At 42.8% G+C, this 132,204-nt stretch overlaps 1 protein-coding gene across 2 annotated transcripts; it reads right to left on the bottom strand.

Annotated features, from left to right (window-relative positions):
- Positions 1-23,909: 23,909 nt before the first annotated feature.
- Positions 23,910-117,793, bottom strand: PMEPA1 (prostate transmembrane protein, androgen induced 1). Of its 2 annotated transcripts, none has more exons than XM_036751647.1 (4): positions 117,267-117,793; positions 39,086-39,240; positions 28,917-28,970; positions 23,910-28,808 (listed from the first exon to the last, which is right to left on the bottom strand). In XM_036751647.1, the coding sequence occupies exons 1-4, from the start codon at positions 117,367-117,369 to the stop codon at positions 28,260-28,262; spliced, it is 861 nt and encodes a 286-aa protein (XP_036607542.1). In that variant the 5' UTR covers positions 117,370-117,793; the 3' UTR covers positions 23,910-28,259. The 2 variants fall into 2 exon arrangements, with proteins under 2 accessions (XP_036607542.1, XP_036607541.1); XM_036751646.1 differs by having other exon boundaries at positions 28,228-28,805; positions 117,267-117,758.
- Between the last annotated feature and the right edge of the window lie 14,411 nt (positions 117,794-132,204).

Here is a 132,204-nt window from a genome sequence, read left to right as displayed (position 1 = left end):
TCCGTGTGATAGACCTTATCCAGTGAGCATTCAGGCTGTCCTGGGCTGGGGCCTTGCTTCCCTCCACTATTCCATGGGTTCTGCAGTTCTAGAATTTGTTCAGAGCCATTTTTATAGGTGTTTGGAGGGTCCTGGGGGAGAGCCCTAGGCAAGTCCCTGTTTTCCAGCCACCATCTTGGCTCCACCCCCTCATTGAAACCCATCTTTCCCTTTTTATTAGCCAACTCTCCCACCTTCCACAGGGAATATGTAGTAGTCTGGCATTGTTGATAGAGGGGTGGATTTAGAGTCAGGAAGAGAGTCTGACACTTATTAGCTGTGTGACCCTGGGCAGGTTGTTCAACCTGTCTCTGGCTTTAGCTTCCTCATCTGTAAAAATGGACATAATAGTGTCTACTTTACTCAGTAGTTATAAGGATGAAATTAAAAAAAAATAGGGAAAGCAAGCTTTAAAGTGATACTTAAATAGGAGCCACCATTATTATTCCCATGCAGTCCTCAGGAAGGTCTACTTCCACACTTTAATATTTTAATGAGCTGGGAAATGAGGAAAATCCCTCCACCACTGCAGGTTGCAGTTCCTCCATTCCTTCAGAGATTATTTCATGACCTTCTAATGCCAAGCTCCAGGCTAAGTTGTTTAAAAGACAGACCTATATGGCTCCCAAAACTGGTGAAAATGGAAGGAGGCTCTGAAATTTGGGATAGCCTATAGTGAACTGAGCCCCCAGCTCAGTAGTGCAGTTGGGAATTCTAGAGAGGGGAGGTGCCAGATGGAGCCCAGGTGAATTCTCAACTACCCACAAAGAGTATTTTTCCTTCTCTAGAAAATCAGCTTATTCTTGCTCCTCGGTTCGTGGGAAACCAATTTGGCACCAAAATTGTTTTGTAACATGATGAAAACAGGAGAATATTTCTCCAGACTTTAACTGGTGGTGAGAATCTTCTCCCCTCTTGACACCATCCCTCCACCCCCCAACCACAGGTAAAGTTTGCTCAGCTGTCTGTGTTTACAAATCAGGACAGTGTTTTACTCTCTGCACCTCCATGTTCATTAACAAATTCCTGTCTTCCTTACTACCAAAGTGGGGAATCAGAGAAAATTGCTTTGACTGAGAATAAGCTTCCAGGGTCAAAGAATGACTCTTTGCATGATGTTTGTTCAGTTTCCTCTTCATTAGCCTCTCTGATGTGTGTGCAGGGTGTGCATGCGTGTGCATGCATGTGTGTGTGTGTGTGTGTCTTTGCTTCACCTTTGAACAGAGAAATTCCTCAACAACCTTAATAGAATGACTACCCCATGATCCAATACTGAAGCAGGTCTGAATAATTTTCTTCACACTCATTTGTTCCCAGTATCATCTCAACATTTTCCCCAGACAGTGAAAAAAGCATTTAGGGAGATCCCTCAGACTCATTAGTCTTGGGATCTAGGTCTTGGGACCTAGCACAGGGGCAGAAAGCATGCCTGCTTACTGAGGAACTTGCTTTATGATTAAGAAGGCAAATAGATGCAGCTTGTTGCCAACAATACATTTGTAATAAAGATAGGAATGCAGCTAGGCTAGGGGAAGACAATGAACTTGCCTGCTGGGCTGAGCTTCTTCAGGTGCCTTTCCTCGTCTATTCCTTTGCACAGGAAACCAAAAATCTTCTGAGTTGAGGACCTAGAGGGGTATGAGAGGAGTCTGAACCAGAAATATCTTGGAAATTTGTTGGAAAGAAAGCCTCTAAAATGGAAATCGCATGCAATCTAGTGATCAAACATCAATCAGGGAGCCACAAGGAATTTCTAACTCTAAGTCAGATTGAGGGTGCAGAAAAATCCTATGGGCCCTAGTTAGATGCGACTGTTTGGTGTTCCAGAGACTTCAGCCTTCGAGGAGAAGAATTTTCTTTTGGAGAGGAAGTGCCCATTATAGACAAAGATCTGAGAACTTAAATTTAACTTCTTTCCCACTATGGGACAGGGTCTCTCTAAGAAGCCTTAATCTGACTTAGGCTTAAAATGCCTTGTGGCTTGATATTCATAGGATCAAAGAGACAGAGCTGTAACTCTAGATGACCTCCGAGGCCATCTAGTTCAAACTCCTTATTTTTAAGTGAGGAAACTGAGGCCCAGAGATGTTAAGTGATTTGTCCAAAGTCACACAAGTAATGAGCATCAGAGATAGGACCTGAACCTAGGTCTTCTGATTCTAGAGAAAATATTTTTTCCACACTATTTATGTGTTAAACTGCAGTAATTCAGCTTCAGTTTTAGAGGTTGATTTTTCAACATATTTCTAAGGCTTCTTTGCATTATAGTGTCCCCAGGACATCAGCCTCAGGATTTTTGTGATCTTCCATGCATGTGAAGGGTTCTGACTTCACAAAAAGCTATAGAAAAAAAATCTCTGAGCTTTAACCTAAGAGGAAATGGCAGAGCCTGCCCTTCCTTTTTTTTGTAGAGGAAGTATCATGTCAGCTGAGATGTCTAGCTAAACATATGAAGTGAAAGTAGGTGGAAGCTCTATGAACTTATACCCTCTGAGTATGTGTATTGACCCAATGGTAACCATAGGACTAATGGAGCTTAAACAAGCAACATTTACACCAAAGAACAATGCCAAGCCACACATGTTCCTCATGTCTGTACCCTTCCACAGTTGTTCTTTATATGTGTCTGCTCTTTCCACTGATGGTGTGTGTATCTGCAGAAGTGTCTACCCTAGGTTCATGGGGAAAATGTTTTATTTACTAAGTTATTTCATTAAATGATTTTGCTATAAAAATACCCCCTGGCTGACTAAAAAAGGTAAATATATAGTGAGTGGGTCATGAGCTATGGTTCTGAACAGAGGCAGATATAGAGAATGCTTTTTTAAAAAATTATTTAATTTTTAGTTTTCAACATTCACTTCCATAAGATTTTGAGTTCTAAATTTTCTCCCTCCCTCTCCCTTTCCCATTTCCCACTATGACATGCAATCTGATATAGGCACTACATATACATTCATATTAAACATATTTTCACATTAATTATGTTGTAAAGAAGAATTAGAACCAATGGGAGGAACCACAAGAAAGAAGAAACAAACAAGAAAAAAAGGGAGAATAAATAGTATGCTTTGGTATGCATTCAGACTCCATAGTTCTTTCTCTGCATGTGGATAGCATTTTCCATCATGACTCTTTTAGAGTTGCCTTAGATGTTTGCATTACTGAGAAGAGCTAAGTCTATCAAAGTCATGTGGAGAATTCTTTGAAATAGCCTTGTCTCAAGAACCTATGTGCCTGGTAGAGGCAAGGTTTCAGATACTGTACATATATACATACCTATGTTATATATTCTAGCAGATGTTACCGTGCAAATGTATTCTGCATGAATGAAAATGATCATAAACCCTAAAGATATAAGGGCACTCAGAGATCATTGACACCAATCCCCACTTTACAGGTGATAGTCAGCCTGGCAAGTCGACTTTGAATTAGAAGAGACCTGAGGCTCACATCCCACCTCTGATATTTTATCGTTGTGTGACCACTTAATTTCTTTGCAACTCAATTTTATCATCTATAAAACAAAGATAATATCATTTTTCATACTTATCTTACAAGGATGTTGTGAGGTTCAAATGAAATTTTAGATGTAAACTGTTTTGCAAACATTAAAGTGCTATATTACATAAAGCCAGCTGCTATTATTGTGGGGAAACTGAGGTTCCTCACTGAAATGGCACAAAAGAAGGGTTTGTATATCTCTTTCTGTACAGTGCCCTTGTAAGGTTGGTAGCCCTGGTGTTATTATTCCCATCTTATAAATGAGGAAACTCAAGTTTAGAAAGATTAGATGACTTCACCAAGGTCACATAGGAAGGCCTTTAGTTTCCTAGTCTCCTACTGGCTCAACATATTACACAATAAACCATAAACTCAGAAACAGCCACCGTAAAAAGCAGAACAGAATAAGGACAAAGGGAAGGTCCAAAATTCAAGGGAATATCTTAGGAGAGAGATTGTTTGGGTCACACAGGGAAGACTAGAGACTATGCCTTAGGAGGATTTTTTTTAAATCAGGAAGTATTTATTAAGCACCTATGAGTTCTAGGCACTATGCTAGACACTAGGGATTGTAAGTACAAAGAAAGAAACAATGCCTACTTGTTGTGATTAGCTTGCTTTTTTTTTACAGGAGCTTCTTAAAAATTTATTACTTTTCTTTTGACAAAAATCTATACCTCCCCTTCTACTCAATTGAGAAAAAGAAGAAAAGCAAAACTCTCTTGTAACAAATATGCATAACCAAGCAAAACAAATTCCAGAATTGTCTGGGTTAAAAAAAAAAGCATGTCAAATTTACTGTTCCCAGACTCCATTAGGAGGTGGAAAATATGGCTTCATCGTGGATCCTCTGGCATCATGGTTGGTCTTTGTGATGATCTGAGTTATTGAGTCTTTCAAAGTTGTTTGTCTTTACAATACTGTTATTGTATGAATTATTCCTTAGGAGGATTTATTGAAAAAATTAGAGATGTTTTATTTGGAGAAGAGAAGATTTAGGGGAGACATGAAGGGCCATCACATGAAAAACAAGTTGTATTTGTTCTACTCGGTCCCAGAAAGTAAGATTCATTGAGAAGCACAGTGTGCAGTAATACAGTAATACAGTTCCCTTATAGTTTGCCTTGGTCAGGCCACGTATGGTGCACTGTGTTCAGTTCTGAGCACCATAGTTTAGGAAATGTATAGACCAGTGGGAATATTTCTAGAAAAGAGTAACCAGGATGGTGAAAAGAATAAAGAACAACACACCGTGAGAGAATAGGTTATGGAGACAGTTAACCTGAAGAAGAGAAGACTTAGAGAAGGCAAGAGAGTAGAAATGATGCATCTGAAGGTCCATCATGTGGGAGAAAAATTAAATTTCTTGTGTTTTATCCTAATAGCAAAAGGAAGTCACAAAAACTTTTTGAGCACAAGAAATAACATAATCAGGCCTGTGCAAGAAAAAAGATGGTGGGTGTCCCCCTGCTTCAGGCTTTTAATTCAGACTTAGCAAGAATTTGATTCACTTACAAAAAGCAACTTATCTACCTGTGGAATAGTCTGCAGAATATTAAATATAAAAGACTAATAGCAGGGTAGTTACTCACAGGACCATCTCTAACTGCACTCCACTGAAAAAGATGGGAATGTGTAAAGGCAACCAGTGAATGGGAAGATCTTTCCCACCCATTCAATGGGCTTTGGAGATGGGGCTCTCAGGGTCCTGGAGGGGATGGCTAGGACTGCAGCCAATGGTAGGTGCCTGAGTTCTGGTCCACGTGATGACATGAAGCCTGTGGTGGGAGGAGCTTGCTGAACGGTTGAAGCAGAGCTAAGAGGCAGTTGGTGAGAGCAATTAAGAGCTAAAGGAGAGAGGAAGCAGTCAGCTAGCTGGAACACAGCTTGGAGATTGCGGCGGAAGCGGCGGCAATGGCAGCAGGTGCTACAAAAAGGCAGGACTGACCCTCGTGGAGACCGGACAGTGCTGAGTAGGGGCTTGAGGCCAGTGGGTGGTCTTCTTGCTGGAGGGCCCTGGCATTGGGGGGAAGCACCAGTATGGCTTGGTTTGCTGCCATAATGTTTTTCTGTGGCCTCCTGGTCACTATTGTGAGATGGGCATACTGGTTTTGGAAGGCTCTTGCCAGGATGTCGAAACGGGGACACTGGTCCGTGGGTGTGCTACTTTTGAGTTTCAATAAATGCTTTTACTCCTCTGCCTTCTACTTAGAGAATTCCTTATATCCTGTGATTCTGGACCATTCAGACATATTCATGGTTATCTTTGAAGTCATGAATTCTGCCTTAATGATATGGAATGCAATCATAAAAATAATTGCAACTCACACTCATATAGGTTTTAAAAATTTTACAAGATACTTTGCATACATTTTATTTGATTGTCACAATAATTCCATGAGGTAAATGTTATTATCATCCTCATTTTACAGATGAAGAAACTGAGGCAAACAGAGGATGAATAACTTGCCCAGGATCACAAAGTTAATATGTGTCTGAGGCCACATTTAAGCCCAGGTCCTCCTGACTCAACACCTGACGCTCTATGCACTGCTCCACCAAGTGCTTCTTATGCTAGGTACAGTGCTAGCTGGGAAAACAAAGACAAAAATGAAACAGTCCCTCCCCACAAAGAGCTTCCATTCTGCCAAAGAGACAAGAACAAAAATAAATAGGCACAAGATATGTACAAGTGGTCTTTTGCAGTCTATAGTGTCAATGCCGCCTAGAGTCCAGAGCCCAGTACCCTAGAAACCCCAAATGTTTTCACAGAAACTGTTGTCTAGCCATGCCTCGCTTATTCTGCATGTGTGTAGTTGATTTTTTTAATCCAAGCGTAAGATTTTACGTTAATCTGTTTATATTTATATTGGCATTTATCCATGTTTACTTCATTATATCCTATTCAGATCACTGTGTTAGCCTGTCAAGAACTTTGGGGATCTTGTCACCTGTTACATTGCCTATTCTTTCCAATTTGGTTTCATGTCACTTCGCTTGTCACATGTCACAACACTTCATGTTGGAAGGTACCTTAAAGAACTTCTTATGCAATCCTCGTACTTTTCAGATGAGGAAACTGAGCCTCAGAGAGGTTTATTGACTGTAGGAGGATGGACTGAAACCAGGGGCATGCTGGTCAATGATTAACAACTGGCTCACCAAAAATTCTCGACACACTTTTCATTAACGTTTTCTTAAGTCTAGACATTCAACACAATAAATCAAGCCCCTACTTGTAGCCTTTGCCTTCTTCTGAGGTGTAAATGCTAATATGGAAAATTTAATAATTGTTCTCTCATGCTGGCTCCATTACAATGGAACCCATGTCTCCTGAGACTCTTGCTACTACACATACTATCTCCCTATGCAATCCACAATAAAACTGTAATCAATTTGACAGCAGGGACTATACTGTATCCTCATGTTGCATTTCCCCACTATGAGGTTTGACACATAGTAGGTGAATTGAATCAAATTCATTCATTGAGTTGAATTAATGCTCACTTTGATACTCCTTGGACTCTGGTGTTTGTTGTTACTCTGGTGATAGTAGGGTGGATTTGAAAAATTTGGTGAGCTCTGCAGATTAGATTTGAGGTAATCTAATGGTACTCCTTCAGTTTTTTGACTTCTTGCACTCTCCTTTCCCCAGATAATCCAGTGGTGATTTGTGGTTCTCTCCAGCCAGGTCATCAGCCCCTTGCTTTCAAGAGGAAGAGGAATAAGGAAAGCAGAAAGTGGAGAGGATGTGCTACCATATTTAGGCATCATATAAAGGCAGGTTTTAATCCATAACATTGAAAGTGTTCAAATTAATCACGTCTCCTACATCATGGATTTTAATTTAGGTTAATTATCTTTCCTCCCCTCAACTCATTATAAAAAAGTTCATGAAAGTACAGTGTTTATGGTGGATATGAATCTATATCGTTGTTTTCCTTCAGAGAGGTCAATTTTAGCTGAATAGAACTGTCCTCAAGTAGGATGGATTGCCTTGGGAAAGGGGAGTGGGTCCCCCCTTATGCGAAGTCTTTGAGAAAGGGTCGGATGTTCATTTTCCAGGGATGTTACAGGAAGAATTTTTGTGTGGGGACAGGTTGAACTAGATGCTCTCTGGGGTCTTTGCCAACTTTAAGTTTTTGTGTTTCTTGATTTGAATCTTTCTTTGGTGCGCTTGAGGTCACAGCACAGTAGAATTACTTGCCTCTCCTCTGACCCCTACCCCACCGCTGTCTCCTATCCATTGGCCATGACTATAGTTAATAAATAATTTTAGCAGTAACGGCATGGCCATGTTCCACCTTCCTATCAAAAGCTGAAAATGATCTCTTGCTCCTCAAATTTCTCGTAGCACTTCTCTTGGCTCCCCCTTACCTTCGTCATATCATTTCCTTTTCTGCTGTCTTTTGATTAATGTGAAGAAACTCCCTCTACCAATGCAGATCGGTAACTGCTCTACAATTTATAGACTTAGAAGACTGGCTGAGGCACTGAGACTTTAAGCGACTTACCCAGGGCCACACAGCCTGTGTGTGTCAGAAGTGGGATTTGAACTCACACTATCAGGTCTCTGAAGTTGGATTTCTATTCACTAAACTCCGATTGCCTTATACCACACATATCAAACATATCTCATTTCCCATGCCCCTTTGACAACAAGGGCTTGAGAACAGGGATTATATAATTTTTAATCTTTCTATGTATCTTTCTATCTATGGATTAATGTAATGTAAATATCAAAGTCCTATCTAAGACCAAGCACAGGACTTCAATCACAGTAGGTCTGATAAATGTTTATCAAATTCAATTGAAATGTTACAGGCTAGAAGTGTACTAAGATTGCTCTCTCTCTATGCTGAAGCTTAAATTGCTTCTTGTCTTGGAAATAATCATCTTCTTTATGGTTCATGTTTTTCTGGAAGCTATTAGAACTCTCCACCCAAACCAGATGATAATTACATGTTACTGATTGAGCATCTTAAATTTTTTTTTTCAAAAAGAAAGATATTTTGATTCCAGATTGTGGTGGTGAACCCAAAGGCACTTGGCAAGCTGCCATCTATTTTCAGATACTCCACAAGAATGTGTATTTAGGGGGTGTCTGGCTGTTCTTGAGTTTCAGAGATGGAAAGTTTATAGCTCAATGTGATTAATAATCATGTGCTAGCCTTCGTGGGCAAAGATGACATTCCTGAACCCTGATTAGTCAAGAGATGACTATGAGCTGTGCCCTTAGGAGTGGGATTGGCGCCATACTGAGCCATTTAAACTGTCTTTCAAGAATGACATATGTACTTTGGTGGTGGTACAGAGTTGGGGCTAATTGGTACGTGGCATATTCCATAACTGACCCCATCTCCTGAATATTTATGATCTCTGAAGGCCTTTCTTTGTATTCATTCTTCCTTGCTTTGCTCCATCTCCACCTGTTGGTGTTCTATGCATCCTACAAGTTTCAATTCACATGTCACCGCTTCATCCATGATGGCTTTCCTAATTCCCTCAGGTAGAAGTGATCTATCCTTCATCTGATCTCATAGTATTTTGTACTCCTTGAAGAATCATAAAATTTCAGAGACGGAAGGGACCTCCTTCTCCTGCACTTAGCACAATTTAATTTGTTATATTTATTTCTATTACCTATATTAGATAGTAAAAATTATTGAGGAAAGGGACTATGTGTTGTTCATCTTTCTGTCCCACACAGACCCTTGTATATAATAATAATTATTGTTTGTTGAATGTATATATAGCCCCATAGCAACACCTAGGGGCTACATATGAATGAATGAAGACCTCCGTTGCATATTATGAGCACAAACTTTTCCATAGTTTCATGGACTTTTAGAGCTGGAAGGAACCATAATCTAGTCCAACCTCAACATTTTTCAGATGATAAAACAGAAGCCAAGAGAGTTTATTGACTTTGATCAATTAATAAACAAGCATTTATCAAAGGCCTGCTATGTGCTTCCTCATATGGGTCCCATTATCATCTCTATGTAGATGACACTCAGGTCTAAAGTTATCTTCCATCTACTCTATATTTATCTGGTACGTACTGATTTTTATATATTGCCTCCCCTGTTAGACAGTAATCTCTTTGAGGGCAAGAACTGTTTTTAGTTTTTCTTTGTATTCCCAGAGCTTAGCAAAGTGTCTTGCATAGGCAATAAAAGTTTGTTGACTGATTGTATGTTTGATTGATGTGTCAAGCACTGAGCTAGGTACTAGAGATATAAAGACAAAAATGAAATAGACCCTGACCTTAAGGAGCTCACATAAACATATAGGGATAGGTTATTTATTGAATACATCAAGAAAGCAATCCCATCTCATATGATGTCAGTGATAAGATACCCTGATACTTAATGAGCTGAGTTTAAGACCCAGTCAATCTCTATCATGTACTTTAGTTTCAAACAATCATAGGTTCTAGACTTAAGTGCAAAAGGTCTTTGGAACTGGAGTGACTTTGCATGAGAATAGTCTTCAGATTGTCTGAGGGAATTTGGTTATACCCTAGGGGTCATCTATAGAATATTAAACTAGAGCTGGGATTATTGGGAGATTGGAGCAAATGACATGTCCCTATAAAATCACTGAGGAGAACCTGGTGGGGGTAGGAGGAAGGAGAGGCCTTCACTTTGGCCTGGGTTTAGATCTCCTTCCCCTACCCCTTTTTTTGCTGGAGGAGGACCTCATGAGCAGCAAAGGAGATTGCAGAAGATTTGCTCTGCAGAAGATAGTGGACCTCCCATCTTTCTTTTAGGGTATAGTGTTCCCAGATTGGGAGACAGCAATGTCTGCATTAGGAGCCAAAGTCAGATGGGAAGTAGTTACACGGTGGCACAATGAGCCCAGAAAAGAAACTATACCATGCTTAAGAGGAACTTCTGGACCACTCCACAAAAGGGAGAAAAGGACTTCCAGCAATCAGAAACTACAAGTTACAACTTTGATAAATATCCTTGATATGCCCAGGCCCACTTTCCCCTGAGCTTTGCATGTTCTTATGGGAGAATATGTCACAGGTTTTTTTTTTTGGTGAGGGATGTTTTGTACTATCTATCTTCAATATACCACCTTAATAAATACCCCTTTGTAAAAGCCACTAATGGTTGTCTAACTAAATTGATTCTCAACTTATAATCTTGAGGGGAAATATACTAATGGGGGCTCATGGGCTATAGCACTAGAAGAGACCCCTCCTCCAACTTCTCAAGGGTAACCCTAGAGCAGAGGTGTCAAATACCTGACCCATAAAACTCCCAGGTGTGGCCCAGTCAGATTTAAAATATAGTGTTTGATATTTAATAAAATAAATTAAAATACACTACAACACAGATAATGTTAATTTGTAGTTTTCTGAGTCAATATTTGACTTTCAGGATCTGTTTCTATTTGAGTTTGGTACCACTGCTCTAGAGTACTAAGGTGACACTGTAAGCCAAGCTCTAGCGAGATGAGTAGAAATTAGGATAAACACCTCAAAAATGTGCTAAATATATATAGATATATACATATGTACATCTACACACATACGTACATGTAAATATATGCAAATGTAAATATGTGAAATATATACAAGGAATTTTGGGGGAGACACATTAGCTCCTGGAGGGATCAGGAAAGGCCTTCTATAGGAAGTAGTGTTTATTTCCCAGGGCCACACAGCAAATTAGTAATAGAAATGGAATTATAAATTGGGTCTTCGCTCAATATATTTGCCTTTATACCAAATGAACTCAAGATTCCTATATGCTATTCTATGCTATCTTTCTATTTATTGCTGATCAGTCATTTTCAGTCATGTCTGCCTCTTCATGTTCCCATTTGGGTTTTTTTGGTTTGTTTGTTTTTTTGGCAAAGATATTGGATGCTGGTTTGCCATTTCCTTCTTCAGCTCATTTTACAGATGAGGAAACTGAGGCAAACACAGTTAAGTGACTTGCCCAGAGTCACACAGCTAGTGAGTGTCTGAGGCCAGATTTGAACTCACAAAGATGAACCTTCCTGACTCCAAGCCCAGCACTCTATCCACTATGCCACCTAGCTGCCCATATCTTTTTATCTTACAAGCATTTATCATCTCTCCCTCCTACTTCTCCTTCTTACCACCTGAACAATAAAAATAAAAAAGACAAAACCATCACGACAAATATGCATATTTCAGCAAAATAAATTCCCACATTGGACACTTCCAAATGTATGTCTCATCCTTCATTTCAAATTCATTACTTCTCTGGCAGGAGTTTACTAGTGGTCTTCAGTAACCTAAAATTATATTTTTATCATAGCATTAATCAGAGGTCTAGATTATTTCAAAGCTGTTTTTCTTTATAATGTTGTCATTGTATTAATTGTCCTAGTCCTGCTCACTTTGCTCGGCATCAATTCATAGAGGTCTTCTCAATTTCCTCTGAAACCATCCATCATCTTATGGCATAATAATATTCCATTACATTCGTATTCGATGATTTGCTTAGCCATTCCCCAAAAGTTGGGCACCCTCTTCATACCCAGTTTTTGGCTACTACCAAAAGAGCTAAAATAAATATTTTCATACATATGGGTTCTTTTCCTTTATTTTTTTATCTTTTTGGGGTAGCGACCTATTAATGCTATTGCTGGGTCAAAGGGCATGAATATTTTACTTACTTTGGGGGAATAGTTATAAATTGCCTCCTGGATTTAATTCTAAAATGGAGTGCATGCTGTCTTTAAGAGGGAATCGACCAACCCACCTCCAAACTACATGTCATTCATATAATCATACATTTAGAGCTAGAAGAGACCTTAGAGTTTACTGAGTCCAAGCCCCTCTTTTTATTAATGAAGAAACTGAGGTTCAGAAGAGACACTCAGGGTCACACAGGAAGTACGTGAACCAGGATTCAAACTCAGGTCTTCATGACTCCAAGGAGTCCTCTATCCATTTTTCTACTTAGCTGCATCTCATTCCTTTTATACTCATTCAAATGCCAAACAAAGCTTGGGCACAGCTTCTGTCTTTGGCAGTATAATTATAGTGAGACTAACAGATGCCACTACAGCAGAAATTTTACCACCTTGAGGTCTAAAGGCTGGGGGCCGGTGACCCTGTGGGCTTTTTCTTAGGCCATACTACTGTGGAAGACATTACAATAACAAAACCCAGAGATTCATGCTCAATCTTAGAAGGTCTTATTTGCTAGTAGGTGCTGAGGTGTTGCTGCTGGTTGTTGCTTATCAGCTATCGATTAGAATTCCTCTTCTTATCCAGGATGCTTCTCTCGCTGGTCTTCTTCCCCCTTACTTGTCCTCTCCCCTGGCACATCAGAAGTGTACAAAATAACATACTACTTGCCTGGACAACCTACAGTGCTTCAGGCTTAGAAAGTTCTTCTGCAACTTCCTCAAAGCCAAAGAAACTTTATCCCATTCTGAATTACTTAGAGAAAGAAACAGTGCAGTTCAATGGAAAGAACATGGGGTGATGTGGCATGAGACCTACTAACTATGGGACCTTAAGCAAATTTGTATCTTCCTTTGGCCTCAGTTTCCTCAAATGGAAAATGGGGATAAAAGAAAAGCCTTCCTTGTCTAGTTTTTTTTGGCAATCTTTTGCAAAAGAAAGTTTCCAGACTCCCTTGGGGATAGGAGAGGACAGGTCATAACTTTAAAGCACCCTTAGCAAAGGCCTTTACAATTCAAAGTGAATAGAGGTTCAAATAGGCATGTGGATCATTTCCAGTCATCAGTCTAATAATAACTATCAGGGTAACAACAACTCCTTATGTTTGTAGGAGGTAAAGTACTTTCCCATCTGGTTTCAGCCTCACAGAAACCCCGTGGAATAGATGAAGGCAAGGAATAATTGTTATCTGGATTTTATTTAACCAAATTGACCAATCAACAAGTATGTTAAGCCCTTACTGTGTGGCAAGATCTGTGCTGGGTTCTGGGCACACGGAAAAAAAATGGAAAATGTCTTGCCCTCAAGGAACTTCTGTCCTGGCTGGGTGGTGATAGTGGTATAAAACAGGTATACATATAAGAATAGAAAACACACAGAATAAATGCCTCTTCTCATTTAATATAATCACGGAAGACCCAGACATTTCAACTGAATCAATTGACAGCTTAAACTAGGCATTAAGGAATTTTCCTACAGCCTCAACCCAAGGTATGAATAAACCCTTAATCAATTTGAAAGGATTGTAGCACTTTGACCTTCAAATGAAGGCTGATGATGCCACACAGGAAAGATTTTGTGTTTTGTTGAAAGAATCAGACACCCCCCTGGGCCTTTGTATAAAAATAACAGTCTAGTGATGACTCAGTTAAGTCCTCTCCAAAGTTACCAATGACCTTTCAGAGAAAAGAGTCTCTCCCTCTCCCTCTCCCTCTCTCTCTCCCTCTCTCTCTCTCCCCCCCACCCACATCTCATCTTTTACTGACCATGTCACTAGAGAGCCTAGACCACTAGCAGACAGTATATCCAGATGGTGTCAGAGAGATTGGACTAGGAAGAGATAATGTATCTGGCCAGGAGCATAGTAACCCACTGGGGACAAATGGTTTTGGAAAGATAGTCCCCCAGAGTAGGAGAAAGCTTCAAAGAACATGACCGCATTGTACTAGAGAAGAATGCTCCGTATGGACTAAAGAAAGGACTTCAGGCCATAAAGCACCAGGAATACTGAGTTATCCCATTTGCTACACACGTACCTTACATGTGTGCCTCAATACCATTCTTATCCAAGTTTGAGCCTATTCTTCTCATGGACTTCTGTGTATTTATAGGATTGAATGGCCTAGGCTTTGGAGGGGAATGTTTTGTACCAAGTATTTTTGCTATATCATCTTAGTAAATATTTTTGCTAAAAGCTAATTAAATCCACTGGTTGATTGTTAATGGAAAGCATACCAATGGGGGCTCCTGAGAAATCATATGAGAAACCCAATCTCTCAGGGTTACTAGAACCTTGATCAATAGCAGTAGCCCTCTCTGGAGACCCCAAAGCATAACTTCAAGTAGAAGTTGGGGGAGTAGTCCTATAGATTCCACTAGTTTGGGGAGGGCATTAGCAACTGGGATGAGCAGGGAAGGCTTCATGTAGAAGGTAGAGCCTGAGCTAAATTTTGAAGGAAGCAAGAGATTCTTTGAGGTTGAGGAGTAGAAAGAGTATATTCCAGGAATGGGTGACAGTCAGTTCAAAGGCATAGAGATGGGTGGTGGAGAGTCATACTTGAAGAACAGCAAGAAGGCCAGTTTGACTGGACCATAAAGTGAGTGAAAGGGAGTGATGTATAATGAAGCTGGAAGAGTAGGCTGGTGCTAGACTACAAAGGTCTTTAAAAGCCACATGGAAAACTTGCTATTTTATTTTAGAAGCAATAGGGAGCCACCCACTGGAGTTTACATACTCAGACCTGCTAAGGAAAATCACTTTAGTGGCTACATCATCCCTTTTCCTTGGACTTTAAGAAATATTTGGTTCTGTGTACAAGGCCCTCTTCTAAGTGTTGTGGGATATGAAGAACCAATCAATCGATAAACAAATGTTTATTAAAAGTGCCTACTGTATGCCAGGTACTGCGCTAAGTGCCAGAGATCTAAAGACCAAGTAAAACAGTCCTTGCCTGCAAGGAAGAAGGAGATGTGGGCCACAGAATTTACAGTCTTGAGACCTGCAGTAGAAAGTGATGTGGAGGTGGTCGGCTGGGATGACTGAAAAGAAAGCTTGTCAGGTAAGTCTTCTTGTGCGTGGGGTCTCTAAAACCTTGGACTCTTTTCCCAAAACAGAAAATGTTTCCATCTTTACTCCTCCTTTTAAAAAATGGAAATCTATACCAACATTTGCAAATCACTCTTTCATCATGTTAAGTCATTAACTGAAGCCTGCCCAGTAGGGTCCTTCCTCTACAAAGAAGAAGGAGAACAGCTCATTTACAAATCCTATTTCTAGCTTTCTAGCTGTATGTTGTGAATATTCACTGCAGGTGGAAACTTGGTAGACAGAACTCAGCATGGGAGGAAGTTATTTCTACCAGTTCTGCTAAATAAATAAATTTTGCCAGCTTTGCACTTGGTGCCTAGGAAATCCAGGAAAGAGGCCTGGCTCTAGGGCTGTGGTCTTTGATTGGGAAGCAGCCAGTGATAACAAAAGTAGCTCCCACATTAAAGTGCATTAAGTTTTTCAAAGTCCTTTCGGTACTATCTCTCCTCTGAGCCTTACAACAAAGTGGTGAGCCAGGGAGTAAAGGCATCATTATCCCCATTTTACAGATGAGGTTCTGAAAGGGAAAAATGATTGCCCGAGGTCACACAGTTAGTAAATGACAGAGCTGGGACTACAACCTAAGGCATAAGATTTAGATCTCAAAGGGGCCTTCGAAGCCTGGAAGTCCAACCCTCTGCTTTTACAGCCAAGGAAAATGAGACCCAGAAAGGATAAGTGACTCACCCAGGGTCACACAGCTAGTGAGTGTCTGAGGCAGCATTTGAACTCAGGTCTTCCTAACTCCCTGCCCTATCCACTGCTGCACCTACCAAGGTAGGTCATCTACTGTTACATGCTGATTGGAGTCTTTTAAAACTGGAGCCAAAACATCAATGTCTAGAGACTGCAGTGGTATAAGTCAAATGAGGCAGTAGTTTGAGGAAACTGAGGCCCGGAAGGTCTAAGCCTTGTACTAAGGCAGGTCAATTATTGTTCCAAGATTTATAGCTTTAGAGAATTTCCAGGGATCTTGTTGAGGATTTGCAAAAGACTACTAAATGACAGAGCCAGGAATCAAGCCCCGTTTCTCTGTTCAAAAGAGGCTGGAAGCCTGGTACAGTGAGAAAGACCCCAGATTTGGGGCTCAAAAGTCAGTTCTGCCACACACTATAGGTCTGACTTTGGGCAAGTGATTTAACATCGGGCCTTGATTTCCTCATCAGTAAAATGGAGAAAAGGGCATTGGACTATACAGGGGTGGGGAACCTGTGGCTTCGAGGCCATGTGTGGCCCTCCAGGTCCTCAAGTGAGGCCCTTCGACTGAATCCAAACTTCACAAAACAAATCCCCTTGATAAAAGGATTTTTTTCTGGAAGATTTGGATTCAGTCAAAAGGCCATACCCAAGGACCTAGAAAACCACATGTGGCCTTGAGGTCGCAGGTGCCCCAGCCCTGGAAGACAGTCTCTGAGGTCTCTTTGTCCTATGATCCAGGTCACAACGAACACTGAAGGCAGCCTACGTGGAGGAGTAGGGTAGGGTTGGGTAGGGGGAAAGTGCCCAAAGGACAGCTGGAAGTAAAGAAAAGGGCGAGATTAGCCCTAGTTTATGGGCTGCTTTCGTTTCTCATCATCGTAACTCTAATGGTGGCCTCCTCGGAGGCCATGAGACACTGCTACGGTCCAGGTATCCTGAGCTGCAACATCTGTTTCAAGGCAAGTTTGGTACCTGTAAAGACCTTAGTAGCATCCCCAAGTAGTTGGGGGTGAGGGAGGGGGGAGGAAGCTCAAAACCCCTGAGCTACCCTGTCAAATTAGGACCAGCGCCGAAGGCCAAAAGCCCCTTTCTTGCAGGGGAGTTTGAGTAAAAACTAAGCAGCCAATTCTCCAGGAGTTTTTCACGCCCCAACCACTCTGCTCTCCCATGGATCAATACCAGTCCCCAGGTCACAGCTCCTTTTTCCCAAGCTGGTCCTGCTCAAGACCCAGATAAGAACCTTATAAAAACCCACCAGACTCACTTGGTTTGGGGTAGCCAATTCCACCGGGGGTCCCAGCAACCTAATCGTTTCCATCCTTTCTGACTGTCTTTATTGTAAGTATGCTCCCTCAATAAAGCTGGTTTGCTTTACCGTCATATATGCTCTGTGTCTCCTTGTGTTAGACTTTGGTATTCTGAACTTTACAAACAAATAAACAAACAAACAACCACATTGAGACGGTATCTTCATGGATTTCTGGCAGTATGGTAAATAAAGTAGCAATAACTTTAGACTTGGAGTTAGGAGATCTGGATTTAAAGCCTGGGTCTTTTTACTTGCTTTGGAGGTGGGCAAACCACTCTAATCTCTCTCAGCCTCAGTTTCTTCAGGTCTAAAATGACAAGAAGAAGAATAGCCGGCAGTTATACAGTGCTTTCAAATTTTGCAAGCCACTTTACGTAAGCTAACTGATTTTATCCTCACAACAACTTTTGGAGGGAGGTGTTATTGTGACCATTCCCATTTTACAGATGAGGAAACTGAGGCAGGTTGAACCTGAAACAGCATTTGAACTGAGGTCTTTCTGACTCCAAGCTCAGTACCTTATGCGCTGTACCACCTAACAATCCTATTAATAACACATTCCACAACTCTCCATGTTGTGATGGGGACGGTGCTTCAAAAACCCCAAAGTGCTATAAAGATATGAGTGATGAATGGTTCTGGTTCTTGTCACCAGTTCCTTCCGTTTCTCCTCCCCTACTCCCTAGGGCCATCCCAGGGGTTCTAGCAGAAGTCCAGTGGTACAGTAAGAATACTGCCTCTGGAATCAGAGGATCTGGGTTCAGCTTTAGCCTCTGACACTCACTACCTGTGTGACCATGGGCAAATCACAACCTCCTGGGGCCTCAGTTTCCTCATTTGTAAAATGAGGAGTTGGACTGAATGATCTCTGTGGCTCTAGAAGACTCTTTGGCTTGAGAGCCTATGACCTAATATAATAGATTGGGTCTAGGGGGAGGGGAGTGAGGAAAGCTACACCCGGTGTGGTGTTTCCTGCTGGTGGATGGATATACATGATGGCCTACAGGCTCAGCCCTGCTCCTCAGCAGAACTCTGGCTGCATTGGCCTCATTTCTCTTAGGTTAGTAGAGCCTGCTGTGATGACCTACTTCCCCAATTTAGAGATTCAGGGTAATTTGTCTCCTTCCTGGTAATTTCAAGCAATGTATCACTTCCCTGGCAAGGTGGATTTCCTTCCAAGATGCTTATAGAACAGACAGCCCATTTGTTGGCAAGTCCCAGTGCCCGCCTGGGCATAGGGAAATCATCTCTGGGAGGTGTGTCTTCCCTTAAAGACTGGAATGGGGAGCCAGCTTGTGGGGGTGTCCAGAAATTATTATATGGTTCTGTTTTCAGACCTACAGCAATCAGCACTTCATGATTGTTAGTGTTTATTAGGACTGTTGTAGATAGAGAGAGGTAATAAGGACTGGACCTGTGATGGCACTGGTAGAGAGAACTCCCAGGTGAGGAGAGCCCCTCTACCAATGAAGGTTGGCCTCTCCTCTGTACCTTCTAGTCTTAGAGAGGTGTCTAGACCCCTAACAGGTTAAGTGACTTGCCCAGGGTCAACAAATTCCAGGGACTCCCTATTGCCTCCAGGATCAAATATAAAATACTCTGTTCAAGCATTCAAAGCCCTTCATAACCACCTTTCCAGTCTTCTTATACCTTATCCCTAACATGTACTCTTCAATTGAATGAGACTGATTTCTTGGCTATTCTTGAAACAAGACCCTCTGTCTCTTCGCCTTGGGCATTTTCTCCATCTGTTCTTAATGTCTGTAATATTCTCCTTCCTTCTTTCCAACTACTGACCTCCCTGGCTCCCTTTAGGTTCCAACTAAAATTTCCCCATCGTGGGTAGGTGGCACCATAGTGCATAGAGTGCCAGGCCTGAAGTCAGGAAGACTTATCTTCTTGAGTTGAAATCTGACCTTAGACACTTACTAGCTGTATGACCCTGGGCAAGTCACTTAACCCTGTTTGCCTCAATTCCTCACCTGTAAAATGAGCTGGAGAAGGAAATGGCGAACCACTCCAGTATCTTTGTGAGATCCTGTGATCCAGTATCTTTGTGACCCCAAAGAGTCAGATACAAGTGAAACAACAATAACAAAATCTCTCCTTCTATAGGAAGCCTTCCCTAACTCCTCTTAATTCTAGTGCTGTCCCTCTTCTATTTCCCATGTATCCTTTGCTGTATATATGCATATATATGTATTCTTGTATGTTATTTCCCTTATTAGACTGTAAGCTCCTTGAAGACAGGAGTCCCTTTTGCTTCTATTTGTATCTCCAACACTTAGCACAGTGCTTTCCCTAATTTTTTCCTAGTTATACTCTATAGAGATTATATTTTGCTTGCATATTGTTCCCCTTCCTCCCCTCCCCCATTAGACTGTAAGTTCCTTGAGGGCAGGGACTATCTCTTGCCTTTTTTGTATCCCCAGCACTTAGTGCAGGGCCTGGCACATAATAGGCACTTAATAAATGTTTATTGAGTTGAATGGATCCAAGATGTGTCAGAGGCAAGATCTGAACCAAGGTCTTCTAGGCCAGCTTTCTGCTATACAATGTTGTCTCCCTTTATAGAGAGAATGAATAATTAAGTGGATAAGTAGCTATGATTTCTGATTCAGCTGATCACTACCTTTGTAAGGCACTACTATTTGTATCATAAGGTCACAACCGAAGGACATTTATATATTCACTAACAGGTTACTTTATTTGCAGTCATAACATCTGGGATGAAATAACCAACCCAGAATCATTAGTTTTTAATTCATTCAATAAACATTTTGGAATTATATTTTGATGGCTGGAGAGCTGGCTTTCGAGTAGGGAAGTTCAGTTGTTTTTCAGTCCAGTCCAACTCTTCATGACCCCATGTGGGCAAAGATGCTGGAATAGTTTGCATTTCCTTCTCCAGCTCATTTTACTGGAAGGAAAACTGAAACAAACAGAGCTAAGTGACTTGCCAGGGTCACGCTGCTACAAAGTGTCTGAAGCCAGATTTGGACACACAAAGATAAGTCTTCCTGACTCCAGGTCCATCCATCCACTGTGCCATCTAGCTGCCAGGGTCAGAAAGACCTTGGTTCGAATCCTGACATTGACACATATTGGCAGAATTACCCTAGGCAACCACTCAGTGTTCTAAGCAGCTAAGACTGCATTGCAGAGGTGTCAACCTGCATTGGTAGAGTTAGTTTCATCTTCCTGGAGTTCTCTATTTCAATAAAATCTCAGATTTAGCCCTTATCCCTAATAAACATTTATTCAGAGCCTACTATGCAAAAGGACTCGCTGCTGTAAGGGAGGTATCAGGTCCCTAACCTCCAAGTCCTACCAGTGTAGTAGGGGAGGGTCAGATGTGTACAGATATAAACATGCTACAAAGTAGAATGTGATAAACAATGTGTCCAGGAACATGAGTTCTGGGCCAAGGACCTCCTTTGAGTTCATTGTAGCCTGTTCATTGTCCCTGACAAATATCAAGAGCTTGAAAAAGACAACAGGGTTAGTTTGCTTTTAGAATCTCAGAATTTTCGCGTTCAGAGGGACCTGAGACTCCTTCTAAGATGCTTATAAAACAAACACCTCCTTTGGTGGTGAACCCCAGTGCTTGGGACTCAAGGAAGTCTTCTCTTGGGAAGTATCTTCCGTTAATGCCTGAGATGGGGAGTCAGCACATGGAGGTGGGAGGAAATCATCATAGAGCTATGTTTTCAAACCTATGGTGATTAGTTGTTGTTTAATTTGCCCTCTGGTTCAAACTATACTTTGTACAATAACTCCCTTTAAGGTACACACAGCAGTAGTTCTCTGGTGTCTGCTTGAAGTCTGAGGTGGAAACCAGAATCTCTGGGGCAAACCTCTCTTTGGTCATCTTACGTACAAATGGACATTGTGTTGAGGACTCTCCTGAAGCTGGTGCAGCAGAGGAGGAGCTCCATGGGGAAGAATTGCTCTGCGTGAAGGGGACAGTTTCAACAACGGGATTTGCTGGAGCAGCATGTTAAAGCTAGAGACTCCTGAGAGTGTGAGGAGAGAATGTAGGCTGAGAGGGAATGAGCAGAGAGGTTCAGGGAGTGATGGCACCTGAAATGTTGGAACTCCTGGGATTTGATTCCCTTGTGCCTTGGTTATAGCGCACATGGGGCATTCATGGCTACCTGTGTTGGTTGTGGCCTCTTCTGTTGAGAGCCCAGACACAACACACACCAGAGTAGGGGGGGGGGGAGCATTGAAGAAACTGTTCATTCTGGAGCCAGCCATAGAATTCCAGAGTCTTAGAGCTTGAACAGACCTCGGAGATCACATAGGTTATGCTGTTCCTGAGTAGGAAAGACCTCTACAATATCGCCAGCAAGTGGTTAGTAGCCTCAAAGGGAAGTCCTCCATTGATGGGGAATTGACTACTGAGTGTCCCAGTTGAACTTACTACATCTGGGGAGAAAAGATGACTGATGACAGGTAGTAGGGTGTGACAGCTGACTTCACCTCTCTCTTCCTTGCTCCATTTCTCCATCTTCAAAAACGAGAGGCTTTTGGACAATTGTTAAAGAAGCCCCCAATCAATGGAACTAACCTCACTATGGCAGCTACAAGAGCTTAAGGACAAACAAATTATTAAAAGAGTCAGTTTTAACTGTGTTGGTTTTTCAAGTCCTCCAGGTTAGGGGTCAGGGTAAAAGCAGTTTCTTATGCAAAGGATTGTCACTAGCAAGGTGGGCAGCTGAAGGATCTAGACAGAGAGTAAGATCTGAGGGGAGAACATTCTTGCTCCAGGGAATAGTGGAAAGGAAGAAAAAAGAGAGGGGGGAACATAGGAAGAAAAGAGAAAGGAAGACATCAAAAACAATGACATTTGAGGGGGTTCTTGAAGAGATAACGTGCCCCAAAAGGAACTTGCTTCCACAGAAGCAGCGAGAAATATGGTTTACTATATCAGCTGGGGCCAAATTTTGAAAGGCCTTGAATGCTAAGGAATCTCAGAACAAATAGGCCTTTCTGCCTATGAAAACTGTTCAGAATCTGAGTCACCTCATGCAATTAAGTCTTTTTTTGAAATTCAAAAAAGGCCAAAATTAGGTCAAATTGCAAAGGGAGGAGTTTTACAATACCGGAAATTGGGCCAGAGTCAGAAGCCCCTGACCATGCCTGTGAGATTCTTTTGGTCTAAGGCCTGTGTGCCTAGGAGAGGCAGCTAAGCAGTATCTTTACCAATGGTGGTATATTTTGAGCCAAGAGCTACTGACTCTATAGCGCCAGGGAGAGGGACCCATTATTAGGCCCTGAGACAGCAATCAAGGGAATGCTTCCTTATAAAATAAAATGAAATAAGATGAAATAAAATAAAATAAAATAAAATACCACCCCTCCCAAAAGTACCAGGCAGCACAGAGACCCTTCAAGTAAAAGTGCCTGGAGTGAAACATGGTCCATTTTCTTCTGAAACCACCTCCCCTCTGGTTGTATACTTTGGCTTGTCATGTTATTCCATCTGAGAAGGGCAGGAAATGGAAATAATAAGTCACAGCTGAGAAAAAGGATTCCTTCTGCAAATTCAGGAAAGCTGTTTGAAATGAACAGTGGGGGGTTCTGATCCTGGGCCCTACAGAGCTCAACTCACAGGCCTTACTAAGAACTCAGTTCACAAAGGTAGCTATCATCTGTCCTATTTGCATAGATGAATAAGTTATGTAAAGCTGGGATTATTATATCTGAGTCTCTCAGACATGCTCTTTGAGTAACAGGGTGGAGTCTCAGGGGGAAAAAAAAGTTTGCATATAAGAAATATAGCCAGGGCAGGTTCTCATGCCTTTATTATCACATATTTGCCTATGTTGGAAAACTAAACACCTGCCTCTGGCGATAGTACCAAAAGTTGCTATGGCACATAGGATGCCCAGGAATAAAAAACATAGATACAATACTTCCTCCTGTGTCTGCTTGGGGTGCAAACAGAGATCATCCAGTGTGGCTAGCTATTCCCTTCCTGGGCTTGATTACTCATTCTTCAAACAACCCAGTTTACCTAGTATAGGGTAACCTGTTCTTAACCTGGGGCCCCAAGACCCTCAAGGGGTTTTTGCATAGGTTTCAGGGATTCATAAACTTGGAACTTTAAGTATTACTATACTTCAAAACAATTGGTTTCTTTGGCAATTATATGCATCTTATTTTATGCATTTAAAGACATTATTCTGATAAAAGGTCTATCATACTTCATCATACTGCCACAGGGTCCATGACACACAAAGAGAATCCCTTAGGTTAGGCAAAGGCAAGTATTTCAGTCTAATTACCTACCTGCAACCAGCAACTTACCCTTTCTCACCCTTAAAAATCTGTTACCGTCACCTCCACGTTCTTTAGCCAGCTCCGTTGCTTAAAATGTTTTTCACCTGGTCTTCGGTCTTCTGGTCTCTGCTGGGCCCTAATTAAGTGCTATCAACAAGAAGCATAGAGAGGCTGGGCACCTGGCCCAGGGTCACACCAAGTCAACAAGGCATCCCAGAGCCTCTTGTGAACCTCATCTCTTATCCCCCATCTGAATTAATTTTACATCAACGAGTCTGAGTAACCGAGCCAAAAGAAGAGCAACACTCCAAAGAATTGTAAAATTTATTGTATAAGTAGTGCAGTGTTTTTGAATGTCACCACTGCTGCTATTGATTACTGTTACACAATAAGCGTTTACAACAGATTTTTGTAAATTGGCATCAGAGTACATATTTATACTAAAACAGCAAAATATAGATTAGGTACTGCATTGAGTGTGCCGTCAATAGTTTACAGAAGTTTACCTTGAACAGAACTCAGGATACAGGTCTGCCTATAACTGAAGCAACATAATTGGAAGTTTCAGAAAGTATTAATACAGTGAAATGTGATTATAAGGCAGGCAAATGAGGACTGTAATGTTGTCCTTCTGAGCTCTATAGTACAGCAAAATCTGAAGCGCAGTTTCTGGAAAACATGGTTTGGTTTGGTTTGGTTTTTTTTAAAATTTTTGTATCTGAGCTGCACGTATAAAAATCTCCGAAATATACAATTCACAGGGAGTAGAAATGAATTCGATTTTTGCCTAGCACACTGTTTATGCTACACATCTGGATTCTGTCAATTTCAACCCTTTATGGAAATGGTGGGCATTTTAAAAAAATATGGTGATTAGTGCAATTTCAATATGTCCATCCAACATACAAAAGGGGTTTGCTGAGGAAACCCACTCATTACCCTTCCTTCCACTTAAATACAACGATGGACTTGGAAGGAAGCAGTTCACTAGGTTAGGAAAGTGTCTACCTGCCCTTTAAGTCATCAAGGAGCGGCTGGATTTCACCAGTCTCTATACCCAAGGGAATGACCCAGACTATCCTCCTTCATCAAAGAGTCACATTGACCTTCAACACCACTAGGCTTGGGTGACACCATCATCCCTATATGGTCTAAGAGACAAGACCCCTCCCCATTTTCACCTTACTTAAAGCTAGTGTATCTTTCTCTAGCCAGCTGTTGGATGAGGGGGAGAGCCTGTTGAGAACTGTCCGGGAATATCTGCCTCCAAAGAAAGGGGGCCCAAGATCCAAGACAGGGTTGTTCCCTGTCCTCTGTTGGGGGTGGGGGAGGTGGGGTGGGAAGGGGGAGTGCTCTATGGAGACGTGCTAAAGGAAACAAGAGCTATGACACACTGTGATTTGTGGGCAAAGCACTATCCTGGGGATATTGTGATATTGGCTATTAGCATTATGATTTCAAGTGCCCCATGCATGACTGCCCTGCTGTTTACCAAGGCCAAGAGAAAGTTCCAGCAGCATTTGGATGGCATCTGTCTTCAGTTCAACAGGAAAAAAGATAGAAACTGTTCCTCTGTATAATTTCACAAGCCCTGCTTCCTGACCAGAGCTTTGTCAGAAGGGCACCGGGTGGGCAAATGGAGAATGGCCTTGAAGCCAGCTTCCTGGGGGTGATTCTAAAGACAGGTGCCAGCTTTTGGTCAGTGTCCTCCCTGTAGATCAGCTTGCTTTCCTGTTCACATTTTTCCCCCACTCTTTGCTCAGAGGAGTGGCCCCCTCCAACCAGGCCAGGCCCAAGTGGATGCTTCAATTCAGAGTAAGCGACACCTACTTCTGTCACCAACCTGGAAAGGCAATCATTTTTCTTCCTTTTTATCCCGTGGCAAAGAAACCACTTTGACTGCAAAATGAAACGCCATTACTCAAGCATGCCAGCTCAAGAGGGCACTGAATCTACGTCAGTCTTTTTGGTTGGTGTCATGTAGGCAATATCCACTGTGGCTTTTCAGCAGCACAGCACCTGACCGACAGCCCGAGAACATGAATGACAGGAGGGCGCATCTTACAGGGCCAGGCACATCGCACAGGGGCTAGTGGGTGAAGGGGATGGTTTTAAAGAAGCAGTAGCCCTTGTCATCGAGGAGAACAAACGCCAGTTCCCTTTGGTGCTTGTAACAGGAGTTTTACTTCCTTGCCCCCCTTTGCAAGAGAGGGTTACTGTTTCTTTAATAAGGCACTAGATAGACATGTCACATAAAAGGAAAGATACATTTTTAAAACTTCTACAAATGCGTCCGTGTACCTTTCAGAACAAATTGGATTGGTTTCTCTAAGCGATTTTTTTTTTGAGAGAGAGAAAGAGAGAGAGAGAGGGGGAGGCAGGGAGGGAAGCAAAATTTAGGTGATGGGACTAAAGTTCTGGGGATTTGAAGACACCATAGAGGAGCAGATTCAAATATTGTGAAGGAAAAGTATTGCCAGGCAAACGAGCCGAGTGGTGAAACTTCAAGTTTGTCTATTCGTCATCTTCTTAAAATATATATATAATATATGTGTGTGTGTGTGTATATAAATATTGTTCAAATGGTCAGAACTTCAAAACTGTTCTCAAGTTTTTCAAGTAATAGAAAAAAGTTGCTTAAAAACTAGTTATTGCCGTTTATATCTTTCATTTACGTTATCCTGCTAGTTAGCAGAAAATGAAACACACCTCCATGGGAATAGAACTCTTCAGTCTTGGGGTTCACCCAGTTAACACTACCTCCCAGTTCAGGGAAGTCCAGTCCTCAGCAGTCAGGAAAGCCGGGCAAGGTTAGTCACACTCGCCCATCAGGCAGCAAGGAGCTGGACTCCTCCCTTCCCACTTCCCGGTCTCTCTTCCTCTCACATCCTCTTTCTCTCTGGCTCCCACTCGCTCTCTCTCTCTCTGACATACAAGTACACCTCAAGGGTATCACACCTATCTGAAATAATCAACACAATATAAAAATGTAAACAATAACGTAGTAAGACAAAAATGCGTATGTAACACAGATAAATAAACACGTCAAAACGATTGTTGGGGTGGAGGGTCAGGGGACTGGGGGATGATGTTGCCTAGTGAAAACATCTCAGAAGAGGTAAAGAGTTTTGCTTCTTAAGCATCGAGCATGACTTTTTATTTTTTATTTTTTTAAGCCTTAAACACATCACAGGAGCCAACCTAGGTTCTTCTTCTTTTTTTTTTAATCTATAGTCTTTTTGTTTGTTTGTTGCTTAAGCTAGAATCCATTCACAGGGATGCGATTAGCTCCCCAACATTTCGACTGCACTAACCCTTCATGAAAGTTTTGGAATTCACTGAATCACGCTGAAGACATTTTGCACAATGACAAAGACCGTCATTTGAGTCTTCAAAGAAACACTGAAACTCTCAAAGGCAGACTAGCTATATTGCAATTGACTCCCGTGGACTTTTTGAAACGTTCCCAACGGGGACCTTCATCAATCTGATTTAAGAAGAAAAAAGAGGGGGGAAAAAAACTAGATTCCTTCAGTAACAGAAGTTTATTGTTATCATGGAAAAAGGTATAGCTCACAACGGGTAATTTGGACTTCTGATAACTTTCCGGGTTTCCTTGGTAATTCAGAAGCATTTGAATTTTGTATATTCCAATGATCATAACTGGCCCAGAGGAGAATTTCCGTGCTCAGTACGGAATGTAAAGAACAGTAATTGTCTATCACTAAAGAAAGTATGCCTTCCTAGGTTGGGACATTGTAGGCCCATGCTTGGGGCCCTTGGAAAGGACTGTTTGGCCTGGAATGCAGTCTCTTCGACTGTGTTCTTATAGAGGGGTGTTGTTTTTCAAAGTCTGGATATTCTTCTACCCCTTCGGCTAGTTAGATTCCATTGAACATTTATCCCCTACGATCTGTGGTAGATGTGACAGAGGCTGCCATAAACATAAGCACTGACATATTTATATTAAAAAATAGTGCAAAATTTCAACATTTATATAAATAACTCTAAACCCCTGCTTTGTAGGTTTTTTTTACAATGTAATTAATACACACTTTTTTGAGTTGGCACTCAAAAAAACTGCCATTTTTTCTTCTAGTCAGAAAACAACAAAACTTTTTTTTTTAATAGGCCTCTTCTAATACAAAAATACTCCTGCCGCCGCACATACAGTTTCTCATATTTTATATATATTTATATATATATTGCAGATCTTTAAACAAATGTTTTTGTGCAAATATGTCTTTAAAGTTAAGTGAAATCATCATAAACAAAAAAAAAAAGCATTCACGCACACAGCTCAACTAGAAACTAAAACAAAGACTACTGTCAATTTTTTTTTCTTTTGACTTCAAGACACAGCTAACAAAGAAACGTTTTTGCAAGCTTTCTTGGCTTGAGCATTCAGACCAGACATAACAAGTAAATATTTATACACAGAGAGGTGGAGACGGGTTGATTTTGTTCTCACTTCCCCCATCCCCTCCCATCCTCATCCCCACCCCACCCCCACCCCCTGCCCATCTCTTGCTTTTTCTTTTAAGAAGTGCAGAGTGTTTAATTTACTTTTTCCTGTGTGTGTGTGTGTGTGTGTGTGTGTGTGTGTGTGTGTGTGTGTGTATGTATGTGTGTGTGTTTCCTTCTCTCGGATTTTAAAAGGGGTGTCCTTTTTGCTTCTCTTTATCTTTGTTCCATGCAATTGTGCTCTCGAGGCTACTGATTTGTGACTGGTGAAGTCTGTTGTTCTCCAGGATGGAGGACGTCCCATTGTTCTGCTGGTGTTGGTAAAACGTTGACCCAGGATAGTGCCCAATCACTTCACTGTATGTTGGCGGTGGTCCTTCCATCCTCCCATTGCTCCCGTAACACGTGGCGCTGATGCCAGAGTTACTGCTTGGAGGGCAGGGCCCCCCATACATGGAATTGTCTATTAAGTCACTATCAAAGATGGTTCTGTTAGGTGGGGCTCGGACAGACTCACGGTTGAGTTCCATTTGCTGCTCTGGGTCCCGGAGCTGAAGTGTGCATGGGCCCTGGTAGGGGGGTGGCTCCTCTCCATCAGAGAGGGAGATGGTGGGTGGGAGGTCTATCTCATGCTGCAAATAAGGGTAGGTGGGCTGAAAGCGGTTGAATCGGTCCCTCTGGAGGAAGGATGGCACTGCCAGGCGGTCTGCTGAGCGTGGTGGGGCATAGATCTGCTGCTGAAGGGAAACGAGGCAGTTAGTGAGGCTGGCAGAGGAAGGTCAGACTTGTGGGGGGGTGGAGGGAAGGAAAGGGGTATGGGATGAGTATGCAGATTCTATTCTTACCTCTGTGAGGCCACTGCCTGACACTGTGCTTTCTGAAGGCCACAGACTTCCTTCCTAAACAGAGGGAAACAAGAGAGGGATAAATCACTAATGGGGGGTGGTGGTTTATTTCTACTATTCTTCATGAGTCTGGAATGGCAGAGAATCAGTTCTGCCGAGTCCCCTCAGCTAGCTACATGACCTTCAAGAAATCACTTTCCTTCTCTGGGCCTCAGTTTCCTCATCTGGAAAATGGGAGGGTTGACATGAATAAACTCTAAGGTCCCTGACAGCCCTGAAAGAAGCTCATTCTTAGGTTCTGAGGACTTAGAGATGGGATTCTGACCAAAATTCCTTCCAGCTCTGATGGTGTTTTAAAGACCTTCCCAATTCTTACAATCTGTCTACTGAATGATTAATAAAGTCACCAGGATTGGGGTACATGGGGATCTCCAGAATAGCTCCCTACCCAGTCTCCCAAGGTCCAAGGGCTAGGTAAGTGGCCATCAGATTCCCCTCTCTGTTAGCCACCAAACACAGTATGGTGAGGCTTTGGGGGGTAGAGCGAGGAGAGCAGCTGCCTGGTTTACAGAGGAGATGGCCCCAGCACACCCTGTGGAGTGTCCAAACCACACAAACCACTCTCACTCATCACAGCCAAGCAAGGTTGAGACATTCCAAACCAGATTTCATTAGGGCCCCATGGCTGCCAGAAGCAGGCCCACCCAGCCAGGTCTCTCTGGTCTAAGAGGGTGGTGTTCTTTCCTGCTGAGACCTCACATTTCCACCAGTTCCCTGGGGGGCCCAGCCCCCTTCCATTAACTAATAAGGAGCAAAATCTTAGTCAATTCTCTATCAGCTGTATGGTCTTTTTTTCCTACTCTAGATTAACTAAAGCAAATTTTAAACCCTCTTCTGCCCCAAACAAATGCCCATCCCTCGTCGTTAACTGGTCTTTCTACAAAGAATACAAATTCATTTATTTTTATTTTTTGCAGGGGGGAAGGCAGGACAATCGGGGTTAAGTGACTTGCCCAAGGTCACACAGCTAGTAAATGTGTCAAGTGTCTGAGGCAGAATTTGAACTCAGGTCCTCCTGACTCTAGGGCTGGTGCTCTGGTGACACTGTGCCACCTAGCTGCCCCTACAAATTCACTTTAATCTTGATCCAACTCCATTATGCCTCCTTCCCCCAAACCCAATAATACAAGGCATCCTAAGCAAAACAGAAATGGATTTTGGATCATTTGTTGTTGGGAAGGAGGAAGGAGGTATGATTGGTGCCACTCCTTCCCTCTCCTTCCCTCACCCCTTACTCCTCTATAATACATATAATTTTAAACAGATTTTATTAATATGTTTTGGCTTTATGTCACCTAGATTTCTCCCTGTGCCCCTTCCTTTCCCCCTCCCCAAGATGATTATAATAAAGAATTCATAATGCATACAACTGAATCACTCTAAGTGACTGCGTGCATACTCAGCCTGGAAAGCAATACAGCTGCTGTTGTTGTGCAATGTCCAATTCTCCGTGACTCTGTGGACCATACTGTCCATGGGATTTTCTTGGCAAAGATACATTTCCTTCCCCAGCTCATTTTACAGATGAGGTAACTAAGGCAAACAGGTTAAATGACTTGCCCACAGTCACACGGCTAGTGAGTGTCTGATGCCACATTTGAACTCAGGTCTTCCTTACTCCAGGCCCAGAACTCTATCCACTGAGCCACTTAGCTGCCTCCTGATATGGGTGTAGATGCCAGCAGAGAAAGGTTATTGTGTCCCTATGGAGTTCTCAGGGGAAGAGGAGTGTGGTGCATTGGAAAAATTACTGCTTTTAGAATCAGGAGAGCTAGGTTCACATACTAACTTTGCTACTTACTCCCTGGCTGACCTTCGGCAGTCACTTAAATGCTCTGAGCCTCAGTTTCCACAACTGTGAAATGAAGAGTTGGGACTAAATGATCTCTAAGGGCCTCATTGACTTTTGGAGGAACAGGGAAAGTCTCTGGGTGCCGGGGTGACAACTCCTTTAGGTTTTTCAAAGGATTTCCAAATTTATGAATTCATTTTTTTTCCTCATGTGAACCTACCTTCGAGATGGGCAGGGCAGTTAACATACTTTCCATTTTAGAGATGGGATAACTGAGGCCTAGAGACACTGCATACAAATGGCTTACATAAGATTATAACTTGTAAGTGGATGGGTAGAAGCACGCTTGCCTGAAAAACACTCCCTTAACCTGCTCCTTAATACCCACACCTCCATCACTTGGTGACAAAACCTTGAGAGCTGAAACCTGGAGAGGGAACCTAGTGACTGCTATAAAGACGATATTCAAAGGGCATAAATGATAGATCTCAGAATCTTTCCTAAAAACAGATTTTCATAGAGGCATTAGAAGTATGGAGGATGTTAGTGCAAAAACAGTGACAAAGAAAGGGAGCGGGGAGGACCTCAGAGTTAGACCACCTAATTTGACGGCTAGGTGGCGCCATAGCGCAGAGTGCTGGGCCTGGAGTCAGGAAGACCTGAATTCAAATTTGACCTCAGACACTTCCTAGCTGTGTGACCCTGGGCAAGTTACTTAACCTTGTTGGCCTCAGTTTCCTCATCTGTAAAGTGAGCCAGAGAAGGAAATGGCAAACCACTCCGGCATCTTTGCCCAGAAAACCCCAAAATGGGGTCATGAAGCGTCAGACGCGACTGAAACGAATGAACAACACTTTACGATTCATATTCGCACAGTGCTTAATAAGTTACAAACTGCTTTCCATGACTATTTCCTTTGGTCCACATCAGCTCTATACGGAAAGCAGAACATATGTTATCAACTCCTCTTTACAAATCACTAAATCAAAGAATCATGTAGATTTTTACTTTGGCAAAAAATAATTGAAAAACAAAGATGCAGCTGCACTCAGGGGGGAAAAAGTTTCCAAATGAAATCACTCTTATTTGTTTAAAATTAAAACTGGTACTTCCAGTGAACATGCAAGTTCAGTTTTGCTTTTCAAATGATAAGACCTTCTTCCAGGAACCATATTATTTTTCAGGAACCATATTACTCTCGTGATGCTCCATTAATCTCCGTCATTTATGCCAAACCCGACATATTTGACAGTGCGGACAATGTGGCTTGCTCTTTTTAAAATCTACATATAATACATGTTTCACTGTACTTCCAATCTCTATACTTAATAACATCTTACAAAAACAAAACAACAAAAGCCAGAAGTTGAGTGACTTGCCCAGAATCAAGGGTTAACACGCTGCTTGAGGGATAGGCTCAGAACATAGAAAAACTGACTTTAGTCACCCATGGTCCCCAGGGGGTCTTGTAAAGGCCAGCAGAGCAGAAAGCAGAGGACTTAGATGCCTAGGAAACTGTTCAAAGACAGTCCAGATAGCCAATGACTGTCATTCCCCGCTGACCCACTAGAGGGGACTTTCAAGTCTCTTGAACTAACTTGGGGCAGGCGGGGCTTTGAACTAAATGCAGACTCTGCTGCAGAAAGCTGGACCATTCACCGCTCCTTTTCCAAGGGATACAGAAAACTTATCTATGACACAGGCCAGCAATGAGTAGCCCTTTGGCTGGGCCTACGTGCTGTGTGCTACAGCCCCTGGCAACACGGCTCACAGACACTGGGGTGGAAGGAAAGCAGGAAGTCAGGAGTTCCTGCCCTTAGCTTGCTCCCAGCTAAAGGCAGAAGGGGTGGGGGTGGGGGGGCAAAGGGGACGTTCTTCCTTTCCACAGCAGCCTGTGTGATTTCTGTGTAGATGATCCCGAGGGATTGCTGGGAATTCAGTTTTCTGAGGGCCCTCTGGAATATGGAGAAGAGTCCATTCATTCCTCAACTCCCAATGGTCACCACTGGGGATGCATAGTTAGTGGTAAGAGCATAGGGATTTGGAATCAGAAGCTCTGGGTTCAAATTCTGCCTCTGCTACTTTGTATCTGTGTGACTTGGAGCCAGTCACTTAACTCTCTGGGCTTCAGTCTTTCCTGAGTAATTAGAGAGTTGGCCTTGCTGATGTCTAACTTTCCAGCTCTAGATTTCACGATCCCAAGCTCACTTAGGGTAGGGATTCCTCTTGTTGTAGCTTAGTTTTTTTTAGTCATTTGTGACCATTTGGGGTTTTATTGGCAAAGATACCACAGCGGATCGCTATGTTCTTCTCTAGCTCCTTTTACAGGTGAGGAAACTGAGGCAAACAGGGTTAAGTGATTCGCTCAGGAACACTAGGCTAGGAAGTGTCTAAAAATGGATTTGAACTCATGAAGACAAATAAATCTTCCTGATTTCAAGCTCAGTGATCTATCCAGTGTGGCACCCAGCTGCCAGCCTAGGCATTCCTCTTAACACTGGGCAAAGTCCTGAGCATGGTATATTGGAAAGTACTGAACTGAGATTCAGGAGACAGCTTCCAGTGATTTGTTAAATAACCTAAGTTAAGCATATGTCACTTAACTTGACCAATCCTCTCTTCCTCATCTTTAAGATGGAACTAATTAGACCTTCTCTGTCTGCTTCTGCACAGTTGTGACGATCAAAGAGAGATGATGGATGGTATATAATAGAAAAAAACACTACATTTGGAGCCAGAGACCCTGGGTTCAAATCCTGATTCTTCTACTTATTAGCTGTGTGACCTCAGGCAAGCCACTAGACCTCAGTCTGCACATCTCTAAAGTGGGGGTGGGGTACAGTTTGGACTAGATGGTCTCTGCAGTTCTTTCCATCTCATGTACCTGGCATTCAATATGGGACCATGAGAGGTCAAGAACTTTTCTCACATTTTTGAGAGAGGAGGAAGGAAGCTGGAGTGATCTGAGTTCCTTCAGACTGCCTTAGTGGTACGGTCCAGAAGAATGTCAGCTCCTTGGGGACAGGGACAATTCCACTTTTGTCTTTGTATCCATTTCCAGTGCCTAGCACAGTTCCTAGCATAGAGTAAATAAAGTGCTTCACATGAATGCTTGCTCAAGTGAATTTAAGAGGTTCTTCCTTTGTGGATATTAATCCCGCTCTGTCCTAACTTTCCTGTCTGTCTCGAGTGGGATGTAGGGAGGACACTTCACTCCTCACAGTCTCAGACTTCCTATCTGGAAAGTAGGAAAAGTAATTAGCCTTGCTCCCTTCATCGGGACAGTTTGAGTTTAGAAGGGTAAGTGACTTCAGAGACAGGCAACGATGGTGACAGCTGTCTTGGCTTAAGACTGTGCTCTCTGATCATGGCTTCTGACTAAAAGCCTGCTATGTCAGAGGCTAGATCTTAACTTCTAGGTCCCAGACTCCCCATATCAGTCGACAGGTGGGAGCGAGTTATGCTCAGAGGCAGAAGGAAGCTTTTGCCTTACTGCACAGGTCTCATAAAAAACACAGAGTATTCTGAGGGAACCACTGATGAAGTGGCTATCATCATTCAAGATGCATAAACATTTGGAAAAATAATTAAAGGTTGCATAAGGAGAGGAAATTAAAAATAGGAACGATTTGGCTAAATTATTTCATGAAAGCAAAGCTCAAAGCCTAGCACTGAAACAAACAGGAGACTTCCCCAGCAGAATATCCCCAAGCTGTGCCAGTCTGACTGGCCCTCTCTCCGTCCCCTACATGAGCTTTGTGAAATCCCAACCTGGACCTTTGCTTGAACCCATGAAAATAAGGCACCTCTCTCTCTTCTTCAGCTCCTCTGAATCTTCCTCACCCTTGAAGATCCATCTCAAGTCTTATCTCCTTCATGAAGCCTTCCTCCTATTCCTGAGCCTACACCAATCATCACCTATGGTGTTTATTTTCCTTTTAGTGTACTGTTTCTTTGTGCTATTCATTGACTGTTTGCTGCTGGACCTGGAGTCAGAAAGGATGGGTCTGAATGCTGGTTCTGTCACTCACTAGCTGTGTGACCTTGGGCAAATCATTTAAACCTCTCTGGGCCTTAGTCTCCCCCTCTGCAAAATGAGGCATTAAACTAGATGGTCTCTAAGGTCCAATTTAACTTTAAAATCCTGTGATCCTTTGTAGGTTGTATTTTGTCTCCCTACTCAAAGATCCAGTCACTTACTTAAAATCAAGCAACAAGTCTTTGTTTAGCATCTGTCATGTTAAGGCAGTGTGGGGTACTGGTTAGAGGTGTGGGCTCTGAGTCAAGAAGACCAGGGTTTAAATCCCACCTCAAAAACTTACTAGTCATGTGACTATGACTTAACCTCACCATACCTCAGTTTCCTTATCTGTAAAACAAAGGAATTGGCCTCAGTGGCCTGTTAGGTCCCTTCTAGCTCTAAATGTAGGATCCTATGTACCCGACCCTATGGTTGATATCGTGGAGGATGACGGAGTGAGTATAAGGAGCCTGCAAGGAGCTCACAGTCTGACTGACAAAGTAAGATGTACACACAGGAAACAATAAGGAACCGTATAAAATGATGTATAATTAGGAGTTCAATTATGTTGCTGAGATTATAGACATACAAATAAACTATATAGAGGAAAAAGTGGAAATAATTAACAGAGGGAAGGCATTAGAAGATGATTCTGGCAGTGTGTACCAGACTGCGTGAAGAACTGGCTGGAAGCAGGGAGAAGGCAGAAAGCTACTGCAGAAGACTAGGGTAGTTAGAGAAGGAAATGAAGAGGAGGAGAAGAGGAGGACATGGCAGGTATTTTGGAGGGGAATGCAAAGGGCCTGGTGATGTGATGAGATGAGGATGAGAAATGCTTTCAGGGTTTGGGGTCTGGGTGGCTGGGGTAAGAGCAGTGAAGTACTCCAAGGAACAAGGTGAGGTGATGAGGATCAGGGCTAGCTTGGAGGTAATAGGGAAGAAAGACAAATCGGCAGACATGAGAGACAACCTGAAAAGGAACTGATGGGGGGGCCTGGTGACTGACTGGATGGGGGGGATAAAAGATAATTTCAGGGTTGTGAGGCTGGGAAGGTGAGGGAGAAGCGATATGGTCCAATTGGCTCCAGGCTCAGAGAATCTTGGTTCAACTGCCACCTGACACTCACCACCTATATGCCCCAGGGCAAGGCCCTTTAACCTTGGTGCGCTTTAGATTTCTCATCTACAGAATGAGAAGGCTGGATTTGAAGGCCTCCAAGGTAGCAATGAACTATGGGCAGATGCTGATCAGTTTGTGGATCCTGCAGTTTGAGGATAAGGCAGGACATCCAAGCAGAGATGTCCACTAGGCAGAAAGAGGACTGCAGCCTGGGAGGGATGGCAGAATTGGAGACAGGGATTTGGTCAATGGAGCTCATTAGGAGATAGGACGGTTAGAGGGTAGCTCCTCCATGACCAGACAAGGCAGCCCTGTTTATGGTATGTCCTTTGCCACCACCCTGGGAGGTCACCGGGCTGTGTGAAGGCCTAAGTCTGCTTACCTGGTGTACTTTCTGGTGGCTGCCCCCTCTTGGGAAGATGCACCCTCCATCCTCCCCACTTCCCTACCCTCCTGCCAGAAATGCCTCATTTAATGAGGCTTCGTGTTTACACAATGGTGGCCTTCCCCAGGGGACAGGGGCTGGCTTAGCTTTGGCAGAAATCTTGGTCAACGGGACTCCTAAACTGACTCATTATAATAATAATGATAATGAAGGAGGGAAAGTAGAAACCACAGGAGAAGGATGCCCCTCATGGCCTTGTTATAGGATCATAAAGGGAGCTGGAAGGGGAACCTCAGAAATCATAGCACAATCCATGCATTTTGCAGATGAAGAAACTGAGGCCCAGAAGGAAGAAGCAATTTACTCAGGGTCATACTTAGCTAGAAAATAACCCAGCCAGAATTAGATTCAGGTTCTCTCACTCCCGATCTACTGTTCCTTGCTTCTTTTTTTAAATGTATTTTCTTTTTATTATAAACTGAAAGTCATCAATATAACATTTAAATTCACAGAGTCTAACAGGTAGGAGGCCTGCAAGTGAAGTAGTGAACTATTTAAACAGTCTGGTTTTTAAAGTACATATTAAATTTAACAAGGTAGTTAATAAAATTGCCCTGGTTGTGTCTCTGTCTGAACTTTCTGTTTCCTTTTGTGCATATTTGAAAAAATGTTTCATCGATGCTTTTCTCTTCCTTGTTTCCTATCTCCATCACTACCTTCTAGGGCTCTTCCCACCCCTACTTCCGGCTTGCTCCCTTGTCTTCCCACTTCTGAACTCTGCCAAGTTCTGAGGAGAAGACACTTTGGATTTCTCTCCCAGTGGCAGACAGAAACCAGGCTGAGTTTCTTCAAGCCTTCTTTCCACATGTGGTACACCCTGGCCGGATCCTTTGCTCCCTCCATGCCTCATTTTTTCCATCCATTAAATGGGAAGGATCCTATGGAAATAGGGCTGCTGGTCTCTCCAGTGGAGAGTGGGTCTTCTCTTTCCCTTCCCCCACCCAGAATGAGATAAGGCATAACAGAAAAGAAAACGAGCTTCATTTTGGTCAGGGAGACGCAGGTTACATAACAAAGTATGAGAGTCACACCTTCTCCTGGAAGAATCACCACTTTGTGGGAAGTAAAGGCAAAGAAATAACTACCCAAAGCTCGGGGACTTCAAAGCGGAATGTGGCTTTCTCCTCAGTAGTGCAAAAGCTGATTCTGAATTCCAGGAGAATGACGGGGCCAGAGATTTCAAAGTGTCTTTTGCTCTTCTCACTAGATGCTAACTACTCCCACTTTCAACGAGGGCACCTTCTTCCCTGCCAGCCGCTGCCTGGCCCCTCAATGCTGACGTAGTAGCCTCCAGGGTCTGGGCAGCTGGAGGTGCCCCAACCTGCCAGGAGAAAGCCTGTTTGCTCAGTGCCTTTTGCCAAATGAACCTTACACCCGTTGCCACCGAGTTGTCTCCTGCCTGGGGCCCCAGCTTGTGTGGACCTCTCTGGGAAGGGGCCTTCCTTGAAGAATTCAATTTAGAAACTTGTGAGGTCATTCAACCTAAGAGTCCTTTACGCAAAGGTAATATGAAGCCTACTCTTTCCTCCCCAACTCTTGAATGGTGTTTGTGTGTGTGTGTGTATGTGTGTGTTTGGGGTGGGGCAGAGGGCTACAGTTCTGCCTTATTGTACTCTAAGCAACATGAAGCAAAGGCTGTGTCTCACCTAAAGTTTGTTCCTCCCCTCATCCCCAGTCCAGCCCTTTGCACACAGCAAGTGCTCAGCTTGTTGAATTAATAACAACTCATAATTATATGATGCCTTATGGTTCACAAAATGCTTTCCTCACACAACCTTGAGGAGAGAGTCGTATAAGCATTACTATCTCCATTTTACAGATAAAGAAACTGAGGTTGAGGGAAATTAAGCACTTTGCCTAAGGTTACACAGGGAGTAAATGTCAGTGTGGAGATTCTCTCCTAATTCCGAGACCCATGTTCCTTCGACTATGCCACTGGACCAGACCGTGACTGACTGACAGACTAAATGGCCGGGTGTCAATTTTGGTAATTCCAGCTGGGCTCCTGTATGATTAGCTGCTGAACACCGAGCAGCGTGTGCTTCCCCAAGGTGTTGAGCTCAGACAAGGACATGGCTCCTGCCCTGAGGACCTACATCCCTTCTCAATTCTCCTCTATAATTTCAATTAGACACATTATACGGCGGCACTTCCTGCCTTAAATTATTAAATTATAGATCACAGAGACTTAGGAGGGAAAAGGTCTAGGAATTAGTCTGGTCACACCCTCTTTTCTTTCCAGACTCCCTGCTCCCCACCGAGTGCCAACAGGTAGGTGGGGCAAAGGATAAAGGGCATGGGATAATTGTGTTTGCTTTTCAAAGAAGCTAAGGGCATCCCAACCTGTCCTGGAGGGCATGCTTTCTGAAGAAGCAAAGGGCATCCCGTCCTGCCCTGGAGGGCATGCTTTCTGAAGAAGCTAAGGGCATCCTGTCCTACCTGGTAGAGGGTAGATTTCTAGCACTAGGTAAACTGATCCATCCTGCCCTGCTTGAGTCCACATTAGTCTGGGAGGCATTCTGAGAAAGTGCAGAGAAGGCATAAAAGTACTCTGTAAGAAGCCCTTACATCTGGACATCCCTTCGTTCCTTTCAATATGCTTTCCTGGGTCCACCTTGAGGGATGGGTAGATTGTCCCATTTGACATGAGGCCCAGAGGGAGAAAGTGATTTGCTCCCAAAGCCCCAGAAGCTGAGGGCTGGGGAGGAGATGGACAAAGAGAATCGCTTACCGAAGACAGGTTCTCTTCTCTCCTCCGCCCTTGGCTGTGCCGGTGGATGAAGGAGCGGGCAGACAGCTTATAGTGATTCAGCAGGCATGTAATCACCACCACCATCACCATCATAACCACCACAATGATGATTATCTGCACGAACTCCAATTCCGCTGTCAAGACAGAAACAGAGAGGGGTTGAGACCTCGGGGACACAAATGATGGCTACATGATGGAAAACATATTGGAGTGGAAATGAGAGGGCCTGAGTTTGAATCTTGGCATTGCCACTTCACTCCCCTGTATTTCATTTTGTAAAATGAAGAATGACTGAAAAGGTACCCCTTTAATTCTTAGGGGAGGGAGAGGAGACAGGTCTTGCCTTTCTTTATAACGTCTGACAACACAGGTACGCACTTAATAAATGTTTTCCCACTTATTCTTTGTTTCAGTAAATAAAGAGAAAACTATTCAGCCACTAATACCATTATACCAGTGAAACAACAACAACACACAGTGAAATAGAAAGAGGGCTGACTTTTGAGCCAGAGGATTTGTTCTTTGAAATTTGGATTCAGTCAAAGGGCTGCACTTGAGGACCTAGAGGTCCACATGCGGCCTCACCCCTGTATTGGGGATGCAGTCGAGAAGACTGGTGTTCAAATCCTGCCGTAAATTCTTTCTGTGTGATTTTGGATAAGTCATTTAACCTCTCTCAGCCTCAGTTTCCTCACATGTAAAAAGGGGGTTAGACACGATGGCCTCTGGGGTCTCTTCCAGCTCAAAGTCTGTGAATCCTCTGGCTATGGAGGGGATAGTCAATCTGGGTTCAGACCATATCTAGAGAACTGTATTGAGCGCTACCTTTAAGGAATATCATTCCTGAGGTGGAGAGGGAGTATCCAGGAGGACAACCAGAATGGTGAAAGGCCAGATAAAGGATCTGGGGATGCTTGGTCTGAAGAAGAAAAGAACTGGATAGGTGTGAATAAGAAGTGACAGCTGCCTTCAAGCATTCGAAGGGCTCATGCCTGGCACATGGTAGGCAGTTTATTGACTGACTCATGGGGAATATAGATTAGAATTATTCTGCTTGGCTCTATTGGGAAGAACTAGGATCAATGAGTGTTAACTTCAGAGGCAGATTTCGACCTGATACAGGGAAACATCTCCTAATAATGAGAGTTATTCAAAAGCAAAAAGGGCTGCCTTTGCAGGGAGAGGGATCTTCTTCAAACACTTGCTGACCACCTGTCGGGCATGTTGCCAAAGGGATTCTCCTTCTCATCAGGTATGGGCTGGATTAGATACCCTTCCAGCTCCGAGAGTCTGTGCATTCGTGATACACTGAACAATTTAATGATTTTTTTTCTTTTTAGAAAAAGGGACTTTTTCAATGTCAGAAAATTCCACTTCCACTGCAAATAAGCATTTGCCTTGTGACAAATTGGAATACATATATTTGGAGTTGGAAGGGACATCAAAACATTGAATTCAACCTCCTCGTTTTTACAGATGAAGAAACTGAATCCCACAGGGGCAAAGTGATTTGTCCAAGGTCCACAGGTGATTAAGTGGCTGAAGTGGGATTTGAACCCAGGTCCTATGATTCCAAAATTTCAGTGCTTTTTCTTCTGTACCATGCTGCTTCAAGTCTATGTGTACCCATGACACTCTGTCAGACACAACACACAGGGGCACAATTCACAACTTCAGGGATGGGTATGGTGGTGCAATTTTCAAACTTGGGGTAGGGCACACACATAACTTGTCCTGGTTCTGTTTAAGGAACTTGTTCAAGGTGTCAGATGGCCAGAAAGTGGCATTTCTAGAACTGAACTTAGGTCTAAGTGACTTCTAGCACCACCAGGCTACACTGTGGGGGACTATCTTCTCTCCAGGGAGATAATGACTCCTTGAAGGCTGATACTTTGTCTTACGCTCTTTTTGTATGTTCCACCACCACGCCCAGCACTCAGCCACAGAACAATTGCTGAGAAAACATTTGTTGGATGAAATAAGTAAATGAATATGTTTGGGATGGTCTGGGTGTCTGGAGATGGAGGCATGGACTCATCTAGCTGACCTTCTAAAGTCACTTCCTCTTCAGGGATTTTATCTACTCTTCAGTAACATCAGGGTAGAGGGGGCATTTCTAATTTCTGCAGGTAGGGTGGTAAAAGATGGAGTCTGATGGCTCATTGGTACATATGTATATGTATGTTCATATTTATATTTTTATGGTGTTATTTTTCTAAGTCCCAGGACCCTTTAAAAAAGAAACTTGAAAGAGGGATGAGTCAGCACCGTTTTAAATGGACCCAGCTGGGTGGGTGGGGTGAAGAGTTACTAGGGAACAGGCCGGGATTCAAATGGGAGAAGAGAAGACTATTTCCTGGCTGCTACCCAGGCAAACCTGCCTTAATTAGAAGAGTCAGAGAAAAGGAAGGAGGCTACGAAGCAATGAGCCTTAGGCCTGAAATGATGGGGTCTGGAAGGGGAGAGGAAATGAGATGGTCTGGATATCATCTAACTAGAGAAATAATGGGGCTGCCGACTCACAGACATATGATGGGGCCACTTTTCTCTGTACAAACTCCCTTAATTAGTTTAATTCAACAAATGTTTATTGAAATAAAACTATCCTTCAAATCACACCCCAAGTGGCACCCTTTCTATGAGGCCTTTATCCCTGCCCAAAGGGATCCTTCATTTCTCAAATCTCTTATATCATCTCTCCAGTAAGAATGGAAGCTCCCCAAGGGCAGGAATAATAATGTACTCCCTAGACCAGCCACATCTGGAATATGGTACCCATTACTGAGCATCCCATATTAGGAGGGAAACTGACAAGAATGAGTATATGCAGAGGAAGGCAATCAGGGGAGAGGCCTCCTAATGTGTCATTAAATACCCTAAGAGAGTCAGATGAGGGAAATACATTGATTTAGTTCAGTGGCAAGAAGGCTCGGGGAGACATCATTATCACTGTCAACCAGCACTTACATAGCACTTAAGTGCTGTATATATTTTAAATCATTTGATCCTCACAATAACCCTGAGAAGTAGGTGCTTTCATTATCACCGTTTTATAGATGAGAGAAGTTAAAAGAGTCTTGAGAGAAGTCAAATGATTTACCCAGGGCCACATGGCTGCAAAGTGTCTGAGGTGGGATTTGAACGGAGGTCCGCCTGCCTCTACGTCTAGCCCTCTTAGCCCCTAGACCACCTACCTACTCCCAGAGCTCCTGACTCTCATAGTGGTCTTTCCGTTACACTGCAGCGTATTTCTGCTCATTCAGTCAGTGATCAATAAATATTCGTTGGGAAGTAGGGGCAGAGTCCTTCCTCTATCTGGAGCCTCAGACTTGCCTTTAAATTACACAGAATATTACAGTTGGAAAGGACCACAGAGGTCATTTGGCTTGACCTGGACCTCTATAGAGTACCCAACGAGCAGTCATCTAGCCTCTACTTGACCCATCCTCCCCACCCCCAACCTCCCAGATGCCACTTCTCAAGGCAGCCCATTTCACATTTGGACATTTTTAATTGTTAGGAATTTGTTTTTCCTTATGTTGAGCCAAAATCTGCCTCTCTGCAACTTCCCTCCATTGTTCTTAGTCGTGTCCTCTGAGGCCAAGAAAAACAAATCAAATCCCTCTTCCAGATGACAGCCATTCAAATGGACGTCTTTATTAAGTCCTCTCCAGGTTAAACATCCCCAGTCTTCCTACAGAAACACTTGAAGTCCCTTTACCACTACAGCTGCCTTTCTCTACAGGGCAGCTCTTAAGCTGGTCAAGGTCCTTTCTACAATGTGATGCAGATACAATGCTACATATATGGTCTATAGAAAGTACCACAGTGAGACTATTACCTCCCTCATTCTGGGCACTATGCCTCTGTTAATGCAACCCACAATTACATTACTATGTGTGGGTGCATGCTATATTTTAAAAAAATTCATATTGACCTTGTACTCTACTGATACCATGAGGTCACATGAACTGCTATTTAGCCACCCCTTCCCCAGTTTGCCATTTATTCGTATTAAATTTAATCTTTAACGTGATCATCATTCTAGCCTGTAGAAGTTTGTTTGGGTATCTTCTATTCTGCCACCCAATGAATTTGTCTACCCCATCCAGATCTGCAAATCTGACACACATGCCTTTTATCTAAGTCATTGATAAAAATGTCAAATGAAATAGAGACATGCAGAGATTCCTGGGGCACTCCATTGGAGATCTCCTACTAGGGTCAACTGCTGTTCAGTCATGTCAGACTCTTCGTGATGCCATATGGAGTTTTCTTGGCAAAGATGCTGGAGTGGTTTGCCACTTCCTTCTCCAGTTCATTTTACAGATGAGAGGCCAACAGGGTTAAGGGACTTGCCCAGGGTCACAAAGCTAACAAGTGTCTAAGGTCATATTTGAATTCAGGTCCTCCTGACTCTAGGCCCAGAACTCTATCCACTGTGCCATTTAGCTGTTCCCACCAAGGTCAATTCAGATTCATTAATCAGCACTCTTTGGAATTAGTCGCTCAGGCAGTTTTGAATCCACCCACCTGTACTATTACATAGCCCATACAAGCATGTGCTGGAGCCAGCTCCAACTGGTTTAGAAGGGCTGATTGTTAAATTTTCAAAATTCCAGTGTGAACATTTCTACCTTAAGAAATGGACAAACGCTACAAATCAAGTCTTAATTTATTGTTTTGTTGATTGTTCAGACTTCAGAAAGTGATGGCAAAAATGTTAATAATGCAGATTAAACTTAAAAGTGGGTCATGCAGACTTCTGGATCATATGAGCAATGATAGGGAAGACTGGACTTTTTCTCTAATCCTTATGACCTTGAAACCTCTACAAAACAGATAAAGCAATCTCAGCTATCTCCATGGTCTAGTATCCCCAGAATCCAAAAGAAGGCTAGCGCCCCCTTCCTCCCCACCGCCAACACACAAAACCTGAACGGGAAAAACCTGAACCAAAAATCGCAAGAAAAAATAGAATAATGTGTTCCAAAGAGCAATGGAGCACAGGATGCAGCCCAGGGTGACCAACCCTGCAAATCTGAGCTTAATAATAAATTTTTTAAAAGAGGGGTATTCAATAATAAAGAAACTTTTGAAACATTTTAAGAAAAAACCCCAGAAGAAATTATTTGCTTCCAGAAAAAGGGGTTGTACACACATTTTTTTTTCTGCCCAAAAGCTGGTTGTTAAAATTTACTAGCATACCACTTCACCCATACCTCTCTATCTTGCCTGTGTGAATACTTTGAGAGACTTAAGTTAAAGACTTTGTTGAAATTTAGTTATACTATGGCTCAAGCATTTTGACCTACCAATCCAGGAATCCCATTAACAGAAAGAAACGAATTAAGGAAATGAGGTTAGGTGTCTCCAAACATCTAAAGGCCTATGTCATGTGCAAGAGGGATTAGATTTGTTCTGCATAACTTCTGAGTTTAGAACTATGACCAGTGGGTGAGACAGCTGGGCATAGTAGAAAGACTGCTGGATCTGAAGTCAGAAGATTGGAGTTCAAACATAGCTCTACCACTTATGACCTCCATGGCCTAAGTTATTTTGCCTCTTTAAGTCTTGATTTTGTCATCTGCAAAATCAGAAGGTTGGACTAGATGACCGAAAAGCATTTATTAGGCAATATTCAAAGCAACATGCTACAAGCTGAAGGTACAAATGGAAAAGCAAGATAGTCCCTATCTTCAAGAACCTTATTTCCTAATACAGGGAGGAAATACATGGCGGAAGGGAGTTTTGGCCTAGAAGTCATGGGGTGCGCCCTTTCCAGGAGCCCACCTTGTTCTATCTCCCAAGCCCACCAAGGAAGGAAAGGAGAATGTCTGGTCAGTGGTAACTTGATTACTATTGTCAAAGCCAGATGGAAAAAGATGGCAGAAGTTGATGCTTGGGTGGGATGTAAAGTATGGCCTGGTCTGAGGCTGGGGAGATAGTGCCACATGAACTTGTGCTCACTCACTGCCCTGTAACTGCAAGGGGAGGGGAGAGGCAAAGGCCAGCCTTGAGGGCTAAGCTATCTTGATTGGTGAGCAGGCATAAAGTCACAAAGCCTACCGTATCTAACCAGATGTGGACCGGGCCATGCTTTACATCCTATCCAACCACTGTTCAACTGTCCGTCTTCTCTCGTGATCTCAGTTCTCTGCTAGCTCGAAAACTATGATTCTTTCATCTACCCCAGAGCCTAGCACAGCCTGGCATTTGGTAAGCCCTCAATAAATTGAAAGAACTTTCTTTAAGAAATCCTAGGATCAGTCTCAGACACCCAGAGTTCACACAGGATCATTTAATAAACTGACCAGGCTTCTGGAACCACAGACATTTCCTAACAGGGGCAAAAAATATCAGAGGTTTGGAAAAAAAAGGGGGGGAAATCAACCCAGGTAACTTTAGGCTGGCGTCAAAAGACAAATTATGTGAAGGTTTGTGAGAAATGTGAACTAAACTCCAAGGAAGTGTGTTCCTTCTCCTCTTGCCCAACTCTGACCACAGCTGGCATGAGATGAATGGAATTTCACACTGGAGATGGCACATCATAGTTTGATAAATATTTCCGCGTGTTCTCCAGGCCCAAGGATGTCTTCAGCGTTCAGGAAGAGGCTGGAAGCCACCCCTTATGCTTCAGCTTCCTGTCAGCTGGCCAAGAAACTGCTGTGTAATTTGTCTGTGAGCAGAGGCAGAAGGCTCTCTCACCTGTCTGGGTAGGACTGAAGAAGGAGGGGGAGCGGGGAGAAAGGAAACAATTCCTTTGTGTGTGAGGGTGGATAGTGTGGAAGGAAAGGGGGAAGGGCTGACGGCTGGGGAGATCTGGTGGTGTCTGTGGTGTCTCCGTTCAGTCAAAAGGGACTCTCATGAATTGGGAGCCTTCCAAGAGAAAAAAAGGAGAAGTGTGTACACACACACACTCACACACACACACACACACACACACACACACACACACACACACACACACACTCAGCAGGTTGGTGATTTATAAGTAACCTGCTTTCCAGAGAGGAGGCCACAGAAACCACGCTTAGAGAGGCCGGCTTCTCAAATAACGCAGATGTTGCAATTTCCATTAAAAAAAAATGTCCAGGGGGGGGAAAAAAAGGAAGAATGTTATTTTGATCCTGCATGAGATGGGACAGTTTTTGCTGACTAAGGCGGGTTTTCAACTGCGAGATCTCCTGACAGCTGGTAGTTGTTAAGTGCCAGTAAATGCATAAGACGGTTCCGGATGGCGGTTCCTGCCAGTTACCTTGGAGTTAATTCTGCTAAACAGCCACTACCCTGCAAAGACCCAAAGGTCCCTAAAGCCCCATTCTTCAGAGCCTATGTATCAAAAAAGAAGGAAAAGCTGTCTAACAGATCCGGCAGAACAACGAGCCCACCTTGTTCTATCTCCCAAGCCCACCAAGGAAGGAAAGGAGAATGTCTGGTCAGGCTCTCCTGCTTAGATGCTGCTTACAGGAGCTGGGAGGCATGGGGCTCTGGGACTCCCTGGGGTCACTGTTGACTCTGCTCCTCACCCTCCAGAGACAGATAAGCCCAATGAGGAACACGATGTTTTCAGGTGGGAACTTGCCATGCGCCAGACCCAAGGGAAATGGGACCATCAAAAACTGAAAAAGACCTTGAGAGGTCATCTCATTCAGCTCATGCTTTCTAAGCAAGATAGCCCTCAAACTGTCCAAGAGACAGCATGCTTGGCTTTTATTAAAACAAAACAACACTTTGGCAAAGTCCTTTCCCTTCCTCAGACCTCTGTTTCCTCATCTGTGAAATAAAGGGGATAGAATAGATGGTATGTGAGTGGGAGGCCCCTTTCCACTTCTACTTATTCAAACCTCCTTCAAAGACTCTCTATCCTTCCTAAAATAATATGCTCTACAGTATTAGAACCTAATTATTTAGGAAGTTCTTCCCAGTGTCTCACCTGCATCCACAATGAAACTCTTCCATCTTTTTTTTTAAATAGAAACAATGTGCTGGTTCAATATACCAATATTAATACTAGTCCCATACATGTATAAGGGCTTAATGGTTCTGAAGGTGCCTTTGCGTGTTTTCTCCCCACCCCCACCCCAAACAATCATCCTGGGAGGCAGGCAGCATTTTCCTTATTTTACAGATGAAAACATTTTCCTCAGGGTTGAAATGAGGTCCAAGACTCAGGAAGCCCTGCTATCTATTCTCTAGACAGGGGATTGGCAACCTTTCTGAAGTAGTGTGCCAAGTGGTCAATCATCCATTTCCTTGTACGGTGGGGGAAATCTGCTAAAATTTATGGAGGGCTTACTATATGTCAGGCACCATGGTAAGCGCTTCACAATCATCATGATCTCATTTGATCCTATAAGGTAGGGGCTGTTTTCATCCTCATCTTAGAGATGAGGAAACTGAGGAAAACAGAGGTTTAAGTCACTTACCCAGGGTCACACAGCTAGTGTCTGAGGCAGGATTTGAATTCTGGTCATCCTGACTCCAAGCTCAGTGCCCTATCCACTACTCCACTTGACAATATGTTGTTGTTGCTAATTTGGGTCTAGAATATACTTGGGTAGAGCCATATTGTGGCAAGGTAACTCAGGGTGCCAACACTTAGGACACTGATAACACTTTTAGTTCTTTAGTGGCAAAGAAACCATTGATCTTAAAACCCAGGGAGGGTCAGAAACTATACTTGTGATTTCACAGGTAAGTTAACTCCCTCTATACATCAGCTTGGCACCTCCTCTGCCAATTCTAGTCTTAAACAGCTGCCTATTGCACGGAGAGGTCATGACTTGTGTGGGGTCACATGGCAGTACAGAATGGAGGCAAGATTGGACCCAGGTCATCATGGCTCTTGGGTCAGCTGTATCCCTATGTCTTGCTACTTCTCTAATTAATTAATTGACCTCCATCGAAGAAAAGCAACATTTCGTGTCATTTTCCCTAAGTATAGAAACGTTTAGTTACTGCTGTCCTCTTGGGGTCTTTCCCTGATTCCACTGGGGGAAAGTCCATCCCAGCAACCCATATGGCAACAACTGAGTATCTGACACTTAAACATGTTCCATTTCAGACTTTCCTACACCTTGTCTTTTACGGTTCTACAGGTATCAGTCTTGTCTTCCAAAAGATAGTGTAAGCTCCTTGAGGTCAAGAATCATGCCTAATATTTCTACTATGTGCCCTGGATCTCTTAGTTGTAGAGCATTAGAGCTGGTCAGGGCTTTAGAAATAATTTCATTTAACTGCCACATTTCATAGCAGAAAAAATTGGGACTTGGAAGAGTTGAAGTCCTGAGTCCTGAGTTGGAAATTTATTACCTGTGTGACTTTGGACAAGCCACTTCTTCCTCTGTAAGAGGCAGAGTGACCCAAGATGATCCCTAAGGCTTTTCTAGCTCTAAATCCCATGATTCTGGCCTGGAAAAAATCACACTGGTATTTAATGGCAGAGCCGGGACTAGAAGCTACATCTCCTGACTCCCAATCTGATCATCTCCCCACTAAACTATCCTGATCCTTTGATTAACAAAAATAATTATGATAGCTGACGTACCATGCTTTAAGGTTCCTATGATGCTTTACACACTTCATTTCATCTGGCCCTTACAAACCTATGAGTCATGAACTACAAGCTTTTTCTCCATTTTATAGATGAGAAAATGGAGGCCTTAAAGGTTCAGGTGACTTTCACAGGATGATACCACTTGGAAGAACTACAGACGACCTCTAGTTGGGCTTCTCCTAACTCTGAGTCCAGGGTTCTTTCCATTACACCATGCTCACAGAGATTTGTAGAATTGAATGGGAGTAAGTAGGGCCTGGGTCCTTCATACCTCCCTTCCTTATCATTGATCCTGGGACCTCAAACTAAACCTCAAGTTTTCTTTCTGTTCAACAAATCCTTTCCCCTTGGGAGTAGGGGTTAGTTTAATCAGGGATGGAAGGGCTTAGAAATGATTAATTGCATTAATGTTCCTGTTATGATTATTCAGGGAGGGCTCTACAAAAAGCCTCCAAGGGAACAACTCCACCCCACTGTAAAACACTATTTTCTTTTGAAATTACCTGGGAAACAGTTCTGGCAAAAGCAGATGCCAGGGATATCAAGGGTTTGCTCCTGCAAGGGCCTGAGATCCAGGTCACAAACAAGATAACATCAGTCCTTCTGTCCTTATTTAATAGGGGCCCATGGGGTCCCAGAACTGGGGGTACAGGAATTGGGATAGGGGAGAGTAAGTTACATTTCTAAAGCTAAAACCCTTCCACAGCCATAGAATCAGACACATAATTTGCCTAGCAACAGCAAGGTGGGGGGCTCATTTCTGTCCCGTGGACGGTTCTTTCCCAAATAATACGCTCCATTCAGTGGGTGTCATACAGTATGTATATTGTTCCTAACACCCACAGCCTGTGTCTCAGACTATCTCAGGGGAGGGTTGAGGACGGGGTGCCCTCCCTAAACAGGGGCTTTTAAACTGACTTGGAAAAAAAGGGAGGAGGAGGGAACAGTGGGCGAGGGTGCACTTTTCACCTCAATGAGGAGGGACAGAGGCCCTCAGACATTCACGGGCCTTGGCCCTTATTTAAATGGATGTGTGTGTGTGTGTGTGTGTGTGTGTGTGTGTGTGTGTGTGTGTGTGTGTTTCTCCATTCCATTTAGGACTCAAGGCTCTTTGTGGAAAGTTTTTGCTGTGGTGACCAAAAGGATGAGCTTTGAACCCATTGCTAAGGCCTGGGAGTGAGGTGGGTGGGTGGCTCTGTTTTTCTCCTTTTCCCCAGGCTGGGAAGGTTAAAGGTAGCAGGAGCTGGACCACACTTGGCTGCTTCCCTAGACGCCTTGTTTGGGCCAGGCTACCAGCTAGGCAGCTGAGGTTATGGGGCGGAGTTTGGGCAGACTGGGCATTTGGCAGTCCCCTCACGGATACTGCAAGCCTCAACCTTGGTCTGGGGTGTGGGGGCAGGGGAGAGAAGCTGGGGGATGAGGGATGAGGGCAGGAATGGAGGCTAGGGAGGAGAGCCAAGAACACAGGAAGAGATGGATTTTGCTAGTTGAATTTCCAGCTAACTGTGTGTACTGGGAGGCACTGGCCCTCTATCCTCTTATATTGGGTAAAGATGACTAGATTTCAGTGGGCGTGTGTGTGTGTGCATGCGTGCGTGCATGTGTGTGTGTGTGTGTGCGTGGCTAGGGGAGAGGAGATGGATAGACAGAGGCATTGGTCTATCATGGGCCATAAGACTTGAAGCTGCCAAGGCCCTTCGAGGTCATCTAGTTCATCCCACTCATTTTTCAGATGAGGAAAGCGCATCTCAAAGAGGTTAAGTGACTTGCCCAAAGTCACACAGCTAGGAAATAGCAAAGCTGGGATATGAATGGGAGCTGGATGATGGTAAAATGGAAATGAATGTAATGCTTTATAGAGTGTTACATAAATGTGAGCTATTATTATGATAAAGGATATTATCACATATCTCATTCACCGGGAAACTGACCCCATTAAGAAACCACCCTGAGAAATTGAGATTAGGGGAGGCAGGCAGGAGGAGAGAAGGAAGAGTAAATTAGTAAGTAATTTAGTAAGTAAATTAGTCCCAATTCTTTCCTGAAAGCTGTTGGAAGCCTTTTGCCAGGTTCTCCCAACACACAGCATGGCGTGGTTGAAAGAGCACCCTATTAAGAGCTAGGAGACCTGGGTTCTAGGTCTTAGCTCTGCTCACCAAGCTGGGTGACCTTGGGCAAATCCCTTTCCCTTTCTTGGCCTCAGTTTCCTTTAAGGTCCTTGCAGTTCTAGCAATCTCTGCTCTAGGCATGGATGCCTTCCTTTTTCCAACGTTCTAGGACTCTCCGAGTCCTTCAACCTCCATGTGATCTCTGACATAGCCGTCCCCACAGAACCTTTGTCTCTAATTCCATCACCCCTTATTGTCTGTAGTCTAGGACAAACCCCCTTCCACTGCCCGACATTGTGAGCAGGTCATGCAGGATCCCTGGGTGCTACTGTGACATCTGCAGCACGCGTGGGTAATGCTAAAGGTTGTCCTACTTCTCTGGGTTTGGTGGCATCGGAGGCTTAGCCACAGCAGAGCTTACTCTGCCGGAAGCAGGGTGAGACCCCAACCCCTATTTTACAATGCAGTCTGGATTTACTTTCCAAGGTTGCGAACTTTCCCTATAGTCCCCGCCTTGGCTCCCCCTCCCCAAATGCTATTGAGCATAAACAGTTAAGTGTTTATTCTGTAACTAACACTTGGCACGGGCTGACTAGTGCACTGATGAAGTACATTCCAGTTCTAATTACTCTGCCCTTGTCAAGATGCCCAAATTACTCAATGATTCCATTTTGGCAGATGTAATGAACAGCTCTTTAAAACATGGCGCAGGGATCTCTGGTTCTTACAATAATGTCTTTTCTAAAACACACGCACTCAAAATCCCAGTCCAATCCCATTAAGTAAGCATTTATTAAATACCTACTGTGTGCATGGCACCTCCAAACCCTGACTCTGTCTCATTCTCAAGATGCTATAAAGTAACATATACTAGGTTTTAAAAAAGGTCGGTCCTCTGGGGCAATGAACTAACTACACAGAGAAGGGCAGTATCCAAGAAAGCACCGGACCCTGCTTTCCTCCGTTTGGGTTAGATGGTCTCTAAGGTCCCTTGTACCTCTAACATCCTAGGGTCATTCGAAGCATTTAGGGACATCTCTGTATCACCCGACCTGTGCCAGGTGTGGTGGGACAAATACAAGACACGAGAGCCCCAAGTCCTCAATGTGCTTAGTCTTTAGTTGAGGGGGGAAAAACAATCACGAGTGAAATACAGAACGATATAAGATAGTTTAGCATCGAGGACTAGATTATGTATGATAGAAGGCCAGAGGGATAGGAGGGTATAGATGTGGACAGAACAAACCCTGCAAGAAAGCTTCAACGGGGGTGAAGAAAGGAAGAGACATGACTCTACTACTTCTGCACCTACTGTATCATAGGTTCTAATGCGATGCCTCTCTGTCCAAGAACCTTTAACACTCCTTCGGTAAGAAACAGGGGAAAATGACGAAGGGGAAAAAATATTAATCCAAGAATTTCAAAGCCAACTCTACTGGCCCCAAGGTAACTGGGAAGGCATACTGGAGGATTTGGCCAAATTGATCAAGTTTCCTCTTTCAGAGATGGCCATTCTGGAGCACAGGTACCTACATCCCCTCCAGGCTAATATTTATGAGGCAGTGTGATGGAACTTGGGAGTCAAAAGAGAGCTGGGTTCAAATTCTGGCCTGAACACTTAATAGCTGTGTGATATCGGGCAAGCCCGTTCATTCCAGTTTTGAGTCTTTGAGACAGGAATAATAATACCTGTAGGACCCCCAAGAGTTGTAAGGATCACATGAAATCATGTATGTAAAGCACTCTGGAAAACTCTAAAGTGCCCAATGAAAGTCAGCTACTACTGTTACTATTCTCTGCTTCAGTAATCTGTGATCTCAGCCATGTGGACAATCCCTCCTCTAGTCTGGATCACTACTCACCTCGTCCTCCTATTCTGTGTGAGTCTTATCCACGTCCTTCCGTGAATTCTCTGTAGAGAGGACCTAGGCTAACGTGCATAGGAAATACTGCAGCTGAACGAAGCTATTAGATAAGAATAACAAACGCTCTCTTGGAAATAAGCTTCCTCACAATCTTGTTGCTGGCCCTTGTTTTGAGGGAAATGGTATGTACTGGGCTAGGCGAGTGTGTCCAAATCACAACAGCATTCACCATCCCGTAGAGCAAACTCTAGAGCTCTTGGTCCCAAGGCCCATCTGTGCAAACAGGAGTCTTTTGGAAAATGAAATTTCATTTTCACATTTGGGTATCTGGCTTCAGATACTTGTCACTTTTAAATTGGGTAGTAAGCAGTGGGCAGGAGGGGAAAAAAAATCCTCATTCAATTTCCCCCTAAGGAATCTGGCTTTTATGAGGTGGCCAAGCTCCTTTTTTCAAATACAAAGTAAGGTCACACTAATTTAATTTAGCATCATTTTTACTCATGAATAATTTCAAATTAACAGGTTCATATGTCACATTTGGGTAGTCTAATACTGCTTCCCCCACCCCTACCTTTGCATTTTTTTCCCCTGAAATAAACAGTTAGTTCCAGATGTGTACTAATCTCACTGTTCATTCCCAGGATGCATTTTGAACAGATTCACCAAAGACTGCCCACTGCATTTGTCGTCTAGTGAACTGGTGCCATGGAAAGAGGGCTGGATTTGGAGGGAGGGTCTAAGTTCTACCTAGCTTTAGCTAGCTCCAGTCCTTAGCTCTGCCCCTTACTACATGTGTAACCTTGGGCAGGTCATCTTAACCCCTCTGGGTCTCAGTTTCCTCACCTGTAAAATGAGGGATCTCTATGATTCCTGCTAGCGCTGAATCTTATGACTCAAAACTACCCGAAGTGTCCTTCCAGCAACTGGACTAATTTTGAATTCTTTGTGGATCAAGGAAGGGTTTAATGCTGAACCAAAATGAGAATTAGGTTCAATCAGAGATGCTCCAAGCCTTCCCACAGGCCACTTGCTTCTGCCTGGAATACATGTTCACCCTGCAAATGCAAAGTGAATCACTTCTTCACTTAGTTTTCTCATCTGTAAAACGAGGTGGGCAGGGGGTTTGGGTAAGGGGTATAGTGGCTTAAATATTCTTTAATGTTCCTCTCCAGCGGACAGAATACTGGGCTTGAAATCAGGAAGAATCATCTCTAAGAGTTCAAATCCGGTGTCAGACACTTCCTAGCTGTGTGACCCTGGGCAAGTCACTTAACCCTGTTTGCCCCAATTTCTCAGCTGTAAAATGAGGTAGAGAAAGAAATGGCCGATCACTCCAGTATCTTTGCCAAGGAAATCCCCAAATGGGGTCACGGAGAGTCAGACACAACTGAAACAACTAAACAACAGCCAGCTTTAAATCCTCTAATGCAATGAAAATAGATGACCGGGAAAGGCCTGTGATGATAAATGAATTGAAGGCAATTCCTGGTTACCAACCCGGGCAAGAACCAAGGAGTTACCAATGGGCTATTATTTTTCACATGTAATTTCATTTTTCAAGCCATGTCAAATGTGCAGCTAGGTTGGCCACTGCTGCCTGGCCCTTGTAAACTGATCAAGGCCCGAGGGGCCCCAGGATTTCCCTCCCAACTCCTTTTGTGTCTCCTTCATCCCATAGAGCCCCAAATGCAAAACCGGGCTCCCTTAGTGGAAATTAGAAGGAGCCAGAGAGGAGCGAAGCAAGTCCTTTCTGGTTAACAAGCAACACGCACACATTTAGCCTTGTCTGGACCTCCGGCTGCCCACTAAGGTATTAGGAATTGGAACTGTCTGAAATTTATGAAAATCTAATCTTGTTAGCTGCTGTTGGGATGTGACAAGGCAGGGGGAAGACTCATTGTCATTCCAACTAGCCAGGCCCCTTGTGAGTGACTTTCAACTTGCCTGCCATTTCATTTATCTGGATTGAGGAAAGCAGCAGAGCTCGCTAGGCCCCTCATTTGAATGAGAACCTGGCTCTTTAGAATTTTAAATCAAATTGAACCAGACGTTAAAGGAATAACTTCGTGATCGCTCCTACAGCAATTTCAAATGTTCTGCTTTTGGAGCATTTATTTCCTTCTGTAAAAACTTGCCTGGGTAAGAAGTTGGTGAGTATGTTCCTTCAGGCTTGGTTGTTTGGGTTTTGGGGGGGGGGGGATTGTTGGGAAGGGGGAAGGGTTGTAAGCAAACCCTTGACAGCTTCCCTCTGAGGGCATTACCCATTTCAAACAGATGCTACAAGCTTTTCAGTCTGAGAAATCATTCAGCTAGAAAACCTAGGAGCTGGAGGAAAACCGCAAAAAAGAGAGCTCCCCAATCTTTACTCTTTAGTAGTTATCAGATAAAGGGGTCTCCATTTGGGACTTTAGCTTGCTGTCTACCACCTCGACCCCTTTGTACATGTAGACCAGGCCCCATAACTAAGACTCTGGAGTCATAGGGACCTCTAAGATGAGGGAGGGAGGGAAGGAAGGAAGGAAGGAAGGAAGGAAGGAAGGAAGGAAGGAAGGAAGGAAGATATTCATTAGAGTTTAGCTGAAATAAACACTGGTGATAGAAAGGCCTCTTAAAGATCATCTAATCCTATAATCACAGAATCTAAGAGCTCTGTCTCTGATTATTTCCTAATGAATTGGCAAAATGCTGCCCCTATACCATGACTTCTACAGTATATGTTTTAGGGGGTTCTTCATCTTCTGGACCCCTGTATTGTACAGAGAATACTGGGATAGTAAGTAGAGCTACTGGTTAGAGCAAGACCACCACTGCCCTGAGATTTGTACCTGGAAAGGTGTGTGAAATACAGCTACTCTTTTCTCTGCCCTGACCTCATTTGGAAGGAAGTACTGGGCTGTAGGGACAGCTTTCAAGGTAGGGCTTATGAAATCACTCTTCAGGTTACAAGGAGAGTTTAAAGAGCTGAGAGTTTGTTTATTGCTGTGGCTGCATTTTTCCTGCCACTCCCTCCCACCCAACTTTCCTTTTCTGTTTCTCCCTTTGGTAGCATCTAGAAGCCCAGGGGTCAAGCTGTTTTTCATCCTTAACTACCCACTGTCTTCAATCATGACACGGAATGAAATTACATCGATACAAGAGAAGAAAATGACAGTGGCAAGCAGATTGCTCAGAGATAATGACGTCATTAGATTTGATTCTCCTGTCATTAGTCGCGATTAGAAATACGGAGGCAGTTTTAACTGGAGTGTACCAATATACTAATCTACTGAGTCTTGCGAAAAGTGCTGGATTTAGAATGAGAGGAACTGAAGTCAAGCCCTCTCTCTTATTCCCTATATACCTAGGGCAAGTCCCGGAACCTCTCTGGACGTTAGTTTTTCCACCTAAAAATGAGGGGATTGGGATAGATGGTATTTTCCATCATTCCTTCTCTCTCTTTATCCTGTGGAGGTGGGGGTGGTGGGGGTGGGAAACCACACTTTCAATGAGATTAAGAGTCACTTATATACACTTTATTTAGGAAGGTAATTAATATAATAATGCTCTGAGTCTGTGGTCTCTGAAATATTTCAATTGAAGACCCTTCATCACAAGCGTTCACATGAGGCTGTATGGTATAGTGGACAAAACACTGGATTGAGACAAAGGAGACCTGGGATCAGTTCTTTTTTTACTATCTCACTTCGACCTTTGTTAAGTGTGATATATAATAACATTGAATGTTAGAGCTGGAAAGTGCTTTACTGACCACTGAACCCTGTCATCTCATTTTATAGTTGAGAAAATTTGTGCCCAAATAAGTACAATGACTTGCCCAAGGTGACATAACTATTAAATAACAGAGCTGGGATTTGAAGTCAGGAACCCAACAACTTCAATGTTCTTTCCCACTAGGCAACCTGCCTCTCTGAGACTCAATTTCCTTATTAATAAACTGGAAATAATACTGCTGTTCCCTCCTTTAACTATTTCCTATTATACTGTATATAGCTTGTTTGTATGTATTTGTTTGCTTCTTGTCTCCCCTATCATATTATGAACTCCCTGAGGGTTTGTCTTTTGCCTGTTTTTGTATCTTTAGCACAGTGCCTGGCGCATAATAAATGCTTGATAAAGGCTTATTGACTGACCAATGAGATAATGGATGTGAAAGCACTTATTACAAAGCCATACAGAAACATGAGGGGTTCAGTAGCATATCGCATAAACGTTTCCCGACATTTGGAATGTCCCACACCTGGGGATGCAGAAAACAAGATCTCCACTACACAGCCTAGGATTTTAAGCTTTCTTGGTGCAACCACCTCCAGGATGGACTTTTATGCTTCCAAAGCAGCCCAGTCTTCCACTAGTAAGTAAAAATGCAGTTGGATAGCTCTTGCAGGAAAAGGTTGTTGAAATACACAAACTCCTGGGGACAGCATAATTGGGCTAGACTTTAATGATTAAATGCTCCTTCAATAAGGAAAGACAAAGAAGGGGCTTTTATCTTTCCCACTATTATCCAAATGGAGAGGACTAATGGTCTTTTGGAGCATTTTTTTCTTCCTTCCGTCACCAGCAGTGAACATCTTTAAATACACACTGTCGGCAAAATATCAATTTCTATTCAATAGCTATTGGCAGAATGAAGTGAATTCTCTGTATGAAATCAGCAAGCTTGTGGTCAATGGGCAGCTAGACCAGTCACAGGAAATTATTGAAAAGAATGCATTTTGTTAATTGGGGAAAGTAATAGCCAAGCTAAGTGTGGGGCTTTGATTTTGCTTTATACTAACACAGTATTGTAAGGTTGGCTTTAAAGTCAATTTTAATGTGCCTTCCTTTCTGGGTCTATATAGAAGGTGGCTTTGTACTCTATTCCCCAATAGCTGAGGGACACGATTTTATGTAAAAGAATTTTTAAGAAGTGATATTTCTTGAGAGAGAACAGAATTGGACCTATCTTGAGGAAACAGTGTAAGCTCATATTTCTAAGATGCTGAGAAATCTGTGAAGGTGGGGAGGATTTTATATGTGTGTGTGTATATATATACATATACATGTATGTATGTATGTATATACATATACATACACATACATATGTAAAAAATGTAGGCAGCATTTAGGCGTTTCTCCAGAGTTGTCAATTCAATTCAGTTTAGTATTTATCAAATGCCTACTGCTTGCCTAGTTAGCTGTATCATCATTCAAAGGACTATGGGATTTAAAGTTAGGAGGGACCTTAGATATCATCCACTCTCTTTTTTTAAAAAGTAGGGAAACTGAGTCCTAAAGAGAGAATATGACTTGCCTACACACAGCTAGAAGTGGGAGAGCTGGGATTTGAACCTAATCCACTCATCTCCAGATATAGTGATCTTTCCATAGCATACTCAGTGATTCATGTAACAATGATTTAACTATATCATATTCAATCTTAATAGCTCACCCTTTCCTAGGACTTTGTAAATTTATGTGATCCTGTGTAAGGCAGATCATAAGAGTCGCCAATAAGTGAACTGATTTGCCCAGCATCACCCAACTTTAGTGCTGAGCCAGTATTCAAAGAGAAATGTCTAGAGCTGCACATAATAGGCACATAATGAAAGCTTGTCCAATCATAACTGAGCAGAATTAATCTGAGGCTAGATGAAATCAGGAGTAAGGAGCTCCTGCTTAGAAGCAGAATGGACAAGATACTTCCAATGTCCCTCCCAACTCTGAGATTCTAGAATTCTAGGACAAAGTCTTCTCCAGTAGGGCCCTAACTGCCCTTTCTGGCTCTAGCTCCTACTGCACTCACTCCCCTATATGTTCCACTCAAAGACTGGTCAAGTTCTGACTTGAACAAAATCTGCTCCTTTCCCACTTTGTAAATTTGCTGGAGCTATTTTTCCCATGTAGAAGGGGCTCTACTCTCTCTTCACTCCCTCTTCTCCCTAAATCTTACCCATTTTTAAAGACCTACAAGTCCCAAGAGTGAGAATACAGACTATTTCCAGAAAAATGCTATTACAAGAATACCCAGCTCATGGTGATCTTTCCCCCTCTTTGATTTTTTTTTACTGGGCTATCTACACAGACATTTGGCCCATAACTGTAGGAACTGCCTAAGAGTCTCTTGTATTATTGTCCTGTCGATTTAACATATGAATTGTTATTTAACTTTTCATTGAGTGTGTCTTAGCTCTCTAGCTAGAAGGTAAGTTCTTAGAGGGCAGGAGTCTGTGACATATATTGGGAGGACCACTGGCAAGCTGGAAAACATCTATAGGAGGTCACAGCCAGCATGCCAAGGGTACTGGAAATCATGTCATATGATAGTTGGCTGAAGGAATTGGAAATATTTTAGCCTGAAGAAGAGAAAACTTAAGAAGGACATTATAGTTGTCTTCAAGCATCTGAAGTACTATCATATGGATGAGAGTAAACTTGCTTTGCTTAGCCCCGCTGGAAAGAACTAGCTGCAGATGGGTAGAAGTTGCCAAGAGGCAAAATTTGGCTCAATGTAAGGGAAACAAATTCCTAACAACTGATAGTATCCAACAGTGGAATCAGCTACCTGGTTAGATAGTGAGGTTCCCATCACTGGAGGTCTTCAAGCAAAGGCTGAATGACCATTTGTCAGCGGTATTGTACATGTGATTTAAATATGGATTAACCCCAATGGACCTTGGAGGTCCCTCCCAAATCTGAGATTCTGCTTCTTTAGGATTCTCAAAATATAATGTTCGGCATGTAGTTGTTCAATAAATATATTTTTTTAAATTTACAGACACAGACAAGAAATAGAAATTAATTAAATGGGAACTATCCATGCCATGAAGCCATGGAGATATATTCATAGGCTAAACATAACGTGCCTATCATCAGAGTTGAGTGAAGAATGCTCCATTCTATTACAGAACAGAGACTGGAAGGGACCTTAGACCTGCTCAAATTTCAGAGAAGGAAACATCAGATTGTAAGATCCTTGAGGGCAGGGGCTGTCTTTTGTCTCTTCTTACATCCCCTGTACTTAACAGTGCCTGGCATATAGAAAGTGCCTGGCTCCATTCTATTATAGAACAGAGACTGGAAGGGACCTTAGACCTGCTCAAATTTCAGAGAAGGAAACATCAGATTGTAAGATCCTTGAGGGCAGGGGCTGTCTTTTGTCTCTTCTTACATCCCCTGTACTTAACAGTGCCTGGCATATAGAAAGGACTTAATAAATGTTTATTGAAAAAATGAACCAATGAAATTGAGGTTCAGAAAGGGAAAGCAACGGATTGTATTGTCCTGGAGGGCTGTTCTTTTTCACTGTCATGAAATGTGCAGAGCACTTTCTTTGGCCGTAGCTGACTGTGGCTATACATAGTATTTGCCAAATTTATTGTTGAAGGGACAGGCCCAAAGTCACAAAGCTGGTTTGTGGTTGAGGAAGGTCTCCTGACTTCCAGTTCAGTGCTCTGTCTACTGCACTAATGTTACCAATAAAAGGAAGAATGGGCTTGAATGTCAGGATTTTGTGAATAACAGGAAGTTCACTCTTTGAAGGCAAGTGAAGCAAGATGTGTACACAGAATTCTGAATCCTCTAAAAATGGCAATGGAATTGTCCTGATGATTAAGGTACAAGACATCTATTCAACAGCCCCAAGCTTGTGAAAAAGGCCTCTGGTGACTGCAAGCTCCATTGAGGCATCACTGTCATACAGGAGCCCAAAAGACCACCAGGATCGTGGGCAAACTTCATAGATGCAGAGTATCAATAATGAAGGAGGTGAGGGTTCCACTGGATTCTGCCCTGCTTAGAACCGACCTGAAATACTGTGTTTGGCTCTAGATGCCACATTTTAGGAAAGACATCAGCAAGCTGGTGGGAGTCTAGAGGAGGCAACCAGGAGGAACTGGATAACATGCCATACACAGATTGAGGAAGGCACTAAGAATGTTTACTCTGGAGGCAACAAAACTCAGGTGGGCCATGTATGACTGTTGTCTTCAAGTAGGATCACAGTATCATAAAATCATAGGATGAGGGGTAATATTTGTAGGGCTGTCTGTCACGTGGAAAAGGGATTAGACTTGTTCTGTTCACCACCACTCCCCCCCTCCCCAGGTCAGAACTAGGATCGATAGGGGAAAGTTGCGGAAGAACAGATTTTGGCTCAAAACAAGAAAAAGAACTTATCAAGAATTACAGTTGTTGAACAGTGGGATGGTCGGTCTCAAACAGTAGTGAGCTCCCCATCTAACAAACACTAGATAATTATTTTTCAGGGCTGCCTCCTATGCACGGAATCCCTGGTTTCCTTCTAGTTTCTACTCAGGTACCATATCCAACAAAAAGCCTATCTTGATCTTTCCAGGTGCTAGTTATCCCCTCAGGATATATTTTGTACTCACTTTTCTATGTACATGTTGTTCTCTCCTAATAGAATGTAAGCTCCTTGAGGGCAGTTTTTGTTTTGTCTTTGTATCTATGTTGCTGAACACAGTGTGTGGCACATTATAGGAGCTTAATACATGGTTCTTGCTGACTGTAAGGGAAATTTCCTGTTCTGGTACAGGAGGAATTAGTTATCCCCTGAAACTCCTCCTAACTGCAAGATTCTATAAATCAGAATAAATTTAACTAGACCTTCTGCTGGACTCTGATGTCTTTTTTTTTAAACATATATTGCCTCTTGTTTGTAAACCTAACCCTTAGTTTCCAGGTATTTTAAAATCCTGGGCAAGCAACCTTTTTATTTTTTTTCTTGTAAGCTACCTTTTTAAAACACAGTATATTTATTTATTTTGTGTTTTGCATTCTCTAGCTTGAGAGGCATTGTGGCACACAGGATAAAGTTGGCTTAAAAACCAGGAAGACCTGGGTTCAAATCCTACCTCAAATACATACTGTCTTGTGTGATCTTTGGCAAATCCCTTAATCTCTCAGTGTTTCTAATTAGCTCTCTGAGATGAATCAGTTTCAGAGAAGGTGTCAATCTGCACTAGTAGAGGGAGTTTCCTCACCTGGGACTTCCCTCTATCAAGGGAAACACAGGTCTAATCCTATTTCCTAGGTTGCTAGGACATAGATTTCACTCAGATTTCATCTGCACTCAGTCCTAATAGGCACCACAGTCTTTCTGAATGCCTGTTGTAACACCTGGATGCTTAATAATTCTTCTCATAATTACACTCAAGAGCAAACAAACAAGCAAAGCAACCCCTGAACCTCTATTTGCAACCATAATTTCTAATCCCATATTGATCTTTCTCATTCTTTTTTTCTGCTTCCTCTAATCCCTGGCTCAGTCAAGCCTCTTACCAAGGATAGCTGACTGCTAAAGGGAACAGCTGTATGGGAAAGTCAGACAGGAGTGGCTCGTCCATTTCTAAGGAGCACTCGGTCTGTTTAAGATCCAGGATCTGGCAACTGTGTATCTGAATGAATCTGTGTCAAGCAGAAGTGGTTTTGTTCAAGGCACAGGCGATAATCAGGTTTACATATGACTTTGGACGAAATCCTGAAGAACAGGATTGTTATGGATATTAGGTATTTCTTGCTGTGAGTTTGTTTTGTAATCTCTCTGAAGAAGGGCAATTCAGAACGAAGAACAAGTGACACATTTGCATTTGTCTCCAAAATTGGGCCCCACAAAAAGGCTAAGAGGCAGAAGATGTTTAGTCATGGCAAAGGGGAGGCTCAGGTGGCCTCCTAAAGATGATATCATTACTGCTATTGTCTTGAAGAGCTTCTCGACTCTAAGCTGGTCATGAGTGTTAACTTTGAGCTGCTTCTCTGTTGCTGGCTCCCATTCCTCCTTCACACCACTGCCGGGATAATCTCTCTTACCCGCAGATTTGTTCATGCCACTCCGCCTCCCAAACAAATTCAGTGACTCCCTATTGTCTCCCAAGTAAAATTCAGACCCCTTTTCATGCTGTTTGGGTGCCTCTATAATTTGGTACTCTGTGCATTTCCAGTCTTATCTCATATATGTATACATATACATAAATATATAAAATATGTATGTATATATTTCTATTTGTGTATACATATATGCATATACATATATTTTATATGTATTATATTATTTATATATGTGTGTGTACATTATATATATACATATACACATACACATATTTTTTTTCCAGAGTCCTCATGGTAAAGTAGAAAGAATGATAGATTTGGAATTAGAGATCATGTGTTCAAATCCCAGCACTGCTGCTTGCTTTCTGAGGGACTTTGAACAGCTCATCTAACCTCTTGATGCCTCAGTTTCCTCATTTGTAAAACTAGGGAGTTGGGCCAGAGGTCCCCAAGAGCCTCCTCAGCTCTAAATATATCATCTTATAGGCTATCTTCTTTCATCCAAATATCCCCTGTGATGTCCCACCTCAATGTGTTCCCCATCCCTGAACATCATCCCTCTCCCTCTTCTCTTGTTGAATTCTTAGCCATCCAGCCTTTGATTATCCAACCTAAACATTCCTCTAGGGATCCTCCCATAGTTGGTGATACACCCTACTCACGATACCTCACATAGCACTTCTCACTCCTCTTAGGGAACATGAGATACTGTCCTCATCTGTTCTGCATCTTATTACATCACTAGATTATAAACACAGGCAGAGACTGCACCTTATCACAACCTTAGGTCTCCTCCAGGGCCTAGCAAAAGTGGGGGCTTAATATAAGTTTATACATGGTCACAGGGTCATAGATTTAGATGGAGCTGGAAAGGACCTTAGAATTCAGAGTCCAATCCTCTCCTTTCACAGGAAGAGAGACACAGAGGCTTAGATAGGTTCAGTTGTTCAATGGAGCTCTCATACAACTAGTAAATGTCAGAGGCAGAATTTGAACCCAGGTCCTCATGACTCTAAGGCTGGCCTACTACAACACGCTATCTCTGTATAAATGAAATTATCAGATTCCAAGGAATTTAGCTACCTCCCAAAATGGCTTCTCCCTAGCCCATGAGTGAGGTTTTTTTTTTAAGTTATATTTAAAATTGTCTCTTGTTACACCCTGCTCCCTCCCAAATGTTGTGCCCTGATAACTGCCTCCCTTGCTTCTGGTTTGGAGCTTTCATATGATTTATCTGCATTTTCTTTAGGCATGTCATGGGGTAAAAAACCCACATTTGGCAAAGAGAGCCTGAATTGCACGGAACCCTAAAGGGCTGATGAGAAAGCCAAGGATCTGACGGGATGAGCCTGTAGTTTGGCTATTTGGACGAAGACAGACGTGGTGGTGGTTGGATCATTGCTTTTCGTGTTCATTGGCACTTCATGGACAGCACAGTGAGTGCCAACCATTTCAGACACAGATAACTAAAGACCAATTCCCTAAACAGCTGAGGCTCTGATATAGGAAGCACATCCATATGAGGGGATACCAGCATTCTGCAAGCCCTAGATTGCCTCTCAAAGGAGGAGTATGATCGGCTCACAGTCACATAAATATAATCCTGATAAGTCCTAAGCAATTGCTAAAAAGTGACCCATTTATTAGATAAAAACATAGGCCACCCCTTCCCTGCCCCAACAATCTCAGGGCTGCCTGCCCCGCCAGCAGATTAAGTTGTACGAGTGGAGTTGAGGGAGGGAGTTGGTGGGAAGGCCATGGGGACTGGAAATAGACCCTGGGTCACACAGTTATTAATGATCCAGCATAGGAAGCACTAAGAAGGTAAATTTAATTTTCATGATACCAAATGGCATGGCAAGAAGAAGGATTGGGAGGATCAGGGAGAGAGAAAGAGTGGGTGGGCAAAATCTGAAAATATAATTTAAAAAAGATCAATAAGTTAAGTATCTCCATATGAAATGAAAAAGAAGATTTGGTTGGGAAAAGTGAAGCTTAGCACATCTGGGAAAAATAAAACCAGAGTACAGATTTGCAGAAGCAGATGTGCATCACCCCTCCAAAAGTGAGAGGTAACAATGTACGAAGCTTGAGAAGGAGCTCAAATTATGCTTGGGCAGCATATAAAAATACTTAGACACATTAAACCACTGATGTTACTTTAGTTTTCATATGACAAGAGCCTACCTTGGACTTTGTAGGTCACACATGTGGTGACTTGGTGAGGTTGATGGGAAGCCTAAGCTGTGGAAGTGGACAGAAGCTGGTGGAGCAAAGGGGCCTGAGAGGCGGTGTGGTATACCAGATCAGAAACTGGACTTCGAGTTAGGAAGACTGGGATTTAAATCCTGCCTCAAACATTGATTAGCTTGGTGACCATAGACACTGAGGAGGGGCATTCCTTGGGTAATCTCCCAGACTCTTTCTCTTCATCTGTAAAATGAAGGGGTGAGAATCCATGGCCTCCTAAAGCCAGCCCTAAATCTATGATCTCATGATTGAGAAGACAGCTATAAAAGCGAAGAAGCCTGAGGGGAATGAACAAGAGGTAATGAGTTCCCTGTCACTTAAGGTCATGAAGTACAGCTTACATTGCCTCTTGTTTCTTAGGACCTGGAAGGAAAAGGGAGGAGCAAAAATACCATACGTAGAGGGTGAAGTCTGCAGGAGACAAAACCAAAAGAAGGAAAAGTCTGGACACTAGCAGAGGTTCTAATGTGTTAAAGTTTAAATTCTGAGTACTAAAGAGAGAGATTCAGAGTCTCAACTCCTACCACATCCCATTGCTTCTATTAACTTTGCTTTTATTAGTAAACATATCTCTATTGAGGACAGCTAGGTGGTGTAGAGTACCGGACCTGGAGGCAGGAAGACTCATCTTCCTGAGTTCAAATCTGGCCTCAGGCACTTACTAGCTGTGTGACCCTGGGCAAGTCACTTAACCCTGTTTGCCTCGGTTTTCTCATCTGTAAAATGAGCTGGAGAAGGAAATGGCAAACCACTCTAGTATCTCTGCCAAGAAAACCACAAATGGACACAAATGAATAGCAACAGCTAAATTGAAGAAGGGGTTTGCCTTTCCTGGGACATCCTGCAGCTGACCATTACACAGAGGACTCAGGGCAAAGCAAAACAAAACCAAAGCTAACAGAGAGGTTCTTGCATATAACATACATCTCTTGAGAAGAGGAGGGTAGCAAGAGATCCCCATGAGCCAACAAACTATGGTAGTAAGAAGTCTAGGGAGAGAACAGCTCTGTGATTCTTTCATTCTCCTTGGTTCAAAGGTTACAGAACTCATGCTTGGTTAACTTTCCCAAGACACGAAAGAGGTCCTCGCCAGGAAGTGAGAGAATCTCTTAAGCCAAAGGGCCTCCCCTGTCTAAAGAAGTATTTCCCAGCACCCCCGAGTATTAGGACTTTTAATAAAACAGTAGCTGACACCTACATGGCACTTTGAAGTTTACAAAGTCCTTGATGTGTATTATTGCATTGGATGCTTAAAATATGTGAAGAAGGCATTATATGTAATATCTCTGTTTTGCAGGTGAGAAACTGAGGCTCAGACAGGTTAGCTAATTTGCCTATACGACTAAGTTGGCCAGAAACCCTGAAGGTTTTCCCCTCCCAGAAAGATTTTTTTTTCGACTAGGTAAAAGAGGCCATTCTTTGCCTCATTTCTTACCTACCCTTAATCACTGATAGGGTGTTGCCTCAGTCAAACTGAGACCTGGGAAAGACCTTAGCTTAAAAAGGCAAAGGTCTCCCACTGCATCCAGGGCCATCTCCAGTTGTCCTGATCTATATCTGGCCACCGAACCCAGATGGCTCTGGAGGAGAGAGTGAAGCTGGTGACTTTGCCCAGCTCTGCCTCACCTAAATCCAATCCACTTGCAGGTCAAGACATCATCTTCCTGATGTCATTGGTCCTCTTCAAGAACAAAGGACAAAAACAACAACTAAGTACTGGTTAGTATTTAGTGAATGAATTTCCCCTCTCACAGGTGACATTATTAGAATTTGTACTGTATAGCACCTTTGGGTTGGAACTCATTACTATATTTTACATACTTATAACTTCAAATAACGTGAAATCTGAATCCATGTATGCATGCAACCACTTTACAGGATTCATTATTTGTACTAATTGGGGCTTGGCTATAGTCATGCATATATTAAGGGTCAGGGATAGGATCTGGACCCAAGTTTCTTTACTCTGATTCCCACATTCCTTTCACTATACCCTTATGGCCTCAGTCATTTTGTCCTTAGAATGATCTATACATTTCAAGATGCTTCATGCCCTTTATCTCATCTGATCCATGAGGTAAGTAGGGCAAACACTGCTGTCCCCATTTTAAAGATGGGAAAACTGAGTCTGGTAGAGGTAAAGTGACAACTCAGAACACACAAAAAGACAATGATTAGAATCACATCTTCTGGCTCCAAACCCAAAACAACATATGATACAGATATAGATATAGATATAAGTATAGAGATAGAGATAGAGATAGGGATAGATATAGATATAGGGAAAGAGATAGAGAATATAGACAGAGACAGAGACCTAGATATAGACAGACTGAATGACTTCTTGGTGTGGACTGCTACTAAGGACTGAGAATGTCTTCAAACCCACTTTCTTCATAGTTTCTCCAGCTCCCAAAGGTTTCAGTTCATTTGTCTCAGTCCCTGACATTGACTGCTGATCCTGGTCTCTTATGTTTAAACGTTGATATCGTTTGGGGGGAATTGAGTTGCTAAAAGGGCATCCCTTTCAGCCGTGTCCAAGGTTAGAGTCACTCTCCTGTGGTGTTTCTACCCTCTTCACTATCCCCCCAAGTTGGTGCAGCGTAAAGTCTGCCTGGGGGTGGAAGTAAAGGTAGGACTAGATGGGGAAGAGACAGAAATTTAAAAAAAGAGAAACCCAGATTGGGGTGGGGGTGGGTAGTTTGAGGCAGAAACAAAGAGGGAAACGGAGGCAAAAAAGGAAGCAATACGGGAAGGGAAGAAGAATACATGTGTAAGGAAGCTGAGGAGGCAGGCCACTGTTTACTCCTCCTCTTCCAGAGATAACCCTCATTTCTTCCAGAAATGCCACCCTACTTGGGGCTCATCCAAAGTAAGGTTTTTCCTGGGGAAGATTCCTTAGCATGGCTTCATGGCACAGGGAAAAGGAGAAAAGAGAGAGAAGGGGAAAGTCATTCCCCTTCTCTCTCTTTTCCTCTCTCTCTTTGCATCTACCATCTGGCTATCAATTCCAGCCAAAAAATATTAGTCAGTCTCTCTGCTGTCATCTTTCATAGCAGCTCACTCTACGCACAATTTAGGGTTTGGGTAGTGAAATTCTAAACTTCCCCTTTGAAAAAAATAACAATAATCAAATGCATTTGAAATGGACTCCACTACATTCCCTCCCTTCCCCACCTCCCCCTCGTCCCCTAGCACCCCCTCAAAGAAAACCACACACCTTCCTGAGAACAGCTATAGAAGACAGGAACGTTCAAAGAACTTGGTTAGACAACTTCCAATCTCCATTTGAAGTGGCAATTCTAAGCCACAGAAAGAGCCCAAGTACTTCAGGGATCTCTTTGAACAGCACATAGCTCTTTTCGAAGAGCCTCAAGATTCCTTTAAGTCAAATATCGTCTGTCAGAGTCACAGGATCGGACATGAGTTAGACTTAGTCTCACACCCCAGCAGGCCTTTGGTGATAGCAAATTCTGCCCCTCTATAGAGTGGAGATACTGAATCAGGTGTTTATACACTAGATTTGGGGAAACTGTAAAGAGTCTAAGAAAACCCTGAGCTCCTTTTGGAAACAATTACCTTCATTTCCCACACAACTACATCTCTCAAGACTCTGCTATCAGGCCTCCATGGCTGGGCACTTCTAACCACCCTGCACCCCACTTCTTAGCTTCCTTTTATGTGTTGTCTTTCTACATTAGATTAGAAACTGTCATTTCTTTCCTTCCTTTTCTTTCTTTCTTTTCCTTCCTTCCTTTTCCCTCTCTTTCTTTCCTCCATTACTTCCTTCCTCACTTCCTTCTTTCCTTCCTCCCTCCCTTCCTTCCTTCCTTCCTTCCTTCCTTCCTTCCTTCCTTCCTCCCTTCCTTCCTTGTTATTAATGCTAGCATAGCACCTACCACATAGCAAGTGCTTAATAAATGTTTATTGACTGTCTGAATAAACAATGATTGGTTCTCAAACTGCTTAGTGGCAAGACAGGCATCTCTGAGCCTGCTACAACTGATGGAAACAGCATGGTCCAGTGAAAAATAACTGCCAGATTTGGAGTTGGAAAACTTGGCTTTGAATCCCAGTTCTGTTACCTACGAGCTATGTGACCTTGGATAAATCATCAACCCTCTCAGTTCCCTCATCTCCAAAATGAGAAGAATGGGAGAGATCATTTCTCTAAATCTATGATCCTATGAATCAGAGTTAGAAGAAATCTTAAGAGTCTTCTAGGTCTTCCTATCGGAGCAGGAAGGGAACACCCCCTAGCTCTATTCCTCTCATTTTAGAGATGAGAGAATTGCCCCAAGTCATGCAGTTAGCAAGTTACAACATAAGCACTCCAACTGTGGTTTTCTGTCCTTACAATCGGTCAAGTAACAAGTTGGGAGGCAACACAGCCTAGTGAAAAATATAGTAGATCGGGTCCAGAGATAAGGACGAATAAAAGATGTTGCTGACAAGGAACTGTTTTCATTATGGCTAAGTTTCTCCAACGGAAAGTCCAAGCAGAGGTTAGAAAGCTCTCTATCCTTAGTGCTTAACACAGTGATTGGCACACAGTAAGCACTTAATAAATGTTTACTGTTTATTGACAATACACTATATAGACCAATATGAAGCAGCAGTATCTCTGGACCTCCCCCTACTCAGCTCACCTTTAGCAACTCATGTAGTATATGGAACGCTGAATGAGGAATGTGTGTATGTGTGTATGTATATATGTATGTATGTATGTAAATACACATATATATATTTATGTCATATCACTAAAGGCCCCCCAAATTGTCTTCCCTCACCTTCCCTTAAAGATCCATTAACCTAGCTTTCCAAGCAGCCATTTGTCACAGCTGAGTGGAGTAGGCAGGTTCAACAAAAATCTCATGTCCCCTAGGAAGTGATCCTTAACTTAGTCAGCCCACAGCAATCCCCCTTTTCTCCAAATTCCTATCATACTTCTAGTCAAGACTGTAGGTTAGTATCAAAATAGCCTCTAACAACTTCCTGAGTCTTGGTCTTAATTAGCCAGCAAGGCAAGGGCTGTGAGTCCTTGGAGGGCATGGCATGAACTATGCCAGATCACGTGATGTGGTGGAAAGAGCACTGGACATAAGAGGCAGGTGACCTGAGTTCTAAGGCAGTCTCAATTTCACATTCACTTTCTGGGTGACCTTGGGTAATCACTTTCCCTCTCTGGGCCTCGGTTTGTTCACCTACAGAATAATGAAGGTTGAATTAGACCAGGGCTCCGTGCCAAAAAATGGGTTCAGAACCTCACATCTAATTCAACCCTTCATTGTACATATGAGGAAACAAAGGCCCTGAAAAGGTAAGTGATTTACTCAAGGTCACCCAGAAGGTGAATGGCAAAATTGAAACCCCTGTAGATGAGTGGCTAATATGACAAAAAAAGGAAAATGTAGGATGTCAGAAAGGATGTGGGAAAACTGGGACACTAATGTACTGTTGGTGGAGTTGTGAACTGATCCAACCATTCTGGAGAGCAATTTGGAACTATGCCTAAAGGGCTATAAAACTATGCATACCCTTTGATCCAGAAATACCACTGCTGGGTCTGTGTCCCAAAGATATCCAAATAAAAAAGTGGAAAAGCCCTATTTGTACAAAAATATTTATAGCAGCTCTTTATGTGGCATCTAAGAATTGGAAATTGAAGGGACATCCATCAATTGGGGAATAGTTAAACAAGCTATAGTAATGTATGATTGTAATGGAGTATTATTGTGCTATAAGAAATGACAAGTGGGATGAGTTCAGAAAAACCTGAAGACTTACATGAACTGATGCATAGTGAAGCAAACAGAACCAGGAGAACATTGTACACAGTAACAGCAATATTGTTTGATGAAGAACTGTGACTGACTTAGCTATTTTCAGCAATACAATGATCCAAGATAATTCCAAAGGACTAATGATGAGGCATACTATCTGCCTCCAGAGAAAGAACTGAAATTGATTGAATACAGACTGAAGCATGCTATTTTTCACTTATTTGAGTCTTCTCAAATGTTTTACATAATTGCAATTGTACAACCTATAACTGAATGCTTACCACTTCCGGAGGGGGGCAAAAGAGGAATGGGGGGAGGGACAGAATATGGAACTCAAAACTTTAAATAAAAATGACTTTAAAATAGAAAAACATTATCCCGGGAAAAAAGAAACCCCAGTAGAAGTATGGGCTTTTAAATGCATAAAATACATAGGATTATAAAAGGAAGCTAATTATATTGAAATACAATAATCATAATATTTTTTAAAACCCAAGTCCAAGATTGCAAGTTAAGAATTCTGAGACTGGAAGAACTATAAGATCCTTTTGAATTAAAGACAAAATACTACGGTAAGACTTCCTCTGGATCCCTCACAGAACTGAGCCCAAGGCTGGATTCCCAGGACGTATCTGCTTTGGCCCAGACATGATTTTGAGGATGCTAATTGAAATGAAATTTGGCCTCAAATGCCCATGCATACAGCCTTGTGCTGTGGACCCCCTCCCTCTTCCACATCTCTCTCATGCATCAATTTGGGCTGGGTCACAGGTCTGTCAGCCAAGTGGTCTTTTTCTCTGTTGGTTACTATGAAACACGACAAGTCCAACCCTCAGGTGTCAACAGTCCAGACAACCAACCAATCAACCTGTCACATCAGACAAAGTCCTCCGGCCAAAGCAGGGAAGTCATTGGAGAGAAAGGAAATGATAATTTTAAAAAATCGCTCACCATATTCTCAACAGAACAAATCCCCTAAATTGGGCAAGGCTGCTGCAATGTCCCTGATAGCATCGAGTGAACGATAGTGGTAGTGAGATCTGATAAACAATTCCTGACCCCCAAATCGCCTGAAAACAGGAAAACAGTTTGTTTAAATGCCGACTTTGGGAGGAGGGAAGGGATCCATTGCAGCCAGGCATTCAGCCCTGTGCACAGAGTGAGGGCAGGAATGAAGGATCACTTATTAAGTACCTAGAACTGCCAGCACTGTGCTAGCATAGACCATATTCCTGTTAGGTTCCAAGTCAAGAGACAGAATGTGGGGACATGGAACTTCCAAGCTTCCAAAGTGGTTTTTCTGACAACAGCTCTACAAGGGAAGGAGCATGAATATTAGTAGCCCCACTTTACAAATTAAGTAATGAAATGACTCCTGGTCTCGGTCGATTAATAAGCATTTATTAAGTATCTCACATTTTTCAAAGCATAAACCAACTCAGTATCTGAGTTGGCATATAGTTCAAATCGTTATTCCCTATCTCCATGGCCGCTGCTTTTCCTATACCCTAATCAATCAATCAATCAATAAACATTTGTTAAACACCTACTATGTGCCAGGCACTGTGCTAAATTATAAATCAATAACCATTTGTGAAGCACCTACTATGTGCCCGGCACTGTGCTAAATGACAAATACACAAAGAGGTGAAAGATATTCCCTGCCCTCAAGGAATTAATAACAAGTAAGAACATATCTAGAAAATCTGATAGGTACAAGTAAATAAAATAGGGGAGTGATAATTCACATAAAGATATTCTTCCTTTCTAAAAAGGATTCCTCAGTATCCTGGACTGGGAGTCAGGAGGCCTGGATTCACGTCTCAGTGCTATCTTATCTAACTATGTGGTTTTGGGCAGGTCAATCTCCCTCCCTGGGCCTCAGTTTCCACATTTGTAAAAGTAATAGGTTAGAAGAGTTCATAGGATTCTATGTGTAGAGGCTGAAGGGACTTCAGAGGTCATTTAGTCCAACTTCCTCAATTTAGGTTTAAAGAAACTGGGGCTGACTTAAATGATTTGCCCCAGGTCACACAGGTACTAAGTAGGACCCCCAGAATTTGAAGCCAGGTCCTCTTAGCGAGCTCCTTAAGGGCCATTCTAGCTCTAACCAGGCAAAGATTACTTTAAATGCATCTAAGCATCAGCTTATAAAGTTCTAGGAGAGGTAATTTTCTTTTTTTTTTTTTTGGAAGGGAAGGCAGGGCAATTGTGGTTAAGTGACTTGTCCAAGGTCACACAACTAGTAAATGTGTCAAGTGTCTGAGGCTGGATTTGAACTCAGGTCCTCCTGACTCCAGGACCGGTGCTCTACTCACTGCACCACCTAGCTGCCCCTGAGAGGTAATTTTCAATGAAAGATCAATGAGGAATGAAAAAACCTTACTACTATAGGTCTAGAACTGGAAGAGATCCTAGTCAGTCTGTCTGGTTCAACTCTTATTTTACAGATGAGGAAACGGAAGCCCTGAGGGGTTTAATGATTTGCTGGAAGCCACACAATGAATAAGTAGCTAAGCCAGGTCCTAGACTCTAAATTTAGTATTCCCCCCATTGTACCATGATGTCTGGGTCAACGAAAAACTCTAAAGTCATAACGGAGACCCAGGGGAAAATATAATTTATCTATAACTTCCAGGAAAAATGCCTGCTCTAGCCCCAGTGCCTGGCAGGGAAGCATGGAAACATTCATTCCACGATTGTTTATTAAGCATCTACTGTATACAGTACTAGGCTAAGCTCTGGCCTCCTTACTGTTCCTTGATTCTCTCTAGACTTCTGGCATTTTCACTCTCTGTCCCCCAGGCCTGGAATGCTGTCCCCCTGCATCTCCAACTCTTGGTTCTCCTGGCTTCCTTCAGATCCCAACTAAAATACAGGATACCTTTCCAGATCCCTTTTCACTCTAGAGCCTTCCCTCTGTTAAGGGAATTTGTTAAAAAGCTTGAGGTCATTGTTCCTGAAGGAAATGGCAAAAGCCTTCACCGGCTGGAAAATGTAAGATCTATTAGCCCCCAAATCTGTTTCTGGAGAACCTTGTGAAGAAGAGCCCCTGAGGGAGGAGATTGCTCACCCTGAGGATGAGTGTCTGGGTAACTCTGGATGAATCCCTTTCCCTCTCTGCATCATGCAATTCTTTGTGTCTAAAGTGAAGCTGGATTGAAAGTCAGGACACTTGAGTTCTCAACCTGGTGAGAGGCCCCTGGGCCGTCCTCTGCACCAGGTGGCAAGACCTTCAGGGGGCTGGGAGGTAGAAAGAGCACTGGCTCTGTAGCCCTGGGTTTGAATTCTTGCTCAACTGTTGGGGTTTTAGTTTACCCATCTATAAAAGTGGGAGAGTAGGAGTACTTAATATCTAAAGGATCTTCTATCTCTCAATCATCATGAAGGGGTTTGACTAGCTTAGATGACTTCCCAGGTTTCTTCTGGCTAGGTGTGGTTTGTTTTGTCTTATGTCTCTCTCTGAGGTCCTTTTCAGAATTCTATGAGATATTCAGAGTGGACAGAGGTTCTAACAGTAATGTTACTTGCTGCTACTGTGGCTATGTAAGACCAACAACACCAGCACACAGGAGGGCTGCTAGCACAGGTTCTTTGATATGCTTTTCTAAGGAAAGCAACTTTAAGGGGTTTATGATATCACTTTAATTAAACATACATATATCATTCACTTAGTTCAGGGGAAAAAGCCAGCCCCCTGAACTTCAGAGAGAACACAAACAGAAATTACAAGCATACATTAATACATTATATAAACAGAGCGAGTAAATACAAACCAGTAGACATGCTTCTAACCATCTAACTATAGCAATACATAGTTACCAGAGAGAGAAGCATCAACATCTGGGTTTTCAAAGCCAGGGGTTCCATGACAGCTACCCAGAGTCTTCTCTGGTCAAGTCACATGACACTCTTCCAGTGAGTGAGAGCCCCAAAACAAACCTCCAACCTCAGATTATATATACACTTCTTAGGGTCAGAGGGTGTCACAACCATGCTACTCAAACCCATGTGAACTAGGTTTTCTTGCTTATTAAGCAGGTCATTAAAGACTGATTAAATCAAAGAAACAAAGGCAAGACTCATCAAAGGCACTTGATTACCTCAGTGCTGAGAAGCACTCAAAAAAAAAAAAACCAGCAGAAAGCCCCACTTTTCTTGCCATTACATTTGAAAGGCAAGACTCAAAGGTACTTGATTACCTTGGCATTCCAAAAGAAAAAACAGTAAAAAAAAAAAAAAAAAAAAGCCCCATCCTTCTTACCATTACAGAGTTAAATTTGGAATCCAGAGACCTGAGTTCAAATCTCAGCTCTTGTACAAGTTACCTAACCTCTCTTGTTCTCACTTTCCACATCTGTAAAGGTGGGAATTGGACTAGGTAGATAAAGGTCCCTTCCAGGTCTAGATCTGTGGGCCTATGATTCCCCAAGAGGCTATGTGATCAGGTAGGTGAAGCTTGGTGGCTTCATAGTGGATAGAGCGCCAGGCCTGGAGTCAGGAAGACTCATCTTCCTGAGTTCAAATCTAGCCTCAGATACTTACTAGCTAGGTGACCCTGGGCAAGTCACTTAACCCTGTTTGCCTCAGTTTCCTTACCTGTAAAATGAGCTGAAAAAGGAAATGGCAAAACCACTCCAATATCTTTGCCAAGAAAACTGCAAATGGGCTCATGAACAATGCAACAACAATAAAGCACAACCCATTCAGCTTTCCTCAGTCTCATTTCCATTCTTCTGCATTTAGATAAAATGAAAGGGCACAAGGCTCTCACTTTTGACTGCATGCTGAACTAATGATCGAATGAATGTATGTGCCTTCCCTCTCCCCTCATGCCTCCCCCAAATCCTGAGTTTGCTCTTCTAACCTGTATATTGGCACTAACAGGGCATGTACAGTATTCTCCCTAACAAGGCTGCAAGGTTCCTAAAAACAAGGGTGGGTTTTATTCTTCTTTATAGTGCACCCCAGCACCTGGCCCAGTGTTCTGCTCACGACAGGCACTTAATAAATGTTCATTCAATTGAATGGAATTAACAAATACATCACTTCTTGAGGGAGCTCCCCAAGGACGCTGTACAATCCACAACCAGGAAGGTGAAAAACATCTGCTTTTCCTGCCCAGATAATGGGGCAAAGGCTTTGTTTGGCCACAAAGACTTTTTCCGTTTCTATTTTTAAAACAGTCCAGTCTAGCCTCCAACAACTCTCCACAAACAAAGCGTCTGTATTCAGAGCCTTTTCCCACCAGCAGAAACCAACTCATGAGAGAAGAAAACATGTTCAACTGAGGAGCTATAAATATTTTTTGCTAAATGCTGTTTTGGAGTTTACTTTCTGCATGAACAGGCCCTGCTGAAAAGAAGGCACTAACCAAATTTGTTTCGAATTATGAAAATAGATGTTGCTGCCCACATCTGCTTTGCCTGACAAATGATCAGCTTTTTGCCTCCTAAATAAGGCAGCACTGAAAAGTAAACTTCTTCAAATTCCAGCTTCTCCAACTTCTCCGGAAAAAAAAAGACCCAAGGCAGCCAAGATCTGAAGCTTCCTCAGACTGCTTTTCAGCCTCATCTCTCAGCTGCCTGACTAGAAGCGTTTGTGCTGTGAAGCTCCTAAGTAGAATTTGGAAAGCTCAGATCCCCCTATGTGAGTGAAGACTGTTCACATTACAGGGAACAAAAAAAGTATATCTCTGCTGCTACTAAGAAATAAAAAAAAATAACAGGGAATGTCTGATCATTTACAAGCAATGCAAAAACTCTGGCTGAAGATGATGTCTTGATGTGCTGAAAATTTCCATTTTCTGAGGAAAAGGCAAAGAAGTTACTGATATCACCTCTGTGCACACTGGTCTGGAGACCGTATTAATGTAATTATTTTCTTTTAATTACTTCAGTTCAGAGCCAATTACCAGGCAGACATATCTGGCAGCTTGAAAATCCAATGTTTAATAGTCCATCAAGGATTCGTCTTACAGAATATCGCAGCTTCATAAGCTTACAATGTAGTGCTACAGAGACACACACATTTCTGGGGACCACGTATTGGAAACTTTTCGAAGTTTCTGTCCTCTGAACAAGACCTTTATTGTTGTCTTTTAATCAAACCCTTTGCTGATTACTACTCATTTTGTTAGACGCATTAATCCTCTTTTACCCATCACAAAAACTGTACTAAAATCATGAACAGTTGTGGTTATTCCATCACCTAGACTATTTGGTACCTCTCCTTATAATGAATGGCTCACAATTATTTCAAAGAAAAAAAAATCAATTAACCTTAAACATTACAAAGTAAATTACCCTAACTCCCCCTCACACACTCACCACAAATTCAAAGAATTACAAATTCTCAGACGACCCAGATTCAAAGATCACCTCTGCCAATTCTGTATGACCTGTTCCTTACCTCCCTGAACCTCAGTCTCTCATCTGAAAATAAAACGGGGTTAATCACATTTGCACTACCTACCTACCAAGACTGTTTTTAAGTAAAGCATGTTGTGAGCTCTAAGTGCTAGAGAAAGGAAAGCTAGTATTATTATCTTGACATAAAAAATGAAAACAGGTCTGTAAACCTGGAGGCAATCTTACAATTCCAAACATCCCCAAATTGCTTTCAATCCCAGTAACCTATACTGTCCCGAATAGCTTTTAAAACACTGGTAATAAACTATATTTCCATTACAATTGGGAGTAGCAGTTTAACAGGTCAACTCTCGCTAGTAGATTTGGCCGGGGGGAGGGTGGGGGGCGGCGCGGCTGAGGAATCTGCACAGGAAACCTGGAGCTTTCTGCTATATCCATTTCCTTTTCTATACTCCTGCAGTCGGGGAAATTTCAAATTACTTAGGGGGAAAAAAAAGGAAAAGTAGATTTATATTTAGTCTCGTCTTCCTTGGCACAATAAGATATGGGAAGCATTTCAGAAACCCCAAGAGACATCTGCTGTGTGCCCCCTGCTTCCCCCTTTCTCCTCCCAACCCGGGGGTGCTTCCCTCCTCCACCCCTCCCCTGGTCTCTCACCCCCAGCATGTAAAAACCAGAAGGCAGATTGATGACTGTGCTGGGGTTGAAAATTTATGGCTTTTCAGTAAGGTCAACAGCAGTGACAATGGTTTTAAGGGGGGGGCGTAAGGGGTAGAGACGGCGGGTGAGGGGGAGAACGGGGGGGAGGACCAGGCGAGGTCCCTTTCTAGGTTTAGATCCTCTCCTCCCGTGAAGAGAGCTCAGTGTCTTCACTTCTCACTGGCTTTGAAGAAACCTTACAACCACGGCGTATTTGCAGGCTCATTTTCCTAAGTTCGCAGTGGTTTTAGGGGCTGAATACCCGTCCCCCTCCTCCCCCTCCTCCCCCTCCTCCCCCTCCCCAGTCACACTGCAGCAGTCTAGCAAAACCCTGGAAGGCTGAGCCTGCGGCACAGGGTCATTTTTAGGGCTCTGAGAGTGGGGCAGGGAAATATTTGACTTCACAGTTCACCTCCCAAGGGGGTTAGAAAGGGGGTATGTGTGTGTGGGGTGGGGAGATTATCCACAAACACAGCTTGTCCCCTTTTCACTCTGTTTAACAATCACCCAGTAGCTATGGCAACGGGGTTAATTAATGCATCTAATTCGCATAACTAAAAACCCCCGGACCCATTCAAATCAGGGTGATGTTTTCATTCTTAAACCCAACCTAAGGTGCAGTATTAGTTTATTCTTATCACCATATGAATCGGAGGGGGTGGGGAAGGGAATCACGCTCCCCCGCGGCTGCCCCCATCCCCCAACAAAAAAGGAGGGTTAGAGAAACCCCCAAGGAAGAACTTTGTGTGTGTGAGATAAAATCGGCAGCCAGGCAAATGTGTTACAAACACAAAGACAACAACAACAAACAAGCGACACACCTTTATTTTTCATTTTTATTTTTTTTTAATATCAAGGGACATTCGGAGGGCACAGTCAAGACCAATGGAGGGGGTGAAGGGAAGCTGTGAGACTGAAACCATTCCATTTACTCTCCTATAACCAGAGGGAAAAGTCATTTCACCACAAACATGCATCTGCAGGATGTCTAGACAGTCGTAAAAGGAGCAAAGAACTTCGAGCCGCAGTAAGCTCCTGTCTCCCCTTTCCCCCACATAAGCAGCTTAAAACACGGTACCAGCTTGCTCTCCAAGAACTAGGGGGATGGTCCAGGGAGAGAGCAGAAGACAGTTCAGGAGAAAATGCCCCCCCCCCTTTTTTTACAAAGCTAGTAAATGAATTCAACCTTGTCAAATCTCTCCCTTCTACATACCAAATATTCCGCCAGCGTCCTGTCTAGACAGAGATAACAAAGGACTTTTACAGCGCCCAGAGACGCACTGACAAAGTGCCCATTTAAAGATGCAGTATTGCTTTCTCAGTCTAAAACGATTTGTCAGATGGAGTTAAATGAAAATGATAAGTTATCGGTCTGGTTCTTGATTCACAAGGAAGAGGGAGTTATGGGGGAGGGGTAAGTAGGGGAGGGCCATTTGAGAGAAATATAAAATAGGTAATCATTCTGATTGGCCTTCCTTCCTGGTGGCTCTTTAAAAAGGAAAAAAAAAGGCGGCGGGGGGAAGGGAATGCAGATCGCTGTCCAGCAAAGCTCATCTCACATTTTCCTAACACCTGCCTAAGAACCCTCAAGGTTTCAGGACCTTGGCTTAGAGGTCCCAGGATGGCCATTCTGGTTGTTGCTGTTGTTTTGAAAGCCCACTTAAAAGGACTGAGGCCAAAAAGGAAGGGGGCTTCACATCACATTCTCACAAGTCCCTGAAGGATAAAGCTAAATGAAATTGAGTGTCACCTCTAACTTTTTTTTTTTTTTTGTTACCAGGCTTGCCTTTCTCCTGCAGTGAAATGAAAGTTAAAACATAATCAGCCAGCGTCTAGACCAGACCGGATAACAAAGGGTGCTTCTCTGGGACATTCACAAGGTGGCTTCAAAGCACAACTAATACCAGAAACAGATTTTCCCCTTTATAGCCTGATCAAGTGTTTTAAAGGAGCTGAAATATTTATAAAGTGGATGTGAGCGATAGGATCTTGCCTCCTCGAACTTGAGGACTTAACAGAGGACCTGATGCAAATGAAGGAAATTTAGGTCACACAAATTAAGGAGCTGTGGATTTACTCTCCCCTCCCCATTTTAAACCAGAGAAACTCAAGGCATCAACTGAAGACAGACTTTTGTGGAAAGTGTACCATCACAATGGAAGTAGGTGATCCTGGTTCTAGCTCTAATGCTAGGTCTACCACTAATTTGCTCCTCTCCCTTCCCCCAATCTCTGGGGCTTCAGGTTCCCTCACATATGAGCTGAGGGAAGCTGAACTACATTATCTCTAAGGCTTCTTTCTTCCAGCTCTGCTTTTACTATGGCTCTAGGAAAACTTTTATATTTATTAATGTGAGCTTCTTGAAGACAGGTACTGATTTGATCTTTGTCTGTCCAAAGCAAGTAGTAAGGAGCCAGTGAGGAAAGAGTTAATGTCTGTTGAGATGACCTTAATATCAACTATCCAAACATACATCATTGGTACTACCAATTCAGCTGATGTCTCAAATTGCTCATTTATTGGTGGCAAAAAAAAGGATACTGATCTATAATTCCTAGGACTGTCTCCACTCCTGATTACACTAGCCTACCTTTTTATTTTGTTCCTCTCCTCATTTTTTCATGATTATTTTAATAATGCCGCTCCCAACTTCACTGTTCATACTGCCATCACCCAAGGGCTACAACTGTTCATTAGACAGAATTTCTGTTTTAATTGCAGTGACACAGATGTATAGGTTATTTGGAAGAAATTACTAAAATGGGCAATAAAAAAAAAACAGAGAGTTGCATGATTTTCTCCTTTTATAAAGACTTTAATTTGGGATATATTCTCTGGCTGCAAGAGCAGCAGGCTACAGACTTCTCAGTCAAGTTGTAATGAGCCAATACCTGTTTCCTCTGTCAAGCCCAATTCAAAGTCCCTGAGTCCTTTTCAGAAAACAAGCGATGAGCTCTTCGGAGTAAGTGGATGATTGAACAAATGGCCCAAATATAATAACAACGGCCACAAAATATCAGAGAAGCAACAGGGAAATCTAGACTGCCACTCACATTCTACTAACCAATGCTCATATCACCCTTCACCCCGCCTCCACCCAGAAACCACCTCTGCAGATACCACTGGGGGACTAGACTAGAAGGCCTCTAAGTTCCCCTCCACTTATAATTTTATGATTCTATTGTCCTCGACCCTGAGGAAGCCAACTGCTATTCTTTCCATCCTTCAGAGAATAGGGACTAGACTGTGATTTCACTGGTTTAGGGAACTCTGAGGTAAGGAAATTCTCTCTACTAATGCAGGTCAACATCTTCTCTGCAACTGGAGGATACTGAGGAGAATTTCCTAGAACAGCATCAAAGGCAGTATGTCTCAGAGAAAGGATCTGAACCCCGTCCTCCCTAATGTGGAGGCTAGCTGTCCATCCACTACATCATACTGCCCTGTCCCTCCAAGGTCCTGTTTCAGTCCCATGTCCTCCAGGGAGCCTCCACTGACTATTCCAGTTGGAAATGAGGTTTCCTTCCTCTGAACACCAACAGGCCTGTATTTGTTACTTTGTGATATTGGTTTCCTTGTCATATGTATATGTCTAACAACGAAGGGGGCAGCGTGGGTCTTGGATCTTGGGTAAGGTGCTTGCTTAGGAATCATGTCTTGCCTCTGACATATACCAGCCATGTGACTCCTGACAATTTCCTTAACTTTTCAGTGCCATAGGCAACTCATTAAGACCAGTAGCAGGAGAGTTACTATTGAAGGTAAGATGAAACCACAGACCTAGACCAAATGTCTAAGAAGAATAATGCCTCCAGTGGACCTACAGAAGATGAGCTATCGTCCCAACATTTTTGTGCAATGATAAAAGCAGCCATTCTATCCCTCCATGACCGACGAATATTAATCCTAAAGAACAATAGTAGAAATAACAGTTTATCCCAGGATCATTTTTATCCAAGATCTATCAGATAAGATGAGAACTATACTGATGACGATGAAGACTACAATGATGATAGCTGGCATTTACATCATCTTTAAGGTTTATAAGGTTTACATATATTACACTGTAAACTCCTTGAGAGCAGAGACCTATCTCTTATGGTTCTTTGCGTTCCACCTTTCCCCACCCACCCAGCCCTGCAGAGGGAACCAATTCAACAACCTAAGAAACATTTCTCAAGCAGCCTACTGTGCAGTGGTTGGCACTATAGGTGAATACAGAAAAGAACCACATAATCAAGGAATCCCAGAAGTGAAAAATACCTCAGCAGTCCTGTAATCAACTGACTAAAGGCTGATTTAGATTTTCTCAATTAAATAATCTCTCAAATTTTATTTGAAGACCAGTGATGGTGAATCCACTACCCACTGAGGTAACCCATATCATTTTTTCTGGCTGGAAACTTTTTCCTTACACTAAAAAGCAATCTGCCTCTTCATGCCTTATCTCAACTGGTCCCAGGCCTGTCTTCTATCCACTTCTACATAACAACCTCTAAAATGCTTCAGCCACCATGTCCTACATCTACCTGAGTTTTCCCTTCTGCAAAGTAAATATCATTTCCAACTGACCCTAGTATACTACGATTTCTGAGTCTTTCCCTGCTCCCCACTCCATCCTGACTTCACCCCTTTCTGGCCATGCTCCAGCCTGTCAACGTGCCTAATAAAAGGAGATACCCACAGTATTGTCACAATATTCCAAAGGTAATCTGGCCAAAGCCCTCAGAAAGCCTTTGAAATGAGCCAGGATGGATATTCATTTGTTCATTCATTCAATGAATATTTGTTAAGTACATATTATAAGAACATGGATAAGTGGACTTCAGAGAAAGTCCTACTGCTAACAATAGTTTGTTTTAACTTTAGGCTGCATTAATAGAAGCATGAATATCCAGGATGGGGGGAGTGATTGTCCCACTGTAATCTGTGCTAGTCAGACCACATTTGCATTATTTTGCTCAATTCTAGGTGTCACATTTTAAGAATTACATTGACAAATTGGCAGAAACTCTAAACCATGTTCCAGGTTCTTCCATGTGTGGAAGGACTGGGGGGAGAGGGTGTTTAGGTAGCAAAAGAAACTTAAGGGACATATGATCATTGTCTTCAGATAGTCTAAGAACTATTGCTTGGAAGAATAATAAGCCTTGGTCTGCTTGACCTCACAGGGTGGAAGTAGGACCAATGGTAGGCTCTAATGTATCAATAGATTTTTGCCTCAATATAAAAACTCACTAATAATCATAGCTGTCCCACAATGGAGGGCTGCTTGATTAGGTAATGAGTACATTGTCACTATAGGCAAAGGCTGGAGGACCACATGTTAGGGACACTTTAGAGGGATTTCCTGTAGAGGTTAAGGGGTTGGATTAGATGTTTTCTATGGTTTCTTCCAATCCTGGGGAGTCTAAGATTCTAAAACCTGAAATAATGTATTGATAGAGGATATCTTTGGGAGAACCTTCAGGTCAAGCATAAACCTTTATATGTCCTACAAGGTGACGAGGTTGGTTATAATGGAGTTACTATGGATGGCCATGGTAAGGGGATGCCCTAGCAAGGTGGCCAGGGCTTGGGCCCCAGGTTTCGTTTTTAAAAAAGACAGCTGCTTGATTCAACATAGAAAGTATCGCCATTTCTGTGGGAGTCTGCCAATGAGCTCCTACTCTTTTTGCCAAGCCCTTCCCGCAAAGGAAACCAGCTGGGTGTATGTATGCCCCAGACCTAAAGTGACGTTGCTGTAGTAACTATCACAGGCCGGGAGGGAAAAAGCTAGAGTCACTTCAGCCTTATTTTCTGCAACATTAATTTTAGACTTTTAGGCCCAAGGAGGAGGAGATGACCTGTGTCTAAAGATTTCAGTGGCTGAAATGTGGTGGTATGAGAGTGCCAGCATCAAAGTGATGGCAACATGGAGATATTTCATGTTTTTTAAAAATTGGGGAAGATATTTAATGTTAAAATCAAGCCACAGAGGCCAGAGTTGTCCATCTAGGCTGAGAAATTTTAAAGTAGCCATTTTGACACAGGTATGAAACTTTTATGCTCTGGAGACATCTCCGTGAAGAACAACTGTGGCTTTTATTTGCCAAACCTAACATTTTGGGTGAGTGTCACCAGCAAGTGGAGGAGTGGGCTTATAGTCTGATTCCAGGCAGATCCTTCACTCTCCTCCCATTGTAACTCACCAATCATAGACCAGCAGGGTCAAAACAACTTCCCTTCTTTATTAAACATCAGATCTGCTTCCCACTATAGCTCTACAACTAACTGACGCAGCATCAGAGGCCACGGAATCATTAAATTTTAAAAATGGAAGGGGCCTTACAATGTGGAATGTCCTTAGGGCTGGAAAGGCCCTTAGAACACATTATCAGAACAGGAAGAAACCTTACAGCATTCAAGGTTAGGGCTAGAAAGCTACTTACAATAGACTCCAGACATTTTTACTAGCTGTTCTCCATGCCTAGAATGCTCTCTTTCCTGGACTCTGCTTACTGGCTTCCTCCAACTCCTGGAGAAAATCCCACCTTCTAAAGGAAACCTTCCTCAGTCCCTCTTAATTCTAGTGCCTCCCTTCTGTTAATTATTTCCAGTTTATCCTGTCTATAGCTTGTTTGTACAAAGTGGTTTACATCTTTTCTCCCCCATGAGATTGTGAGCTCCCTGAGGGCAGGGGCAGTCTTTTACCTTTCTTTGTAACCCCTGCCCTTACTTAGCACAATGCCTGGCACACAGCAGGCACTTAATAAGCACTTATTGACTGACTGAGACACTGAGAGCTGGAAGGAATCTTAGAGATCCTTCACTCCAACTCCCTCATTTTTTTCAGTGAGGAAACTGGAGCCTAATTGGGGAGATGGCTCACCCATGGGCACCCAGCGAATAAGAGAATCCAAACTTGAATCCGGGTCTGCTGACTCTCCCATCTAGTGCTTTTTCCACTAGCAGACAGGATTCCTTAGACTTCCTTCTCGAATCCTTCTGGCAAAGGCTAGAGCTCTGACTGCTTGAGCTATGTGTGCAAATACCTGAGACTGGTATTTCTATTTATAAAGCTCAGTTGCAGTTTTACCACTGCCTCTTGCCCTCCCCAGTACACTCTTCAGTCTTGCATATTCAAATGGCTCAGAATTAAGTGTGGTGGTGGGTTTGGGTTGTTTTTTGTTTGTTTGGCTGGCTGGGTGTGTTATTCTGAAGACTTATAGGTTTTCTTGTCAAAAGCGGTAACAAATTTACTTTCAATTTAGCTTACGAACGTAATGACTCTGGAGATCCTATTAAAAGACCAAAACTCAGTGCCCATGCTAAACGACAGTGTTTTAAAGCCACTGAAGGTGTCTGGCACTGGAGTCTGGAGCTAAGTGCCTGCAGAAAGGTTAAGGGGGGAGATATTCCAGTCGACTCTGCCAGTGTCTTTTGTTCCTGTTACATTCTACAAACTGCTCTTTGTCACAAAAATCTGTCGTTAAAACTCTGTTTGAGGGCAGAGAATTTATTTCTTTTGCATCTGCTAAGAACATTTCTGCTCAACTAGGGCCCTTTTCTTTGCTCCTAAATATTGTGAGTCTCTTGTGTAGAGGTAAAGCCTAGGAGGGAGAAGTGTGTCAGTGGTAGCTTTCTACACACCAGGCCTTTGCTCAGACCTGGCTGGGTTTGGTCTTGTAGCTCGGTCTTGGCTTCTTCTTGGCAGTCGGCTCTAGACTTATTGGCATGGATTGCCAGGGTTTTATTTAGATGGTGTCAGCTGAGCATCTGTGCATGTAAGAACTGGAGTGGGAGTCAACTTGAGTGTGTTTCAAAGGCACAGTACTGTTTGAGAGCTTCCTCAGTCGGCAATGCTAAATCCAAGAATGTTTAAATAGTGGAGTTACTCACCATGCGGGGAGTGCCCCTCTCTTTTTCCAAAGAAAAGGCACCTCCCCCCACCCCAACCCCCCTCTCCTCCTGCCTTTCTGGAAAGTCCTTCCTTGCTCAAGCAAAAACCCCACAGTCTGGGAACACTTCCCAACCTATGACCCCGGTGAACAAAAGGTAGAAAAAGTGTCTAGACCTTCCGTCTGAACGTGAGAAGACATGCATTGTGTCGCTGAGATGTGAGGGTCGGCTGGCAACAAGGGGAGAGGCCAGGGTGCGTGCTGGGAGGGGCCGCCCAGCAAGCCCAATATTTTGGCAAAGTAAGAAAGGCTGCTGGGTTGGTCTCAATCTGTTCTGTCCTTGTTCCCTCCCCCCTTCCCTCCCCTCCCCTCTTTGCTGTCTTCACCAGCATTGCTAAGAGGTGGAGGGGGAGGGCAGATCTCTAGAGGATGACAAAAGCTGTCTGTCACTGGGTAAGTTCATCCTCCTGGTTGGGGCAGGTGCTGCCAGAACCAGCAACCAGACCAGAGATGCAGGCCAGAACCCAGTCAAGCAGTCAGGGGTAGGACCTGGGCTGGTGCCAAAGTTGGGAAGCCTCATCTCTGTATCTGATGTGAAGATTAACTCTATAAAGCCTGCTGTCCTGCCTGAAGGATTTGGATGCACACTGCAAGTTGTGGTACCCCTAGTAGGTGTGGGAGTGGGTGGCCTTAAGAAAAGGGCGAGGTGCCTGGCAGGGGAGAAGATATTGAAATAAGACCTAACTAGATTCCAAAGATTTTTCCTGATTCCTGTTTAAATCTGGTACATTAAAAGGCTACCCCTTGAAGACAATCATCATGGAACAGTGAAAAGTACACTGTATAGGAAAACCAAGACCTGAATTTCAGTATTAGATCTACTGCTGACACAGAGCTGGGTGACCTTGGGCAAGTCAGGGGGGCTTCTCTGGGTCTCAATTTTCCACTCGGTCAAATAAGAGGGTTAGACAAGATGATGTATAAGAATGCATCTAACATTCTATGGTAATATGTTTTGGGGGACTTTGCTGGTGCCAGCGAGAAAAGAATAAGTCTGGCCTAATAGGGTTAAGATATGGAGTTTGAGCCTCCTGTGGGTCGATTACATTTACAAAGAGAAATTCTGTTATCTAGAAATGGATTATATCCCTAATCTCTGGCAGATATATACCAATGATTCCAAGGAAGACTGTGCAGGAGGTATGGGTGGTTCTATTCAAACCGTGACACTCTTAATGGGAAGGGAAAAAAAGGTCAAAGAGCATGCATTCACATTGGTGAGTCTGAGTCTATAAAGAAAGGATAGCTCATACTTCTGCCTCTCTCTTGCTTCTTCCTACCTCCCCAACCCCCTACCCACCCAACTTCATTGTCTGAAAAGTGTGTACTGGACTGTCACCACTCAACTCCTCCACCCAATCTAGCCATAGGGGGATGATCCCCAGGTCCTTCTGCAAGGAGTTAGGAAGCTCGGCATTCTCATCCTGAAGCTAATCTCCAGAGGAGAGAAGGGAAAGGGGTCAGAAATGAAACAACAACCCAACAGAAGCCAGAGGATAAAATAATCTCAGGAACCACAATTTCCGTAATACACGGGCACAAGCTGCTGTGGCAGATAGGGGCCAGGGCACAAAGGCCCCAGGGATAGCATCTGATAGGGGGATTTCTGTCTGGCAGGACGCAGCTTTTAAATCTCCCAGAAGTCAAGTCTCTTCTTTTTTTTCTGCTTCAAATAAGTCTCTTCCTGCACCCTCCACCCCCCATACTCCAACATCAGACAAAACCTATTTAAATACATGGGGAAATTTGAACAAGGAGGTGCCTTTTGCCTGCAAGTCTGAACTCCAAAAAAGAAACCATTTTAATGGCCTGAGCATTTACTCGACCTCAAGAGAGAAAGGGGTAATACAAAGTCCTCCCTGAAGCAAGGAGCCAATGAAAGATGGGAGAGAATTTTCATGAGCCCCTAGTTTCATCTAGTTTTTCCAACAGGAAAGCTGGAAGCCTTATAAACATACCCCTAGGAAGAGGAAGGGAGTGGACCAAGGAGGAAGCCGGGGAGGAGATGAAGTACATTTTCTAAACCACAGGAGGAAAATAATGATTATGAGTGTTACAAAATGAAAGAACCACATGTGTCTGTCCTCTCAGTGGAATGGCTCTGTGTTGACAACATCCCAGGTTCTTCCCCAGGTTTGAACTTCACTCTCCAGGCTATTCAGAAGGCTCTTTCTCCCCCTCTCTAACATAGATATGTCTTTTACCCACATTAAAAACAAGTACCACAGTGTTCACTGAGATTTTTTTAGGATGTATTCCTTAATCCAAAGAACCGTTAGTTCCAACTCAACAATTCTGAGTCTGACTATGCCACAGTTTCAAAGCATTATAGTTTCTTAATATTTAGCATCTTAGAGATGGAACGGACACCTAGGTGGTACTGTGGTTAGAACCCTGGGCTTAAAACCAGAAAGATTCATCTTCGTGAGTTCAAATCCAGCCTCTGAAACTTACTAGCTATGTGGTCCTGGGCGAGTCATTTAACCTAGTTTGACTCACTTCCTCGTCTGTAAAATCAGCTGGAAAAGGAAAGCGCAAACCACTCCAATATCTCTAGCAAGAAAACTCCAAATGGGGTCACAAAGAGCGAACACGACTGAAAAATGGTAAAAGGCTCTAGTGTGACATCTCATACAATGTAGAAACTTATCTATAGCATACGTGACAAGTGGTTATTCTGCCCCTGGTTGAACATTTTTTAGGGACAGAGAACTCATTATCTCACAAGGCAACTCATTCTATTTTTTGACAACTCAGTGATAGAAAGGTCTTTCTCATAGTGTACTGTAACCTCTTCAGTTTTATTATGGCAAAGAAAAAATAAACCACTATAATGATGGTGATGGGATAATGATGATGACAATGATAGGTGCTCACATTTATATGCCACCTCCATTCTCAATAAATTCCAGTGGCTCCATCTCACCTACAGATCATATACAAAATCCCCCATTTGACTTTTAAAGCTCTTCGCATCCTACTCCCATCTTTCCAGGTCTTCTTACCCCTTATTACTACTCCCACCCACACCCCCACCAACCCTTGCCTCCTTGCAATTCCAACAACATTCCATCTCTCAGTTATGGGCATTTTCAGTGGCTGTCCCCCATGCCTGGGATACTGTTCCTCTTGTTCTTTGCCTCCTGGCTTCAAGCCCCAGCTAAAATCGTACCTTCTACAGAAGTCTTTCCAAGCCCCTCTTAATTCTAGTACCTTTCTTCTGTTGATTATGTCCTATTTATCTTGTTTACAGTTTGTTTGTATAGATTTGTTTTCTTCTTGTCTCCTCCATTAGACTGAGTTCTTCAAGAGGAAGGCCTGTCTTTTGCAGCCCCAGCACTTAACACAGTGCCTGGCACACAGTAAGTGCTTAATAAATGATTTTATGGTTTACAAAAACACTTTTCCCACAATAATCCTGTGAGTTAGAGAGCAAGGAAATGAAGGTTGAGAAAAGTTATTTTCCCAGGGTCACATTGTTAATGTGCATCAGAGTCAAAACTTGAACCCAGGTCTTCTGACTCTAAGGCCCTCATAGAAAGGTGGCTAGGAACCGGATCGAGTAGACCACACTGCTTTGTGCATAATGTGTGCAGGCGGCTCTCCAAAGGGCTTCCCAGTTAGGCACGGCACCAAACGGTGAGATCAAATATGTATCCTACTTCTCTCCAAGGGTGTGGTCCACCAAGGGCAGAATTACCCTCTCGGGGCAGGTGAGTAAGAAGTATGTAAGAACATCCAACAGGGTGGATCTTTTGGAGGTTTTATCAATGCAGGCAACATACTCCCAAGTGCAGTTTAGAGAACTGCTTTCAGGAGATCATGAAGAAGACACAGACAGGGGTTTTTTTCTTCCTAGGTAAAGATGAGAGGTTGGGGCAAAAGGGTGGCACAGTGGGCAGAGCCTTGGGCTTAGAAGAAGAAGTGTTGGCTTTGTCACCTACTAACTGCATGACTCTGCGTAAGTTACTCTATGAGCATCAGTGTGGTCATCTGTGAAACAGGCACACTAAACTTTGAAGGGTCAATGTTAAGAAAAGCACTTTGTAAACCTCAAAGCACTATGGAAACTCAAGCTGTTGTCTGGACACATTGCTACCAAGGATCAGTCTCTCCAGGATTACTCTTAAGGTACCCCGCTTTGCGGAAACAATTCTACCAATGATGATGCCAAACAAATCTTGAAGTCGGAAAAGGATTAGAATCCTCAAGTGTCTGATCTGAAAGGGATGTTAGAAATGGTCTAGTCCAACCTCCCCATTCTACAGAAGAGTAGAATTAATAAGAGTAAAGTCATACATCGAGTTAGGGACTAGGCTTGGAAAAGACCCCAAGTCTCATGACTTCCAGGATGGCAGGCTTTCTACTGTTCAAATATGCCTTGAAAAGGAGGCAAGTTTAATGAAGCAATGATCCTTGTACCTTTTTCTTTTTATGGGGGAAGTGAGTTGAAGAAAGAGTCAAATCTCTGTCTCCTGCTCACTTGTGTTTCTGTGACTAAATATCATTTAAAAATTCATAAATTAATGAATGTGTCTTGAATAGAGCTGGGGTGGGCCTTTCATCCAGAGAATCCCATACCACTTTGTAGTCACTCAAGGTGAACGCTCAGCCCATTTGGGGAGGGGGAGAATGGGGGAGCCCTGAAACTGACCTCAGTTTCACAAACACCCCCGATTCACAGAGCTCCAACATGGAGCCAGCATCCCTCATGTCACAACAGACAAGCTGAGCTTCAGGAGCTCGTGGTGAGACATGCCTGGCACTCTGACGATGCAGAGATTGGCTGCAAACAGAGCATGGCAGGCTGCCTGCAAACTCTGCACACAGGTGGAACTGCCTTTGTGGCATGATTTGGAGGTTGCTGTGAGAAGGGTTGCCTGCTCCTAAATATATCCCTTGGCCTAGTACCTTCTTTGCTTCCTACCTCATTAGAGACTCTCCTTTGGATCAATCTGAAGGTTGTAGTTAAAATATGTATCTTATCTGGGAGTTGGCAAGTGTGGAAGTTGGGAGGGAAGGGGATTGGCCAATGAGTACATCAAAGCCAGCACAGTAGAGTGGGGAAAACCTGCCATCTGGAATCAAGAAGGGACCTCTGAAATCCTTTCCATTTCTACATCTATGATCCTATGAGAGAAGCCACAGGAACTACCATGTCACCTAAAAGCCATCATAGAGGCGATTATCTCTAAATTAATCTCATTAGAATCCCACCCACTGTTGGTGCTCCCTTAATATTAAATTGTACCAAGAACAAAGGCAGATTTTACATGAAGACACACAATACCCAGGCAAGTATCAAACACACACACACACACACACACACACACACACTGGTTTTATCTGTACGATCTCTAATCTTATTTTCCCTTTTTCTTCCCCCAATTTGGGCAGCTAGGTGGCTCTGTGGATAGAGTGCTGACTTTGTATCAGGAAGACCCTGAGTTCAAATGTGATCTTAGATAGCTACTAGCTGTGTGAGCTTGGGCAAGTTTTTGAAGCCTCAGTTTCCTCATCTGTAAAATGAGCTGGAGAAGGAAATGAACAAACTACTCTAATATCTTCACCAAGAAAATCCCAGATGGGTTCACGAAGAGTCTCAAATATTCTTCTTCAAATAAAAAGCTACCATTTTCTGTAGTGCTCTGTACTCTAGAGAGGTCTAAAATATAACTTCTTTACAGCTGAACTTTTACTGTCCATGGAGAAGTCCTGTTTGGGTTGTTAGCGTTGGCCTCAAGCCTTGGGTGTTTTCTTCTCAAAGGAAGTATTTAGGGAGTTCATCCCATCAATTGAGAAAGTCACAATGCTATCATCCTGGAACATGCATCAAATGTAGGCATGAAGCTTAAACTTATTTATAGCTTAAAGAAAAGGGGCTAGAGATTGGGTACACAATCCATGGCTGGAGCCAGAAATGGAGCAAAGTGTACTCCTATTAGGTACAGGGAGTAAGCTTAGTATAGCTACCAGTTGGATCAGAGAAAATCAAAGTGAATCCCGGAAAGTAAGATGGTGTACCTATCATTCAGACTAGGCAATAATATGGTGCACCCCCTTGGTCCTTGCTAATATGACCTTGAGTAAGTCACTTAACCTTCAATGAATCTTATTTTTCTCATCTGTAAAAAAAAGAATAATATCCTATCTACATGTCACAGGGTTGTTGGGAGAAAAGTGCCTTGTAAATCTTTAAGAGCTATAGAGATATGAATTATCATCATTTTTACAGATCAGTTCCCTTTTAAATTTTGTTGAAATAGTATTTGTCTGGAAATTTCTTCCTTCTTTCTTATATTCATTCACTAACTCTTTCAAACACTATGGGACGGTTTAGGTTGATTCTGTACCAGGCTGTGACTGGGGGAGTATCAAAGGACAGAAAAAATAAGGGTCCATGACTTTAAGGGGCTGGGAATCTATGTTGGAACTCCATCTTAACGTGATCAATGACTGAGAACCAAATCAGTCACTTCTGCTTGGACACTTGAAAAATAATCTAGACTTGGATGTCAAGTTGGCTGCTAAAATTAGGATTCTTTTCTTAAGAAAAAAAACTTGAAGGGTAATATCAGATTTTTCAACTACCTGTATAAGATTGAATTCAGCAAGTGTTTATTAAGATACCATTATGTGCAAGAAATTGTTGGGGATACATATTAAACAAAGGTCAGCGACCTCAAGGACTTAAAATTCTGCTAGGTGTATATGGCATGCATACAATTAAGCATATTTTAAGGAAAGCTCAGAAAGAAACATTAACCAATAGGGGGATCAGAAAAGGTTCCCCCCAAAAGAGAGATACTTGAGCTAGGCCTTGAAGAAATTCAAGAATTCTACAAGACAGAGATGAGGTGAATGTGTTTCAGGAATGAGGGACAGTTTGTCCAAATGTACAGAGGCACAGGATGGAAAGTGAAGGTCAGGGAATAGCCAGTAAGTCCAGTTTGGCTGGAATACAGAGCTTATGGAAGGGAATAGTGGGAAGTAAGGCTGGAAAGGGAGTGGGAGTCTGACTGGGGAAGTACATAAGAGTGCCAGGCTAAAGGGTTTATATTTCATCCCATGAGCTATGAGAGGTACCAAAGGTTTTAGGAGCAAGGAAGTGATGTGGTCAGAGTAGGAATGATTATTTATTCTCTGTGACGTCCAGAGTACAAAACTAGGATCAATCAGGAGAAGCAGGGGCATGACAGTAAATGTTTAACAACTGGTTCTCTAGATTCACAGCATACTTGAAAATTTTATCAGCATCACTGACATTTTCTCCATCACTTTTTAAAGTCTAGATAATCAACAAAGCACTAAGCAAATGTTTACACTGGAAATTTAACAATCATCTCTGCTTCAGCACCATCCTGGAGGTGGAAAATTTCAGCCGCCTATAGGGAAAGGCTTTCTAACAAGTAAAGTTGTCCAAGAATAATAGAATGGGCAGGCATGTAACTATTAGTGAGCTCCCTGTTACTGGATGGGGGTGGGGGGAGGGAAGGGTATGCTAGTTTAACATTTTATTTGAATGGAATGAAATGGAATTAACTAAAATAAAACTGACCAGTGGCAAAGAAATGGAAACAAAGCAGATATCTATTAACTGGGGAATGGAACTGTGGTATATGCCATGTTTTACTGTGCTATAAGAAATGTTGACTACAGAGAAATGCAAGATGATATGTGTGAACTGATGCAATGGGAAGGAAGCAGAATCAGGAAAAAATTAAAATGGAAAGAACTGGAAGAGAAAAAGGAAACCATATTCCGAGTAATAATAATGACCGAGCTGGGCCCTAGAGCAGAGTTGAGAAAATATACCTTCCTCCCTTTTCTGCCTGAGATGGAGGAACTTCCAGTGTCATTGATGTGTTGGTTGGTTTTGCTAAACTGCTTTTTTTTTCTTTTCCATTTTTATTCTTTGTTATAAGGCATGGCTCAATTGGTGGAATGAAGATGCAATATAATTTTAAGAAACTAAATTGATCAGATGGAATTATGACATGAAAAGTAAACATTTCCAGTGACGAGGGCTTCACTACCTCAGGGTGGGTCAGCCCTTTCCCTCCCATTGTTAAAAGGCCCTTCTCTGTGAATGATGAACTGAAATCTGCCTCCTCTGGTCCTGTAAACACTCAATCTGCGCTTTCATGGTGTTTCTGCCTCTGGTCCATCATTGGTATCCTCCAAGATGTACCTCACTACTCCCACACTTAGAATCTTCAGCATTCTCACTGGTCTTGCAGGGAGTGTGTGCTAGCCATAAAAATTCCTAGACAGCTAGTCAGGGAAGAGACACATACATGGGGTGTGAGTGGAGGGGGTGGAGTGAAGGGGTAGGTAGGTAGGTAGGTAGAGATAGGTTAAGTAGAGATAGGCTGAGAAGGGAGGAAGAGAGAGAGAGAGCGGGAGAGACAGAGACAGAGAGAGACAGAGACAGAGAGACAGAGAGAGACACAGAGAGAGAGAGAAAGAGAGAGAGAGGAAGACATAGACAGAAGTGGAAGCAAAAAGGGAGGGGAACAAGATAAAGACAGAGACCAGGGACAGAAACACAGAGATAGAGACAGAAAGACAGACAGACAGAGACAGAGACAGAGAGAGGGAGGTGTGTGTGTGTGTGTGTGTATGAGAGAGAGAGAGAGAGAGAGAGAGAGAGAGAGAGAGGTAGAGGGAGAGGGAGAAATGCAGAAGCAGAAACAAAGACAGGGAAAGGAGGGGGAAGATAAGGGGTAGGGAGTGAGGATGGAGGGGGAAGAGAGATGGAGAAAGAAAGGGACAGTCTGAAAGCAAGACAAAATGCAAGAATTCAAAAAAGAGACGGAGAGTCAGAGACAGAGAGAATGAGAGACACAGGAGACCAAGAGAGTCAGAGACCAGTACATATGCAAAATCAGAGAAAGACACAGAAGTGTGGGAGTGACTGCGAAAGAGAATGTGAGTCAGAGACAGAGAAGTGAGAAGACAGAGACAGAGAATGACATTAAGACTTAATAGAAAGCAGCCTTGCTCTTACTTGCCTCATCAGCAAAAAGGCTAGTAGGAGGCTGGCAGTTCGGTTTCTTCCCTCTCCGGCAGATCCCAATTCACTTGTGACCAAAAATGCTTGCATAGGCCAGTGGGCCTGGGGTCCTGAGAGCACCCCAGTGCTTTGGTATATGCCTTGATCTCAATGTGACCTCCTCTCTCCATTGTCCCACATTCCCCTCATCTTCTCAGGGCTCATTTCTCCTCCACTTGCCAGAAATTTAACATTGTTAAAGAGTTTTCATTCCCAGCCATAATTACAGAGTCTTCAGAGGAATAAAAAAGCTTTTTCTTTTCTTTTTTCCCCCGTCTCCAACCAGAACTGGTTTAAAAATAGCAGAAATAAACGTGGCTCTATCCAAAGCCTCACCAGCTAACATGCTCAATTGGCCATGCGGAATGTATACCCAATGACTTCTCCTCTTCTCTTTTTCCAGCAATCACCAAATAATGGGGAACAGTGGCCACTGTGAATCCCTGCTAGGATGAGGGAGCACAGAGGAAGACTGGAGAATGGCAGAAACCCCAAATCTGGAGTCCCCAGGCACAGACACTTGTGTCTGTTGTATTTCCTAATTGTCCTTGTCTTTATAGAGCTAGAAAGTTGCTATCGCTTCATAAGGATCCGTCTCAACCAGAGGAAAAAGAGTACCCATTTCCATGGTGCTTTTCAGCATATGAAGTACTTTCTCTTTAAGAATATTGGGGGGAAGAGAATATCGAGGAGAAGGGTGAGTGAGGGGGACGAGGTGTGTGATATGAAGACTCAAAAAGGTCCAAAGTGATTTGTCCAGAGTCACATTCAATATGGAACACTGCACTCAGAGTCGGGGATTTAATTTCCACTCTGCCATTTACTAGTGATTTGACTTTGGACAAATCTTAATTAACCCTCACAAGCCTCAGTTTCTTCAAAAGGAAAACAGGGATAATAATACTTACAATACCTACCTCACAGGATTCCTAGTGCTTAGCACAGTGCCTAGAACACAGTGGTGCTTAATAAATGCTTGTGGATTTGACTCAACAGGGCTCCTGTGAGGAAATCATTTGGTAAACCTTAAAGTGGTTATAGAAATCTGAGTAATTAGTATTATCAAACCAACTATTTGAAGTGGGGTTGAATATTTAAATCTTGAAGTTTTAAAAATAATTAGCTCAAATTAAGCGAAGATGCTACTGGTGCCCCAACAGTAAGATGTGTGTTTCCTTCAGGGAGTGGGGATAGAATGCACCAAACCATCCACACTCCTGGCTAGTCCCAGCTGTGAAAAGCAGAATGGAAGTGTCAGACAATTAGCCCAGGGTACAAATCTGTGGAAAACAGCTTCCTTTTTCTCTTTTCTGTGTCCCAGATGAGGCACGAGCACAAGACCTCGACCTCATTAGCACAGTGCTCACCCTGACCTAAAAAGCCTGGGCAATCTGAGAAGCACAAACTGCTAAATACTTTCTTGAACTCGGCATGAGGGACATTTTTTATTATTTATTAAAGCACACACGCAGAGAAAAGATACTGCATCCCTGCCTATTTAAGATCCGGGTAGAAAAAGAAATAAACAAGTTAAAAGAAATCAAAGATTAAATGGGGGATGGTGACCACAAGAATCGTTTATCAGGATTTGGTGATAATGTGTGCCCATGTTTCCAAATAGATATGAACGTGTTACAAAGGAGTCCAAGAATGGCAATTTATTAAGGCCACAAGGGACCCTAGTTAAGGGATTCTGAAACTGAGGGACCTGTAAATTTAAAAAAAAATTTTAATACCTGTATTTTAATGTAATTATTTTCCTTTGTAGTTCTATGTATTTTGTTTTATTGTATGCATTTACTAACAGTATGCTGAGGAGGGGTTCATAGATTTTCCCAGAGGACCAAAGGGTCCCATAACAGAAAAAAAGGTAAAGAACCTCTGATCTGGCCCAAGCTCCCCATTTTCCAGGTAAAGAATTTTGGTTTCACAACCCTCTGATACACTTACCATGTAATAGTATGTGTTATATTCGGGAGAATGCGTGCTCCTTGAGGACAGGAGATCATTTCATATCTCCACTGCCTAGTACACAAGGGGGAATATGCTGGAGCCAGCTCTAACCAGCTCATGAGAATTGGTTGTTAAATTTCCAGCATGAGCATTTACATCTCAGAAATCAGCACCTGTAAATAAGGGCTTGGTTTATATACTGGGTTTTTATTATATTTTTTTATATTGTTGATAGCCTAAACCAGGGATGGGGAACCTGTGGCTTCAGGGCCACATATGGCCCTCTAGGTCCTCAAATGAGGCCCTTTGACTGAATCTTTGTTCTGTGAAGTTTGGATTCAAAGGGCTGCACTTGAAGACTTAGAGGAACACATGTGGCCTTGAGGCCACAGGTTCCCCATCCCTGGGACTCTAAACTTAATAATGGAGAAAATGTTAATAATACAGATTAAACTTAAAAATGTGTCATTTGTACATTTTTGAGCTAGCTGTTAAACATTTACCACTACACACTATAGATGCTTAATAAATGTCTATTGAATCAAATTATAGTTATCTATGCTTGTATATTATCCTCACATTAGATCATGAGTTATGTGAAGGCAAAGGTGGTGTCTCATCTCAATTCTGTACCTCTCCTAGAACCCAGTATTCAGTGAGTGGTCTGCACAAAGACCTTAGCAAATGTTTGTTGAGTGAATGAATGAATGAACGGAAGGAAGGAAGGAAGCTGAAGCCCAGAAAGGGGAAGCTCCTAGAAACAGAGACAATATTAGAACCAAGGTCATTTATGCTTTTTTTTTTTTTTTGCTTAGACCAATGCGCCTCTCAAAGTGTCAGAGTGTGTATACGTGAGTGTGCATGTGTGTGTTAGGGACAATTGTATAGTCTGTCAGGGATCAGAAGCTATAGTCTTTTAGCTGGAGATCTGTAATGGGTTTTGAATATTTTAAGATGAAATGAATATTTTCGTGTGGGATCCTGATCACAAGGAATGTGCAACATTGAGCTAACTGTGCCTAAATGACTAACTCCTTGAGACATTATTCATACCTGTCTAGGATCACCCACATCTTCATCGCCTATGAAAGAAAGAATGCAGACCAGGGTGAGATGCACAGTGAACCTCAACAGGGTGGAGCATGAATAGGCTCCTAGGCAAGCTCTGAAATATCTCAGAAGGCTAGGATCTGGCTAATCTGGAATGTGTAGCTGCAGAGCCAGAAGGGGGAGTAAGTAATATGGGCATGTGTTGGTATTGTAGTGGATTCAACAGCTTCCATGGTTCATAGCCACTTCTGAGACCCCAATTAATGGCAGGACATAGCCTTGGAACTGTGTTTGACTTTAGGAAAAGTTAAGGGACTTAGGCACAAATATGACCTTTAGTTTAAGAGCAAGTCTGGCCTTCTGGATCAGCAGAGGGGGTATCAACTACACTTGGGGTGGGGAACCTGTGGCTTCAAGGCCACATGTGGCCCTCTACATCCTCAAGTATGGCCCTTTGACTGAATCCAAACTTCACAGGACAGATCCCCTTAATCAAAGGATTTGTTCTGTGAAACTTGGACTCAAAGGGGGAGGGAAGAGGGTATTAAGACCTTCCTAGAACCCAGAAAGCTTTGCCCCTCATCAGTCTGAAAAGGCTTTGTCCCACTGGGCTTGGCAGACCAGCATCAATATGCTGGTACACTTTTAATGAACACAGCCAATTGAGAATGTTTGTCTGTGACTCAGATCCCCCAGTGCAGGCTTGAAATATTCTAAAGAGCCAAAGTTATTTCAGTAAACACACCACTTTGAAGAATAAGTTCCCTACATGCTACAAGATGAAATAAAAAGGAAAATGGACAAGTTGATGGCCAACCTACGTGAAATGAATATGCCTGCCATAGAAGAGGGTAGTGATTTTATTGCAGTTTACTGTGACTGGGCAGAAAGTATACTCATTTCAAGAGGCTTGCACATGGCTAAGCACTTACCTACCAACGATGCCTGGCATATAGTTGGTGCTTAATAAATGCCTATTGACTAAATGATTAAGAATCAGGGTCTCACAAATTAAATATTCTTTTTATTTTATTGTTATTTCTTTTCTTGGTTCGTTGGCTATGCTGGGAAGAAGCCAAGAGCTTCTGACAATGTCCCTAACACCAACAAGGGCACCCTCTCTAAAGTTGCCTATAGGGAGGTGATAAACGCAGGGAGAGTCCAGCCTTCTGGATTGATCTTCCCTAAGCTGGCTCTCATACTGTGAGAGCTGCATGTCCTCACGGGAGGGAGAACAAGTCAGCCACATAGCCACGAAGCTCCGGGGAGTCTGGTTACCTGGGTGGCTTTCCCTGTGTCTCTGTATCTCTGCTCCCCTGTGTCTTGTCAGGCCCTGGCAGAAGTCTCATGCTTTGGGCTCTAGCACAGCCACCATGCTATGAGTTGCTGGATGGCTCTGGCACAGAGAACACCCAAGGGGCTGGGCGGTAATGTGACGCTGTGGCCTAAAGTTGGTTTACAGATGCCTCCTGGACCACACCAGAGGTAGTATGGGGCTGGACATGGAGTTAGAGGACCCAGGTTCAAATCCTTGCTTTGCTATGGAGTAGCAATAAATCACTTCATCCCTCTCAGATTGTTTCCTCACTAGTGAGAAGGAGGAGGGAGATGGGGGAGAGAATCTTTGACAAGTGGACAAATGGTTCTCTGATTGTATGCAGATAAATCCAACATAAAGTGTTTCTGTGGCAGAGGCTACTCCTCCAGCACAGGAATTAACTTTTGCCTTCACCCAGTAACTGGCACATAGTAGGATTTTAACAAATACCGACTGACTGACCCTAATAAATCTGTGGTGGTGGCACACTGAAAACACAGCCCCTGTCAATATCTGCAAAGTGAGGTGAGGAACAGAGGCAGCAATCCCTTTCAGTCTGTCCCCAGACAGCTTTCACCTGTGACACAAAGGAAATGTGGGTGGTGTGACTTAGCAGACTAATTGCCTCAATAAGTGGCAAAGACCAGCCTAGGCGTAAACCTTTGACCTGTAAAACTGGCAGAAGGAGAGCCCAGGAAGGAGTGTAAGTGCTATCAACTTGTCTGGTTCATTTCTTGAATCGTGGCTCAAAGTTCCCTCCGAAGAAAGGGAACAAGGGGATGGAATAAGGATTTGTTAAGCACCTACTATGTGCTTAACCCCTCACAATTATCACCTCATTTGATCCTCACAACAGTCCAGGGAGGTGAGTGCTGTTATCCCTGGGTTCTATTGTTCCTCACATTTTATAAATGGGGAAACTGAAGCTGTGAGAGGTTAAGGGACTTGCCCAGAGTCACACAGCTAGTCAAAATCTTGGGCTGGAATTCGAACTCAAATCTTCCTAACTCCACATGCAACTGCTCCACCTAGCTGTCTCTTAGAGGAGAGCCAAAAGTCCTTCACAGAGAAAGAACCATGAATGAAGAATCAAAAGTTCTGGGTTTTATTAATTGGCTGAGCAACCTTAATCAACTCATTTCTACTCTCTGGGCTTCCATGTTCTCACACATGGATGATGAAAAGAAAAGCTTAGATGATTTCTGAGGTCCTTCCCAGCTCTGACATTCAATGTTTATGTCCTTAAGGTTCCTCCCAATTCTAACATTAACTTTATGTTCAGTTTTCCTTATAGATTATCTAGCTCAACCTTCCTCTAACCCTTATGGTTCTGCTGCCCTGATCCCTTAGTAAGATTACTTCATGCACAGAGTTTGACTGCTCACCTAGTTTTCTCTTTCATAATAACTGACATTTGAATACCATGATATTCTAAAATCCCTCCTTCCCTGTGACTTGGCATCACTGCATCTGAAATCCTTCTAGGAGGGTTGTAACTACTGTATAAGGTTGTTTTTATTTTCCAGCCTACTGAAAGATGGTGGCCTTCATTCAGAAATTTCTTTTAGCTTTAAGCTGAATTAATTATGTTTACAAAGTGCTTTGAGGCTTACACGATGTTTTACATGTATGAGCTCATTTAATTCTAGGGACACTAGGAGGTAGGCATAACTAGCAATGTCATCTGTTTCATCAGATGAGGAAACTCTATGGAGGTGGCTCTAAGGGTGACTTGTTCAGGGCCAAAAGGCTGTGAGTGACAGAGCTACACTGTGAACCTGGGTCTTCTGATTGCTTCTTGGACTCTTTGTCAGGCCACACTGCCTCTATAAAGGCCAAAGGCATCAGATGAATTAGCAGAAACCAGAAAGTTAACCGAACTACTGAACTCTGTTGCCTGGACTCTGGGGTCTAGAGTTGGTGAATCCAAACTTGGCAAAAAAAGTAAGGGGTTGGGAAGGTCACTGGGGCCAGCCCGAGGCAAAAGTGTGAAGAGACAGAATTTGACTTTGTTTTGATACTCAGCTTTCTCCAACTCTCTCCTTTTTCTCTGCTAAATCCAGTACCTTAAGGTCTTCTCTCCCTACCAGATCCTGCTTTCAGAAAAGAATTTCAAACTCACTTCAACTATGGACTGATAACAGCTCAAAGAGTTGGCCCTTCCAGGGTTGTTTACCCTAAGGGTATGAGGCCATCATGGCAAAAATGTTAAGCACCAGCCAAGAGTTCCTGGAGGTACTTTGAGGGAAAGGGGGATGGCAGGCTTTCTTGCCTGGCCCTGGAAGTCATTTTAAGGAAGGATCTTATAACAGATGGGAAAGGTGCCTTACAGATTATCTAGTCCAATTTTCCCATTTTACAGACAAGCAAACTGAGGCCTACGGGGGTAAATGATTTGCCCAAGGTCCCACAGGTGGTAATAAGAGGAAGGGAGATTTTAATGCAGGTCCTCTCATTCCAGATGGAGTTCCCTTTCCATTATACAAGACTGAAAATTGTAGAATAAAAGAACTAGGCAAAATGAAGAGATGCTATACTATAAGAAAAAAGTATGGACTCTATCAAGGAGCTTTCCAAATCTCTGGAAGAGAGCCAGCACTGCTATGCTATTATTTCAGAGGGTCTTGCTTTATCAAACGTTCTAGGTAATGCTTTTCACACTAATGGTTCCTAGATTGAATTAGAGCTTGTCAGGTTTTGAACTGAACCTAGTTTGGTTCTGCTAGATCTGACATAAAGTGGGATTGATGATGATTTAGCAGACAGAGAGTGAGGGGGAATAGCCTGCCAGGCTGTCAATAGGGGCCCTTCCCGAAAAGGAGAATAGTGTAGGCCGATGAAAGACCACTGATATCTGGACAGAAAACACAGGTTCAAATCCCATGTCCTCTGCTACTCATTTGTGGTATGACCTTGGACAAATCACTTCATCTCTCCAAGACTTCAGCTTCCCCATCTGTAAAACAAAGGAAGTGGACTAGATCAGGGATTCTAAGGAGCCCTTATTTTGTGTCATGGACCCTCTTTCGGCAGGCTGGTGAAACCTATGGATCTCTTTTAAGAATAAGGTTTTAAAATGCATAAAATAAAATACATATGATTACAAAGGAGACCAATTATACTGAAATATAGATATCAAACTATTTTTTTTAAGTTCACAGACCGCAGGTTAAGAACCCTTGAACTAGACCAAGGTCCCTTCCAGGTCTATATTCTCTATTCTAAGTTTCCAACATTCATAGGGGCATACTTCTACGGGAGGAACTGTTGTTGCCTGAAGGGGTAACTCTAGCCTACCTGCTCCAGGGAAGGCACGCTAATAGTGCATTTGCCTAATATTGATCCATCCACACTGTCTACACTAGGGGCAGGAGGGAGAAGGCATGGGATGACAGGCTGCAGCTGGGTGCACCCTTTCTGTGGAATCCAACAAAATGAACCTTCATGGATGGAAGCTATCTGTCTCTCTCACTTTTACTAGTTAAAACGCTGAACTCCCAAAGCACCGAAGGGTCATATAGTATTGTGGACAGAATATTAGATTTGAAGTTGGAGGGCCTGGGTTCAAATCCTGACTCTGTTACTCTCTATGGAATTTTCTTGCATGACATACGGAAATGAGTAAGAAACCACTCAATCCTTGCTGAATTCTTCTTAAATGACTGGATTACTACAAATTATCCATCCTGATAAGCTTCTCCTCTACCACCCACCCACACTGTACTTAGTGAAATGGATTTTAACATTAGATTAAGTGAAACTACAGGTAAGGTGACTCTAGCAAAAATATCATTAGATATATGGCATTCCTTCATTTGGTTCAACTTATTTCAACAAAGAATGATTAAGCTCCTACTGTATGCCCCACTCGATGACAGGCACTGGAATACAATCAGAAATTAAGCAGTCCCTACCCCTGAAGAACTTACATTGCAATGAAAGAGAAATGACCTATGTCAGTCAGTCAATAAGTATTTATTAAGCACCTACAGTATGCTCAGCATAGTGCTATGTTAAAATAGTCATCTGAAAGTTGACTGAATTTTGTAGGTGGCATAAAGAACACTGGACTTGGAGTCAGGAGACCTGGGTTCAAAAACTCTGCCTTTATGAGTACTTATTATGTTGTTGTTCAGTCTTTTCTCAGTCATGTCCAACTCTTTATGACCCCATTTGGGGTTCTCTTGAACAAAGATATTGCCATTTCCTTCTCCAGCTCATTTTGCAGATGAGGAAACTGAGGCAAATAGGGCTAAGTGACTTGCCCAGGGTCACACAGCTAGGAAGTGTCTGAGGCCAGAGTGGAACTCAGGAAGATGAGTCTTCCTGACTCCAGGCCCAGTGCTTTAGCCACTGTGACCCCTAGCTTACGTGTTCCTGAGCAAATCCTCCTACCTCTTATCAGTATCCATTTCTGAGAAATGAGTATCAGGACACTTGCAATTTCTGCTCTACAGAGCCATTTTTAGGAAAGTGCTTTGTAAACTTTAAAGTGTCCGAGAAACGTGAGTTATCATTATCATCAATCTTCATCATCTTGTTCACCGTCATCTTCATCCATCATCACCATCACTGGATAAAGAGGAAATCGATTTTTACCCCTCCGAAGCCAAGGAAGTCAGCAGCCATTTCATCCAGAGCAGAAACTGACTACTATAATTAAATTAAATCAGCACCAGTATGTGAGTTTATACTGCTTTGCAGTATTATGCAAATAGCTAATAATTGCCATTGTTAGTGAAATGGGTGGAAAATGAGGATTCTTTCTTGGAGACAAATGCCTGGGCCTGAGAGTCTTGCAAACCTCACTACAACTGTTTTCCTCAAGTATTCTCCAGAGATATATCTGATATGTTAAGAAAGCAAAACAACAGCAAATTGAAGCTCTTGCTTTTATCAATCCACAGGTCTGACTGGCAAAGGCAACTTCACGCTCACCTCTGGGTCTTGTGGGGACGACAAGTTCCCCAGTCTGTCCGCAGAAGAAACCGCCATCCATAAACACACAGGGCTGATACACTAAACAGATATGAGCACATTTAGCTGTGATCTATCGGAACGATCGCCAGCAGTGGACAGAAAGCGGTTTTTAAGTGATGGTTAGTGTTACTTAATCGGTTCTATGCACCAATGTAATTGACACCTATTCCATCATCCTTAATACACCCACTTCTTTCTCCCATACCATAAATAGATTAGAAAAGTTTCTGCAGATGGCCGTGACCCTATTTGCTCGTTTGCTTAGCCATGTATGAATCACCCTTGGCTTGCCGAGGCACTCTGGAACTCCTGAATGATAACTAGGCAGCACAGACACCAATAAATGAATCATGCTTTCCACAAGACCAAACCTTCCGGGCTTCTACAGACACCAATTACAAAGTGAAAAAGAAAAGAACAAAGAAATTACTCAGGGTGTTTGCGCAAAGTTGATTCATCGGTTTACAGAATTATTACCGACTAAATTGTTTTAGGCGATAGAGAAACGAACCTGCTACAACAGATCAGCCGGCAAGAAGAAAATGAGAGGAAGCAAAAAATGAGGCACAAGATTCCTTCCAGTGATGGATCATTTCATGTTCTCCATCTTTGGGAAATAGAGTTTTTGAGGCTTTATTTTCCAAGGCCTCGATTACACAGGACAGACATTGTTAATGAGGTATGTACTTGTGCATTCTCTGAAAATGGAGAATAAATATTCACCTAGTGTTAGCCAGTGTCTAAGTAGTAACAAAGTCTTATTGAATCACCCAGTACATTTCCTCCCCACCGCCCCCACTCCCAAACCAACAACTTGAAACCAAGAAAGAAATAACCACCTCTGTAGCAGAACAGTAACAAAGAAAGATTTCCTTCTGTTCAGGGGATTATGATGCATATCAAACAAAAAGTTTCACACAGCCTTTTAACTTCCTTCTAGTGGATATATTTGAGATCAAATGCTTTATACTCTATAAAAATTTATGCAAACTCCAAAGTGATATGGGCTCTGACTGTACAGAACCCAGAGAAAAATGTAGCCTCCAAATTAGGCCAGTAAGTCTGGCTTGTTCCCCCCCTTTCAGCCTAGGTAAATCCATTTTGAATGCATGCCACCTGGCTCAGGTGGGGCCCTCAAAGAGTTGATGTCAGAAACAGTTTCTATCGTACTCAATCCCGTTCTTCAGTTGTCTGTCAGCTGAACCCTTATTGCATTAAAAGCACTTGGGGGTGGAGGTGGGGTGTAAAGCCAGGGTTCACCTCGAAGATTTGGGCTGTGTTTCCACAGGCCAGGTGATGGTGAGGGAGGATTATGCAACACACCTGGGAATTTAATCAACATGGGCAAGCCGTCTTCTAGATCATTTGGGCTGAAAATCCTTCTGCCTAAAGGGCAGATTTGTTTGACAAAATAAGATATAAAGAAAAAAAAAAGTTCAAACAAAACACTACCATAATTGTCCTTGCCCGCAAAGCCTCCCCCTTGAAGAGCCAATTCAAGAAGTCTGTTGGATTCCAAGGCAGGAGAAGGTTCATGGGTTTAGCCTGACTCCTAAGCTGGCACACCTGTCTGAACTGCCACGTCACCCCATATTGATCCAGACAGTCTTGTCTCAAGCGAGCTCCCAAGCAAGGAGAGTGAGAAAAGTCCCTCCATGAACTATGATGAACTTTTTGGAAAGCTTCAGTCAGAGTAGGCAGCACACGTGTGCTCAGGAAGAGCCCAGGCTACACCCAGACCTTTGCCTGAAGTTGTCACTTTTTGTAGTGGGTTTGTGGCTTTGCATAGACACTGGTTATACTGGCTTTAAGTTTTGAAGATCCATTTGGGAAGGCTGGGATTATGCTGGTAAAAGATTTCTTCTTGCCAGGTACACACATCTACTTGAAAATTCTGTGCCAAGGAGCAAAGAAATCTCATCAATCAAAAGAGATGCAAACTTTCTAATAATGCCCTCAATGATTAACTTTAGCAACAACAAAAAAACCCGTGTAGGGTTGTGGTGCCTTTTTTTTTAAATGAAAAATAAATTTCATTTGTATACATACAGCATATTGTTTCTTCTACTCCTCAGAGATGAAGCAAAATTCTGCAGGGACTTGGTTAGCCCTACCAAGGGACAAGAAACTGGTCTGAATAGGTCTTGTGTTATTCAGCTTATAAGATAACCTTTTATCTTTTCCCTGATATATTCAGGGCATGGAAAAAAATGTCATGGGTAAAAACAGTATCTAAAAATGGTTGTCTGAGTGAACTCTTCAGATGCTGGCAAGTGGCCTTTCAGGAAAGCTATGGAAATCATCAAGAGAGGGAAGGAAAATCACCCCCAATCTTAGGAGATTGTCATTAAGATCACCAACAAAATCTCCTTTTGCTACTGTAGGAATGTGCCCATAGAAATAGACTAATTTTAATCCCAGCCAGAAGGGGCTGCGGGAGAAACCAGGAAGGATATGAGGCAGAGACACTGCATAATACAATTTGTCAAAGACCTAAAGGAAACTGAGGCTGGTAGAAATGGAACCTGCTTGGACAAAATGTTCGACCTTCTGATTACTATGTCCAAGGTGGCCATTCTTGACTTTCTGGTGTCTGACAATTTGTCCAAAATATATCCAGTGTAGTAGGGCAAAGGAAAGACTTTTCTGGGTGTCATCTAGATAAGGGTAAAGGTTCTTTAAGGAGGAGAGAATTAGTACAATGCTGGCTTAAGGGGATTTTTAAAAAGAACAAAAAATACCACAAAAACTCTGCTACAGAGAGAATGCAAAAAGAAAAACAGATCACAAAGTTGTCTGGGAATTGTGCTTGTTACCAATAATTAAAGCCTTTTTTCTTAGTAAAAAGTAGCTCCCCAAGCTCACTGATTATATAATAATGATAAATGGTTGCTGCTGAAATATGTCTGGAAAGAAAGTCTTCCTCTTTGAATTACCCAATACAGCTGAAATCTGCAGCCGTTCATTTGAAACATTTTGTGGGACTCTAAGCCAATTTATTTCCCCCCTTCCACTCCCAGCCTTTACACTCTCTGCCCCCTCCTAAAAAAAAATCTGCAATTCTTTGAAAGGAGTAAGACACTGAACAGGAACAGACTGATATATTCTTAAGTCCGCAGGCCCTTCAAATGTGTTGGTTTTAGTCTGGTAACTGTGAAAACAAGCTAAAATTCATTCAAATATGTGTGTCACACATTAACTCCTTGAAAGCCTCAGGGTATTACAGGCTGGAGTGTCCTTTTCAAGTCTATGTGCTACGCCCTAGATAGAGAAGAGATAAGATTAATAGGAATGTATCCAAGTCATTTCTAAAAGGAACAACTGTACACACGGGAGAATTTTCATTCCGTGAAGTCAAAGCCTAGAGTCATATAATCTACATCCTGTTGCTTCCTGCAGGGAGGTAGGTTTTCTTGTCACCATAAATATCGTTTGCAAGTCCAGTGCCAAGAAATTAACTGTAATGGATTGGTGGGTGGCTGCACAAGTAGAGACCTGAAGCCCTTAGTAGTGTCAAAAGGAACGGAGTTTTCCTGCTGAAAGAACACTTTCTATTGATTTCTTTTACCCAGACTGCCATGGATAAATGTTAACTTTTCCCAAATACCTGAACCTACCTGTTTTGGCAAAGTGTAATAACCACTGGAGAAAGGAGGAGATGTGCTTAATTCCATAAGGAATGTTTAACTGGGACCAGGACCACATAAACTCCAGTCCCCTACACAGATACTGTTCCCCATTCTCCTCTCCCCACCCCTTCCATGCCTCACTCAAAGCACCAAGGACTAAAGACTGATTGTTGGGTTTCAATTTAGGAAAAATTTTATTAGTTTTATTTTCACATCTCCCTCAACACAGTCAGAAATATAGGAACCTACAGATTCAGGCCCAGGCTATATCAGAACAATCAAGTGGCTCAGTGGAAGTATAAGAGGTGGAGTCAGAGGACCTGAGTTTCAATAGTGGTTCTCCTATTAGTTGCCTGAATGACCTTGGCCAAAGTCATTTCACTTCTCTTGGCCCAAGTTTCCTCATCTTTAAAAGGAGGGAGTTTGGACTAGTGCGAAGGGGTGGGGAACCTTTGGCCTCTAAGTCCTTAAGCTCAGCCCCTTTGACTGAATCTGAACTTCACAGGACAATTCCTTTTAGGGGATTTGGCCCTACATTCCCCATCCCTGAACTAGTGGGTCTCTAAAATGCCCTGCAGCCCTAAATCTACAAACAAGATGAAAAGCGAATTCAAACATGGCTGTTAATAGTAAAGCATTTATTGAGCACCTTCTGTATGTAAGGCCCCAAACTTATAATAACACCCCAAGGAATTTACTATCTCCTCCTACAAAGTCAATCCCTAGTTTCTCAAAGAAAAATTTAACCTGGCTATGGAAATAAGACACATACACACAAAAAGGCAAGTGCCAATGAGTGGAAAATCCTTCAAATGATCCTTTTTTAAATGTCTAGGACAAGTAAGTAAATGATTGTTTGACTTTTTCTCCTCTTCCTTCCCTACCTCCAAAGCATGCACTGGAATGAGTCAAATGCTGGATTTGGAGTCAGAGACCTTAGGTTAGAATCATGGCTTCACCTTCTGGGCCTCAGCTTCTCCATCTATAAAAATGAAGCCCTGGGCTAGATCATCTTTGTTATTTGTACCCTGAAAGCTTTAAATCTGCAATCTTTGATCTAACTGGCAAGTGGTTTTTGGGTAGAACTTAAATTACTTTCTAATGATTCTTGCAAGAAAAGATTAAAGATCAGAAAATGAGGAAGCACCTAGGGATACCTTCAGAGAGACTGGAAAGCCAGGTGTGCTCAGCCCCCTGAGTCTAGGGACATCTCCTCACCTTTCATTCAAATGCACAGGGGGTTAACTTTCAGCATCAGCCCATGTTGGCAAGCTCATTCCAGCGGCTTCACAATAACCCATGGTAACTTTTCCAAAATGACATATTCTGGTTGGTAACAAACACCTCCGTGCTACAGGATGACAAGAAATGAGGTGTCAAAAAAATCTGCTTATTAACGTCACCTTAACTCCTAACTGAAGGGAAGAGTTAGCTATAAGCCGTCAAGTGGTTTGCACTGAAAATCTTTTTCAGGCATTGGCACATCAAGGGAATGTTTTAGTCCATGCCTCAAGATCTGGATGTAATGCAACAAGATACCTAGTAACAATGTATATAGGGTAGGATGAGCTTAAGCAGGTTAATAATAATGGTTAACATTTACATAGAGAATTAAGATTTACAAAACACTCTATTTCCATTGTTACACTGGAACCTTACAACACTTGAGATGCTACCAATAACACATATTAGTTACCTTTTACCGATCAGGAAACTGAGGTACAACAAGGGTAAGTGACTTGGAACAAAATCACACATCTAGTAAAAGTACCAAAGACAGTATTTAAATTTAGGTCTTTCTGACTCCTATGCCACGCGTCTGTCAAAGAAAGCACCAGTCACTCTACTACCAGCTCCCTATAATCCTGGGCTTTGAGGTTTGAAAGTGTTCTTCTTTTTTAAGCCATAGATGATTGTTAGATGGGATGCCTGCTCATTTTCCTATCATTATCTCCAGCCATCTACAGGAGGGCCCTCAACTTCGGAATGAACCAAGGATCAGGGGCCATCTTTCAGCCCTGTATGGTTCTACCTTTGTTTCCAACAATGTTACTGTCAAATTAAGTGACAAATCCTAGCAGCAACAACAGTGACATCCTCTTGAAGGACTTAGCCAAACATTTGCCAAGCAAAATCTGAGTGTGGATACTTTGGTTTGTGCCAGTTGACTGAATGGTTAGAGCATGGTACTAAGAAAGCCAAGATCACAGCCACCCCCCCCACCAATAGGAAAAAGGTAGCTTTGCCTCCTCCTCTGGTCAAAGATTGTACTTCTAATCCCTCAGCAGCAGCAGCTGCAGTGACTAAGTACCTGATATGTGGAGGGCACTAGACTCACTTATGTGGCTTGTCACAAGGGAGACCAGGTGAGAGAATAGATCGGTCACTGCAGCCCATCTCGACTACTGGGGAAAACCCCCACAACCCTAATTGATGGCAGGTGGAAGGTCTCATCATCATTCACACCTGTGAGCACACCAACTGACTTGACAACAATTCTAAAAATGGCTTGTCAATTCAGACTCATTCATCCCATGAGTGCAGCACAGGGAAAGCCAAAGGCTGGCAAGGGACTGGAATTGAGAAATCCATTTGTAAGAATGTCTTCTCTTTCTTTGGCATGACCCTAGACTCTCAGCCATCTGTAAACCTTTTTTTTATTATTATTAAATACTACTGTACCTGAAAAGGGGCAGAAATGAAAAATCTCTCTGTACAAAAACCACCCAAATAGGGGCTAGTTTTCTGGGGGTTGAAAACTAGTAACCTTTACAAAAGCAAAACAAAACAACAACCCCAAAGACTCCTTCAGCTGCAAAAGCACACAGGATATCTTGCTTTCCATTGGTTAAAAAATTCAGGATTATAGCTAATTCTAAATGTTTCAGGTGTTGTTCTGGAAACGACACAGTACTGTGTACTTCCTTTGGTGACTTGTCCCTGGATCTGAGCTCTGGTAGCTTCCACAGTCAGCCTTGGAGAAGAGAGCAGTGCCCCCCCCCTCTCCCCATCCCCTACAAAAGCAGTTTTGGCACAAGAGAAGCCTTACTCCAGGAACAACTTAGCAAGAGTCTTTTTCATTTGGAAAGGCTATTGCATAAATTTACACAACTCACCCAGGAGCCATTTGTTGTGGGGTTTTTTTCTTCTCTTCCCTTCATCAAAAAGAGGTTTTAACCATTTCCAGAGAACTGGGAAGCTAGCCACCAAAGTGCGAAGGGTGTAGCATGACTGTGTTTGTTGAGAGGAATAATTAGTTATTTAGAGACTCAGCAAACATTGAGCTCACCCCTGACCTGTTACCCTGAACCCTTTAACTGGCTTAACCAGGACAGTGGGGGTGGGGGGAAATGGTGGCTGGAGAGACTGGTATAGCTACAGAAAGATTCATCCCTTGAGTCACTGAGAAAGCCAGACTTGAGCCTGGAATAATTCAGCATTTGCTTTTGTATCCTCAAGCCTAATTCCTTCACGGAAACCAGTTGCCTTATTTGCCCAGAACTGAAAGCCATTTGAAATCAAGATGGCCTCAAAATATCTGGGCCAACCCCACCTCCCCACTAGAATATATTAGCATGTGTGTTGGGGGAGAGATTTATTGGCATATTTTCTTTTTACTTTCATACTTAAAATCACAGCTCCTTTCTCGTCAATGCCAGGGTTTCCTCAACCTAGGCAGATGGCAAACCCTTGAAGCCGGAGTCGATTTTTGTGTGTGAATTTGAAGCAGCAAAAAGCCCTTGTGGTCAACCCTGCAGTGGTGAATACGATATTATACTGTGTACTCTTTTAATGAATACCATTACCGAACAAATCAAATCCCAAATTCTGAATTACCAGCTTTTTTTAAAAGACATAAACACAAATCATTTAAGAGGTCTCTCTCTCTCCTCTATCCAGTCAAGAGAACCCCACCCCCCCCAAAAAAAAATACTTGGTAATACATTCCCTGGGGTAGAAGGATGCGACTTAGTCTGAAGGTTTTATAAAAGGAACCTAACCAGACATTTTTAATGGCAAAATAGAAACTGTACACCCTTTATACTGTCAAGAAGGCAAATGTTTGATTTGTGGGGGTCAGCAAATTACAATTGGCTAGCAGGATTTGGTCTACAGGCCCCAGTTTGCCAACCCTTGGATCAGTGTTATAAGTAGAGTACAGTGAGTGGAAAGAGTATTACAATTGGTGCCAGGGGACTGGGTTCAAATCCTAGCTTTGCCACTGAGTTTGTAGTCAGAAGCCACGAGTTTGAATCCTGATTTTGTTACTTAATTAATTATATAGCCCTCTTTCAACCTCTTTTGAGGACTCAATTTCTTCACTTTTAAGGTGAGGGTTGTAGACTGGATGACCTCTACGATCCCTTCCAGTTCCAAATCTGTGATTCTATGGAACTATGATCCAGTTGAATCACTGACAATAAAGTCATTTAGTGCTACTTTGGAAAGAGAAGCCAAAATGGCAGGATTCTGGCCAGAAGAGGAATCAGATTTATATACCTGACATTTATATAGCAATTCAAATGCAAAGTGAAGTGACCTGAATAAGGTCACACAGCTAAGTAGGTAACAGAGCCAAGATTCAAATTCCCCATCTTCCGATTACATACAAATTTAGAGATTCCTCCACTGCACTCTAGCTGCCTCCCTGCTGCCCTGCTGTAAAGCCAGTCCACTTTCAAGTGAGAGCTCAGCTTATAGGAATTCTGTGCCAACCAGGTGACCAAATCAAATAGTAGGTGCTCAAGAAATATTTGTTGAATAAATGGATGTATGTGTCAAAATAGTCCCTGGGATCCACAGCCCTAAGATTGTTCTTGGCATCTGTCTGATCAGAAGCTTCAATAAAAGGTGTTCTTTTTCTAGAAGGCAGAGTGAGAAGTCAATCAGAGAGGCTCCACCCCCAAAAAATCCAAAAGAAAACAAAACAAAAACTTGCCAGGAGAACAGTTCTTTCCTCAAAAGTAGGCAGTTTAAACATCTGTCCTTTGATCTGAAGTCTGTTAGCACTTGGCAGCTTTTAATCCCAGTGACCACCCCCCATTTCCTAAAAAAGAGATGTGTTCCATTGCAATCTGTTTTCAGGGTAGCAAAATATTTAAATGAAATTCTGCATTTTCTGACTCTCAAACCATCCCCTATTAGCTAGTGAAAGTCAAAGAAGTCTAATGGCTTACCCAGACCCTGTGAAGTTATATGAACAGGCCGCTCCAGTTTAGTTTTTGTCTGAGCGGTAGCCAGACTAAATCTACATATATTGCAAAGGACATTTTCAAATCTAGGGTGATATGCTTTTTGCATTCCCCATAAAGAGCCAGCCTGATTTTTTCTAAAGTCATGGAAGGGTAAGACAGTACAAAGAACTACAGAATGAACCTTAGGAAATTGGGCTTGTGGATTTGGTTCTGTTTTGGAGAAGTCACTTTACTTCTCTGGGACTCAGTTTCCTCATTTGATTATCTCTAAGGTCCTTTCAAGTTCTAACCTTCTGTAATTCTATGATCCTAACTGAAGCACGCCAATAGTACCAGTAGGACAGCATGTAGCCAGGAGCTCATCTTCAAAGTAGGAGTAAGGTCTGACCCAACTGTGTAAAAGTCAGCACATTCTAATGGTGTTAACTCCATGAGGGCAACATCCATAAGTAAACTATAAAAGCACCAGGAGAGAAGGGAGCTGAAACCATAGACTGACAAAGCTGGAGGAGATTTTAAAAGATAGTCTATTAAGGGATAGAATTTAAGCTCCTTGAGGGCAGGAACTGTTTTACATTTGTATACCTAGGGTTTAGCATAATGCTGGATATTTGGTAGATGCTTAATAAATTATTGATTTGAAAAGCACATCTGGCTCAACTCAGAGAGGGGAAGAACCTAGCCACACAGTCTAGATAAAATGGCTTGTCCAGTACCTCCGTCAACCACATTACTTGTAAATGTTAACTAAAAATGAAAATTACAAGCCTGACCCATTTCAAGTGCCTTGTTCTTAAATCCAACTGTAAATTACTATTTGAAAATACATCTGAAATGAGTTTTTTATATAAAATAGATTTTTGGTTAGGACTCTCCAAATTTTCTTCCTCCCAGCATAAAGATAAACCTGAACACAGGACATCTGGGCTTGACTCATGCCAACACAATCTTTTAGGGAAATCTGATTAGTATCTGCAACAGATAAACATTTTCAAGATGTGTTCTTTCCTTGCCAGCTTTCTCTCCTCAAATAATTAAGGGCTGTGTTTAAAAAATATATTGAATGTAGGAACTAATTAGAACACCTAAAAGGCAGGCAAAAGTGTGAGCCATGCTAACCTTGTAGGTCAGCCTCCCCAGAGCCTCACTTCATCAGAAGTGAGAAATGAAGTCTATTTGGAAGAGCAGACAGTTAGGGCAGACAACTAAATTAACAAGACTGTCTCCGTGTCAGCCAAAACATCATTATGGCTGATTAGTTGAGAGGAAGGGACAGAAATAAAAATGATGAATTAAAAAAAAAGTAAGATGCAAGACGACCCTGAAAGGAAGGAGAGGAAAAGGAAGATGATAAAGCTCTGGAGCACAGAATCATATCATTTAATGCTAATAGCAATTTGGTGGCCCTCTAGCATAATGCTTTACAGCAAAATGAAATAAAATGCAGCTAGCCCTTTAAAATTGGTGAGATTTTGTTTCCAAACACATGTGAACATATTTTAATAATATTCACAGGCATTTAATTATGTCTCAGGAGTTTACAAAGGCCCTTTGGAGAACTAAGTGGGTTCTTTTGCCACTTCAACTGCCCTGACATTGAAAAAATACTAAAGGCCAAGGGAGGGAAGGAGCCTGCCCAGAGCCCTTAGTAAAGGACTTTAATTCTTTGGAGGGAATGGAGTAGGATGTCTGGACTCTCGTAACCAAAGCAAACCAACATCTCTTGACAGCAGCTCCGCTTTCTCTTCTGTCTGGGAAGGCAGGGCCCCTTCTTATTTTTGCCTTTTGCATAGTACCGTACAGTAAGGTTGCAATCTTGGCCAAACATTCTGTCTAATATGTAGCAACACCATGCTGCCCTGGCTAATGAATGTGGTACTCCCATGACCCTGCAAGCACCACTTGGATCCGTATACCAAAGCAGGTCTCTGACCTGAGTAAGTGGGGACACACAGTCTAGATAAACTTCTACCTTCCTTCCCCCAACTTTAACCAAAACATATCGCCAAAAACAAAAATTCCACCTGGTATTAGTGAACACTGATAGACGAATGAAGGGACTGGAGAAACATTCTGATGTAGTGATCACAGGAAAGGAATAGACCTGAAGTCAGGAGCTCTGCTTGGAGTATGTGGCTCAGGAAGTCACAATCTGTCCCAACCTCCTTTTAAAATGGGGATAATACTAACCCTATTTCACAACGTTGTTCTGAGGCAAAGAGTAGCTTAGCAGGAAAAGAGGCATATGTGTTGTCAGAAAATTTGGGTTCAAATCTCAGCTTTACTATTTTACTATCTTCGTGTGACCTTTAGCAAGTCATTTTAAATGCTCTGTGCCTCAGTTTCCTCATCTGTAAAATGAGAGTGTTGGATTACATGATCTCTAAGGTCTCTCCCAGCTCTAAATCTATGACCTTAAAGTGCTATTAAAATAATAGTTACCATTGCTAAGAGAATCAAACATGTGAAGTATGTGAAGTAATCATCCCCGACTAACCTTCAGGAAAAGAGGGGAAAAAAATGTATGCGCGCTTGTGTATCCACATATACATACGTATTTCAGTGTTTTAGGCAGGAATTTTGCACAAAGACCCAAAATACTTGGGGACCCATAAAAATACAAGTACCTGAGGAGGGGAAAGAGGTTACCAACTGGGATGTGTAGAGGACTCCCATGAAGGGAGAAGGAAGGGGTCTTAGTCCCTGTATGATGGATATTTTCCAATTGTCTTTAGTTCTTTTCTGACATTTCAATTGCAAGATGCAGACTGAATAGCTTTGGCTCCTGTCCTTCCCCAAAAGGGCACTACCAGCATCAACAAAAGGTGCTCTAAACTTGGGCTCATGTAGCCATTGTCCTGGCTAGACATTGTGCCAATCTGCCCAGACTTGGGCTATTTATAGAAGCGCACCGGCAGGGCACACACACACACACACACACTCACTCTTTCTCACACGCACACTCACTCTCACACAAACACACTCTCTCTCTCTCTCTCAGACACACACACACACACACTCACTCTCACACGCACACTCACGCTCACACAGACACACACACTCTCAGACACACACACACACACACACACACACACACACACAGAGTCTCTCTCAAAGGTCTGTCTGGAAGGACATTTTTACCAGCTAAGTTGATAAGGAGGACGTTTAATTGCTCCGTCATTATCACCCCTTAGGGAAGTAAAATGGAAACTTCATTGATTCCCCCCCCACCTCCCAGACACACACATCGCTCCCCAGGGCACTCACAGCTGCAGAAGAAGGCACCCCCTCACCCAGGCGGCAGGGGCAAGGGGGCGGAGGGGGATGGCAGGGGGGAGCCGAAGCGAACCAGACAGTCCTGGGGGACTGGGGACGAAACAAACCCTCCTCTAGGCTGATCCATAAAGTCTCCTAGGCTCAGGGTCCGATAACTGTAGAAGGGAGCTTTTGGGCTAGGGAAGGGGGTCGTGGCGACTGCTCAGGGTAGGGGCTGGGGCTTTAACTGGCTCTAGGGCCTGGCCATCACCGCCCCACTCCCTCCTCTCCTCACACCCCGCTGAGTTCGCTCAGGGACCGTGGGGACAAAGCCGGGAATCGCGCCAGCTGGAGACCTGCGGCGGCGGCGGCGGCGGCGCGCGCCTTCCCGCCGAGACTCCCTACCTCCCCACGGCGGCCCCTGGGGGCCAGAGCCTTCACACCCCGGACACTCCAGCCCCGAGCCATCCCGAGTCCCGGGCCCTGCTGGAGGTGACAATCTAAGGAGTGCTGGGGGCGAGAAGCAGCTTGGCCCGACCCGGTAGACGCTGCCCCCGGGGTTGAAGAACTGGGAGGAATGGGGAGCGACTCAGGTGGCAGCGGAGCAGCCCTGTCCAGGGCCCCCAGTTCCGTAGGGGATCTGGAAACAGGAAGCATCGGGGAGAGCAACTCAACCGCAGGGATTCCCCTCACCACCTGCCCCGTGGCCCTTCTTCCTCCGCCTCTCCAAAAGTCACAGACTCCTAAGCCCCTACCCGGAGCTGCGAGGTGGGGAAGCCCGAACAGAAAGCACTTTCTGGCTCAGAAAACATCCCAGACACAGATGTACGGATCGGACAGACAGGCAGGCAGACAGACAGACAGATAGACACCCCCACCCCCGACAGATAGACCGCCCCCCCCCCCCGCACCTCCCGCGGGAAAGGGGAGTCTGAAGCGAGAGGAAAGAGGACTGCCGTGTGAGAGCTTAGGGGAGAAGAGAGGTGAGGTAGGAAGAAACGGGAGGTGTGAAGAGGTGAGAAGACGATAGGTTAGGATAAGAGAGTAAAGGTGAGAAGTGAGTGAAGCGAGGAGAAAACTGAGATGAGCAGAAAAGAAGAGGAGAGAAAAGAGAGCAAAGAAAAAGAGGTGAGAGGAAACTGGGGAGGCGAGGAAAAGAGACGAGAGAAAAGCCGTAATGGGAGAAGAGAGAACACCGGAGATAGCGCAGCAGAAGACGGGCTACAAGACAAGGGGTCCCCAGCAAAGGGGCCAGGGAGGCTGCTGCCGGGCCAGGACCGATGGGAATCCGAGCGAGAAGCGAAGGGAGATAGGATACTCACTGATCTCCATGCTCTGGAACAAAGACCTTTTGCAGTTGCATGTGCAGGACACATTGGGCTGCCCGGCGGCCGCGGTGCTGTTGAGACCCATTAAGTTATACATTTAAAAAGGAGGGAGAGGAAAACGGGGGACTTGGAGAAGAGCGAGGGGGGCTCCGGAAGGCACCACATAAAGGAGGATCCTGCGGCTGCCGCTGCTCCAGCCCGGGGAGGGAAGAGAAGGCAATGCGCTTTTCTCTCTTAAAAAAAAATTCTGGAAAATTTAAGTTATAAAACAAAACAAAACCCAAAAAACGGTGGGGGGAAGAAACAGTCAAACAGGGGGGAGGACCTCACTGCTCTTTCTTCCCTCCCCCCGGCTCCCCTTCTCTCCAGCCTCTCGGTAAGTTTCCCTTGCCCCAGCGCTGGTGGAAAGCGCCTAGCTACTACTCTGTTTCTGCGCTGGCCGGACGGAGCGACGGACTCCCGGCGGTGGCTTCCCCAGCCACTCCGCCTCCTCCGCCTCCTCCTTCAAGTCCAAGGAGATTGGGTTTCATATGGAGATACGGGACTGAGGCAGGCAGACGGCCTGACGTCAGCGCTAGACGGAACTGCCCTTTTCCACCGCACTGGCGGAGGGGGGCGGTGGGGGGGGGAGTCTAGGAAGGAGGAGAGGAGCCCTCTCTAGCCTTGGCGGCTGCACCAATCCCTACCGAGGCTCCCCCGCACCCCCCCTCCCCTCTCCCTCCCAGCGAGAGGAAGGGTGGGGGGGGGGGGCGAAATGAATGGGGGGGGGGAGTGAAACTGACTCTTAAAGGGACAGAGTGCATTCCCGAATGCACCAAAGCCACCACCACACGCCACCCGCAGACAGAGAGACACAGACGTGCACACAGACTCGGAAGGAGGAAAATACATCCAGTGGCGGTGGCGGTGACTTCATTAACTTATGTAGTAGTTGCTTAATGAAAGTCATTCTGAGTTATGGAATTCCCAAGCGTCCCTATCCCTGTCTTTTCGAAGCGGATGGCGAAGATGGTGGAGAATGGGGAAAGGAGAGTTGGTTTTGTCAATGGCAAGCTCTTTTATTCCTGGCTCATTCCCCTCAGGCTTGTCATATTTGGAAACTTCCTCCGCAGTGGGCTACAGCCCTAGGATCCGAGCTGGGGTGGTAGTGGTGGTGGTGGTGGTGGTGGTGGTGGTGGTGGTGGTGTGTGTGTGTGTCTGTGTGTGTGTGTGTCTGTGTGTCTATGTCTGTGTCTGTGTTCCTCTGTGTCTCTGTGTCTGTATGTGTGTGGCGGGGGAAATCTGCGTAATACTGGACTGGCTCAGAGGGCGCAAGGGGAGTGGACAAGCAGTGCTCCTCACTTCCCCAGCGGGCAGATGTCTCGAGTCCTAGGTAGGACTTCGGGGAGGGAAAGACAGAGAAAAGCTCAGAATACCGCCCCCCACCCACCCACACAGCATTCCAAGCACCAATTTGGAATTGAGAAAGCACCTCCTGTCTCCGTCAACCAGTGCTTTTTCGCCTTTCCCTCAAATATAACAGACAGTGAGACTCAAATAAATTTTAGCTGATGGCTTTTGGCACAGGCTGACTGACCCTAGGTCAGTGTGAGGTAAAAGGAGGACTTTGTCCTTCACTTATTCTTTACAGGAACAAAAGGAATGAACCCAAGGAAGCCACATTTTGAAAGGCATTATTTTTATTTATGGGTTTAAGCAATTTTATGAGGTGCAGAAACCCTGCAGAAGTCTATTGGCGTGTAAATATGTTTTGGAAACTGTGGCCTGGACCTCCCCTCAGTCTACTTAAGTTTTATTCGAAAGCTTTAGTCTTGTGTTGAGAGAGAGAGAGAGAGAGAGAGAAAGAGAGAGAGAGAGAGAGAGAGAGAGATTGTTTTGTTAGCTCTCTACAGATATCAAGGCTGTAGATTAATGTGTTAGGGGACAGAAAGAGTTGATTATAGGGAAGAGATAGGAAATAGACATCTAGAAGAAGAAAAGTGGGAATTTATGCTGCAAAGATTGGGGGGACAGTGAATTGTGCTCATTTTTATCAAGTAAAAGTATGTTACTCTGAATTTATTATAACACCACTCCTAATTTTAGTAAAGAAAAAGACTTCTCCCCATAAGTCATTGTTTTAAGAAGGATTTAAATTTGGTAACTGGTTAAAATTGGCTCATGATATGAAATGAGTGAACCCCAAAAGATATGAAGCTTAAAGTAGATTAAGTCAAAGATAGTACACCATGCACATTCAAATTGCTTGTGTTTATGTATAGAAACTACTATACTGTCTCTTTAAGATGGAGAGAAGCCAAGAGGATGACAATTGTAACTGTCATTCTATGAGATACTTCTCCCTATGGAGTCTGGGAGAGTGTGTGTGTGAGAGATAGTTTAACTTTGATCTGAGATAAACTATGGGGAAAACAGAAAGAAGGTGAGGAGACACTTCTTTCTTGTTAGAACTGTCAACTATTATTTTATGAAGAAACAGTATAAAGAAAATTTTATTAAGAATAACTCTGGAGGGAGGCTATTAAGAATGAGGGCTTGAGAGAAGATGTGATTATTTTTCAGTCATGGCTAGAGATAAGTTGGAGAAGACAGAAAGGAGAAACCATGAGACCTTATTTGTTATCTTAAGTGAACTAAATGGTGTAGAACTGTGTGTTCTCAGATGTTGAGAAGTCATCTGCAGTTACAGTGAGGGTTTGAGGTGATAACCAGCTGTGATCTTTCTCCCAGCTAAAATGCTGTAGAGAACTATCTGTATCTATTTTATTATTGATTTTATTGTTAAGCTAAATATTCAGCAACTTTAATATTTAGTCTGAAGAGATTAGATTTTAATAAATATAGAATTTGAGTAACTACTCTTGGGAAAGAAGTTTTTTTCCAGTTTATTAAATTAATATTAACTTGATGAACTGAAGTAGAGGCTCTGAGCTTAGTTGATTAATTTAGAAATATGTAAAAAATTTTATTAATTAACAGTAAATATATAAACATGCTCTTGTATTATTCGAGAGCTTGAGATGATACGATTAATTATGAAAATAAGCCAAGTAGCAGATTGAGGGATGATAAACAAATGAGGTTGGAGGCAGCTGGTGGCCCAGTGGATAGAGTTCTGGACCTGGAGTCAAGAAGACCTGAGTTCAAATCCAGTCTCAGACACTTCCTAGCTGTGTGACCCTGGGGGCAAGTCAATTAGCCTTTGTCTCAGTTTCCTCAACTGTAAAATGGGGATAGGGGATATTAATAGCACCTATTTCCTGGTGTCATTGTAAGGATCAAATGAGATAATATTTGTAAAAAGCACTTAGCACAATGCCTGGCACAAAGTTGGCACTATACAAATGATTATATCCTTCCCCCTTTCCATGTAACCCTATTACACTTAGGAGATTGCCATTCCTAATCCTGTTAAACACACATATTTATGTACTACACACACACACACACACACCAATACATACACACTAAATTCCTACTTTGAAGTCTCATTTTGTCATAGAGGTGACATAGGCAGCATTAGAAGAGCACAATTTCTGACGAGTGCTATCAAGTGGGAAAGGTCTGGAATACTCAGAAATGGATTATGTGCAGGGGTGTGCTGGAGCTTGTGCCTACAGAAATGATTGTTAAATTGTGTGAGACTTGTACCTCAGAAGTTGGCGATCACTACAAATCAAGGCTTGATTTTTTTTATTTTATTGATTATCTAGACTTGAGAAAGTAGTGGGAGAAAATGTTCATGATGCAAATTAAACTGAAAAGTGTGCCTTGCATATGTGTTTTATTTTCCTAGAGAGCTGGTTGTTAAACATTTATTGTCACACCCCTTGATTATATATCTTTTTTCACTGAAGACCAACAAAGCTAAACTTGGAGAAATTCAATACCAGGGGATTGGCCAAGAGGTCTATTACTTACATTTCTACAATGTTACATTTCTACAATTGCAGCTTGTGTGTTTCCTTGCAACTTGTGAGGTAAGTGGTATATTTTACAGATGAGGAAACTGAGGCTCTGGGATAAAGTGATTTAACTGTGTCACACAGCTATTTAGTGTCAAAGCAGGGATTCAAACCCAAGTCTTCAGAAGCTAAATCTGGAGCTCTTTCCTCTATGCCAGGTTGAACATGGAGGAGTTGGCTTCTGCATTGGTGGAGGGAGCAACTTTACTAAGGAAATAATTGATCCTTGAAGCATTGCCACTTTTTTGAAAAGCCAACAATCCATAAACGGACAAAACTTTTTTAGGTTTTTTTTTAGTTCAGTATTCCAAACAAAGACAATTTCTTCCTTTCCTTTCTTTTCTCCCCTCCTCTCACCTTTCCTTTCTTTTCCTTCTTCCTATCTCCTAAGAAGGTATTGCTTCCTTCTCTTTTTGCTAAGAATTAAAGGTCTGTATTAGGGATTTGTTTCTTGGAGATGCAACCATGAATACACAGAGCCGCTACCAAAACTGAGACTCTTCTGCCTAATATGGAAACAGCTTTCTTGGCCAGGGAGTTCTAACTCCCATATAGCCAGCACAGAGCAAGCTAGGAATGCTAGTACTTTATCAGTGGTAACTCCAATTCCTTTTGATTCACAGTGAGCTATTTGGGGAACAGCATAAATTGAGATGGGGACGGTGGCCTAGTCTACATATGCCAAAAAACTAATTGACTTAGTAGGAAAAAAATCATTCTAGTTTTTGCAGCATTCTAAAGCTTACATAAAAGCTTTATTATCCTTAACCACTGATGGAAAGTGCAGGCTATTGAAGACTTTCAGCTTCACATTGATTATTTTCTTGTTAATGTAAGTATTAGAGAAAAACAAACACATAGAATCACAAAATTTCAGAGTTAGAAGAGACCTTAGAGCATGGGATGTCAGAGCTGAAAGGTACCTTAGAAGCTAGAACATAGGATGTCTGAGCTAGAAGGAACCTTAGAACACAAAGTATAGAATGCCACCAGGGAAGGCATTGGAGCATAGAATAATAGATTGGAGATGGAAATGACCTTAGAGCCATCTGATCTGATGTCATCATTTCACAGATGGGGAAACTTCAAGAAGAATAGGTACTTAATATAAAATGATCTTACAATTGTATGACCTGTTTCATTCAGAAAGGATCTGGGTTACTAGAAAAGCAAGAAGAATGAGTTAAAATGCTCTTTGTTTCTAGACATTTAAATATTTCTACCAGCACTGACCCTGCAGAATTAGAGTTCAAATGTTCCTTCCTTTACCTGTAAATTAGGAATGGCCCCTTATCATTTTTCAATCTTAAGAAATACTGTTCTGAAGAGTAGATGAATAATTCACACATCAAAGATAAATTCTATAGATTTTTTTTTATCACTGAGGCCTTGATATGGAACTTGAGAATAGCTTCCCAAAAGGATTTCAGCCAGACACAATTGTGAAACTCATTTCTGTCCCAACTCAACAACTTGGTTAGCAAGTGGTTCTCAGAACCTGACGGTGGAAAACTGAGCTTCAACACGAATTGTGTATGTGTTGTCAGTGGGTATCATCTATAGCAAAGTGATTTTAAAGAGAAAAGGACCTGTTCAAGCTGACAGGGAAACTGTGCTACCAACTGCACAACTGATTTGGATCAGTGTTGCCAAGCATGGTTTTGACAGCCAGTTTTGAACACGATGGAAGCCAACGGGACTTTTGGCTACAGCTGAGTGGCTGCATCATCATTCCTTCTAGTGGGTGCTGAGCCTTGTGGGAAAGACTGGCTGACTATCTATATGGAATTCTTTGATGAATGGTACTAGTCTGAAATACTAGGGGAAAGCCTACCGTTGTTGTATTTTTAATGGCAGTCACCATAACCTCCCATTATTTTCTCCAGCCCTCCAAAAAAATACTGCTAAGCCTCATGGAAAGAAAAAAAAAAAGCTGTATTTTCAGAAGCAGGCTATTACAAGTTTGCATATTTTTATCTGTTCCCTTGTGGGAAAATCCTGATGTCTGAAAATACTGATTCTAGTTAAATAAATAACAACAACAAAAATTAGTTGTGACCCAAAGAGCCTTGAACAATGAGTCAGGAGATATAAATTCTAATTTAGGGCCAACTGCCAATAACTCACTGTGTGCCCTATATCAAGTTTGCTTCCTCTTTGGGGGCCTTAGGTTTCTCATCCATAGAATCAGAGGCTTTTGGTTTAGACAGTATCAATAGTCTTTCTAATTTTCAAGGTTTTTACTATAAATATCAACTATTTCATGTAGATTTCAGAATTTATTTCCCTAGGAAGATACAGCTTAATATAATTTTATCTTGTTTGTCTTCTTATCTAATTGATTAGAATAAATCAGTCAAGAAGTATCGAATAAGCACCTACCAAGTCGAAGGGGCAGCTAGGTAGTTCAGTGAATAGATCAGGAAGGTCTGAATTCAAATGTGCCCTCAGACACTTGTTAGCTGTGTGACTTTGGGCATTCATTTCACCCCTGTTTCCCTCAGTTCCTCATCTGTAAAATAGGGGCACATTGGAGAAGAAACTGTCAAGTCACTCCAGCATTCTTGCCAAGAAAAGCCCATGGACAAGTCCATGAGGTCACAAAGAGTCAGACAGGACTGGACAACAAGTGCCAAGCACTGTGCTAAGTGTTGGGGATAGAAGTACAAAGAATGAAATGATTCCTGCTTGAAGTGAGAAATCACAGAATGCTAGACTGAGAAGGGACCTTAGAACACAGAATGGAGAACGTTGGAGCTGCAAGGGAACTTAGAGATCATTCAGTGGGACCCCATCACTTCACACACTGGAGACCAAGACCCTGATTAAGGAAGTGACTTTCATGTCATATAAGCTAGTGGTAGCACTAGATGAAACCACCGTCCAAAAAAACAGAATAAAGGAGTTTATCAGAGATCTCTCACTTCCTAGTATTTCTTATAATCTATTCACTATGCTACCTGCATATTAAGTCTTTATAAATTGGAATGGGTTGGTGGAAGGACTAATAATTTCAAAAATAGCTCACAGTTTTTTAAGGCTTCCAAAACGCATTCCTCAAAAGGAGTCCTTAAATTATATGTATGTATATATATATTTGGAGGGATGAGTAGGGAGGGTACAGAGGAAGAAATCATGCCAGTGATTTCATGGATGCAAGGGCACTCATAGTGAAGCAGCTCCCAGTACTCCTGCAGGTCCACACCCACTATTCATTTTGTACCTGAATTGCCCAGGGTTCAGAGGCTCTAAGTGACTTGCCAGTATATGCTAAAGGCAGGTTTAAACTCAAGTCTTCCGGTTTGGGAAGCTGGCTAGCTATTTAAGTCAAGCTGCTTCCTGTGCAGGTGTTATTGACCCCAATTTAGAAATGAGGAAGCTGGGGTTCAGAGTTGAAATGACGTGCCTAGGGCCACACAACCAGTCCGTTTCAGTCACTACACCTCACTGTACAAAGGTGGAATTGCAGAGCGTCTTAGGAGTCTCTGGCTATCAGTAAATTCCCGCATTTCCCACGCCCGCCGAAATGGCCCAACACTATCTCCTCAAGACCAGGACAGTACGGATTCTTTATCTTGGATCGGAGTGTCTGAGACTTGCATATGCCATATATAACATTTCTTTCCTCCCTAAGCAGTGGCGACTGCTGCATGATGGCATTAAGCCACATCTAGTTAAAGGTCTATGGAAATGAATTTTAAAACACGTCCTTGAAGCTGCTGCTTCATCATTGCTAAGCTCCAGCAATAAATCAAACCGGCCCCTTTAAATGTGTCTAGACTAACCCCCGCCTCCAACCCCAACGGGAAGGGGGGCGTGCCAGACATGTGTTACGTCATAGGCACCGCCCCCTCCCCCACGACTACAACTTTAAGTGACAAGTCAGAATGACCAATCCTAAGTTAAGATTTCGGAAGAAGCAAGTTTTATTGGCTCTCAGTGGCCAAAGGTACAGCCAATGGCAGCAGAGGGGGAAGGAATTCTCAGCTCCATGTGGGTTTTAAATCCACGTGGTGGCGGGAGGGCGGAGCTGGAGGGCGTTGTTGTCTGGAGCCTCAGACAATTCATTACCCGGGCAATTAGGGCCGCGGAGGAAGGGGGTTCACCTCGGCCTGACCCGGGGCTATCACCCAGGCACAAACAACGTCTCCTCCGCCTGCCGCCAGACGCGTTAAAGGCACAGAGACCTCCTTGTTACAGTCTCCAGCTGGGCTGAGACAGATGGCAGGGGGAGCTGGGCTGGGGGCCGCCGTATCCAGAGTGGCGGGGCCGGCGTCTCCGCGAGCGAGCGCGCGAGTCAGGCGCAGCATCCTCTGATGCTCGGCGGGGGCGGGGGCGAGCTGGCGGGCCCGCAGATGGTGGGAAGCGAGCCGCCCGGGGACAAGTTCAGCTTGGATGTCGAGGGACATCGTACCCTCTGCAGTCCGGCTTGGGGACGCTCCAGTGGCGCCACCCGAGAGTCCCGGCGCCCGCCCGGCCTGCTGCGTACAGATGCTGCCCCAGCAGAGCTCTCGCGCTCCCTCGTCTGCTTCCGAGGCTGTTCCTAAGAATCCGTTCACATCAGAGATCACATCCCTCCTTATTCCCGCTATTCATTCATTCAAACCTTCAACACGTGTACTCGTTAAAATGCCTACTGTGTACGGAGCATACTAGATAGGAAGATAAAATAAGATACAGGCCCCACTCAGGAAGCTGGCCGTTTAGAAGAGGAGATGACAGGCACACAAATAGCAAAAAAATGACAATGTAGTAAGTAAGAAAAAGAGAAGTAGTCTGATAAAGTGTAAAGAGCACTGGATGCTGGAGAGAAAAGACTTGCTTGAATTGCATCTTCGTGTCTTGGGCAAATCACTCCAACTTCCTGGACCTCAGTTTCCCCCTCAGTAAAATGAGGGGGTTAAACTAAACAACCTCTAAATGGAATTGTGTTTTTTTGTAGAAAGAACTCACCCTACGACCGGAGAGACCTGGGTTTAAATCTTGCCTCTGACCATGGGCAAGTCACTTAACCTCTGGGAGCCTCAGTTTCCTCATCTGTAAATGGGATAATAACACTACTAAAAACCTCATTGGGTTGTTAGGATCACATCAAAGGATCACATCAAAGGCTAATGTACAGTAAAGTGGTTTGTAAACCTTAAAGCTATGTAAATGTAAGCTATTATTACTCTCTAAAGTCTCTTTTTCTTCTAAACTTTTAACCTGTGGGTGAAAGAGCATGATACTATCTTCAAGTAGTTGTCCTGTGGAAAGGGATTAAATTTCTTCTGCTTGGCTCCAGAGAATAGAACTAGAAGAACTGGGAGGAATTAGAAGGTAGGAGGTAGATCAAGACACCCACAAATTGATTAGGACACCCACAATCAGAAGATAAGGAGCAGGCAACTGAGGTGATGGAGTGGTGGTGGGCAAAAGGAAGTGGAAAGAAGGGCTTTTACTTTGTTACCCCTCCACTAGTTGTGGGGAAAAGTTCTGTGGTAGAATTAGAAAGCAGCTACTCGTTGGATGGTCAAGGATCAGCCATGCCCTTGATGTCCTTTTAAAAAGCAAGATGTAGAAGTCAAGGCAGGAGAAAACTCAAGGAACTTGGCCTCCATCTGGTGAGAGGAGCTGTGGAAGAACCCAGCTCTTGAGAGGGAGTCCGTTCTCACACTGGGGTGGGGGGAGGGGTGGCCTGGGGAAGGGTTATTTCTTCGAATCACGTCTCCCATCCCTCTTGGCCAAGGCTTTTTTTCGGTGGAGTGACTCTGGGAATGGATATTGAAGCCCCATAGTGCTGGAAGAATGAGCTGCTGTTCACTCATGTTCCTTACATGTGTGCCTTGGTATATTCAGCGTGCCTACCTTCTCTCTCAAGTGTAGCTCTGAAAGAATGTGTGTATAGAGGGAAGGGGATGTTTTGTCACTATTTCTCTTGTCATGCCCCGTTAGTAATGCCTTTGCTTTGAGCTAATCATGACTATTAAAAAAGACAAACATTATCTCTCCCCTTAAGCCCTCCCCTACTCCTAACTCTTCTATTACTGTAGAGGGCAATGATATCTTCCTTGCATCTTTGTGACTTAATATTTGTGTCTTCAGGCAAGTCACTTCAACTTCCTAGACCTCAGTTTACCCCTCAGTACAATGAAGGGGTTAAACTAAACAACCTCTAAATGGAATTGTGTTTTTTTTTGTAGAAAGAACTCACCTGAAGACCAGAGAGACCTTTAACTTACAACCTAAGTATTAATCCTCAACCTCTTACTATCTCCACCTGCCTTGTCCAGTCTGTGGCCAAGGCTTGTCGATTTCACCTTTGCAACATCTCATAAACACACTCTCTTCTCTCCTCTGACACAGCCACCACTCTGGTGCAGGCCCTCATCACATTGTACCTAGGCTATTGAAGGAGCCTGTTGTTTGGCTCTCACTCCAATCCATTCTCCATTAGGCTACCAAAATAATTTTCCCTAAGGGAAAGTCTGACCATATGTCATCCCTCTCCTCCCTAAATGCCAGTGACTTCCCATCACCTCCAGCTCAAATACAAAATTCTCTGTTTGTCATTCAAAGCCCTTCATAACCTAATCCTCTCCTACTTTTCCGGTCTGCCTAACAGCACACCTTACTCCCCAACACACACTCATCAATCCTTTAACACTGACCTCCTGACTGTTCCGTTAACAGTACGTTACATCCTTCCGTTCAGGGCATTTTCTCTGGCTGTCCTCCCTATGCCTGGAATATTCTTCCTCATCTCCCCCCTCCCAGCTTCCTCAAGCCTCAACTAAAATCTCATCTACAGGAAGCCTTTCCCAACCCCCTTTAAATTCTAGTGCCTTCTCTCTTTTAATTACTGCCTATAGCTTGTTCTCACACATTTGTTTGATTTGTTTGCTTGTTGTCCCTCCCATTAGGTTGTCCCTGAGGGCAAGGACTGTTTTTGCCTCTTCTTGTGTCCCCAGAGCTTAGCCTGGTGGCTGACATATAGCAGGTGCTTAATAAATGTTTATTGTTTGGCTGCTAGAGACTCATGAACTCAAGTTTTAGGAATGGGAAATTCTAGAGTACCTTGAGCCTGGAGACCCAAACAGAGAGTATAAGTGGGGTGGGGTAACACTGAAAGGGCTGTTATACAGAGAAGCAGATTGAAGCTTGATGTGAGGAAAAACTTTTTCACAAACGAAGTTGCCTTAAAGTGGAATGGACCACCTTCTCAGGTCATGTGTTCCTCTTAAAGGTCTTCCAGGCCCCTACTTGTTAAAGATTCTGTAGAAGGAATTCCTACACGGAGTCAGATTAGACTAGACTAGACAACCTCTGAGGTCCCATTCAACTCTTAGAACAAGGGATTTTGTGAACTGTGCCTTTAAGTTATCAGCGGGCAGAGGCTGGAAAAGAGATGCCATTGCAAATTTAAGGAGCAGTATGAATAAGAGCACCAAAATGGCAGAAAATGCAGCACATGTTCTAGGATTCATCAGCTGTCTAATTTGGTTGGAGCAGAGCATAAGTGGAGAACAATGTGATACAAGAATCATAGAACTTAGAGATCGTTTAGTCCAACACCCTCATTTTGTAATGGAGGAATCCACTGACCATTGAAAGGAAGTGACTGCCCGAGGGGACATGACTAATAGGAAACAGAATTTGAACCCAAGTCTTCTGACAGCAAATACAATGCTTTTTTTCATTAAAATATATCACCTCCAGTTTGAAGTTTTGTTGCGGGGGAATCTTCAGTGAGAGGTAGCCATTGGGGAGCAATCATAGATTTTTGAGCAGTGCATACACAATCATATATTGATAACTTGCTGAGTGTAAGCCACTGTGCCAAGAGCTGAAGTGATTTGAGAACCTGATCAGGGCCAAAGCTTTAATGGAGAAATTCAGGAAGAAGGAATCAGGATACCTAAGTTCTCATTTTTAGCTCTAATTGTCCTGGAGGGTTTCAAGGGTAGAAGGAAGTTATAGCTCCTTGGATCCATATAACCAACCATTTAAAGAGTTTTGGAATAAAGGCCCCTGAGAAATGGTTGGAAAGCGAATACAAGCTGATAATCAGAACTGCGTAAAGTTAAAGAGGACTTTCTAATTCTGAATCAGATAGAGCCTTGAGACAGGATCTTGGATCATGCTAGCAGGAATTAGTTCAAAAGGCACACTTGAATTAACTGGCTGACCACTCTGTGTTGCAAAATAGCTTAGTTTCTGGCAGGCCTCTCTCTCACAGCTTAAGTTTTACCCTAGTCCAATGATTAAGTGTGTGGAGGCCTGACTTTCTCAATAAAGAATTAAGACTTAGCTTCTGATCCATAAAATCACAACAAACAGAGATGAAAGAGCCAAATCACCTTTTATGGTGAAGAGATAACGCCTTAGCTGAAGACTACAACTGAAGATCAATAGGTGGCAACATTGAGAAGAAGGCAACAGGGAGAGCAAGAGAAAGCCCTAGGTAGCAGCAGAGATGTGATGTAGTGCCTACTAGTGAGACAGGTCTAGTGAAAACAGCACAATGACATTACCAGAAGACATGGGCAGCCTGGCCCCATTGGAGACATGGGCTATGCTTCCGTGTGTATTAGAAATAGGTGTTCCCGACATGTGTGTGTCCTGGCCACAAACACTTCTTTTTATGTGTCATCCCTAACATGTGATCCTGTTGTATGTCTATGCTTCCCACTGATGTTACGTGTATTTGTGGGAGAGTGTGCCCCTGACTTATGGGAGGAAATTCTAAAGCTACTTTTCTTAATATGTTATTTAATAAATGCTTTTGCTTTGAAATAATTGTGTGTTCTGACTGAGTAGTAAAGTAAATAAAAAAGGAGGAGCACATTTGTGGAGGTTTATAAATTATAGTGTTAGGAATGCAGATTCACAGGGTACCCTACAACCTGGAAGGAACAGCTGCCCTCTGGGGACCCAACCTGTCACTGTTGAATGTGAGTTTTTGAAACAACTGAAATGGATGTTAAGCTTACTACTCTTAGCTTTTTTGGCATCTATTGAACTTGTAGCTAGTTAAAATCTTAGGTCTTTTCCACAGTATGTCAGTAGTGAGGAAATTGGATAATAAACAAATCTGACCACTTCCTCTTCCCCCAAAACCTATTCCAGAAGTTGGAAGACACCAATTTTCTAATCTAAGCAAAAGAAGAGGACTCTTCATGCTGCAAAGAGAAAGCCAGGGTCCATTGAAATTCAGTCTCAAGAATCCACAGAGCCATCTGAACAGTTTGGGGAGATGACCAATCAGAATTTTATGGGTAAGAGTTGGGTTAATAGACCCTCTTTCCCTCATGAAAAACCACATTTCTGCCTCTGCATTTCATTCAGCTAAGTAGAAACTTAGCAGAAGCCATCTTGTACTAAGGATTATAAGATTTAGGGATGAGATCATAGAGACCATCTTCCTCCAACAACTTCTTAGTTTTACAAATGAAGAAATTTAGCCCCACAGAGACAGTCATATTCTTTCCCTGCCTCAGATTCATTATTTATTTATTTTAAACATTCTTCTAAAAATTTTTTTTGAGTTCTGAATTCTCTCCTTCTCTCCTGCTCCTCCCCCACCCAGTGAGAAGACAAGAAACATGATATTAAATTATACATGTGAAATCATGCAAAATGTATTTTCATCTTATCCATTTTACAAAAAAAAATTAAAAAACAAGAAAAATAAAGAAAGTGAAAAAAAAATAATGCTTTAAACTGCACTCAGACTCCGCTAGTTCTTTCTCTGGAGATGGATAGCATTTTTCATCATACTTTCGTTAGAATTGTCTAGGATCATTGTATTGACCAGAAAAGCTAAGTCATTCACAGTGGTCATTGTACAATATTGCTGTTACTGTGTAAAATCCTCTCCTGATTCTGCTCACTTCATTTTGCATCAGTTCATATAAGTCTTCCTTGGTTTTTCTGAGACCATCCTGCTTGTCATTTCTTATATCACAATAGTATTTTATCACAATCATTTGCCACAGCTTACTCAGCTGTTCCTCAATTGATGAACATTCCCTGAATTTCCAAATCTTAAAAGAGATGTTATAAATAATTTTGTACTAATATATCCTTTTCCCTTTTTTTCTGATCTCTTTGGGTTACAGACCTAGTAGTAATATTGCTAGATCAATAGTTTTATAGCCCTTTAGGCATAGTTCCAAATATTTCTTCAGAATGTTTAGATCAGTTCATAACTCTAAAAACAGTGCATTAGTGCCCCAATTCCTCCTGCCCCAACATTTGTTATTTCCCTTTTCTGTTATGTTAGCTAATCTGGTGGGTATGAAGTGGTACTTCTGAGTTATTTTAAGTTGCATTTATCTAATCAATGGTAATTTACAGCATTTTTAAATTTATTGATAGCTTCGATTTCTTCTTCTGGAAACTGCCTGTTCATATCCTTTAACCATTTATCAATTGGGGAATGACTTGGAACTTGTGGAAAACTTGGAACTTTGGGTTTATCAAACACTAGAATACTATGGTCCTTTAGTACGTGTATTGCATACCTAATCTATTCCACTGATCTACCACTGTATTTCTTAGCCAGTACCAGGTTGTTTTGATGATTACCACTTAGCAATACAGTCTGAAATCTGGTACTGCTAGGTTACCTTCTTTTACATTTTTTTTCACTGATTTCCTGGGTATTCTTGACCTTTTGTTTTTCCAGATTAATTTTGTTATTTTTTTCCTAGCTCCATAAAATAATTTTTGGTAGTTTGAGTGTTATGGATTGAATAATTTAATTTAGAGTTGTCATTTTTATTGTATTGGCTCAATCTACCTATAAGCAATTAATATTTCTGAAATTATTTAGATTTGTCTTTATTTGTGTGAAAAGTGTCACTGTGTTCATATCATTCCTGGGTTTGTCTTGAAAGGTAGACTCTCCAGTGTTTTATATTGTCTGTAGTTATTTTAAATTTCTCTTTTTGTCTCTTCTTGCTACACTTGGTAGGTAATATGTA

The sequence above is a fragment of the Trichosurus vulpecula genome, chromosome 3 (assembly GCF_011100635.1).
Source record: "Trichosurus vulpecula isolate mTriVul1 chromosome 3, mTriVul1.pri, whole genome shotgun sequence".
NCBI lineage: Eukaryota > Metazoa > Chordata > Mammalia > Diprotodontia > Phalangeridae > Trichosurus > Trichosurus vulpecula.
This window is presented reverse-complemented; position numbering and strand designations above follow the sequence as displayed.

What these genes read in the sequence shown, in the direction of transcription:
- PMEPA1 (XM_036751647.1), bottom strand. Translation starts at nt 117,369, where the DNA reads ATGTATAACTTAATGGGTCTCAACAGCACCGCGGCCGCCGGGCAGCCC. An exon ending in GAGAAGAGAACCTGTCTTCG is followed by an intron (nt 28,971 to 39,085) that starts GTAAGCGATTCT and finishes CCCTCTGTTTAG; the next exon opens with GAAGGAAGTCTGTGGCCTTC. An exon ending in CAGGCAGTGGCCTCACAGAG is followed by an intron (nt 28,809 to 28,916) that starts GTAAGAATAGAA and finishes GTTTCCCTTCAG; the next exon opens with CAGCAGATCTATGCCCCACC.